This window comes from Mustela erminea, chromosome 16 (assembly GCF_009829155.1).
Source record: "Mustela erminea isolate mMusErm1 chromosome 16, mMusErm1.Pri, whole genome shotgun sequence".
In the NCBI taxonomy this organism is placed as follows: Eukaryota; Metazoa; Chordata; class Mammalia; order Carnivora; family Mustelidae; genus Mustela; species Mustela erminea.
Window position 1 is genome coordinate 67,030,385 of NC_045629.1, and position 144,179 is coordinate 67,174,563.

Here is a 144,179-nt window from a genome sequence, read left to right on the forward strand (position 1 = left end):
GTCATACATAGCCCTCAACTCCGGCTTGTGCTGAAGAAGGAACGAAGCTGCCAGTTCTGCCCCAAAGTGGCTCTTATGACCTTGAGTAATTCCTTTCATCTGTCTGGATCTCCGTGTTTTTTCTCTGTAAAGTGTTGAGCTAGAGAGTTTCTTGAATAATGCAAATTTAAGACAAGTATGTATGAGGGGAAAAAAAAAAAGAAAGAAAAGAGTGGATAATTGGGAGGGGACATTCAGCCACTCGGCAGTGGTGACATATTCTGTTTGTTTAGCAGGGTGGTGGGGAGGTTGAAATGTCATTGGCACAGAACTCCCCAGATTGTGAAAATTTACCAATGTCTCCTTTTCCGTGTATGAGGAAATGGCAAGGCATGAGGGGGTGGGGGTGGGGGGAAGGGCCTGATAAAGATCCAAAGTAGAACATTATTAAGAAATTGCAGCTTCTATTGACGCTGGTAAAGCCTGAGGATCTCTTTGTAAGACTAACAATTCCAGGGTCACGGCTGTGTTTTAAATTATTTCTAAACCATCTGAGCCAAAGTTATGGTAATTGCTTTATGAGGTAAAACTTATCAGCCTCTCCCAGACTTGTTTTTTATTAGCGATTAGAGGTTTCAATGTGAAAACTGTGAACTCTGGTTCTTTGGAGGTGGTGTTTCCCTCTGTATCACCCCCTGGACATGTCAGTCTCAAACAGAAACACACATGCGTACAGTTCCCCCGGGTCCACACATGACAACGCACACTCACACACAATCCTGGATCAGATCGTTAGCCAGATTCAACCCTTAAATGTCATGGCCTTCATCATATCTCTACATTTACTCATTCCCTCATCCTAAGAAGAATGTTCAAGCTTCTCTCTCACCCTCAGTTTTCCTGTTGGACTGTTCAGTCACACAAAAGTGTTCTTTGTCTAAAGGAATTGCACCCAAAATCCTACAAAAAAAAAAAAAAATCATCTACTCATCTTTGGTCATTTGTTCCAAGAACGCCGAGCCTCTGAGTCTCTTCAAATCTGAGAAATAATATTTCTTTAAATAATTTTTTGAAAGCAGCCTCTGAAATCAAACTAAGGAAGAAGATGATGTAAAGCGCGAGGGAAAAGAGAATGAAGTCTAGAAAAGGAAGCAAAGATCTCTGCGCTCAAGGAGCCATGAAGATCACCAGAAAGGCAAGATTAAAAAGAAAGAAAGAAAGAGACACAAAACGTCACGTAACAAACACGAAGTCTCATGAGCACAAAGGACGAACCACAGCCCTTAATGGATATTCAAACACAGAAAGTCTTGTAGATTTGGGTCCGTCTTGGCTCTAGTTGGGTCTCCTGTGATTTCTGCTCCATTTCCAGCCACACTTTCACTCCCACATCTTCTCACGGTCCGCAAGTCCCTTTTAGTCTTTCCACGCCACTCCTCTCTCCCCATGATGTCCTCTCCCTCCTCTGGATGCTGCTGCCTTAAATATTCTTTACCTTCTTAAGTGCCCAGCAAATGTCCACTCAACTATGCAAACATCTCTTCTGTGATGAAGCTTTCACTCACCTATGAAGTTTCAAGTCAATAACTTTTTTTTTCTCATTGTCCCCAGAGCACCTTGTGCCTGACCATGAATGCTGACATTTCAATAGTTGATCATGATCGCCTGTTTCCATGTTGCTACTCCCCAAAACTCTGTGCTTGCCTTTTTCCTGGGAATTTTCATTCACTCCAATCATGACCACTTACGAACTGACGCTGACTCATAGACATGGAACTCTGGCCAAAGCCTCACTCCTGATTCCCTGGTGGCCCTAGGCAGATGCATGCTCACTGAACATTTCCACATGGATAGGATCACCATTGGCCTTTCACTGTAGAACATGATCCTGTTTCTGTATGTATTAGGAGTTTATTTTATGTGTCTCCAGACTCCTACTCTTATGGGACACATATTTGTTGTTTAAGTGAGAGTTTGACACATAGTTAGGCACTCAAGTCATATTTTTATTTTTTTAAGATTTTATTTATTTATATGGAGAGAGAGTGAACAAGAAAGAGAGAGAGAGAGAACATGAGTGAGGGGAGGGGCAGAAGGAGAGGTAGGTGCTGATTCTTCTCCTGAGCAGGGAGACCAGCATGGGGCTCTATCCCAGGACTCCAGGATCATGACCTGAGCTGGAGGCAGATGCTTAACTGACTGAGCCACCCAGGGGCCCACTCAACACATATTTTTAAAGTATTTACCCCAATGTGAACTTAGTATCTTTTTTTAAAGTGTGTATCATCTCCTGAGCTCCCTACTTTGCTCAGTGATATAACCATTTATTCATTCACTCAAAACAGGGGTCATTTTAAATAACTCTCTGTCTTATTCTTAACGCCCGTTGGAGGATAAATGCTTCTTTTTTTATGATTTTATTTATTTATTTGACAGAGATCACAAGTAGGCAGGGGGGAGGAGGGGACAGGCTCCCTGCTGAACAGAGAGCCCGATGCGGGGCTTGATCCCAAGGCCCCAAGGTCATGATCTGAGCCAAAGGCAAAGGCTTAACCCACTGAGCCACCCAGGTGCCCAGAGGGTAAATGCTTCTTAACATTTCCTTACCTCTTTCCCTAATGATGGCTTCAGCTCAGACATTAATCATCCCTGAAACATGGCCATTGTCCCAAAACTGCTCTCTTTGCCTACAGTCTTAACTCTCTCCAGTCTTAAGTCACTATGCTGCAGAGCAATATTTTTTGAACATTAAATGTTCTATTCATTTTTTAATAAATCTCTTGTCTACTACAGTTTGAACCAATAGCAAGGGCTTTAGAAAAATGTAATGAGAAAGCATCAAATATTAAGAATAGGAGGAGGTAAATTGACAGGGCTTTCTGAAGGAGGTAAACACAAAGCTCAAAGGATATGAAAGAAGGAGCATGGAGGTAGGACTTACTATATTACATGTGGAGGATAAAAACCCAGTGGATTTGTTTAGAAGAGACTAGTCTTCTTTAGGAGCAATGGAATCAGGATATGGTCAAATAACCTATCTGGCCATGTCACCATGCTCTTTATAATTTTCCCTGGCTTTTCCAGTGCATAGTGAGGGATCCTAGAATCCCAGCCAAGGCTTGGCCTGCAGGGCTTCTGCTCAGACATTGTATTTCACAATGGCAAATAAATCTTTCAGCCAAAGTAGGTGGCAACTTGTCTTTTGAAGATAGAATGAGACTGCTAAAACTTATCTAGCTGAACACATTTTCCTTATAGCTGTTGATTTTTGTTAGCTGTATAGAATGACTGTTTGCTTTGGCTAATTCTTAATTAACTTCCTCTGGAACACCTTTCATTTTGAGACCTCTTTTTGGAAAAATATTCACTTATAAATACCAGTTGGTGGATTGTATATTAAAAACACTGAAGTGCTAATAGATATAGTACAGGGGTTGATGAATCTACCTGTGCATCAAACATTATATGATTAAACTGGTAGAAGGATCTGACATGTAAAATGTATTTTTTTGTACAGATAGACACAGTTAAATGAATACAAATTCATTTGAAAAGGATTGACTGCATAGCAGCTCCCCATTAGCATATTTTTTGGCAATCAACTGATCCTAAAATAATAAAACTATCGTGTTAATGTCATGGAACAAGATCTGTGATGTATGTTGGTATTATAACGTGATTCTCAGACTAAAAAAAATAAACTATCAAAGAATTCCAAACGAAGGGCTAGAGCCGCATAGTTTCCCAGTTTCTGGTTCATTTATCTGTTATACTTACAAACTGTCTAACAATTTGTCTAACAAAAACCTAAACAAGTAATTGGCTAGCTACTAATTTCTTGTTGCCTCATTTGTCTGGCTGTCTCCCTTCTTATTTGGTTCTCTGCATTTTTTTAAAAGATTTTATTTATTTATTTGACAGGCAGAGACCACAAGTAGGCAGAGAAGGCAGGCAGAGAGAGAGAGAGAGGAAGGGAGGCAGGCACCCTGGTGAGCAGAGAGCCCGATGTGGGGCCCAGGACTCTGCGATCAGGACCTGAGGCAAAGACTGAGGTTTTAACACACTGAGCCCCCAGGTGCCCCTGCTTCTCTGCCTTTGTGTCCCTACTTTCTCTACCCTTTGATATAAAATAGTCCAAGTCCTTGATGACTGAGAACTCAGTATTACATTCAATAGCTCATCCCATGCCTCATTCTGGAATCTCTTTCTTTTCCCCCATCCTCACATTGACTTCTCCTGAATGATGCCCACGTCTGTCCATGGTAAGCTTATCTGCTCAGTCGCTTTTCCTGAAAAACTTGGACTCACCTGACTCATTTTCTTGACTCACCCATTGGTTGTTGTTCCAAATGAAACCCTGAAATCTGCTCACTTCTCACTATTCCCACTGCCAACATGCTGGTTGGCTGGTTGGCTTCTGGATGGTGGCAGTGACCTCACAACCGCTCTCTCAGCCTCAATCCTTGCTCTCCTAAGGTTTGTCCTCTACCCAGAATCCCACTGGGTCAATATTCTTCCATAACCCAGCTGTTCAGTACTTTATTTAATCATGCCCCATCTGACCCACAGTAAAAGCTGAAACTCCTATATAGCCTACAGGACCCGACATCATTTGGCCATGCGACTTTCCTCCTTCATGTCTTCCAGCAATCTCCCTTGTTCACTCTCCTCATTCAGCTGCACCAACTTACTTGCTAGGTTGAACATGTCAAGAGTGCCCCCTTCCAAAGGGCTATCGTGTAGGGCCTATTTCCTCGGGCTTAAACACTCTTCCTTCATATATCTTCATGCGAATTCTTTACGCCCTTCAAATCCTGGCTGATCTGTGTGAGCTCTACTATAACCGCCCTACTTAAAATTTGCTACCTATAAATATTTTACCAGAGACTAATCTACAGGGTTATCAGAGCCCAACTAACCAAAGAGAAAGGACAGGGCAAACGTTAACCCCTCTAGCCATTCTGTGTCACCTAAGAAAGGAAAGATTATTAGGCATTTGTGACATTTACAGCCCAGGGACACGGGCTCACCAAAAACCTGAAACCTAATCACAGAACTCTAGCATGCTTCTCATCCCCCCATTCCTTACTCCCACCTCAGCAGGGAGTCTGCTTCTCTCTCTCTCTCTCTTTCTCCTTCTGCCCCCCTACCCCGCTGTCTCATGTTCTCTCTGTCTCTGAAAAAAATTAATAAAATATTAAATATAAAATATAAATAATGAATACAAAGGAAACCAAAATAAAATACGTGGGTATTACACAACATGCTTCTAGAGAATACTAGAGTCAAAGAAGAACTCTCAAGAGAAATTTAAATTTATCTTGAACCAAAGGCCAATGAAAATACAACTTAACCAAATCTGTGTGATGCAGAGGGAGCAGAGCTTGGAGGGAAATTTTTAACATTGAATACATATATTTAAAAAGAAGATCTAAATTCAATAATTTAAACTTCCAGCTCGTGTAACTAGAAAAAGAAGAGCAGGTTAAATCCAAAATAACAGAGACAAAAGAAAAGACATAATAAAAATTAGGACACAATCAGTGAAAATTGTAAACAGGAAATCAATAAAGAAAACAACTGAAGGAAAAGTCAGTTCTTTGAAAAGATCAATAAAATCAATAGTAATTGTCACATTATTGTGTTGTAAAGCTGAAACTAATACAATGCTGTATGTCAGCTATATTTCAATTAAAAGTTTCTTTCTTTTTTTTTTTTTAATGGGCAAAAGACCTGAACAGGCAAACACTTCACCAAAGAAGATCTAGAGATAGAAAGTAAACAGATGAGGGTGCCTGGGTGGCTCAGTGGGTTAAGTCGCTGTCTTCAGCTCAGGTCATGATCTCAGGGTTCTGGGATCGAGTCCCACGTCAGGCTCTCTGCTCAGCAGGAAGCGTGCTTCTCTTCCTTCCTCTCTGCCTACTTGTGATCTCTCTCTGTCAAATAAATAAATAAAATCTTAAAAAAAAAAAAGAAAGTAAACATATGAAAAGAGCAGCATTCCATTCTGTACTGGGGAACAGTAACAATTTCTACATATGCTGTTTTGTGGAACTCTCAGAATGGATCACTTCTTCTATCATGGTATAATCACTATAAAATAGAAGATGATCAATGTAACGACGTTGCGGGGTAAAAGGAAGATATTGCTAAGACAGCATGAAACCATGAAATGGACATCTAATTGCTGAGATCAGATGTTCCAGCAGCAAACAAGGAAAAAACTTATTTAGAAGTTACAAGAGTTGTTGATTATTAATGATTCAAATTAGATCAGTGATCTTCGCAGAACAAAAACACAATGTGTCAATCAGAGGGGGAGTGTCAGCGTAAGATGTTGGAGAAAGAAGCTTCCAAACAAAATCTTTGGAAGTGTTTGTTCTGTAGTGTGACTCAGAAGGGAGTCTTGGCCTTCAGACTTGACATCGCCAAACTGTAGGACCAGCACAACCTAATTTCGTGTTGAGAAATAATGTGCGTGCTAACTGGTAGTGTCAGCTACAAAGTCAACGTATCCTGGGCGTGATACGGATCCAGGCACTACCTATCTAAGCAGAGTGGTGTTGCATCAGAGCTCCAACCCACTTAACAGGCAGGTTTTATATATGAAGAATATAATTGCTGAAAATACCACATATAACTGCTGTTACAGTTAAGCAACACGGCAAATGCTTAACAAAAAGTAATTTCTTAGTAGATGTTAACTGTGAATTTTATTTTTGATGGTTTAGGCTATGAATTTACTGTACTGGCATATTGTTGCATGATTCCACTTACTACCATCTCACGAGGCAACCTTGAAATGAGGGTCAAGACCACCCTATAATGTTTTCATGCGTTCTAATGTGTCTATGTGTTTATGTGTTTTCATATGTGGCCTCAGACCCATCAAACAGCAAGCTCCATAAAGGTTAAATTTTCATCGGTCTTCCCCAGTAAATCTGCCCTTGAGAAGAGATTGTAAAAAATGAGTATTTTAATTACACATATGTATCTTGTAAAATTGGTTTTAATAACAAAAAAGTGTGATAGCTTAGGGAACTGAGAAGGGTGAGGGAAGATGGTCCCGAACAATTTGAGAAAATAAAAATAGTTAGTGGATATACGTTCTCTACAGTGGAATTAAAATAAAAAATAGTTATGGAGATTCATCAATCAATACCTGTCTAAAGTCAAGAGAGACGTCAAGAGAACATAGACAATTGTATTTAGATTTTGTCTTTGCCTTATTTTAATGAATCTATAAATATCCATAATTATATCACAAGTTTATGTTGACATGAGACTTCATACTATTATTCTCATAAAAGGTGACATTCTGGGGGACCTGGGTGGCTCCCTAGGTTAAGGGTCTGCCTTCGGCTCAGGTAACGATCCCGGGGTCCTGGAATCAAACCCCAAGTCAAGCTCTCTGCTCAACAGGCAGGGAGCCCTTCTTCTTCCTCTCTCCTCTCCTAGTGCTCTCTGTCTCTTTCAAATAAAAAAATAAAATCTTTTTTTAAAAAAAGAGGTAAAATGTCTAAATAATCCTCTTTTGGAGGATTTTACTTCCCCAACTCCTATGTTTGTGGAGAATCTGTCATATTTTGGCACTAAAGTTTAGGAAATAGAAATGAGGGGAGCGAGGATTCTGGAACCAGAAAAGTGTAGTAGAAATGCCTTGGCGCTGGGAGTCAGGAGACCAAGTCCCAGTCTGGACTGGGCAGGAGCGAGCCACATACCTAAGGGTGGGCTTCATTTCATGTCTATAAAATATAACGGTTTGAACTTCCATAAATCGATTTATATTCTCACTTTCTCGGATTCCATTACTTGATTTAGTAAAGACTCTGAGAAAGGTGTAACACTTAAACTCACTGGGGTTTAATAGGCTCACAGAGAAAGAGGAACTTTCTTAGAGTTTTATGGTTGCTGTAACAAATTACCACAAATGTGGTGACTTAAACCAATGCAAATTTTATCTATTTCAGTTCTAGAGGCGAGAATTCCAAAATCCATTTCAACAGACCAATGTTAAGACAATGGCAGGGCAGGCTTTTTTTGAAGGTTCTAGGGGAGAATCAACTTCCTTGCTCAGTCCAGCTTCTAGAAGCTCCCTGAATTCCTCATGAATTCCTGACACATCACTCCAGCTTCTTGCCTCCAGTATCATCTCTTGCACTCCTGTACTCCAATCTCCGTCTGCTTCTCTCACATAAGGACCCTTGTGACTGCATTTAGGGCACCCCAGGATACTCCAGGATAATCTCTCCACCTCAAAAGGCTTCACTCAATCACACCAGTGCAATCTCTTTTTCCATATAAGGTACTATTCCTAGGATCCAGGGATGGGGACTTACATATCTTTGGGGGGCTGCTATTCGGCCTATCACTAGAACCATCCCAAGAATCCAATAAATGAGTCTTATTGGAGCCAGTGCAGAGAGAGAAGGGATAAGGGTTTATTGGCATCAGATTATGAAAGATTTTTAAAGTCAGTGGAATTTTAACCTGCCCAACTGGGAGAAAATGGACCTCTGGGAAAATCTAGTGCTAACAAATATACGGGAATATGGAAAACTTTCTTTTATGTTATTTTGGGGAGTATAAATAGCTACAATCTTTTTGGAGGGCAATTTGTCAATATCTATCTAAAATGTACAGTATTTGAACCAATCATCCCACTGTCTTAAATTTATGCTACCCATCTGCCAGGATGATTGCCTTTCTATTGAAAGACGTTCACTATAAAGTTGCTTATAATAGGAAAATTTGGAGAGTCCAATAAACACATTGCTGGAGGGCTGCTTTAATCAATTTTGGTGTGAACACACAAAAGAATACTCTTTGGCTATTAAAACAAATAACATAATAAAAATATTCATAAGATACATTGTTGCACAGAAAAGTTAAGATGCACAGGGAAGTATATATCATGATCCATTTTGTGTAACAAGTAGAGGTTATTTACAAATTAGAATGGACATGACTATTTCCCCCAGAATCATATATATATATGGAGCTATTAATAGAAATCTCCCTTGAGCAGAGGGATTCTGGGGAAGAAGACTATGTTTCCTTTCTGCCTTATACTTTTTCTATTTACTTAGAAGTTTCTAGCTACATGCCTATGTAGTACAGTTCTGAAAGTGCAGAGTCTGCTACCAGAGTTTGGATTGTGACATGAATAGGCCAGTTCATCACCTGCCTGTGCCACAGTTTCCCCAACTGTAAAATGGGGCTAATAGTACTTCATCCCCAGGCTTGTTAAAAGGATTACGAGCAAATGCGTCTAAAGCACTTAATACGGTGCCTACCACATTGCAGCTTCCTAAGACATTTATCTATGATTACATGTTGCTTTTATTTACATGAAAGCAATAAATGCTAGCTAGGCAGTAAAATTTTGGGATATGTTTGGGTCTTCTGAGTATTTTCTGTATGTTAACAAAAGTCTAATAAGTGCTATTAAAAAAAAAATAGAATAAATCAGTGTAGGTCTGGAAGGTTCAGGAAACCTTTAGAGGTATTTGAGCAAAGGAAGCCCAAAAGCAAGCAAGCACATAGTGCACAAGAATATAGATAGCACTTACTTTGTCTTTTACAGTCAACAAAGCACTTTCAGGAATCACTTGACATTTTACGTTTAGAAGCATGCCGCGCCAAAAGAAGACAGATAAATCGTAAGGGAGATCAACATCAAAGGTGCCAGAAGTAGAGGTACAGCACCTCAGCTACAAGATATCAGGAGTCGTGCCTGGGTAGTGGAAGAAGGGAAGACTAAATGGAGCTGGTGGAAATGCGGGAATTGGGAGCTGGTGATTAGTTGCATAAAGGTGATCCAAGAAAAGGAGGAATCAGGGATTTCCAGCATGGGAATCCGTCAGAATGGTAGTACCAGCAATGCAGAGAGAGTTTGGTAGCACAGAGGAAGGTAGAAGCTAAGTATCCAAGTCTAAGTGATGGGATGGTGATTAGTTTGAACAAACACTGTCATCGAGGGGCGATGTAATTAAAGAGAAATTCATAAAATTCAAAAGCACATGAATCAAATAACAATTTAGAGTAAGAAGTATCTTCATTATAAAACCCAACATCTTTTTTTTTTAAATATACCTTAGTGTTGATTCATTTGATCCCATGTTTTGAACATTTCAGATTAAGATATCAGGGGGACATGCTCTGTTATAGGATCAGTAGACTTAGCATGCAAAGTCCCCATTTTAAATGATCATAGTCATTTACCTGCTTTGAGTCTCAGTTTCCTGGTGCATACGATGGGGGGTAATGATACTATCTATTTATAGGGTGGTTATATTGAGGTAATATTTGCCAAGTGCTTGGAGGTGATAATGCTCAATAAATTTAAACGGCGGTGAGAATGGGTATGGGTTCAAAGTGTTTCTTCATGCTGCCTTCTGACCTATGTAGAGTCCCTTACCAGACCAATCATGTAAATAGTCTGGATGAATTCGCTACCTATTCCATTTCAGCTGTTGCTATGAGTGGGGAAGCAAGATTTTGAATAATCAAGAATCACTGTCTTCAGACAAAGTTCAGTAAAGAGCAGAGAGCCAGAGCTGCTCTCTCTTTTCCATGGTAGATGTGACGACGCAACATGGTCCTATTACCTAATTTGAACCTGACCCATAGGCTTCCTGGAAAGTAAGCGTTCTCATGTTAGATGGAAGTTTTCTCATCATGAGGCTTTCTGAGGAGGCCTTATGGTTAAGTGTGAGCATGTTTTATGCAATTAGCCAGATGTTTGGGCAGCTCAGAGACAGGGACAGTCCTCGGATCCCGGTCACTGGAATTTGGCAGTTTGATCTCCACCCAAAGTTATGGGAAAAGGAACTCAGCAAAACGTGAAGGAGCTTTAAAAAGGGAGAGGAAGAGAGAGAGAATTTTTTCTCCCTTTTTAAAAATCGATTAAATGTGATCTTTCCTACCCTTACTGCTGTCTCCCACACACAAAATTCCGAGGAACATTCAGACACCAAAATCTGAGAAAGAACCAAAGACCATAAATCTCTCTTTGTCGGCGAGGAAATGACTAACTCCATTCCCGCTCATCCCTTCAGCATGAGAAAGCCTCATAAAGCAATCCTGAGTGAACCCTGACACGGACGTTTGTGCACATACGTGTGTGCACATGAGTATGTACATACAAAACTGGGAGACTGTCCTAATGCTTTCTGTATGTTCCATCTCTAATTCCAGTGTCCATAGTGACAGAGTCGGTGACTTTCCTGCACGGTTTCTGCAGTTCACGCAAATAGCTGTGTTCCCTGGCTCCTAGACTAATAGACACCCACATTTGTGATTTGGATGGCACATCTCTCTGCCTTGGGGAGTCAACTGTAAAGATGTGGATGTCTGCATCAGATTGACGGTGAACTTACGCACAAAAGTCACCCATCACCATGATACCAGCAGTGCCTGGGAATGAGACCAATTCTTTTATTAGAAGAGACCTCAGTCTTGTGTGTGACTTTGCCACTGTGTGATGTTGCTCGTCTTCTGATCTTACTGTGGCCTCAGTTTGCTCATCTGTAACATAGGGTTCGCAATGAACTATCTCATCAAGTTCTTCCCAGGTGACTGGCTCCTCTCTCTTCACGTTGTTCCGTTTAATCCCTATCTAGAGTTTAATATTTTCTAATATATATTCAAAACATTCTGTGTCAGTAAACAGAAATGAGGCAAACTTTCTTCTTTCGTGGGTAGAGAGGGTAGATAGAAGATTACGGTCCAAAGAGAATGTGCCAAAACACAGTTTAGGAAATTCTTGGCATCAACCAATCAACACGAATATACTCTGGAAACATGTTTTTAGCAGATGTCAGTAGCTAGAATAATGAAATGCTATCAAAACCAAGAAAAAATTCATGTTCAAGTCAGATAATGGTAAATGTGTATTTACACAAATCCCTATTTTAAAAAGTCGTATTTTCATCAGCTCTTACCCAAAGTCGGAATAGAACTCCACCCCCAGAGCTCCACGCAAGCCTTGAGTCTGCAAGGAGAACAGCTCATTGGCCTCGCAGCCAACCACTGGGGACATACCAGGAGAGAGGAAAGAAGAGGGGAGGACAGCAGATTTCGGATTTCATAGTCTAGTTAAATAGTGCAATTATACCTTGTCCCTCCAGTGCTTCCAAGTTCTGGAAGTGGGAGGCAATTGTAAAAGGAAAGAGTCTTATTTGTTCCTGATGATGAAAGGTCACTCCTTTTCTCTCTCCCTTCTTATTAATGCCACATGCAGATCTATCAGTTCTTTTCTTCCAGGAAGGAGAACTAAGGATGTGGATAATCATGAAAGTATGCCCTGTCTGTAGACCTTCTTTTTAAGTAAATGGAATCTTAAGATATAACTGTTTTGTTAAATGGAGCACTCATTATAGTTACTGAATGTAATGAGTTGTTACGTGCTAGTAGACACTAGATTTTTTTAATTAATATTGAGTTTTTAATAAGTTAAATTTAAATAATCAACTCTCCTGTTCATGGAGAGAAGACCTGATGAGCAAGGCAGGGTGGGGGCGGGGGGGGGGGAGGTTGTTGTGGGGATAGCATTGTGTGCCAAAACTTCTTTAAAAAAAAAGTTTATTGGGGGTTCCTGGGTGGCTCAGCTAGTTAAGGATCCAACTGTTGATTTTGGCTCGGGGTCCTGAAATGGAGGCCCATGCCTCAGGGCTTAAGATTTTCTTGAGATTATCTCTCTCCCTCTGCTCCCCCTACTCAGGCTTGCTTTCAAGCACTCTCTGCCTCAAACAAAAACAAAAACAAAAATAAAACAAAGCAAACAAAAAACAAACAACAACAAAAACAAAAACAAAACCAGTTTATTAATATTTATTAAGTTCTTAAGGGTAATCCAGAGACTCATTTAAGTGTTTTATACGCACCTCATTTAATCTTCACTTGAGATATCTGAGGTAGATTTGAACACCCCTATTTGACCAACAAGCAAAGACACAAGTTACACAGGTGGCAAGGGACAGAGTTGGAGTCTTAGCGTGCAAAGTCCCCATTGATGGGGAATAGGGAAAACCGTGTTGGGGGAGGGGCAACCGAACATAAAAATCTTGCCCTGCTCATGGAGAAAGCATGGACTTTCTCTCTTTGATGACAATAAAACTCTGGTTGAACAGAGTGTTTCTCAGAATCCAGGCTTCTCAACCTCTACACTATAGACATCTTGAGCCAGATAATTCTTTGTTGCGGGGACTGTCCTGTGTATGGTAAAATGTTTACAGCATCCTTGGATGTAGGAATACCTCCACCAGAGCTGTGACAGCCAAAAATGTCACCAGACAGTTCCAAATGTCTCGCCAGAGGCAACAATCACTTCTTTGAGAACCACTGCTTGAATCTACTCAAAATACTCACTTTGCTTTATCTCTGCCTCCAAGCCTCATGTGCCTGGTAAAGAAAATGCTAAACTCTGAGAGTATTTGAAATCATATTTATTTCAGGCACATTTCATAAACAGGTCTAATTTTCAGAGTATTTAAATGAGTACCTTACTCTCAAATACATAGGCAAAGTATTTGAAATCCCATGTTGCAAATAAGGACTTGGAAACCCAAATGGTAGAAGGACTGCATCAGGTTGGTAGAGAGAACCCAAAACACCAAACAGCATTTGAATTTTATATCCGCAAACTCATGAGCAGACCTGGGGCAACTCTCTGATTCTCTATCTCCATTTTCCCCATCTGTTAAATGGAAGTTGTAAATCTTGTTCTGTCCCCTCACAAAGGTCTTGGATGGGTCATGACAAAAGATGCATATACAGGGCGCCTGGGTGGCTCAGTGGATTAAGCCTCTGCCTTCAGCTCAGGTCATGATCTCAGTTCAGGGTCCTGGGGTGGAATCCCACATTGGGCTCTCTGCTTAGCAGGGAGCCTGCTTCCCTCTCTCTCTATGCCTGCCTCTCTGCCTACTTGTGATCTCTCTGTCAAATAAATAAATAGAATCTTTAAAAAAATAAATTAAAAAAAAAAAAAGATGGATCTACAAGTACAAGGTGGGGCAGGTTTTATTACTGTTGATTTGCCCCTGGTCACCCAGAAAAGTAAGGGTACAGCTGAGACTAAAAATATCACAACTAATATTCTCTTTCCTTAAAGTAAGTGTGAGAAATGTGTGGGCCCCACTCCCCTGCCTGGGCAGATACTACTAATTAATCACAGATCCGCTTCCTAATGTGACCCCGGAGCTCAGCAACACACTCCAAGCAACTCTAAACTAAAGGTCAGATTTTGAACTTGTAACTGGATCTATTGGTTATTTCTATATTCAGCAATGCTGCCGCTTCATTCCAAATCCTTCTGGGATCAGCTACTTTATACATTATTATTTTACGCGAAATATTAATTTATGGGTGTTTATTCAGGTACTGTGGCAAGAAAGTCAGGTATAATCTACAAATCCAATGTTCATCTCAGACCTTCCAAGTGTGAGCCTGTGGTGAGTCCAATCTCTAGCCTCCTTTGGGAATCAGGGATCAGAACACTAGTTCTCAGACTCTGGAGGGCATCTAAGTACCTGCACAGCTTGTTAAAATGCAGATTGCTGGACACACCTTCAGAATTTCTGATGCAATGGGCCTGAGACCAGTTGGAGAATTTGCATGTTTAACACACTCCCCAGTAATTCTCCCTACTTCTGGTCCAGGGACCACATTTTGAAAACCACTGCCCTAGAGAGAGAAAAGACAACCGTCTTAGAGCAAGTAGATTTCGGTTTGAGAAATCCTTCTGGTTTTCTCTGATTTCTGTAATCTTGGGGGAAATGGTAGGCCTTTCTGGCTCGAGGCTAGTGCTTTGTAAAGGGGCTAATGAAAACTGATCTGCTCACCTCAAAGAGCTGTTTGAAAGATTAAATTACACAGAGGATGTGGAAGAGTCTTCCACATAGAGAAAGCTCTAGAAGAATAAATGCTTGTTAGTGCTCTTGTTGTGCCTTTTTAGCCTTGTTAGTGCTCTTGTTGTGCCTTTTTAGCCTGGACGTGTAAAGATTTTATTTATTTGACAGGCAGAGATCACAAGAAGGCAGAGAGGCGGCTGAGAGAGAAAAGAGGGAATCAGGCTCTCTGCTGGGCAGAGAGCCTGGCATGGGGTTCGATCCCAGGACCCTGGGATCATGACCTGAGCCGAAGGCAGATACTTTAACCCTCTGAGCCACCCAGGTTCCCCTAGCCTGGACTTTTAACCACCAATCTACGGACCCACCTCTTCTGGACAGCTGACCAGTTTTCTCTCCTCTCCAAGGAGCTGTATGAAGTGTCTCTCTACACAATATTCCCGCCTCTTTCTCAGGCTTAACCAGAGTCTCCATGAAGGAAATGGTTTCAGAATGTTCTGGACGTTTGGCCCACCGCATTGTTCCCCTTTGCTGGTCTCCAGGGACTAAAGGAAATCTGTCAATCAGCGATGAAGGGGTGGAACTGTCTGCCATTGGCAGTCACTCCTCAGAGACTTGCTGGTGACTCATGGCAGCAACTTGCCAGAGGAGGGGGAGGAAATCATCTGGAAAACTCCTTCCCTCCATAAAACTGAAACAAACATTCTGGGAAAGAGAGAGAAAAGTGAAAATAGTGGTGAAAGAAGTCAAGGTCCCCTTAGGATCTCTGTCAGTCTTGGGTAAATTTTTTCTTTGGTAGCAGAAAAGAACCCAGATCTTGACGTTCAGGTTCCTGGTTGAGACCCTGGTTGGATCGTGTGTCACTGGAGACATTACTTCTCGACTCTTACAGTCTAAGAGCTCCAGGGAGGCAAAGACCACCTCTGTCTTTTTCAGAACTCTATCTGCAGTGACACATCAGTGACAAACATGGCTGCTCGATAAATATTCATTCAGTAAAACTCTCCTAGCCTCAGTCCCCTCGATGTCAAAGGGGACTAAGGAGGCACAGGTCTCAGGGTTCCTATAAATAGCCAGTGAGCTGGTGAGCAATGCCAGCACAGCAGGCCCTCAGTAAGAGGAGGCTGCAGTTCATGGAAGTGGATATACCGGTAAACTGTATTTTTTGTTCTTAATGTCCATTCTTTGAACTTATAGGCATTAACTCAGTTGAAATCTTTTGGGGACTCATGTCTTGATAAACTTTTAATAAGCCTAGAAGGAGGGGTGCGTGGGTAGCTCAGTTGGTTAAGTGACTGCCTTCAGCTCAGGTCATGATCCTGGAGTCCCGGGATCGAGTCCCACATCGGGCTCCCTGCTCGGTGGGGAGTCTGCTTCTCCCGCTGACCTTTCTTTACACATGCTCTCTCTCTCTCTCTCTCTCATTCTCTCTCTCTCGCAAATAAATAAATAAAATCCTTAAAAAAAATAATCCTAGAAGGAAAAGAATTAACTCAAGTACAATACTGTTTTGACTCTAAGCTCAAGGCACAACTAACTGCCTAGTGTGATGAAAAGAAACATTTATTCTCAAGTCAACTGTACCTTTCCATTTAATATAATTCTGTTAATTTTATGTTAATTGTGTGGTTTTTAGAATCTTGCTATTTTTGGGGGGGTCTTTTTTTCCCGAGGAGACAGGGTCCAGGGGAAGGAATAGAACAAAGATTAACCCAGAGCTTTGATAACCTTCTTATAAGCCCCTGAGAAACCAAACGTGGTCATTGAGTCCACGGTCCGCTTAGAAAACGTAGAGGAATAATTCTTCACCCACCACCATCTCTGTAGGGTCTGAAGGGTCAGAAATCACTAAAAAATCCTTTAAATGGCTAAAAAAAACCCAAAAAACAAAACCTGTTCTCCTCACAGGACTTACCTGAAAAGCCTGAACTTCTTTGTTCACTTAGAAGGACCACGAAGAGCTGTAATGTTCTCTCTCAAACCAAACCCACCCATTCCTTCATTCACTCACTCACCTCCCCTTGACCAGTTACTAGGATTAGAAGTCCGGTGACTTGATCTTCAGAATCCTTTACCGTGCCGAAGGGCAAGCCCCAGGAAAGTCTATACTCAGGAGTAAATTCAATCAGGTAGGATGCAGAATTTATCCTTTTCCCTTTTACTCTGGTCCCTCTCTAACAGGTCTGTTGCCTTTGCCTTCAGACGCAGGCATCCTCGTCTTCCCCCGTAGTCCCCAAGGTTCCAAAGTGCATGTTGCTCTTGCTTTTAGCAACTGGTTCTTTTCTACGTGGAGACCAAAGCCTAGCCCGGGGCCTTTCAAGTTCTCTGTAAAATAATATTTTGCATCTGTTCCTTCTAAGACTCTTCTCTGGAGAAAAACACCTCTGTATGAACTAAGTGGTACCATCAGAAGGACAGACTTCTTAAAACCTGGCTTACTTGATTCTCTTCTCTTGAGGTGACTTATCTTCTAGGACACTCCACTATGGACAACTCCAAAACTCATGCTTGAAACACCCTTTTCCGTTCCAAATTATATTTGCTATCTCAGCCTTGAGCCCCAGCATTTGTCTTTTCAGTATCTGTGGACTGTCCCCTCCCCCCCAAAACTTGCCAACTTTATCAGTATTTCTATTTCCTGCTAATTCAGCCTTGATTCCTTTTAAGAGCTAATTTCATAGCCTGGATGGTCATTTCATAAGACCATAGTCATATTCCCTCCTAGTGGAATGGATTTGGGTCTGTTCCCAAAACAAAGATAAAGCCGGCCTTAAAATCGGCTGAACATCATTGAGATCTCTGTATCAAAGAACTAATAGTAACAGGAAAGAAACATTGATAGTTTACTGCTGCCACATCCCATGTGCTTTGTATTACTTAACTTGATTTTCCGCATAGCAATCCTATGAGGCTGGCACTATTATTATCCCCATTTTGCAGATGAGAAAACTGAGGTACATACAGCCAGCAAGTGGCACTGTGGTGATCTGCAGTCTCCCTCTAGAGTCCACATTCTTCCTTCCCTCAGTCCCAGGACTGTTCCAGAAAGGATGATGGGCTTTCTAAGGCTTAGCTCAATGAATTATCATAGCAACTCTATGAGTTAATTACTGTTGTCATTCTCATTTTAATTTGGGAAAACAAAGGCGCAGAAAAGTAAAGTCCTGCAATTTATTCAGTATGGAAGTGGAACCGAAATTCACGTAGGACTGATACCTGAGCCCTGCCCTTAATCGCTGCTCTGTTTTATGTTTATCCGCAAACATCTTCCTTGTTAGCCCTGCCAGTGACACTTGACCCAGTGTCACTCAAACTTAAGTGATGGCTGGTTTCACGAGACATAGAAAAAAAAAAGTATTCTGAACCCCAACATTGCCTTAAATTACTCTGTTTTATAAATATATACAAATATAGGGATGCCTGGGTGGCTCAGTGGGTTAAAACCTCTGCCTTCGGCTCAGGTCATGATCTCAGGGTCCTGGGATGGAGCCCCACATTGGGCTCTCTGCTTGGCGGGGGTACTGCTTCCTTTCCTCTCTCTGCCTGCCTCTCTGCCTACTTGTGATCTCTGTCTGTCAAATGAATAAATAAAATCTTTAAAATATATGTATATGTATACAAATATAAAACTAGATACGTAATTTCTATGCTTCAGTTCCTTTATGATTGCAAACCCAAAATTAGTTTACAAATCAAATGAGAATAAAACCAAAAAATCAATATAAGTCCAATTAATACGAATACCACCATCGTTCCAGTGCAAGGTTTTGGTGGGTAAGTGTGACCTGAAACGACACTTGCAATGTGCAACGATTGCTATGAAACACCCACTTGGAGCTTGCAGCTCCCAGCCAGCGTCTATCCTGTGATGATGCTGTCTCCCGCTTGCTGTCTCTCTTCAGGTCCTGAGGAACTTCGGTCCGTTCAGTGTCGTTTGGTTTTCGCACGCACAAAGACATTTGCATAGGAAGTTCAACTCTGTTCGTGCATCATTAGGCCCCAGTAATGAAAATAGCTTAATTTGTTGTTGCTCTGTCTGTGACACAAGGCACAAACTCCCACAGAGGGCAAAGACAAATTTGATCCATTAGTGAACTGCATTTGAAGGTCATCTACAATGGAAATCTCTCCCTGCTGGAAACACTTAAGTACTTTTTAAAAATAAGGGGAAAAAAGGAAAAAAACAAAAAACGTAAAATACTATCTCAAAGTGGACCTGTAGAAAATACCTAATATACACTATTATTGTATGAGTGTACATACACACACACACACACACACACACACGCACTGCTCTTTATGGTGTATTAAATGCTAAGTTAAATTCAAGTTTCAGTGTAATGTTCAAATATCAGCTCTGGACAAAGGGAAATACATTTTAAAATTAGAATCAGGGGGCACCTGGGTGGCTCAGTTGTTAAGCGTCTGCCTTCAGTTCAAGTCATGATCCTAGCTTCCTGGGATCGAGCCCCGAATCGGGCTCCCTGCTCAGCAGGAAGCCTTTTTCTCCCTCTCCCACTCCCCCTATTTGTGTTCCCTCTCTTGCTATGTCTCTGTCAAATAAATAAATAAAATCTTTTTTAAAAGTTTTGAATCGGTTCCATAGGTAAGGAAACGGAATGCCTGTTAGTTCCATTACCAGCATGCTATTAATGTGTAAGATTTTGATTCAAAATGGAGTGGCATGTCCTGGCTTCTAAGTCAAGAGAGAAAGGGACCTGGAAGGGTATCAGGTAGAGGTCAGTCATGGAAGTCATTTTTTTTTTTTCTTTTCGCCATGGTACATGGAAGAGAGCAGACTGACCGGGAAAAATGGAGCTAAAGTTATCCACTGAGCATGACCTTCTGTAACCATAGGAACTGAGGCTCCAGAACGGAACAGGCTGTGGGGTAATTGTACTCCTGGAACCAGGGGGCTGTGTATACCTTCCAAGAGTACTGAGGTTGGAAGGATTAACCTGTAGGAAGTTGAGAGGAAAAGAATTCAAATTGATAAGGCTTCCGTTTTCAAAATAGAAAATGTCATTTCCATAAAGTTTGACCATGTGTGTATATTAAATATACACTTTTATTTTTAAAGATTTATTTGTGAAAGAGAGAGAAAACACAAGCAGGTGTTAGGGACAGAGGGAGAAGCAGACTCCTGGCTGAGCAAGGAGCAGGATTCGGGACTCGATTCCAATACTCTGGGATAATGACCTGAGCCAAAGGCTGCTGCTTAACCAACTGAGCCACCCAGGGGGCCCGGCACTTTTAATAATAGCAATAAAGTAGTATTTACTTGCATTTTCTATATTAATTTCATTACTAATATTTATTTGCATTTTTCTTTAAATAGATTATTTTATTTGGCCCTCTTGATGTCAACAACCACATGAGATGGGCACAATTAAAGTACCCATTTTATAGATAAGGAAATTTGGCCATGCAGAGGTTAAAGAACTTGCTCGAGGTTACACATCTATCAGATGACAGAGCTAGGATTGGAGTCTAGGTGTCCACAATTCCTAAACCAGAGCCCTTAATCCCTAGCACCAAATTTCTTTCCAAAAAGCATTCCCCAGGTAATCAAATCCTAATAATATAATGCACCTTAGCAATTCGCTGTCAAGCCTGCTTATAATAGAGTTGACACACCTGAGACCCAGAGATATTAAATGAATTTCTCTGGGTTATACAATTAGAGGTAAAACCGGTTTCACATTCCCAGCAACTTCTGTGACATATATTATTATCTAATAGAAAAACTGCTCACATTCTATGTTTTAGGTCTAATTTAATTCCCACAATTCTGTGTTTCCAGTAGATAACTTTATATATATATGATTTTATTTATTTATTTGAGTGCATGAGCAGCAGAAGGGGTAGAGAGACAGGGAGAAACAGGCTCCCTGCTGAACAAGGAGCCAGACGCGGGACTCATCTCATGACCTGAAGCAAAGGCCGATGCTTAACCGGCCGAGCCGCCCAGGTGCCCTGATAACTTTTTAAATATTAATTTCATAGATGAGAAAATGGAAGCCTAGAATTTGTTAAGCACATTCTTAGTAATCTCAAAATTAATGGTTTTGACTTCTGTTAAAACAATCATAGTTGACAGTAAAATGGAATTATCTCTGCCTTTTCTGTTAACTTCGGCCAAGCATACATAGGCTACAGTGCTGGCTATCAAGCTAATTCAGCTTCCCGGTGGGTTGTGTTCACATCTGAATGCCTCCTGGCTGGTTTCCAGTTTTCCTGAGCCCGGTTACCTCTTGTTGCCATAATCCAACAGTCCCTGAAAGCATTTAGAGTGTAAGTTTATCCCAGCAGAATACTTAGAAACTAGGGTGACAGGCTATCTTGTTTCCTTGAGAGGAAGGGAGTTCTCAGGACACGGAGTTTTTAGTGCTAAAACCATGAAAGGGTAGGGAAAACCAGGGTAAGTTAGTAACCTTATCACATAGTATAGCGGAGGGACATGGAAGTCTAGCTTGATAAACACATTCCAGGCATCATTCATTTATTCATTCATTCATTCATTTTAAAGAACATTTCTTTTCTTCTCTATGCCACACAACTGCTAAGCACAAGTGATGAGAGCAGGACAGAGAACCTCTGTCTTCAGCAACCACAGCATCCAGGAGATGGCAATAGGCAAACTTATAATCAACTATAACCCCAGGCAGAATGATGAAAAAAGCACTGGAAGTCCAAACTCATGTTTGTTTCTCTGTCTTTGCAACATGGTGATATGGATCCCACTTGGCAGCCACGTGGTATGGTTGAAGCTCCCGGCAATCCGAACCCTCCGCCTGAAAAATATGACAAGGTCAATACAATGAAGGCTACGTTGCTAAGGGTGAGCCGAAGTTCTTAGCTGTTTCTAGGGGGATCTGACTTTTAATAGGAAATCCCAGCCTTTAACAGAAAAGCCATTCTTGTGGGGGAAATCAATATTTATGAGATAGTTTCTTTTTTACATACATGCAAATGCCTCTTAATTGATTTACTCGGACCCTGGCAGCTTCATTGAACATGAGCTGTTTTTTCAGGTGAACCTGGGGGCGTAAATGGGCCTTGGAAAACCTCCCAGGGGTATTAGCTATGGAAGACCAGTAGCATACGGCAACCAAGCTATGAAAAGTAACTTTATTATCATTTTCCATGCTGTCGCAAGCTCTGTATTTCTGCTGGGAAAGACTTAGGAAACAAGTCAGTAGAAGCCTGCTGTATCCATCCGTACCGTGGGTCACATCCACTTAACAATCCAACAGAACTTCGCAAATCATATCTAGTGACAGAGAAGGAACTATTACAATGAAAGAAGAAAGAAGAGTGCCTGGGTGGCTCAGCTGGTTAAGCAACTGCCTTCAGCTCTGGTCATGATCCTGGAGTCCCGGGATCGAGTCCCGCATCGGGCTCCCTGCTCCACGGGGAGTCTGCTTCTCCCTCTGACCTTCTCCTCATTCATGCTCTCTCTCACTGTCTCTCTCTCAAATAAATACATAAAATATATAAAAAAAAAAGAAGAAGAAGAGAAAGAAGAGGAAAACTTGAAGAAGGTCACACTCGACTGGAGAATTGATGGTTCGGTAGTTAGTTGTTCACTCAGAGGGCAAGAGCAGAACTGTCAGCTTGGCAAGTCAAGAGGTGAGCAGACGGCTGCAGATGAGAAAGCTAGGAAAGAAACAGCAATGGCCAAAGAGAAAAAGAGTTGGCCAGACAGAGGGGAAAGGGTGGGGATAAAACACAAAATTAACAGGTACTGGTTATTGAACTTGAACTCCGTGTCAGCCACGGCTGTGAGCCTTTCTTGTATTATCCCACCAAAAGCCCTGACATCAACCCTGTGAAGCCAGGGCTGTCTCTGTTTGCAGATGAAAAGTAGACCGAGGGTGATTTGCCTGAGGCCATGCAGGTGGCTGGCATGGAGAGCTGTGCTTGGACCCCATCCCTTGGACTCGGCCAGTTCACTGTACTGTTCTCTTTCTGTCTCTCTTCATGGCCACACTGGGGACACCAGGGTCCCAGCCTAGTGAAAAGAGAAGTCCCTTCCCCAATGTCATCCTTATTTTCCTACCTACCTGCAGATGGGGCTCTCTTTCTGGCCACTGTGGAAATGCCCTTAAACAGCTGTGTCACACTCAGAAATAAGGGGCCAGCCAGTTGGTATGAGGCCATATGATTGGTCACAACATCCTGAAAGCCAGAATCTGTGCAGATGTTTTGCTCTAACATTGGCCCCCAAACTTCCCACATGATGCCCTCCCAGCCAAAGTCACCATTCATTCTTAATGCTCACAGACCGGCGACTCTAGTTTCCAACCCCAAAAAGGGAAGCAGAGGAAGTGAGCTCAAGAGTCCGTTGGCCTTCAAAGCGCAGTGCCAAGGCATAAAGCAAACGAGCACATTTCAAAATGGAAAGCTTCCCCAACCTCGACTCGGGGAAAGTGCTCCAGTGGCCGGTGAGGCTGGCTGCTCGGCGGCTCGGCACAGCTGGACCTAATTGGGCTTGGGTCTGGGAAGCCTCTGGTTGCTGCTGGCCTCCTGGCACGCTGCTAAGAGGAGAAATCCAGCGAGACAAGAATATGACTCTGCATTCCATCGGAAGCAGCCCGGGATACACTCTCTGCTAGGGGACATGGAAACATTCTAACCTACAAAGAAAGGGGCTTTCCGTGGATTTCCCAATAATGTGCATTTATCTGAACAGGAAAGTAAGAAAAAGCCCCGGCCTGTCAGACAGAAAGCAAGTTCTGTCCCCTACACAGTGCAGGCTCTGTTCTGACTTCATTCTTATGGAAGAGATACCCATGACACATACTGTTTTAAATAACTGACTATTTGCTTCTCATTTGGGATGCGTAATCTACTCAATGAAATGGGCACTTAATAACCCTCTTTTTGAAACAGAACAATTGAGTTAGGGGCTAGTCACACATTTCTGTCTCTCACCCTGAACAAATATCCACGGAGTGAAAGAGGAAACTTTTCAGGGTTCTTCCAACATAGAAGGCTTTCTGCCTTTCTGCCTTTGCATAAGATGGTCCTTTTGCTCTAAAACTGCTTTATCTCTCTTTAACTAATGCTTAAGAATCCTTCCAGATAGCAATGATGGCAGTGGTGTGCTAGTGTTGATGATGATTGGAATACAAGATTTGTGAGAGCATAGTCTGTGGTGCACATTCAAATTTGCACAGGTTGTTTCATTGATTTCTCAAAGATAAAAGGCTCTAAAGCCCACCTTTAATATGCAAGAAAGCTCAGGCAAAGGAAGGTGTGTCCTTCAGGACATATAGCAAAAATACTGCACTCCACATCAGCTAAAAAATTGAAAAATCAGCACACAGCAAATGTGGAGAAGGAAACGCTCATACACTGCTGGCAGGCGTGCAAATTAGTGAAACCACATGAGAAAGTTGTTTGGTTGCATTTGCTCAAGTTGACAATAAACATACAAGTAATTCCACTGAAAGGTATATAGACCACCGCCACCCCTGCACCATCCTCACCAAAAGGCAAATATATATTCGTCTACTAGAATTCATCTATGAAAATACTCCATCCCTGGGTATGTAGACCCAACTGAAATGCAAGTGTATGTTCACTAAGAGATTCATACAATAATGGTAATAATAGCACTATTTATAATAGTCCCAAATTTGAACTATTCAAATGTCTTCACCAGCAGAATAAATAAGATTGGGTATAATTACACAATTGGATAATAGAAGACAGTGTGAAAACAAACAAATTACAACTAAGTGTAACAATATAGAAAAGCTCACAAAATAATGTAGAAAAAGGGCACCTTGCTGGCGCTGTCAGGAAAGCCCGTGACTCTTCATCTTGGGGGTGTGAGTTCGAGCTCCACATTGGGTGTAGAGATTTCTTTAAAATATTTTTAAAAAGCAATATAGAAAGAAAGAGGCCTAACACAGGAACGTATATACACCATGATTTCACTTACATAAAGTTCATATGATCTATAGTGTCGGATCTATAGTGTTGGAGGTTAGGGGAGTGGTTTCCTTTGGAAGAGTAACTCTAATGGAAGCTTCTAGAATGTTGATTATTTCTGTTGAGAGAAATACAAATGAATAAAAAAAATTTTTAAATCTTTAAAAAAAAAGATGTTACACTGTTGTGATAGACAAGAATATCTATTCTCATTACCCTTAATCAACATAGTAATGGAAAAGTAGCCATCACAATAAAGCAATAAAGAGAAATAAGAGCATACAAATTAGAAAGCAAAAAATAAAACTGTGCTTTTTGCAGAGGACATATTTATGTATGTAGAAAATCCTATCCTCCTAAAACCCCCCAAACGTTCCTATAACTGAGTTCAGTAAGGTTATAGGATATAAGATCAATGCAAAAATTAATCATAACAGCAAACCCATGGACATACATATTAAAAACACAATATCATTTGCAATTTCTCTAAGGAAGTTAAGATATTGAGGTATAAATCTAACAAAACATTTGCAATATCTGAAAAATACAAAATGTTAAAGAAAGAAATATTTTTAAAAGATTAAATGCATGAAGAGCCATACCAGGTTCGTTGACTGAAGTTCCATCACAGTAAAGATGTCACTTCTGAACTCAATCTATAGGTTTCATGCCAATTTTTATTAAAACCTGGCAAGGTTATTGGTAGACACAGAAAGATTAATCTAAAATTCATATGGAAAAGCACAAAAACAAAAAAAGCTTAAGCAGTTTTGGAAAAAAAAGAATGAAGTAGGAAGGGGTCACAGCTACTTGATGTTAATCAGTAATCAAGACCATTGTGGTAAAGGCAGACAGATGGACACAGAGATCAATGGTCCATCTCCATTTTATAAAGGAAAAAAACTAAGGTCCTAAGAGGCTAAATATGTTGCCCAAGGTTACATATTTTAAAGAACAGAGTCAGAATTTGAACTCAGACTTGAGTGTGTTGTTCTGTACTTACTATGTAAATCCATCACATAAGACTTCCTTTATTTTATGAATAAAAAAAGAAAGTTGGGGTGCCTGGGTGGCTCAGTCTGTTAAACGTTTGGCTCTTGACTTCAGCTCAGGTCATGACCTCAGGGTCATAAGATGAGTCCCACGTGGGGGTCCATGCTGAGCACGGAGCCTGCTTCAGATTCTCTCTCTCCCCCTCCCCTTACTTGTCCATCCCCACCCCTTCACACCCAACCCGTGCACTCTCTCTCTCTTTCAAAAAAAAAAAAAAAAGTTAAAAAGTCTTTGGCAGATATATGCTTGTGGGCTATGAGTTTCTTACGCATTTATAAATAAGTCCTAAAGCAAATCATACATCTGGTTGTGTTATACATTTGATTGTGTAACACTACAAGAGACTGTGAATGTTAATTAACTACAATGGTCAATTATGAAATTAAGTCAATTAACATACTCATCACCTCACATATTCCCCCCCCCCAGCCCCATTGTTTTTTTTTGTTTGTTTGGTTGGTTGTTGTTTTTTTTTTTTTTTTACAGTGAGAATGCTTAAGATCTACTCTTTTAACAAAGAATATTCAGGTATGCAAGATTGTAACATATAGCACGGATTCTTTCTTTATGTCCCTCCATAGTGTTTTCATAAGCTAACCTTCTGAACCTCAGTTTCTCCATTCAAAACCAGGCAAGTATCTGCTGTACAGAAAATAGTTTGTGTCTTTTAACCAAGCATGTTAACAGTCCAAAGTTATCTCTTTTTTTTTTTTTAAATATTTTATTTATTTATTTGACAGACAGAGATCACAAGTAGGCAGAGAGGCAGGCAGAGAGAGAGAGAGAGAGGGAAGCAGGCTTCCTGCGGAGCAGGGAGCCCTATGCGGGGCTCGATCCCAGGACCCTGAGATCATGACCCGAGCCGAAGGCAGCAGCCCAAACCACTGAGCCACCCAGGCGCCCCCCAAAGTTATCTCTTACTAGCACATTAATTTCATCGCTTTGGCCAAGATGGGAACGCGTTGATCACAGTAGCTTGTCACGTCAGTGTCCTAGAGCATAGACATATCATATCTCGAACATCTGGCTCTTGTATAGCCTGCCCTGATTGAGATCATATATGCATATTCATTGAGTCAGGACATAGCTGAAGACACACTGTTACATGCCATACACTGTGCTAAGAGCTAGAAATACAAAGAAATGTAACAGGGTTTCCACTCAAGGACCTCCTGGTCTAGGGGGACCTCATAATTAGAACAGAACATAAGGGCACCTGGGTGACTCAGTTGTTTAAGTGACTGTCTTCAGCTCAGGTCATGATCCAAGAGTCTCAGGATAGAGTCCCGCATGAGGCTCATTGCTCAGAGGGGAGTCTGCTTGTATATTTTATATATACGCACAGTGTGTATGTTTTGTGTATGTGGGTGTATGTTGAGAAGGAGCGGCAGAGGGAAAGGGAAAAGTAAATTTCCCGCTAGATCCCAGGACCCTGAGATCATGACCTGAGCTCAAGGCAGACCTTTACTGACTGAACCACCCAGTCACACCACAATATTTTCGTATCTTAAAAATCTCCAAAATCAAGCCAACAAGTAAACACTTTGAGCCCTAAATACATTTCATTATCTATTGGGGTCCTCTTCTCTCCATGAACCTCCAGCCTTGTGTGAAGGATTTCCTTATGAAGGACAATAATAAATAAATAATGCAAAGTTAAGTGTCGCTACCATGATAGACTCTAAAATGCGTCAGAGTTCAGAGCTACGAATATTTATGTTGTGCCGAGTACACGTCAGGTAGTGTTCTAGGAGTCTGGAATACAGAATGAACAAGACAGATTCTCTGTCATCGTCAAGTTTACATTCCAGTGAGGGATATAATAAATAAAGAGATATGTAATAATTCATATATTGTGAAGTGCTATAAAGAAAAATAATAGAGCAGACAGGGACCATGTGATGGGACGAGGGCAAGCTATTTTAGATAGTATGGTCAAGAAAGTCCTTTCAATATGGATCCTTTCTGTGCATGCTTTCTGCATCAGAGCAAAGAACCTCAAGGTAGGAGCAGCAGCCCATGCAGGCGTCCTCAAGAAAATGAGCCTTTTGTTGTGTGTGAACCAGCAAGAGGGCCACTGTGGCCAGAAGGGAGTGGGAATGACAGACAGAAGTAAGAAATGAAACTGCAGATGTAAACATGAGTGTGAGATGAAGGACCCCTTAGGCTATGAAAAATACTTTGGATTTTATTTTAAGACTGATGAGAAGCAATTGCTGCTTTCCATTCGGGAAGTGACTTGACGTGACAATGACCACCCTGTGACTTTAGCTGCAAAGAGTTACTATGAAGACCGCATGCTCACAGAATGCTGGCGTTTGTAATACTAATATCAATTCTGTTTTGGGGTGCCTGGGTGGCTCAGTGGGTTAAGCATCTGCCTTCAGCTCAGGTCATGATCCCAGGGTCCTGGGATCGAGTTCAGCCTCGTTCTCCCTGCTCAGCGGGGAGTCTGCTTGTCCCTCTGCCTGCCGCTCCCCCTGCTTGTGCTCTCTCTCTCGGACAAATAAATAAATAAAATCTTTTAAAAATACACTAATTCTACTTCATAGAATCAAATGACTTTCCACATGACCAGTGGAAATGTCACTTTGCTCTCTGGTAGAAATGCCATCATGCAGCCATTAGAGCGGCGTGCTGTTCAAATGAAATCTAGGAGAAAAAGAATTAAAATCCAATCATTATTTTAGTAGCCCTGTGATATCATAGTGTTAGAAACTGAATTATTTGGGGACACCTGAGTGGCTCAGTCTGTTTAGATTCTGCCCTTACCCAGCATCTTGGGATTGAGTCCCCTGTCAGTTTCTCTGCTCAGCAGAGAATTTGCTTCTCCCTCTTCCTGACCTTGCGCTCTTGCTCACTCTCTATCTTCCTCTCTCCCTCTCAAATAAATAAAATCTTAAAAAAAAAAAAAGAAATTGAATTATTTTAATTTTAGAGGACCATGAATATTTACTTATGTGCACCTTTTTTTGTCTTTTTTTTTTTTTAAATATTTTCCTTATTTATTTGACAGAGATCACAAGTAGGCAGAGAGACAGGCAGAGAGAGAGGAGGAAGCAGGCTCCCTGCAGAGCAGACAGCCCGATGTGGGGCTCGATCCCAGGACCCTGGGATCATGACCTGAGCTGAAGGCAGAGGCTTTAACCCACTGAGCCACCCAGGTGCCCCCTTTTTTGTCATTTTAATAATTAAGGTAAAGTCCCCATCCAGGTATTCTGCTAAAGATCTTCGATGGTAAAAGGCCTTATTGCTACGTGAAACATTTTAACCAAGATGGTGCCTCCCCCTCTCTCTCCGCAGCCCATTCATCATTTCCAAAATGTATCCACTTTAATGATTTTTTTATCCTTTGAATTTTTAGTCAGGCATCACAACTTTGATATTTTCTCCATATTACCTCAGAGACAATCAGTCTCTCTTACACACTCCCTACACCCTTTTTTGTAGTTCTGCCATTACAACTAATTAACCAAACTCGCTAACATTTGATTTTCAAACTTGTTTTTAATTCTTTTTAGTTTTTTTTTTAATGAAGTATAATTGACCCACCAGGCTACATTGGTTTCAGGTGTACAGCGTAATGATTAGACAAGTGTCTATGTTATGCGAGGAGCATATATTGTATACTAGAAGAACATGTGGCATATTGTGTTATTTTTCTCCTATTACAAATATGAAACGTCAGACTGGAGAGCTGGTAAGTAGCTTATAGGGAGCCTGGACGTACTGAGTTGCAGAAAAAAAAAAAAAAAACAATGTGAATCTCATCTAGCTTTGTGCTGTTTGAATGGTAACCCTTATTTAGATGTGCAGTTTCTTTCTTTCTTTCTTTCTTTTAAAGATTTTATTCACTCATTTTACAGAGAGGGATCACAAGCAGGCAGAGAGGCAGGCAGAGAGAGAGAGATGGGGAAGCAGGCTCCCCGCTGCGCAGAGAGCCCAACTTGGGGCTCTATCCCAGGACCCTGAGATCATGACCTGAACCGAAGGCAGAGACTTAACCCACTGAGCCATCCAGGCGCCCCAGATGCACGGTTCCTAACGTGCGCAGTGGGGTGTCCTGAGATGCCTCCACAAATGTAGGGGACCATTGCTGGATATTTTAGATTTTTAAGGGAAATACGGAGCTGTAGTCCCTATCAGACACTGCAGGAACGTCTAGCTTCAGGTAATTCACAATTCTGTTAGGTGACACTGCATTTTTTTCAATGCCTCATGAATTTACAATGCTGGCTTTCTTATGGTTGCTGTGATGAACACTGAGGAAAAAAAAAGTCAGCGTGGAACAGGAAATGAGGGAGATGGGGTCCAACCTGATTTCCAGGTTTGAAAAGTTGCGCCTGACAAGTGTCCACATCTCATCAGTGAAGAATTGTGGCTATTTAAGAATGAAATTAAAATATTGGTTTTTCTTTCTGTGTGTGTGTGTGTGTGTGTGTGTGTTTTCCCAAAAGGCTTATAAATTAAGACACAAATACTTATATGTTGCTTGGACCTAGTTCGTTAATTAAAGGAAATTTCAGGTGTTTGTTTTGGTCCAGGGGTGCTGTGAAAAAAAATTGCGGAGATACCAAAGACACCATGAATGGAGAAAGTTGGGGAATTTCTGGCTGATACAGCTGTCTCACCTACAGAGGGTGATTTTCTTAAATGTAGGGTAAAATCAGAATGCGGGAAGTAGACAGCAGAAGCAGTCTTTTCCTTCTGGTCTGTCTCTCCTCTGTGAGAGCTGGAAAGCTTTTTGCTGCAAGAAATAAATGATCCAACTCATCTTGTCTTAATTAATAAGGAGGAGTCAGGGAAGCATGCAATGGGGGCTGGCTTGTGTGGTGTATTTTCTTGTTTATCTCCTTGAAAGGAACACATCTCCGTGGCCCATATTTGTTAGCGAACATCCGTAAATTACATCGCCACCACCTTTGGGATAATCACATAGATGCTTGCTAAAAACGTAACTGAAAAATCCTAATAAAGAATATGGAGAAAGTATATGAAAAGAAACCTTTCATGCTGTTTCTGGCTAAGTTCTCTGGACAACTACATCAAAAGTATCTCCTTTTGGGTACTCAGTCCCTCTTCAGGAGGCATAGAAGGATTTATAATTTCCATTATAAAAATGGATTTATAATTTCATTGCAAGCTCACCTGGGGGCAAAAGAGATCAGGGAAAGGTATCTCTAAATTCTTGTCTTTCAATCAAATATTCACTGACATTTCTAGATGAAAACTAATGTTGCCCGATTTATCCAATAAAAATTCAGGTGGTTCAGTTCAATTTCAATTTCAGATAAACCCAAGGAATAACTTTTTGGTATAAGTATGTACTAAATATTGCATAAGGCATACATATACTTAAAAATTACTCCTTATGGGCTCCTGGGTGGTTCAGTGGGTTAAGCCGCTGACTTCAGCTCGGGTCACTGTCCTGGGGTCCGGGGATCGAGCCCTGCGTTGGGCTTTCTGCTAAGCGGGGAGCCTGCTTCCCCCTCTCTCTCTCTGCCTGCCTCTCTGTCTACTTGTGATCTCTGTCCATCAAATAAATAAATAAAAATCTTTAAAAAAAAAAAAAAAGATTTTATTTATTTGCCAGAGAGAGAGCACAAACAGTTGGAGCTGTAGGCAGAGGGAGAAGCAGCCTCCTCACCCAGCGAGGGGCCTGATGGAGGGCTCAATCCCAGGACCCTGGGATCATGACCTGAGCGGGAGGAAGAAACTTAACCCACTGAACCACCCAAGCATCCCGCAGAATCTGTGTTTTAATGAACTTTCCAGGTGATTCGGATCTGCCAAGTTGTGGTAGGCAGAATAATCTTCCTCCAAAGATGTCCGTCTTAATCTCCAGAACCTTTGAACATCTGAGCTTAAATGGAAAAGGGGAATCAAGATTGCAGAGGAAATTTTGGTTACTAATGATCTAACTCTAGGGAGCGTGTCCGGTATTATCCAGGTGGGACCAATGTAATTAGGAGCAACTTTAAGAGAGTCATTCAGAGGAGGACAGGACGTGGAAAGAGGGTGGTGAGAGATGCAACATCGTGGCTTTGAAGATGGAGGAAGAGGGTTATGAGCCAAGGAATGTGGGTGGCCGCTAGCAGCTGGAAAAGGCAAAGCAACAAATGCTCCCCTAGAGCCTCCAGAAAAGAATGAAGCCCTGGTGACACCTGGGTTTTAATCCAGCGAGATTTGTTGGACTTTTAACCTAACAACTGTCCGATAATTTTTTTTCCTGTTCAAGCCATTGAGTTTGTGGTCATTTGTCAACAGCCGTGGAAGAAAGTTAATAAAGCACTGATCGCGAATGCCTGCTAAAACCATTAGATAAAAGACCGTGCTCCAATACCAGAACCGGACTTGGTTGGTAGTTAACATCAGACCCTTCTGTGGTTATTCATCTGTGTTATTTCTAACTTATTTTACTAATACGTACAGCATTTATGTCTTTTAAAATGAGCATTTATTTCTAGTGTCTACAGCTCTATGGAAACAACAAGCATCGGTATACTCTAGATTGAACGTTTGTGACCTCTGCCCTCCACCCCCACACTCCATTCATATGCTGAAATCCTAACCACTCCCCCCCACCTCGGGGTGCCTGGGTGGCTCAGTGGCTTAAGCCTCTGCCTTCGGCTCAGCTCATGATCTCAGGGTCCTAGGATCGAGCCCCACATCAGGCTCTCTGCTTAGTCCCCCTCTCTCTCTGCCTGCTTCTCTGCCTACTTGTGATCTCTGTCTATCAAATAAATAAATAAATAATCTTAAAGAGAGAGAGAGAGAGAGAGAGAAAAGAAATCCTCACCCTAGACAGGATTGCATTAGGAGGTGGAGCTCATGGGAGATGATGAAATCCTAAAGGTGGAGTCCTCACGAATGGTATTAGGGCTTTATAGGGGAGGTCCCAGAGAGTTCCCCTGACTCACGCCCAATCCCTCCTGCCACGGGAGGATATGGGAAGAACACAGCCGACTGTGAGCCGGTAAGCAGGCTCTCACACCAGATCCTGAGTCGGCTGACGCTTTCCGTGTGGACTCCCTCGCCCTTAGAACTGTGAGAAATACACCCCTGGTGTTCCTAAGCCACTGGGTCCATGGCATTCTGTTCCTGCAGCCCAGACTGACTGAGACAGGGTGTATTTGAGAAATCAGAGATTCGACCTACTGTTGGCCAGTATGGGCGAACTGGGTAAGCCGCTCCAGGGTAGATGAAGTCTGAACTCTTCTACCTGTTGGGTTGAAATGATTTCCCAGACAAGTGTAGTGTCCCTGTTTTTCCCCTTTCCCTTCTGAGCAGAGGGAATCTCCTCGCTGAGTTATTTTGGAAAGTAGCCCAGGGAGAACTTGGGAATAAGGAAAAGAACTAAGGACACATGTCCCAGAGGCCTCCAAGCAGTCACAGAAGGAAATTTTTTATCATGACTTTACCACAGACAAAGAATGCATCAAGTTTTAACAGTTTCCCAAGAAAGAGTTCTCATTTTCTCCACATATTCTGTTTGTACTTAAGCCTGTCTAAATCAGCATGAAGGCAGAACATTCATGTGAATGCTACCAGTTAGCTAAAATTTGGAAAAATAAGCAATTTTGTTTCTTTTTATGTTTATTAAAAACATCATCTGTGGCCACGTAGAACCTCTGCCAACACTTCTGACTGACAATCTTTAAATTTTTGTTCATTATTGTCATAGCATTAATAGTAATCTACAGCTGTTAAACAAAAAATGACTTGCTGTGGAATATAGAACAATCGGTCTGTGTGAGTCACTTGGACCCTGTCCTCGACAACCTCTTAAGAAGAAACCTTTGGAGAGTTTCTTACTGGTGTGTTTAGCTGTCTTGTCCCAAGTCACAAGAGCCAACTGATCAATTTTCAGGACTTCTGCAAAACTGTGCTTAACATGACAGCTACTGAAATTTGAATTCTATAAAGTTACAATTTTAAAATTAAAAATTTAATATGCTCAGGGCGCCTGGGTGGCTCAGTGGGTTAAAGGTTCTGCCTTCAGCTCACGTCATGATCCAGGCGTCCTGGGATCAAGCCCCGCATCGGGCTCTCTGCTCAGCAGGGGTCCTGCTTCCTCCTCTCTCTCTGCCTGCCTCTCTGCCTACTTGTGATCTCTGTCAAATAAATAAATAAAATCTTTAAAAATAATAATAAATAAATAAATAAAAAGTCAATATGCTCAAAATGCCTCACTTTCTAGTCAGTTTAGTACATTTTACTGTCATCTGTGCTCTGAGGTTATTCACATTATCAGGTGTGTATGGTAAATACAGCCCATAATGACATACCGCGGGGCACCTCTTCCCACCTCTGTGTTCAGTGAAGTCACTTTGGTAACTTGGAGGAAGCCACAGTGGGTGTATTTACACAACAGAAATGAGCCAATGTTACAAATGAGTTGTGATGACATCTATAAGCATGCCGCCCATTCCAGTTCAAATGAATCACTTGGAAGCAGCTGTATTACACGGGGCCATGATGTCCTGATTTCACATTCAAAATGGATCAGTCTTGACTGATATTGGGAATTATCCTAATTGGAAGAGGAGGTTAAAAAACAACACACAAATAACACAAGTGAACATGTTCCTAAAATGATACGGGCTTTTTCAAAAATTAGGAAGTTATATTCACTTTGGTCTCAAATCCAATCTTTCTTGTTTTCTTTCTCTTTTTAAAGATCCATTTATATTATTTTAGAGAACAAGCACATTGCAAAGCCAGTTTGGAGGGACAGGGGGCGAGGGGGAGAGGGAGAAAGAGAATCTCAAGCAGACTCCCTGCTTGCTGAACACAGAACCTGATGCGGGACTCAATCTTACAACTCCAAGATCATGACCTGAGCCAAAATCAGGTCAGATGCTTACCTGACTGAGCCACCCAGGTGCCCCCAAATCCGATCTTCCTTTAATGGAAATTTTTTTTTAAGAGTCTCATGCTCTACCGACTGAGCTAGCCGGGCGCCCGGAAATTTTTTTTTAACTTGAAGGATCATAAGCTCTGAGAATTAAAAGAGGAAAACTTAGGTTCTCTAAGGCATTTCCCACCCTCTCCTGAACACTACAATCATTCTCCCTCAGAGAGGAAATGCTTTGGTCCTGAATTTTGATAACACACTATTTGCATCTCGAAGAGCTATGACCCTTTTAATCTTTTTCAAGTGTTCATGTTTTAATGTATTTATCTTCCCTGTAACACTATGGATAAGTTAAAGTAAATTCTACTAAACTATAAAGACACATCCCCACTGCATATTTTTTCAATGTATTTTATGATTTAAATACAAAGTTTACCGTGGATTCTATGTTAATTGCTATGCTTTGAATCCAGTTTTTGTTCTCTGCCATCTCTCTAGTCAGTTATTACAAAATTTTAATAAATTGTTACATACAATTCACCTAAGACAGTTGCTAAATGTATTCAAATATTCAGCTTTCAGGATCTCACGCCTAGAGGCTCTGCTTCAGAAAGTGGAGCCAGTTAACAGAAGCTCCAAACGTAGGCATTCTTGTTAAAGTAGAGATAAAAAAAATAACCTTCATTCTAGGAGTTTATAAAAAATACAACCAAGTCCACCATTGTCATGTGTATCTCTAGTTGGGAAGATAGAGAACCAGAGAGAAAGGAATTTAACATCCTTTATTTATTCACTAGATATGTATTTAACATGTAGTCTCTCGCACTGGCTTCTTAGGTGCTGGGACAACCGTGTTGAACAAAAACCAAAAATCTCTGCATGACCAAGAATATTTAGAGAGAATACTAAAGATGAATTTGGAGATTAAGAACATATGGAAATAAGAATATTATGTGTCCAGGGGCACCTGGGTGGCTTAGTCAGTTAAACCTCTGCCTTTGGCTCAGGTCATGATCCTCGGGTCCTAGAATCAAACACCTCCATGTTGCCAGGCACGGTGGGGGGCTTGGTTCCTGCTCAGCGGGGAGTCTGCTTCTCCCTATGCCCCTTCCTCTGCTCATACTCTAGCTCTCTCTCAAATAAATAAATAAAGTCTTTAAAAAAATAATATATATGTCTTAGGTGGTCACTGGAGAGGTACCAGCTAGGATGTGGGGGACAAGGTTGAAGCTAAAGGGTTAGGAAGGCAGACACATCAAGGGTGGAGGGCAACTGAAGCGAAATGAATCAGTGTACATACATCACAGTTTTGGAGCTGTTCATTGCCCAGCAGAAGCTGGGATTCTCTGATACACTGGCTGACTTCCTTGTCAGAAACTTGAGACAGACCAGGTGTTCCCAAAGGAAAACCTCCACATCTGGTCAGGCAGGCAGGACATGGCCCAACTCCAGGTGGCTCTATGTGCCTCGGTATTTGACAATGGTACCTACGTTGTGCCACATGGCAGCTCTGCTCCGGGACATGTTCCGAGAGCTAACCACGCCCAGCACTGGGAGATTCTACTTTCACAGATTTATTCTCACCTAGATAATTTTTAAAATCTTGTCCAATGACATGGGGGATAATTTACATCTGGACCATAGAGATTCCTTTAGCTCCAACTTTCTTTTTTTTTTTTTTTTAATATTTTATTTATTTATATGTCAGAAAGAGAGAGAGGAGCAAGAGTGAGCACAAGCAGACAGAGTGGCAGGCAGAGGCAGAGGGAGAAGCAGGCTCCCTCCTGGGCAAAGAGCCTGATGCGGGACTTGATCCCAGGACACTGGGATCATGACCTGAGCCGAAGGCAGCCACCTAACCAGCTGAGCTACCCAGGCATCCCTAGGTCCAACTTTCTATAGGGCTAGGTAATTCTATAATTGTTACAGTTTTTAGAAAACTTTAATTAGAATAGAACAAATCCCACTCATTTTTCAGGGCTCAACTCAATTCTCACATCTCCCCAGCACCTTTTCCTCACCATCACTGCTCTCTCTAAGCTCCTCTAACAATTACGCTCTGAACTCTCCGAGGCTTAGGTCAGAGCAAACAAGGTTCTCAGGAAAAAGGCTGTTGAGAATAAACAAGATGCTAGACTAAGTCATAATGGAAAACTACAAAAATCAACAAAAGGTGTGGCCAGCTGTCCAAAGTAAGTTTTCCTGGTGAGGATGGTGATCTTAGCCTTCCTTAAACAGGTTGTCACTATCAAGGGAGGTATGTGGAAAGGGCAGAATACATCCAGAAGAGAGAGGTTTTTCTACACGTGCTAGTCTACTTGGGGTTCCAGTTGTCATCCTACTCATAGCAAGATCATGGGAGAGTGGGGGTAGCCTGGAACAGCATTGAGCTCAATAGGGAATGGCACTAGTGAGAGCCAGGCAGCTGGACTGAGACATGGCTGATTGGACTGGACTCAGGGACAGCTGAAGTCCCCTGTGGAAATAAGAAAAAGGGAAAGAGCATGTGTGTGTGTGCATGTGTCTAGGAGAGGGGCTTGGGGTAGACACTCACCTTCATGGATGCCGGCCGGCAATTCCTTGATGGGCTCTCAGGAACCAGGCAATTTAGAAACTGATGAAACCAGCAAAACTCATTTTGATTTACACTCACTGCTGTACAAAGTGTTACTGATGATTAGTCAACAGAGCAAGGAAGGCAGGAGCTGATGCTCTGTTTCAACCCTTTTATTTTCCATTTGTTTCATGTGGTTTAGCAAGAACATAATGAAGTGTTTACATATGTATATATACAGAATATAGAATATATAACTATATGTAATAAATACATTATATTTAATACTCATATATCACATATGTAAGGTAGATTATGCATATATTAATACAGTGGTAGGTACATAGAAAGTGCTCGATAAATATCTGTTGAACATTGGCCTATGAAGTCCACAAATCATCAACTATTCTTTGATTTTTCCATATTCAAATGGATTAATTTTCTACAAGTAACTGTTCACTGAAACCCCATCTCTACATAATCCTGGGCTGCCTGAGTGCCTCAGTTGGCTAAGCGTCTAACGTCAGATCAGGTTATCTAGTCCTGAGACAAAGGGAAAGAACAACTGTTTTCTAGAATTAGTCTCAGTTCCATGGGGCAAGAAAGCAGTCACAGCAGAGGCTGTGCCCAAGGACAAGGCTTGCCATGGATCCTGGTAATTGGAAAGCATTAGACCAGATGTCAGATTGAAACACACATTTCACAACGTTATGTGTATATCAAATCATCACCTTATACATCACCTTAAATATATATCATTTTATTTGTTAAATACACCTCAATAAGCAAGCAAACAAACAAATAAATTGGAAGAATTGCAAATGTCAGGGACAAAAGAAAAAAGACTTCTTTCAAACAATAGAACAAAAAACAAAACAACAACAACAACAACAACAACAAAAAACAATAGAACAGGGACACCTGGGTGGCTCTGTTGGCCAAGTGCCTGCTTGCTTTCAGCTCAGGCTGTGATCCCAGGGTCCTTGCTCAGTGGGGAACCTGGTTCTCACTCCACCTTCTGCTTCCCATGCTTGCCCTCTCGCGCTCTCTCTGACAAATAAATAAATAAAATCTTTTTAAAAAAAATAAAAATGAAACAGTAGAAGAAATTAGCAAAAATTTTAACATTCCTGGGCCTGGTCATGGTCCTAATAAGTGAAGACTTCTAGCAGCTAGCAGATTCCTTAAAATTCCTTTCAAAAAAATCTTAGAAGTATCCCTCTCCTCTTAGCCAGCTGCCTCTAAGCAAGCCAGCGGTCATCACACACACACACACACACACACAAGCAGGTGCACACTTAAACACACACACATAGTCTCGAGAACACACACACTTAACCTGTCATAGACTAAGTGTGGCTCACAGGTTGGGGTTCGGGGAAGGAGGTGTCGTACTTCTCTGCTTGAAAAATCAGATTTTATTTTGTCATTATAATATTTGTCATAAAATATTTCAGACTCATTAGGTTTAAAGTTATCCCTGGAATTTATACATTTATTTTTTAAAAATTCAAAAAGTCATTTCCAAGCTCAGGTAAGACCCAGGTCCCTAAATCAATTTCACAGCCTCGGAAAAGGAGGGGCCATTTCCATGCCTCCTGTGAATTGGTAGAGTCCAGCAAAGAGGGTTTAAAGGAAGAGAGGCCTCACTGCACTCTAATTATTTGTGTTAGAGGAAAGAATGGAATTGTCAACCAGACAGAGCGGCCAGCAGGCAGAGACCTTTGTATGGAAGCGCGTTGGCCTCATTAGATAAAGACAGGAAGTGGCAGGAAATCAGAGAGTTTATTTTAACGATCCTATCCTGTCTTCCATCACACCGTAAACAGCCATCCCCTGTGGCCGGCCAGGCGACACCACCTTCCACAGCCTCGTGCGGCCACAGATGGGAGCCCCACACCAACCAGCCGCTGCTGGCAGAAGATAAGGAGGAAAGTGTGTCCATATGAGGTTTATTTATTTTATCAGAGGCAGCAACTGTCGGGGGAAGACTGTAAATGCCATGCACTTTATTCTGGACAGCCTGTCAACTTCAAAGAGGAGGTCTGAGGAGAAGAGTCTGGAATGGTCTCCCCCTCCTCCACGAAGCAAAGCCTCCCACCCCCACAGGTTAAGCCCAGCTTCTGTGGTGTGTCTGGGAAATGAAACATACACACCGTAGGCTGTGATTTTGTTGGCAGGTAGGAGTTGTTAAGAAGAACGCTGCTGCTTGAGAGGCTTAAGAGCTGCCAAGGCAGAAAACTCAGGGCACAGCGGACAAAAGCTGGAGTTTGTGTTAACCCTTGGCCCGTGATATTCCTGGCCTTTTTGCATTACTCACTTCAGGATATTTTAAGAAAGAGGACTGTGTTTTCTGACTGTAAATATGAGTGCAGCAGGTTGAACCAGGATACACCAAATATTTTTCTAACTGAGGGAGACCAATGTAGAATTTAGATGCCAACAAGATGACTAAACAGCCATTTGTCTCATATTTACTCATTTAGGGCTGATGGGAGTGGAAAGAAACAGCTGGTGTGAGCTATTTCTATGGGAAGCAACAAGATACACCATGCCATAGGGGATTATTTTAAACCCAAGGTACATTATTGTCCCAGGTCTTTTACAGAGCCCTCGCCCTCTGGAAGCTTCTTTGTCGATGTATATACACATACACAAAGAAGCTTTAACTGCTTTTCATGGGTGAGTTTTTTTTGTTTTTGTTTTTGTTTTTGTTTTTGTTTTTGGTCAGCACTCTCTGCCTTTAAACCATAAAATACATCTGTGTGATAAGAAAGAAAAAAAGACTGTATTAAAAGTTAGAACTCAAGTTGCTTTTAAAAGAGCAATGAAAAAGAAAAAGGAATTTGAAAACAAAACAAAACAAAACCCTAGTCATATTGTGCTACATTCACCCTTAATCGTCACAAGAACTGCCCTGTTTTTTGTTGTTTTTTTGTTTGTTTTGATTTTAAGAAGTGGCCTGATAGGGCATCTGGGTGGCTCAGTCGCTAAGCATCTGCCTTTGGCTCAGGTTATGATCCCGGAGTCCTGGGATCGAATTCCGCATCAGGCTCCCTGCTCCATGGGGAGTCTGCTTCTCCCTCTGACCTTCTCCCCTCTCAGGCTCTCTCTCACTGTCTCTCTCTCTCCAATAAATAAATAAAGTCTTTAAGAAAAAAAAAAAAAAAAAAAGAACTGCCCTGTCAAGAAAGCGCTGTCCTCAGTTTTCATGTGAGATGGAGAATGACTGAGTGGCCTCCACTTTTTTCCACGAGCAGTTGGTAACCACCTCACAAAAGCCTCCCAAGGCCCGAAGGCTTGAGGACACTGACTTTTCCATGACTAACACTTCCAGCACCAGGGCCAGCCTTGGAGCCTCCCTACCGCTAGGGAAATAGCCAGCTTGGATTCTCTGGAGGAAGGGCTTCAGGTAGTGCCACTTTGTATTTCCTTTACTAGTTGAGGAACCTTAATCCAAAAACACAATTCTAAGGAAAGGTCTCTGTTCTCATAGAATTTTAGAGCCAAAAGCCATTTTGAGGGGGGAGCGGGCTTCAAAGCCAGTATCCTTTTTAATGGGGATAGCCTCAAGATGGAGCAAATTGCCTGGCATTTAAACGCTCCATTGATGTTAACTAATTAATACCAATTGCCTTTTTTTCAGATCCCTGTAGCTTTCATTTCCAATACTGGTTCTCATTATTCAAGATTCTTGCCGTGGCCATGGAAGGGTATTGTGCAGGTATTGGGTATCTGCTTTTTACATTTTTTTTCTTTGTCAAATCCCTGCTGGTTGTCTTATGTCACACTTGTTATGGTGGTGGTTCTGTTTGTTTGTGTTTTTGTGTTATCTGTTTCTTTCTCCCAAAGACTAGCCCAGGAAAAACATAGTTGATGTCTTTTCTTAACTGAGGCATCCTGATGTCAAGCTCCTCCACTGCCAGGACTCACACACTCATTCACACACACACACACATTCAGGACTCTTGCGAGGGACTGCCCTCTGGACTTCGGTCATCCTCAGGAATCTATTACCTACCACATCCCCCAAGGAGGAAAATTTACTCTTTTTAAGGCAATTCTTAAAAGCTGCAAAAAATCTCATGTCTCCCCATCTTCACTCCCAACATGTCTTTCCTGATGACATTTCAGTGCTGTGCTTGGCTCTATTTCTTAGAAGACCCTTTGAGATTACTTTCATGGTACAACCTCAGGGAGAAATTAACTGTTTCGGCCAAGGTCTCCAATACAGCAGTACCAGAAATAAGGTGAGCACCCAGGTCTTCTGACTTCCAGGTCCATTCAATTTTTTACTACCTCAAACTGAAGGTCTTTGGTCCAGGAGATCTAACATTCTCAGAGGGAGAGGCAAAAAACAAAACAAAACAAAAAGGCAATACAAACAACAATAATCACATTGTACAATGATTTCTCTAGAGTTATAAATGTCTACCGTGTTACTCAATGAAATAAACTGGTGCCAAATCAAATAGCATGAGCAGCTGTGCCCAGATGCGATCAGAGGGTAACGACAGAAATGATGCAACCTCAGGCAAACTGTAAAGCAATTGTGAGATTGATCAGAGGGCCAGGAAGAATGGTGGTGACCCAAGAATTCCTGATGGGAAAGAGCTTAATGAGAGCTTAGCATCTACGATATCTAAAAAAAAAAGAAAAAAATCCACTACAACCACAAGGTACACCTGCTCTCCCATAAATAGCATCCTTGCTTACATTGTAGCCGTTGTCCAAAGTACCTGTCCCTTTCCATTGTCCAAGCTCTACCTTTCCCTCAAGATTATATTTTGCCCCATGAAAAATTCCCTGAGTCTTGGCCCACAGTTTTCCACCTTACTCCTGAAACCTTAGTCTGTGCTTTGACCCTGCTTAAAAATCCTTTTTTTTTTTTTTCCCCCAAAAATATTCTGTGTATTATTTTCCCCAGTTGGCTGGAAACCCATATGCCTTCTTCTAATCACTTGGGTTTTTCCCCAAACAGCTTAATACAACAACACATTTTTTTTAAGAGTGTATTTGAAAGAGAGAGTAAGTGGGAGGCAGAGGGAGATAGAATCAGAAGCATACTTCGTGCTGAGGACAGAGCCCAACAGGGAGCTGGATCCCACAAATGCAAGATCAAGCCCGGAGTGAAAACCTAGAGGCAGACACTTAACCAACTGAGCCATCCAGGCACTCCAATACATTTCTGATAATGACCTGACTCGGGGGTCAGGGAGGAAAGTTACGTGGCAGTTACAGTAAGAGGTAGGGAACATTCTGGATGTCTCAGAGGTGTGGGACCTGCATTTGTAGTCGGTCTCTCCTTGCATCGCTCACTCCTCCATGTAGAAAGTCATCCATGGCCATGAGAGCTCTGCCTGAAATTCTTGAATAAACCAGGAACTTATTGTACCCTAAGGGCAAAGACTTACTATACATTCAGGTATACAGATGCTCCATTAAAACTATGGAGCAAAAATTATTTACAATTATAATATTTAATGAGTCTGAAATTGGAATATAGGACCAGATAATGTTTTTTACCCCCCTAATTTTTAAATATATGTTTCAGTGAGGGTGTCTGGGTGGCTCAGTTTGTTAAGTGACTGCCTTTGGCTCAGGTCATGGTCGTGGAGTCTCAGGATCGAGTCCCGCATTGAGCTCACTGCTCAGTGGGGAGTCTGCTTCTCCCTCTGACCTCTCCCCTCTCATGCTCTCTCTTCCATTCTCTCTCTCAAATGAATAAACAAAATCTTTTTTTTTTAAATCTATGTTTTTGCAACATGGGGGCTTAAGTGGGTAGGAGAAGAATCAATGAAACAAGATGGGATTGGGAGGGAGACAAACCATAAGTGACTCTTAATCTCACAAAACAAACTGAGGGTTGCGGGGGGAGGGGGGTTGGGAGAAGGGGGGTGGGGTTATGGACATTGGGGAGGGTATGTGCTTTGGTGAGTGCTGTGAAGTGTGTAAACCTGGCAATTCACAGACCTGTACCCCTGGGGATAAAAATATATGTTTTTAAAAAATAAAAAATTAAAAAAAAAAAAAGAAAAAAAAATCAATGTTTTGGCAGGAATGCATGACCTTAAAAAAAAAATCAGCTTTTAGAATGACCAGCATCTGGAGCACTGACAACACCAAAGTAAATTGATAGTAAAAAGATTAGTGGTTGTCAAGGTTGGAAGAGAATAATAAAAAGGCAGAACACAAAGAATTTTTAAGGCAGTGAAAGTACTCCCCCTGATGCTGTAACGACAGATGTATGTTCTTCTACATTTAACCAACCCATAGAATGTACAACATACAAAGCAAATGATATTTTGAACTACAGACTTGGGGTAATAATGAGGTGTCAAATGCTGGCAAAGACATGGAACAACATGAACTCTTATTCATTGTTGATGGAAATATGGAATGGTACAGTCACTTTGAAAGACATTTTGGAGTTTTCTTACAAATCCAAATATACTCTTATCATATAATCCAGCAATCAGACTCCTTGGTATTCACCCAAAGAAGTTCAAAACTTAGGTCTGTAGAAAAGCCTGCACATCGATGTTTATAGCAACTTTATTCAAAACTGCCAAAACCTGGATGTAAGCAATATATCCTTTAGTAGGTGATGGATAAATAAACTGTGGTACATCTGGACAATGGAATATTATGCAGGTCTGAAAATGAGCTACCAGGACAGGGAAAGACTCAAAGGAAACTTAACTGCAAGTTACTAGGTAAAAGAAGCCATTGAAAATCTTTACACATTGGGTGATTTCAATTAGTGCATGTATGTGCACACATACATGGAAAGACAAAACTAAGGAGATGGTAAAAAGATTAGTGGTTGCCAGGGTTAGGAAGGAGAGGAATAAATGGGCAGAGAACAGAGGATTTAGGGGTCAGCGAAACTACTCTGCATGATTCCATAATGATGGATACATGTTCTCACACATGTATTCAACCCCACAGAAAGTGCAACAGGAAGAGGGAATTGTATGATGAACTACAGACTTGGGCTGATAATGATAAGTCAGTGTAGGTTCATGGATGGCAACAATGTATCACTCTGACAAGGGAGGTAGGAGGAAGACTGCCCATGTGTCAGGGGCAGGAGGTATATGGAACATCTTTACCTTTCCTTCAGTTTTGCTGTGAGCCTCAAACTTCTCCAAAAAAAAAAATAAATAAATAATAATAATAATAATAATAATAAAGTCTCATCTTTAAGGAAAGACACACAAAACATAAACGTTAGTTATGTTGATATGCCTGCTGAAGTATGTGGGGGGGCATCCACTGCTATCTGCATGCAACTAATCTTGAAGTACACCAAGATGGATGAATAGACATGGATGGGTCTGTGACAGGTGTGCAAGAAGAGCACAATGCTGATTACCTACCCTGAGAGGTAGGTTAATAGATGTTCCCTGTAAAAACTCACCTTTCAATCTTTTTGAAAATATTTATAACCAATGTTGAGAAAAAAATCTAATTATGATGTAAAAAGGCAATAAACATAGGCATTCTCCTATTTTACTTCTATTTTGGGCATACTCCTATTTTACTTTTAGAAGCAAACACTTTAGAAGCAAAGTGTAATCTTTCAATAAAGCCCATGCATGTGTGTTTGTGCACATACATGCACTAAGAGTCTGAAAAATTCCATGTGTTAGTAAAACCAGCTAATATTGACTAGGTTCAAAAGATATCTTAATAGATCAGACTAAAATGTGTTCATCTCACCTATCCCCTGCCTTCTGTATGCCTGCTGAAGGAAGTCCCTATCTACATGGGGCAGAGGGCACATTTTGAAAATAACTCAGCAGAAGCTTAAATAAAAATATTTGATGTGCCAAAAAAGTTTACTGTTTTTCCTATTATAAATGTAACAAATACTAGCTATAGAAGAAAACAGATGATATGGGAAAACAGAAAAAAAATTTAAATACATTTTTTACACTTTTTTTCTATGCATAATTTTTATTATTTGCTTCACATAGTTAAACTTGCTTATTTTTAGTATTTATTTATTTCTTATTACAAGAACAATATATTGTCATTGTACTTTTTAGAGTACACAAAAAACACCAAGGACACAAAAACACTCTGTCTCCATGACTCCCATGCAACCATTTGTAAATTTTTTATGAAAAGCTGAACAAAGGTATAAAAATTAAATCATGCAAATCACACCTAAAAAATAATTGAGAATCTTCCCAACTTCAGGTGTTTTTTGGATCCAGCCAACCTAGAGTCAGGTACTCCTTCCTGAGAAATACATGTTTTTCCTCCTTGCTTTGTCCATGGTCCCACATCTCAGGGTTTTTCCAACCACAGGGAAGACATCATTTCCTCCCTATTGCCTGGAGCAATCCTCCTTTGGGCTGAATATCACCTCCCTTTAAAATAGCAGTTTAGGGGACGCTTGGGTGGCTCAAGCCTCTGCCTTTGGGTTAAGCCTCTGCCTTCGGCTCGGGTCATGATCTCAGGGTCCTGGGATCGAGCCCCACGTCGGGCTCTCTGCTCAGTGGAGAGCCTGCTTCCTTCTCTCTCTCTGCTTACCTCTCTGCCTGCTTGTGATCCCTCTCTCTCTGTGTCAAATATATAAATAAAGTCTTTTAAAAAATAACTTAGTAGGGGCGCCTGGGTGGCTCAGTGGTTTAAGCCTCTGTCTTCAGCTCGGGTCATGATCTCAGAGTCCTGGGATTAAGCCCCGCATCGTGCTCTCTGCTCAGCGGGGAGCCTACTTCCCCCTCTCTCTGCCTGCCTCTCTGCCTACTTGTGATCTCTCTCTATCAAATAAATAAATAAAAATCTTTAAAAATAAAAAATAAATAATAAATAAATAAAATAGTAGTTTAAGGGTGGCTCAGTGGGTAAAGTGTTTGACTCTTGATTTTGGCTCAGGCCAGGACATCAGAGTGATGAAATGGAACCTGGCATTGGACTCTGCACTAGGCATAGAGTATTTTAAGACTCCCTCTCTCTCTCCCTCCCCCATTGCCCTCCCCCACTGTCTCTCTGTCTCAAATAAATAAATAAATAGTAGTTAAATCCAACCTGGACCTGGATGGATAGATGGATGGATAGATAAATATAAACAGATAGATAGATAGAGAAAATAAAATAAAATAATAATATAATATAATATAATATAATATAATATAATATAATATAAATAGTAGTTAAATGTGATCTGGACCTGGATGGAGGCTCTTAGGGAACATTCTGGAGATTCAGTGGTTTCTCCTCTCACCTCTGCAGGTGTGCCAACCCCAAGCAGAGGGGAGGCACAATCTCAGATCTGATATGTAAAAGCTGGGAAATCTGGGCTTCAGCCTTCTCATCCTTACACTAGGAATAATGAGAGTAGACAGATGAAATTGTTACAAAGGTAAAATGAGTCAGTACAGCAATATTCTCAGGAGGGTGCCTGGCACATCGTAAATCCCGAATAAATGTTAGCTCTCAGACAGGGTTGTCCTTGACCTTCCAAGTGGATTTCTTCTTTTAACCATTGTCCTCATCTCCTTGCTATTTTTTAGTCATAATGTAAAATGAGATGCTATTTTGAGATTTCTTTGTGAAATGTAGGGGCTTGATCTTAGCATTTGTCTCTAGATTTTTCCCTGGAAAGAGGGACACCCTGACCCGGGGTGGTAGGGACCCACACAGGCCTGGGTCCTACTTTATCTTCGTAACTTTATCCATTAGGCCTTGCTGGCCTGCCTGACTAATCAATCCCATTGCTGCCTGCTCAGCCTGACTTTGCTTCCAGTAAACCAAATGTGCCCTCATCACGAACCCATCTTCAGCTTCCCCTGATAGAGCTCTCAAAGTGCTTTCTGGCTGCATCACTGATTTCTGGATGTTTCTTTTTATTTTTAAAATAGCAAATTTTACAGCAAATGTTTCATTTAATGATGAACTACTAGAAGTATGCTATCACTTTTTATGTAACCTTATGCTGCAGGTGTTAGCCAGCTCAACAAAAGAGTAAAAATAAATAAAATTATATGAATTAGAAAGATATAAAGTTCCAATTTTCAAATATAATATCATTACTGAAAACCCAAAGTAAACTATAAAATAATAACTCCTGAGAGTTGAGAGATATTGCTGAGTATGAGTTCAGTTGCATGAATATATACCAGTAGAAAATTTAGAGATACAAAAAAATAAATAAGCAGAGTACTATTTGTGCAATGATTGGTGGACCAAAGAAACAACAGAATTAAAGGCCCAGAATCAGACCGACACGTGCTATTTTTTAATAGATGTTCCCTCTTTTTCTTCTTCTTTTTTTAATATTTTATTTATTTATTTGACACAGAGAGTGATCACAAGTAGGCAGAGAGGCAGGCAGAGGGAGAGGAGGAAGCAGGCTCCCCGCCGAGCAGAGAACCTGATGTGGGGCTCGATCCCAGGACCCTGAGATCATGACCCAAGCCGAAGGCAGAGGCTTAACCCACTGAGCCACCCAAGTGCCCCCCTTTTTTTCTTATATGTCTTTTTTTCCCCCAGGTGGGCCGAAAAGTCATTAGAGATAATATTTATTTCTTCTAAAGCACCTAACACAGAAGGACTGGCTTTTTTGCAAATTTTATTTTTGTTGGGGTTTTTTTCATACCAAATTTATCTTTGACAGAATATATGAGGATGTATATACTGGTAAGTTTGGGACATAAGTGATGGAAGACATTTCCAAAAAAATTATAGTAAAGGGTAAAAAATGGAAGGAAACCCAAAAAACGTAAGTATCATAAATTGACCTACAGAGTAAATCTACCAGAGCTTTATTAAAAAAAAATTCTATTTATTTCTTTGAGAGTGATCAAAAGTGAGAGGGATCACAGAGGGAGAGGGAGAAACAGACTCACTGTTGAGCAAGGAGCCTGATGCGGGGCTCAATCCCAGGATCCTGAGATCAGGACCTGAGCCAAAGGCAGATGCCTAACCAACTGAGCCACCTAAGGGCCCTATTGCTAGGCTTTTTCATGCCTATTTCTCTTGCTGCCATGCTAAGTCTGTGCCACCAGCAGCTGGTATGTTCTCACATCCCTGATGTCACACTGCCTCCCTAGGCCTAAACATCATGTCCTATCTGGGAATGCTGCTCAAGAGATCTAATTGAGGGCATTTTGGAAAATAAAAAACTAGATAAAGAAAATAAGATGTCAATCATCCTATGTGTTTTTATTCTGCTTACGTATATCCTCACTGTCCTTATAAAACAATCATAGAAGCTATCACAATTTTACATTGTCCTGTGGGTTATCATGTGCTTATAAATGGTGTAAGTTATGTCCAATAGATTATTATACTTCCATCATTTCCCTCTTAGTCTATATGAAGATTCTTTCAGTCTTTCCTATTATACAGAATACCGTGATGCATGCACTCATCAAAATTTCAACATTTCCTCAACACACATTCTGAGAAATACAATGACCAGGGTCAAGGTCAAGTGTTTCTCTTCAGACACTTGATGAATATTGTTTTTTTCCAGACTGCCTTCAGAAAAAGCCCAAAGATTCTCCTAGCACGATATGCTGGTCACACTTTTCAGATTATTAAGTATTTTTTAATTTTTTCAAAGCTGATAGTTGAAAATTAGAAAATTATATGTACCCCTATATGCATATTTCTATATGCATAGAAAGCACATGCAATATGCTTATTGCAGCAGCATTTGCAGTAGCCAAGGTATGAAAGCAGCCCAAGTATCCATCAATAGGTGAATGGATAAAGAAGTGGTATTTGTGTATACATACATATATAATGGAATATTATTCAAATATTACTCATATATATAGAATATCACACACACATATATATAATGGAATATTACTCAGCCATAAAAAAGAATGAGATCTTGTCATTTGCAACATGGATGGGAAGATGAGTGAAACAGATGAAAGGATTAAAAAAGAAAATGAGAAAATTATTGTTTTTATTTGCATTGTTTGATAATGGTGGCAAATATATTCAAAAGGGTACTAGCCATATGCACATCTATGAATTACTTCTTCAGGTATTTTAGCTATTTTTTATAATAATGTAGGTATTTTTTCCAATATAGCAAAGATATTCTTTCCCTATGTTAGTCTGAATAAATATTTCCCACCATTACTTTTCATTTGCATCTACATTTCAGTTGTGTTTAGAATATTTTGCAACATAGAAAATATATAATTTACACACATACATACAAAATGCACCCATCAGAAATGTACAGATTGGTGAGCTTTGACCAATGCATAAATTTATGTAATCACCACCCTAATTAAGGCAGAGATTCATTCCATCTTCACAAAAGTTTTCTCAGCACCCTTTTGCAGGCAGTTCTTCTCTACCGCAGCCCTAGAAACCACCGGTTTGCTTTCTGTTGCTCTAGATTGATTTCACCTTTTCCAGAATTTCATATAAATGGAATCCTATAGAATGTGTGACCCTTTCTTTCTGTCTTCTTTGGCTCAGTTTATTGCTTTTAAGTTTCATCCATAATATCAATATTATCGGTAATTCATTCCTTTTTATTTGTATTTGTTACAAAGCACTCTACTTCAAAAGCTAAATTTTATTATTCTCTATTTCATAAAGAATCTGTTACATTCTTTTCCAAGATTTTGTTTTAAATTTTCTTGGCTTCCTACATAATATATATTTAAGACATGAGTCCTTCTTTTGAGTCTTCAGAATAATATGCATCTCCCCTTTCTATATATTTCTCATGTTCAAATTTTTTTTGTTTTTTGTTTTGCTTTGCTTCATTTTAATTAATTTTGAAAGAAGGAAAGATGTACCCAGCCATGCCAGTGAATCTCTGCGTGAATTACCCTTGGCTTCTCTCACTGCTCATTTGCTGTTAGTTCAATCTTACGTCCTGATTAATAGGTGAGGTGAAGAGGGAGGGTAAGGGGGGGGTAGTTTGATAGTTTTTATTTTGACCCCATTCCCAGTCATGAAGTCACCTGCTTTAACTCTGGTAACTTGAAACAGGATTGTGTCTAATGTCTAGTACCTGATTCTTTATCATTCTGCCTAAAATCCCCAGCACGTCATCAAACCAGATTCCCATTTCTGCATTGCCCCATTCCCTACCTAATTAACTTCCAAAATTTCTTTATTATGGAGACATAGCTCCCCAGATTCAATGTTTTATTGTTTTATATAAAAGGAAGATAAGGATGATATAAGTCTATGGGCTCGTGTCTAGTACACAAGTATGCAACAAAGGTTGCGGGAACACAGGAGTATGAAGAAAAACACTCTAACTCCAAAACATAGAACTGGAAATTAGAGGAGTAACTGCATAATTTCTTTTGTTCTTCCTGGTTGAAACAGGATTTGAATCCAGATCAGTTTGACTACAACATTCAAGCTCCCTACAGCAGACACTGCTTCTAGAAGCTGATCCATTTTTGTAAAAAAAGAACCCAAAATTTTCCATCTCATTTATACTACAAGTTAGACAAAAGAGAAAGACGTGTTCCTAGCCCTCAATGGTGCAAACGCCTACCTATAAAATAACACAACTTGCATGGTAAGTTCTAGAGTAGAGATAAGGTAAAGGAATACATTTCTTAACATGATTATTAGACGATCCGTTGTCATGATACAATAAACTCCTCTTGGTACAGTCCACTATAAAGAGTGGGTATTTGGAGGGTGCCTGGGGGCTCAGTGGGTTAAAGTCTCTGCCTTCGGCTCAGGTCATGATCTCAGGGTCCTGGGATCGAGCCCCGCATCGGGCTCTCTGCTCAGCGGAGAGTCTGTTTCCTCCTCTCTCTCTCTCTCTCTCTCTCTGCCTGCCTCTCTGCTTACTTGTGATCTCTGTCTGTCAAATAAATAAATAAAATCATAAAAAAAAAAGAGTGGGTATTTGGGGTAAATAAGAGCTGCAGCACATTAGGTGTGGTCTGCTTCATGCCGAGACAGCAGGAGGATCACTCCCTTTGGTCTGGACACTACAGCCCTGTTAATTCAGCCCCAGATCAAATTATCCTCTTGGCAGCCTCAACACACTGGTGACTCATGTTGGGCTGGCAGTCAGCTGAAATCGCTAATCCCTCTCACACGTGCAGCTGTTTAGCCATATCTCCCCCATCCTGGCCTGGTGGGTTGCTTCTCAGAGCCTTCTCAGAGCCTGAGTGCTACGTTCTCATATTCCCCATCTCATTTGCAAGGATGCACATTTCACACATGGCATAATCGTCATGACATAGGGATGAAACAAGCTTAAACTGCTATTCGTTTGCCCTGTAAGCTTGAAAGTCTGAGTCAGAAAAAGAAGCAAGAAATTAGGAAGAATGTCAGTGTCCCCCAACCTCGCATGTCTAGTAAATCAACATTTTCATCTGTCCTCCCCCGAATATAAAGATGATACAAATTCTCTGTCCCTGTATTTTCCCTGTAAAGGTCCCAGCTAAGAATCCTTGGGGAATTTATTTATTTATTTATTTATTTGACAGAGAGAGAGAGATCACAAGTAGGCAGAGAGAGAGAGGGAAGCAGAGCCGAGAGCCCTATGCAGGGCTTGATCCCAGGACCCTGAGATCGTGACCTGAGCTGAAGGCAGAGGCTTAACCCACTGAGCCACCCAGGCACCTCCCCCTGCCTTTGGGGAATTCTTAAACACAAGGCAGAGAGGTACTCTAGGCCCTCTAAGCTGGTCACCTACTCCAAATCAAATATGATTCTAAATGTCTGCGTGTCCCCCCGGGAAAGATGTCTTCTTTCTAAATAAATAGGCCATGCTAAGGGGGAACTCACCTTATCTGAGCATCTGCTATATTTATTCAGGTTTAAACCCTTTCTTTAAACATGCTATTTATTTCATTGTCATGACAACCTTGTAAGTTACACATGACTCTCCTTGTTTTATGGTGACAGAGCTAGAGGTTCACAGAGAATAAGGATATTATCCTTGTTTTAACTGAAAAAAAAAAAAAAAGGAGCCAGGGTATGACCATCAAAGTGTCTGGAATTAAGGCTTAGTCTATTCAACAAACCATATAGATATCCCTTGCCAGGGCATAGATAGCAGCCAACTCCAAGAGGGAGGGTCTAGGGTGGAAAAAATGAAAAGACACTCACTCAGAAGGGTAGATAAATGAGGTAGTATGCTTACTTTGGTCTTGGTTTCTACAGCAATGCCAAAGTCATAATAGACATTCAAGAAATCCTTGAAAATTAATAAATAGCCAGGAAATGGTCAGGTATTTTCAATTTTCTTATCAAACCAGTAACTTTCAATTAATCAGCAGAAATTTCTTAAGTTCTTACTGTATATTCAATACCTCCTGGGGTGTCATGAGTATATGATGATCTAAGACAATCTGATTTGAGTGAAACCCAATATACATGACCAATATTCTCCAATTTAATCAAGTAGCAAAAATCTGCATAATACTGATTGTTCATGCTACAAGTATTTAGAGATAGAGTGCTTGAAAGGATTTGGGGGAACATATCTACAGCTCACATGACATAGTGCTCACATGATGTGAGCCTAAAAGGATAGATAGAAAAATTAGTGCTTTTTAGGAAAGAAACACATTATTAGGAAGGGAGGCAGAGGTACAGAATGGGGAAAAGGAGAAACAGAGACATTGGAGTGACAGAAAAATGATTGTAAGTTAAGGCAATGTTAGTAGCTGTAACAAACAGAAATGTATCATGCATGGGAAAGTTTACTGGGAGTTTAGACCAGATCCAGAAGTGATACTCAACATATTAACACTCACATTCCATTGACAGGAACTCAAATATTCAATCACACCAAACTGCAAGGCAGAGTGGAGAGTGTTGTCTTTCTGTGTATACAGGAAGATGAGGAAGTGGTTTTGGTGAATAACTAGCCACTCTCTGCAATAGAAATGAACTAATTTGGAAAAAAAAAATCACATAGAGCTCAAGATAGAGACCTGATCTCTGTGCAATGGTACAATGGAGCTAAAACCCTTGATGAAATACTCATAAGGTTGGCTTTTAAGGGGGCAAAATGAATAAGGAATATAAAATTGCACTGAAAACTCAATGGATTTCCTGATTTGGGTTTGACTTCACCTCTTAGATGCCAAGAAATTGTTGTGCTGCTACCGTACATAAAGAAGATGGAGAATACAGCAATACCTTCAAGAATCAATGTAGTCCAAAGCAGTTTGGACTGGGGAAAATAGAAATAATCCTTTTAGGATTACTCCCCATGATTCCAAGAATTTGCCAGCTATATGTTAGGTACTAGTTAAATATTTGTTGGGTTGATGAATAGGGTCTTATTTTCTTAGTACCCAGAAAATGTATATCAAGGTCATATTTGGAAACGAGAATTCTGTGAGTGAAGATGTAAGACAGAACAGAGGATGAGAGAGAGGGAGAGGAAAAAAAAAAAAGAAGACAAAATATAGAAGGATCAGCGATTGTTACTTTACTTTATGACTGTGAGTTTTGTATACACATTATAATGTTTCATAATGATAACTAAATTAGGAGGGATATATTATTATATTCATTTTGTAGAAAAGGGAACAAAAGTCTATAAAAATTATGTCAGTTGGACAAGTTAGCACTGTCGATCATTGACAGAAGTAGACTGAATCTGAATCAGATTCCAAATCCATGCTTTGCCCCCGATCCTCACTACAGCTATTAATTAACAAGGTAAGGAAAAGACTGGAGAATTCATCTTTATTTAAAAAAAAAAAAAAAAGTCGTGGTGCGCCGGGGTGGCTCAGTCATTTAAGTGTCTGCCTTTGTCTTAGGTCGTGATCTCAGGGTCCTGGGATGGAGTCCTGCATCAGGCTCCATGCTCAGTGGGGAGCTGGCTTCTTCATCTCCCTCTACCACTCCCCCAGCTTGTGCTTTCCCTCTCAAAATAAAACCTTTTTTAAAAAATGTCTTATGCTACAGAGGAGAAAGTTAGAAAGGAAGAACTGTGTCTTGCCCAGGGTCAGGGAACTTTAATGGCAGAGCCAGGCCTAGAAAACTCAGATCCCCCAATTTATGGTCCCACTACAAAAGTTTCAACTAGGGAACTGCTTTTTAAAACAGCATGTAATGCTATAAAGTCATACTATCCTTGGCAATATACATCTAGAAATTTCCCTAAATTTATGCTTCCCACTGTGGGTTTTTGTGGCAGAATTATACCCCAAAGTAGAACTGAATCAGTAAGTAGTACCTAAACTATGTTTTACTGAGTGAGGTGAAATGGGCACTGAGTAAAAGGAATGGTCAGTTGTATAAGATCAGGATTCCTAATTGAGTTACAGAAGTGATCACCTGATATAGTGGAAAAGAACCCAAGTGGAGAGTTAAAAGATCTGACTCTTCAAACCTGAGTGACCCTGGCTACCTCTGTGACCCTAGCTCTCACATCCTCTATTTCAGTAGCTGGATATACTTCATCTCTTTCACAATAATCCCATAAGCTGAGTACCTAACATTTTCAAAAACCAAGGTTCAGAGACATTGTGTTGATGAACATCTATAGGTTAGAGATTAGGTTCCAGGGGTCTTGACTATCAGTTTTAAATAAAACATTGTGCCAGGAGTACCAAGTACAGTCGCCATCAGCATCACCTGAGACTATATTAGAAATGCCACTTATCAGCATCTCCCAGACTTCCTGAATCAGAATATTTGGAGCTGGGCCCTGGAATCTGTGTTTTTTTTTGTTGTTGTTTTTTGTTTTTTTTCCCGTTTCCAAAGGCTTTATTGGTAAGTAGGTTTTAGAAAAGAAAGATTGATTCTATTATTTCCAAGTCACTGGAATGAAGAGCTGTGTCCAGGGACACATCAAGTGGGGCCAAAGGGGACCGAGGCTTTGTCCGCCTTTTATTCATAGATCCAGTCAAAAGCACAAGACTTGTAATCCACCAGCTCTTCAGGCTTGAACCAGAGGCTGATTTCTTTCTCCGCACTTTTCACTGAATCACTGCCATGAATGATGTTCCTCCCAACTTGAATGCAGAAGTCCCCACGAATGGTGCCTGGCTTAGAATCCGCTGGGTTGGTCTCCCCAAGCATCATCCGCCCCGTCTTCACCACATTCAGTCCCTCCCAGACCATGGCCACAACCGGCCCGGAGTTCATGTACTTCACCAGCCCTGGGAAGAAGGGACGGTCCTTCAGGTCAATGTAGTGCTGCTTCAGGAGCTCCTGAGAGGCCTGCAGGAACTTCATGGCCACGAGGCGGAACCCCTTCTGCTCGAAGCGCTTGATGATCTCGCCCACCAGGCCGCGCTGCACGCCGTCCGGCTTGATGGCGATGAACGTGCGCTCCTGGTGGGCCATGGCCGGGAAGCAGGCTGCGCGGCAGGGCGGGAGACCTGGAATCTGTGTTTTAGCAAGCCTCCTATGTAGTTCTGATTTGAGAAGCATGGCATCACTGTGATTTGGCATGGACATCATCTCATGTTAAATGATATAGAGAAGGGAACCCAAGATATAAGTCAGATGGAAAGGTAAAGTTCAGGAAAAAGAGGCACTGAATCAAGAGTGAGAAGATGGGGGCACCTGGGTGGCTCAGTGGGTTAAGCCGCTGCCTTCAGCTAAGGTCATGATCTCAGGGTCCTGGGATCGAGTCCGCATCAGGCTCTCTGCTCAGCAAGGAGCCTGCTTCCTTCTCTCTCTCTCTCTGCCTGCCTCTCTGTCTACTTGTGATCTCTGTCTGTCAAATAAACAAAACAAAACAAAACAAAACAAAAGAGTGAGAAGATGGGATGATGATGCATGGAGTCCAGTAATTGCCTGGAATGCAACCCATTAGTTTTGGATTAATTTGAACTTTTTGTTTGGAAATAAGTATAAATTCTCAGGAAGTTGCAAGAATAGTACAGGGAAGTCCCATTAGCCCTTGGCCCAGTTTTCCCAATATTTATATTTTAGATAACTATAGAGAAATATGATTACCAGGAAGTTGATTTTGGTACAATGTGTGTGGTTAGTTCTATCTCATACTTATCACATGTGTAGAAACATGTAAACATCACTTACCACAAAGATCTTCTCAAGTTATACCCTCTTGCCATCCCATACACTTGTCAATCACTACTTTTGTCTCTGTTGCTATAATTTTACCATTTAAAGAATGTTATATAAATGTAATAACATAGCATATGACCTTTCATATGTGCTTTTTTTTTTCTCAGCATAATTCCTTAGATCGTTCCAGGTTGATATGTATATCAATTGGTTATTCTTTCAATGATGAATAATATGACTTAGCATGAATGTATCCGGTTTTTTTCATTTACCCATTGAAGGACATTTGTGTTGTTTCCAGTTTGGGGCTATTATGAATAAAGATGCTATGAACATTCATGTACCAGTTTTCACATAGACATAATTTTTCATTTCTTTGAAATAAATGTCCAAGAGTATGATTGTTTGGTTGAATAACAAGTATATATTTAGTTTTAGTTGTTGATTTTTAGGAAACTTCCAAATGATTTTCCAAAGTAACTCTGCAATTTTATGCTCTCAACAACTGTGTGTGAGATATCCAGTTTCTGTGCAGCCTCATGAACATTCGGTATTGTCACTATTTGATTGTAGTTCTTAAGAGTGTGTAGTGGTATCTCATAATGGTTTTAATGTCCTTAATGGCAAGTGATACTGAACAAATTTTTATGTGCTTGTCATATGAATATCATTTTTGATGAAATATATCTTTTCCTATTCATTTCTTTCACCCATTTCCTACATGGATTGTTTGCTTTCTTACTGTTGAGTATTGCACATTCTTTATATATGCTAAATACTAGTCCTTCGTTAGATATGAAATTCACAAATAATTTCTCCCTCTCTGTAGTTTGTCTTGTCATTCTCTTAATAGGGCATTTCTCAAAGCAAAACTTTTACTTTTGATGAAACCCAATTTACCAATTTAATTTTTAAGAATGGTGATTTTTAGTCAGACCTAAAAAACTCTTTATCAAGCCATAGGTCCCAAAGACTTTTTATCCTATGTCATTTTATAAAAGCCTTAGGGTTTTATATTTTACATTTAAATCTATGATCCATTTGAACTTGATTATTTTTTTAAACTTTTTACTATGTATGAACTTTGAACATACAGATGAACAGAAATATAAACTCTGTAAACCTATCATCTAGATCTGACATCATGTTATATAAAGGAAGGCAGGCAACAGAGCAATTGTCTTAACTGAAATTTACTTAAAAGACCAAACAGTCACATGCAATGAATGGAAACTGAATAGATCATAGTTTGAATAGAGCAACAATGAAATCCATTTTGAGATAATTCGGGAAAGCTGAACATGTATTCATGTTCATGTAGGATGGTATTAGATAATATTGATACAATTATAGTAAGTTGTATTGGGTATAATAATAATCTTGTCATTAAACAAGAAAATGTTCTTACCTTTCAGAAATACATACTAGGGTTTAGAAATACGTACTAGGATATGTAGTGGTAAACTATCAAGATGTCTGATATTTCTTTTTACAATTTCAGCAAGAAAATCATGAAGTAAGTATGGAAAAATATTATCAGCTGTTCATTGGTTCCCTAAAGGAACTGGAACAGCTGTTCTAACATCTTAGTCTTTGAAATATGGGACAAAGGTAAATTATGAAGCAGAACTTGGGACAGACTTGATTGAAAAAGAGAACATTGGGGTAATAGTGAAAATTTAACCAATTTAGGGGCACCTAGGTGGCTCAGTGGGTTAAAGCCTCTGCCTTTGGCTCAGGTCATGATCCCGGGGTCCTGGAATCGAGCCCCGCGTCAGGCTCTCTGCTCAGCGGGGAGCCTGCTTCCACCTCTCTCTCTCTCTGCCTGCCTCTCAGCCTACTTGTGATCTCTGTATGTCAAATAAATAAATAAAATTTAAAAAAAAAAAGAAAATTTAACTAACTAAATTCAATCTAATGAATATTTACTATGGAATTGAGCATTTGTTTTCTACAAAGTACTGTTCAGCATTTTGGATGATTTGAAGGTTGATAACACAGTCTCTCCTATCTAGAAAACAAAAGGTTCTTCAAAAAGTTACAGGAAGTGTTATAGGAAGGATGAGGAAAAGTCTTCCAGGTAGAGGAAGTGGAGAAGTCAAGGAGCGAAGACATCCAGACAAAGACATCACCTTAAGTAAATACATTCATGGGGTGCCTGGGTGGCTCAGTCTGTTGTATATCTGACTCTTAGTTTCTGCTCAAGTCATGATCTCAGAGTCATGAGATTGAGTCCTACATTGGCCTCCCCACTCAGGAGGCAGTCTGCTTGAGATTCTATTCTTCACTCTCTCTCAAAAAAAAATAAATAAATCTTTTAAAAAATGCATGCATTCCTTCATTCATTCACTGAATTCTTATTAAACACTGAGGATGCAAGGTAAATAAATCAGGCAAAATCAATATGAATAATAAAATCCTGCATACTATCTAGCCCAGGGAAGACTGCTCTTCTATCTTAAATCAAGTTCATCTTTATTCTTAGAATGACCTATGTATTCTTTTCCTAAGGCTGCTCTAACAAAGTAGCACAAGCTGGCCCCTTAGAACAAGAGAAATGTATTCTCTCAGTTCTGAAGGTTGGAAGTCTGAAATCAAGGTGATGACAAGACCATGCTCTCTCTAATGGCAGGGGGAAAGAATGCTTCTTGCCTCCTTCTAGCTTCTCATGGTTGCTGATCCTACTTAGTAGCTTTTTGGTTTGTAGCCTGTAATCTCTGCCTCTGTTGTCACATGGCCATCTTCTCCCTATGTCCCTCTTCTCTTCTTATAAGTCTACCAGTTCTACTGAACCAAGGACTCAATCTACTCCAGAATGGCATTATCTTAATTTCATTACATCTACAATGGTCCTATTTCCAAATAACCTCATATTCTGGAATACTGAGGGTTAAGATTTCACTATAGCTTGGGGGGGGGCACAATTAAACCCATAAGAAAACTGATTCTAAAAATCAATTACTTCCATAAAATGTGTGCCTTGGGTTTAGCCAACTTAGAAATATGACAGCTTTGCCTCAGGAACAATTTCCTTTTTCCTTTTTTTTTAAGATTTTATTTATTTCTTAGAGAGAGAGCACAAGTTAGGGGAATTCAAAGGGATAGGGAGGAGCAGGGTGCCCCCTGAGCAGGGAGTCCCATGCAGGGCTCAATCCCAGGATCCTGGGATCATGACCTGAGCCCAAGGCAGACATTTACCTGACTGAGCCACCCAGGTGCCCCAAGAAACAATTTTCTCAACCTACATTGGACTACCCAGTCTCTGAGATAAGGTTGATAGTATTTAGTCCCTATCTTTCTGTGACCAATAAGTTCTTGTCCTAATTCACATTATTTAATCATGAAAACATATTTTTAGGGTGTTAATGATGAATCCATCTTATATTGCACAAACATTAAGTTAAAGCTTTAAAGAGCAATCTTTCAGAATTTCATTTAACAATGGATTTATACATCTGTTTAGTGCGAAGTTACCACCACACATAGGTTTCTTGGCAACTGAGCTATTTTTGCCTACAGAGAACTAAAGAGGAGCTGAAGAGTATTTAAAACAACAGATTCCCAACTGTCGGGAATTATGAGTCTGTGTCCTTGTTTAATATCTTTCTGGACAGCTGCCTCCTGCTCTAATGGCTCTGGAGCTCTGCTTTCCACTGACAAGACACTTTCTTTTTTTTTTTTTTTTTTTTTTTACTTATTTGTCAGAGAAAGCGAGAGTGAGCACAGGCAGAGAGAGAGGCAGGCAAAGTCAGAGGGAGAAGCAGGTTCCCTGCAGAGCAAGGAGCCCGATGTGGGACTTGATCCCAGAACAAAAGGATCATGACCTGAGCCGAAGGCAGCCGGTTAACCAACTGAGCCACCCAGGCGTCCCGACAAGACACTTTCTGAATGGCCCGTGGCAGGGCTGGCGGAAGCCATCAGGCAGCATAAACTTTACATCGACAAGATGCTCAATAAACATTTGTCACGTGACAGAATGCTGTGAAGTCAGGGATGTTGCTTGCCTTGGGAATGCTGTAAGGTTTATTTCAGTTAGTTTCTACCTACAGTGACTGATGTGCACTACAGCAGCATGGCACCATGGTCAAGGATGAACTGTGGCCCAAAGTTCATGGGTGTGGGTGAGGTTTCGCAGCAGGATTCATAACCTCTTTCATGCCCGAATGTCTTAATTGGTGAAATTGTAAAATAAGATCCACCCAACAAATCTGTGGTCACGGTCACCTAGGAGAGAGCCTGATTTGGGGAAGGAGGGCAGAGAAATTCTTGCTTTGATTCTTTTCCTTTCCTTCATCTTTCCCATCCTTTTGAAGTAACCCAGGGAAAGTGGGAGTCCTTTTTTTGGGGGGGGGTGGATTTTATTTTAAGACAGTAGGGCTTTCTTTCTAAAGAGGTGGAAGCTTCATTCCCTTTCCTCCCATTCAAGGGAATAAGGGACTCTACTGTCCTGGATTCTTGTCCTCAAGAAGGTGACACGTGGTTGAGGAGGACCGATATACATTTTCTCAAACTTCGCCATTGTTAGCATTGTCACATTCCCATAACCGTCATGCTGCCATCATCATTATCAATAATCATTAGCATTTATAAAGTGTCTACTATGGTCCAGACACTGCGCTACAACCTGTTTATACAGGGCTCATTTCGTATCACCAGAACCCTTTGACTTAGGTCCTGGTCCTTTCCAGCAAAGTTGGAGAAACAATGCAGCATAGCAAGTAGGCACTGGGTCACCAGAGCTGAACTTGCTAGGTTTAAAGCCCTGTCCCTTGTGTGTAAACCTGCCTCCCAAGGAGCCCTATTTAATCACACAGTGCCCTGTTATTCTCAATAAACCAGGGTGACAATGATGATAAGAGCACCTGCATTGTAGGAATATTATGAAGATGACATAAGTTGGAAGCATATCGTGCTTTGAACATAGTTCACAGGGTAAGAATTCAGCCAATGCTTGCTATTCTCATCTCTCTCTTTTAGAAGGAGGAACAGACTCGACTAGACAGAGCTGATGCCATTTTTAAATAGTGGCACTGAAATCTGACCACGGGCAATGTGATTCGGCCACTCGCATTCAAAACCTCGACGCTCCGCAGCTAAATTGAGTTTAATCACGAAAAGCCGTTGGCCATCAGAGAGCTGGCACGGTGCCATGCAAACCTAAGGGCTGAGGACTGGCACAGCTGATCAAGGCTCACACCACATTCCCACAGGCTGGAGTAAAAGTGAAATATGGCTCTGTTTGGAGATTCCCATGACACCCTCCAAACAGGGTGGAGACACACTGGTTTAAAACCCTTCAAATCCTAGAGATTAAATTGCGGGAAAGGTCAGGAGCAGGGAAATGGGAAACTCTCGTTGGCCTTTTGAAGCCTGAACTCGGCTGCAGTTTCAAGAGGCATGCACACAAAAATTCCTCTTTGCCTTCCCTTTCCTCTTGGGTTCCGTAGACGAAGCCCGAGGACAGCCTGTTCTGAGGGTAGATTGAGAGCAGAAGTTGGGACACCCAGGGTGGCTTAAGTTACTACACTGAATGTGGAACCCGGTCTCTCGATCAGAGCCAAGGCTTGGGCTGCCCGGCCCTGTAATTAGCAGGGCTGTTGAAATCCACAGATTTGTCAGGCAAGGAAATGCCCTAGGCACAAGGATCCCATCGCAGGCACTCACCTTCCAGTTCTTTCTCAGATGCATTTAGCCGCAGCTGTGACAGAGGTCTGACACTGAAGTCTGATGATACTAAAAGCACTGACTCCATATTTTATAAGAACAAACACACAGTCTTTTCCTCTTTGCTATTTTTTGATTATAGGCCGTCTTGAGCCAAACTTTTCTGGACTTGGAGAGTGTTTTTTGTTTTGCTTTTTTTTTTTCCTCCTTCTCAAATCTGGCACCACAAGTACTACATGACAGAGTTGAATCAGAATCAGTCTTGAAATCTTCTACTTGGGGGGCCCAACCAGACCTAAATGAAAACCACCATCGCCAACCCTAGGGGACCCTAAAGTTTGAGCACAAGCTTTGTCATGGGGGCTGGTTGCCAGGGACCTTCCTCTTTGTTACAGGGAGCTCGGGGTACTTATGTGTTCCAGAATGCCATGTTCCCTGCTAAACTTCCAAAAAGCTGTATGCACGGAATATGCATCCTTTATTTATTCATTTATTTTAAATTTTTTTCTTTCCAAAAATGAAGGCAGAGAGCGAGGCATCTTTAAGAAACCTCTTTGTCGAAGCAGTGAGCTCTGAATAAATGAATCCCCCGTCTGCAGAAGGTAAGTCAGAAAGCATTAGTCCTTTCCTCAGACCAGATCCCCATCTCTCTCCTGGACTTCCTTTCCCCAGCTCGTAGTCCAGACCGTTTGGCTTTTTATTCTGGGAACTGGTGTGGTGGTAATGTTTGAACACTGCTTCTGGAGTTCTGACCCCTGACATAGAGCTCATCTTCAAAATGTACAAATCATGACTCAGACCCACAGAACAGCCAGGCACACATTGACTTCTAGAATCTCAGTATGAAAGAGGGATTTTATAGGTTACCTCATTCATTCATTTGGCCTTTTGTTCCCAGTTCTCCATATAACTGATAAAGACCTCTGACTTCAAAACCCACTCCACAAGCCCCTTTTTTCTTGTGAGTTTCAGCTTTTCTCTCTGAGGAAGATGGGCTTGACTATGTCCGATGTTTCTTTTGATCTGTAATTACGTTTCCGATTCATTTTTTAGTATCCCCCTTCTACAAAGCAGCTTCCTTAACCTCACAGAGGAAGTATTATAAATATAGAAACATAGCAGGCAAGGCCAAGTTCTTACAATTCCTGATTCCCCAACTAATGATCAATTACGTAGGACTTTTTAAAATTTTAAGTATTGAAAATTGATTCTAAAATTGTGAAACCCCAATCATTAATACTGGTGTTAATCAAGTAGTCTGTGACTCGAAGACCAAAGGTCTCTGCCTTTCTCTTCCCCTCCTTTGAGTTCTGGTCCTTCCATTGCCATCTTCAGAATAACCCCATGAAGGAGTTACATAGATGTCTGTTGTTTGCCAGACTCATGAGTTTTTTGGGTAAGAGGATTTCTGTTACCTTTTGGAGAATGACCTCCTTTTTACTGTGTATAGAATTAATGGCAATGGCTGTTGAAGAGTTCTGTCCAACCTTAGCCAAAGGGTAGTCATAGGACCTATCAGAATAGACTTGTGGACCAATCAGAATCTCCCTTGTGAGAATTTAAACAAAGACAGAACCTGGGCTGAAGCTCACTCCATGTGGGAGGTGGGCATGGGAAAGAGTAGGAATCAGGAAGAGAATTCTCCCTTAATTATCTAGAACTACTATGTGCCTACCCTCTTCTTTACCTGACTCTCTGGGTCTTTCCTCATTAGAAACTCCAGTACATTCTTTCTCTCCTCTGATTAGCCAGTCATGTTCTATTGCATTCAAGAGAAGGATTAGTTAAAACTGAGAAAACATAGCCTCATTGAATCTGTGTAACCTATCCAGGGTTACCCATCTTATGAATGGCAGAGCAGGATTCTAATTCATGCCTTTAGCCCAATCCAGTGTTTTTAACCATTCCAATCTTAAATTCTTTTAGATTCTCTAAGCTCTGTATTGTTAGATAAACAGATATCCTTTCTTCTTTTGGTAATTGGTGCAACATAAATGGACTCTGTTATTTTAACACCTTCCAAAAATGTGTTTATTGACATATGACTTGATGTAATGCTATTAGAATTTATGGGGGGGAACAATGTAAGGAGGTTATGAGAAATTGGAGAGAGCATCAAACTTGAAGGAAGAAAATCTTTTTAAAATTAATTCTGCCTCAGCAATGTCCACAATAGCCAAACTATGGAAAGAACTTAGATGTCCATCAACAGATGAATGGATAAAGAAGATGTGGTATATATACACAATGGAATACTATGCAGCCATCAAAAGAAATGAAATCTTGCCATTTGCGACAACATGGATGGAACTAGAGCGTATCATGCTTAGCGAAATAAGTCAAGCAGAGAAAGACAACTATCATATGATCTCCCTGATATGAGGAAGTGGTGATGCAACATGGGGGCTTAAGTGGAGAAGAATAAATGAAACAAGATGGGATTGGGAGGGAGACAAACCATAAGTAACTCTTAATCTCACAAAACAAACTGAGGGTTGCTGGGGGGAGGGGGTTTGGGAGAAGGGGGTGGGATTATGGACACTGGGGAGGGTATGTGCTTTGGTGAGTGCTGTGAAGTGTGTAAACCTGGTGATTCACAGACCTGTACCCCTGGGGATAAAAAACATATGTTTATAAAAAATAAAAATTAAAAAAAAATAATTCTGCCTCATTATAGACTTTTTAAAAGTTTTTTACACTGCTGAGTCCGACATTTTTCATCTATACAATAGGGTTTTTATGGAAGATGAAAAAGTTGAACAGCAAATGTCATTATTCTGAGGGATATCTCTGTTGATGCCACTTAGCTTGATTTCTATTAATTAAGTTCAATAAAATACAAGTTTGGCCACGTAGTGAACAAATTCTTTTTAAGTGAGACACTTTTCTTCTTCTTAGATCTTGAAGTCGGCACTCGCTCCCTCAAACCTGTTTCTTGACATCTTCCTTACTAAAGAATGGAAGGGTATTAATATTTAATTTATAGGCTTGTTTAGAGTTAATGAAATCATATATTCAAAACTGTCATTTGGTAAGCACTCAACCAAAATTTACTTGTCATTGGCTTAAGGGTTCTGTATTTTTTGCTAAACTAAAGATAAATTACTTTTATTCACTCACTTGATCAATTATTACTCACTTCATCAGCAAATGCAAAGTCTTCAGTTGATAAGCATTTCATGTTGGCAAGATATGTTTGCAAAGATGAGTAAGACATAGCCCTCCTCCTTGTGCATATCACAGTCTGTTAGACAGAAGAAGAGAGAAACTTTTACATAACTAAATGTAGTATATTAAGGACATTATTACGGAAAATACAAGTGCCATATGGAAACAAAAAATGGTCACTGACTTGTTTTGTCACTACCCAAAGTCTTCGCAGAGGAGGTTGTTACTTCACATAGACCTTACAGGATGAAATAAGTTGAGGGAACTAATCAGGACTGGTGAACTAGTCTTGGATAGGGATCAGTTGAATTAAAGTGATTATCTATGATTAAAGTGATTATCCACTGTTTTTACTGCAAATCTAAGTCTTCATCCAACTGTACCATTCACACCTGTCAACTTAGTTTAAACAGGAAAAAAATGAAAATATTTTATCAGTGTGTTTAGAGTAAAAACAAAACAAAACAACTGGTCCATATGTTCTCATTCATGATAGTAGAAAGAGAATGAGGTTATAGCTGGGGCTCATATCCATCTGACTCCAGAAGTTCAGCTGGACTAGATCAACTCTGAAAAAATATTCCAGTGTTTATATATGAATTCTCACCCAGTAATATTTCTGTAGACTGCCTGTTATCTGGTCTATGAAGGAAATGACTCAGGCATAGAAAGGAAAGACAGATAATACCTATGGCATCATTGGATTTGTCCCTTGCCAGATAGTATCATTCCAACAGAGATGCTGTCTTAACTGGACCTTGTCCAGCCTGGGCGTCTGTCCATGCAGTGAGATATCAGCTCTATATGCCCAGAAGTAATGTTCTGAACGGTTTGGAAAGTGGCCATCTAAGGGGGTCACAGTAACATAAGCAGCCTCAGTCAAGGTCCCAAAAGGTCAATGGAAGCTTTTAGCCCTCTTTACACTCTCTAATCTCTAGCTGTTTCTTCTGCTAAAAATATACTTGTGGAAAATTATTACTGGTTCCAAATTGCCATCCAATGCCTAGATTCTTGGCAATGCTGGGTGGGACTTTCCCTAGGTGGAGCTGAAAATTAGGCAAGAGATAGCTGTGGTCATCAATGCACACAGAATCAGTGTATTTCCCTTTCTAAAATTATCTTCTCCAGATACCCAGACATTAAAAAAAAAAAAAAAAATGTTGCCAGCCATCAAAGACAGTAAAAAAATGTAAAACCCTGATTTGAGTGCTTAAATACACTTTCATGCAATATTGATTAAAACATGGATAAAAACAATTTTGGATCCACAGTCTATATATAACCAAGTCACACAGTTTTAAGTATTTCCTTGGGTCTCACTTGAGTAAGTTCTTGATTTGTGGAAATGAATAGCAGAGAAGAGGAAAATCCTTTTTCAAAATTTGATTTTGGGTAGGCAGGTAAAAAATTTACAAAAGTTGAACCGTTAGCCCCATTATTTTGGACCTGCATGCATTCAGTAATGTTCGTTGGGCACATTCTATCTATCAAGCACTGTTCTAGGCTCTGAAATCTAGACTATTCCCCCTGCTCTCTGGATTTTATTGATACTCCAGGTGCCGAGAGAGACAACAACCAAGCAAACATAAATAAGTATTGTTGTTTACATTAATGATAGTTGTGTTGAGAAAAATCACAGGATACTATGTTGGAAAGTGCCAGGGAATGGGGATGTCTCTTTAGGGAACATGATTATTAGAGATAAGGTCTCTCTGAGGAAGTGAACTACATAGCAAATAAATAGCAACAGGTAGTGATCCTGAAGTAGAAACAAGCTTGTCTTGGCTGAGGAGCAGAAAGAGTGCCAGTGTGTACTGTGTAATAAGGAAGAAAGATAGGAGTTTCACAGAGGTCATGAAAACAGAAGGCAAATCATGTGGAACCTTGTGGAGCATGGTATCCCCAAGAGAAGAAGACACTTGAAGGCTTCTACACAGGTGAATGACATGATCTCACACTGACCATTCCATGGAAAAATGAAGAGGAGCAAGAGTGGAGGGAAAGATGGATGTCTGTGAAACTAGGGACAAGATGGTAGGCAATGTGGCTAGGAGGTTGCAATAAGTACCCATGAAGAGTTGGGGTCCTAATCTGACTTCTGCCACAGTACATATATGAATGTCTCCTAATGCTCAGAACTCATAACAGGAACTCAAATCTGAAGGATTTTTCTGAATTTCCAATGGCCTTTCCCTTCTTTTATTTTTATTGAGCCTGTCAGCAGCCCTATGAGCTTTGTAGCAGGGGAGTTCTTAGACTTTGACAAAAGAAGAAATTGGGGTTTTCGCTAAGAGTCAACCAGAACACGGTAGAGCCAGGACTCAAACCCATCAGATGCCAACTCCATGCTCCCACTGCCCCCCCTCACCATGTTTTAGGCATTACAGAACATTTAATTTATCAGACACAAAACTGTATTAAGTGCTCTTCTCGAAGACAGAACTTACTAGAAAAATTATAACAGTTTATCTGCTTTGTATCTAAAGGAAAAGAAGGTCCCCTGTTCCTAGAAAAAAAAAAATCTTCAGGATGTATTAGAAGGCACCAAAACGGTGATTTAAAATGCATTTTTGAGAGCACCTGGGTGGCTCAGTGGGTTAAAGCCTCTGCCTTCGGCTCTGGTCATGATCTCAGGGTCCTGGGATCGAGTTCCGCATCGGGCTCTCTACTCAGCAGGGAACCTGCTTCCTCCCCTCTCTCTGCCTGCCTCTCTGCCTACTTGTGATCTTTCTCTATCAAATAAATAAATAAAATCTTTAAAAAAATTAAAAAAAAATAAAATGCATTTTTGAGGTACATTGAAGGACACAACTGGTGGAATTGGTACCTTTTGCAAGACTGAAATCATGGCAGGTCCAGAAACTGCTGTCCCCTTCCATTTCACTGGTATCTGAAAAAATTTAACTCTTATACTTCCTTAAGTAGAATGAATTGTGGACTGGACACATATGGGGGTATTGCTGTGATGGTCTTAGACTTCCCGTTAAGTTAAGGTCTCAAAACACATTACCTGTGAAAGCAGCATAAATGGGTTTTATACCTTACTACAGCTGTTGAGTTCCCCAGGCCTGGAGAAGCTAATGGTAGCTCATCATGTGATAGTAATTTGTACAATACATTATGAACCTGGGGCAGGAGGGAGGAGTTAGGATAAAATGCATTTCTAAGAAGTAAAATTCCTCAGTATTTGAGTTAAATGTCTCAGCCCTTGGTCCAGAAATTGCTACGGAAAGAAATTTTAAGAAAGAAGGAACAAATGCAAGAAGACAAAGATGAAGACGAAAACAAAGACGAAGATGAAGATGAAGGAGAAGGAGAAGGAGAAAGGAACATAAATGAGGTTAGTTGCTTAGGAAGGAGGGGGAAAAGAAAATAAAATTTTATTAAACTTCTATTATGTGGCAAATATCTTTCATAGGGACATTGCATAGGCTACCCTGATTGCACAGTAACTTTGAGATGTGGCATCTCCATTATTATTCAGACGAGGAAAAGAAGGATCAAAGAAGTGGGGTAATTTCCAGTTTAAGTCAATCTCCAACCAAAGCCCAGATATAAAATAAATGAGACCTCCAAACTTGTTCTGGCCTTGTGCACTTCCAAAGTGGGTAGTATGACAATGATTTGTTTGGGGCAAGAACTTAGAAGATCCATTTTTGATAGGTTATGAGATTTCTTCATGGTACTGAAAATTTCAGGTATTGTTGTAGACAGCCCGGGGTGGTTTTTTATTTAAAGTCTAAATATCAAAGACCCATAAACCTGAAAAGCTTATAATTTACAACTCTTTTTGAGGGGAATGGATTTAAGCATAGCCTCAATCTGTCAGATTTAAGAGAGTAGCTGCCCAGAAATTGCTAATTTGAGGTTTTCTGCATTATAAAGCAGGCCAAAACATCTGGATAAAAGAGACTCAGATGCTAGCCTCAGGGTTTGTAGCCAGCAGTGCAACCTTGAGCTCGGTGCTAAAATCAACTGGTTTGCAGTTGATTCCTTTGAGATAAGGAGCCTTGCTCTCTTTTTCTTTCTTTAGGTCTTGACTCATTCCAGCAAGGATTTGAGGCAGCTGAGTTGGACTCCTGTGAACTTCAAAGTTCCTTTGTGCACTGATGATACTGATAGTTTCATTTAAACAGCCCTTCAACTTTGATCCCAGAAATCCTTCTTCCCAGATTTTTATTTCCTTTAAACTTTCATCAGTGTTCTTTGGGTTTTACTGGAAGAGACATATCACGTGTTTTCTAGAAAAGTGGGATGTGTCCTTACATGACACGCTCCCGCCTCCCTTCTTTCTGAGTGAATGTGTACAATTGCGATCCTCTCCTGATCTAGTTAAAAAATGATTGTATTCGATTTTTCGACTTGACAACCCAACTCAACCCAAGATAAAGGCAACTTTTTCTTCAATTTGTGAAACAGTTGTGCTTCTTCTCAGTCAGTGCCCTATACGATGCCAAGTTGTTTCAAAGGTTATGTTCACCTAGTCTTTGCACATTTCCCCAACATACCAGGTTTGAACTCCCAATTGCCCTGAACCACAGAGCTGAAACAAGTCACCTAGATTTGCTGAAGCCATAGTGGGGAGAGTTTTGTGACAGCAAATGGGCAAACTGAGCTCCTTGAGAGGAGCCTGTGTCTGTGGCTCAAAGGCCCAGCGGAAGGAACCTGAAGGCTCCCCCCCCCGCCTTCACTCCTATGGTCTCTGCACCTGGAGCTGATTACTCAAGAAATAAGGAGCTTAAGCGTTGCATGTTTTTCCTAGATTTTAGTGAAAACAATTCCAACTTGCGGTGTCAGGAATTATATACTAGTGTTACCTACACAAATTCTGCAGGATAAAAATGTTAATCCAGATGTGACCTCACTTCCTTGTGGAACAGACACCCTAGTCGTCTAAGTGTAGAAATTTCTGTATGTGATGGGCCTTCCTTGCAGACTCATAAAACATCATCAGCATGTTGAGGTTTCTGAGAATTTCTGCAGGAATGAAAGCTGACTAAGGTAAAGGGCAAAATGTGTGCAAGGGGGAGCAAAGCAATCTACTTTAGTAGGACTGCAAAAAAAGAGTAGGATTAAGGCCTGCCAAGAAAGGGTAGAAACAGATCAATCATTAGGCTTGAAGGTTCTCGAAGAGATTGAATCGTTTTCTCTTGTTGACAGTGGGATGAAATTAAACCTTTGTATTCAGAGTAAGGTCTTAGAAGGAGAATTGTAACAGAAATGTAGAGAATCCGTTGGATGGAACAGAAATGAGGAAAAGAGGTAGTTAGGAGGTATCTTCACCATTCAGGTAAGAGATGGAGATTGTCTTAACTTGGGTGAGAGAGGAATTTGAGTGTCATGGCAAGCAGGAAATCAAACAGTTGTTGTGACCAGCTGGTTACAGGGTATATAAAAGAAGCTGAAGATGGAGTTTGGGCAACTGGAGGGAGAGCTGGAGGGAATGGGATGAAAGCAGTCAAGTGCCTGGAAGAGCAAACTTGAACGAAATCATATTCGTTTATGTGGGACACTCAAATCCAAACCTCCATCATGTAGTTTGGTTTGTGGTATTTTTAGCACCCCGTTCAAAATTATCTACATGCCCTGTGCCCTATCAAATTGAAACATCTCATTCTAGTACTTCTCCCAGTTGGATTATGGAAGATACCCTTCAATTGGTTTTTTTTTTTTTTTAAGATTTTATTTTTAAGCAATCTCTATGCCCAATGTGGGGCTCGAACTCACAATGCCGAGATCAAGAGTCATGTGCTCTACCACCTGAGCCATCCATGTGTCCCTCAAATGTACTTTCTATAGCTTAGTCTGCCCTCTTGGTTAAAAACCAACCCCACCTTAATTAAACTTGTTAATTCTGTGAAAAGAACATATACCAAAATCATACCTTTATTACTTCACCCATATTCTTTTCATCTGGAAGGTCCCCATAAAATCTGTACCTCCTTAAAGAAATCACCCCCAAACCACACCACCTTGACGGCCATCTTAACAGAGCTAATCGTCCACTCCATTCCTTTCTTATATATCCCCACGCCATTCTTCCCACCTTTATTATTCCATTTTGCACTGAATGTTTGTATAATTATCATATTCCTCTTACTCAGTTATAAGTTCTTTGAATCTACCTTTTGATTTCTTGCTCAAGACAGGTGTTTAGTATGCTTCCTTAAAACCAGGTGTCTGTCAACATCCATATTTGAATAGCTCAAAAGGAAAATGCTAATATTTGAATGACAGCTGTCACAGAGACGATGCTTTGTCTGAGGAAAACAGAAGATACTAGATTAGAGCAACGCTTCTCAGATTCAGGGTGAGGAAGTCATCCGGGGGATTTCATTAAACAAGTCCTGGGGGCCAGCCTGGGATTTTGATTTGGTGGGTCTGGAGTGGGGTCATGCCTTTGCATTTCTAACAAATGCCCAGGAGATGCTGGTGTTGCTGGACCACGAATGGTACACTGAGTAATGACCTATTCAAAGGGTTAAGTCTGACATCAGAATGCCTTCCCCTAATTCCCATCACGATTTACTAGCTGTTTGAGCTCAAGGTACCAACTTAATCTTTAAGCCTGTGATTCCTCACCCGTAAACAGCAATCATAGTAGAACCCCTTCTTCAGACAGATAGAACTAAAACTGCCAGTCTATACACGGTGCTCCTGGCGGTCCCTGATACCTGGTAGGTGCGCAAAAACTAGGTGTTGGTTTGAGTATTTAATGGTACAAAGAAATCAGCAGATTCCTAAAGAACAAGGGCCATTAAGCCATGGCCAAACCTGGGTCATCGCCTTTCTGAGTAACGCAGATAAACTTGGTATGGTTTTAAAATACTTAAATGACTAAAAAATATGAAAGATTTCATAATGCATGAAAATTACAAATTCAAATTTCGATGTCCGTAAAGGGTTATTGGAACATGGGCACACACATTCGTTTGTATAATGCCTGTGGACACTTTTTGTGCTGCAGGAGCAGAGTGAGTAGACCCATGACTGACCACATGGCCAGGAAAGCCTAGAGCACACACACACTGGCCCTTTCCATGAAGTTAGCCAACCTTTTAAAAAGCACCAAGTGACTTTATCAGTCAATTGGGATTAGAACCATCACTAGATGGCAATAATATTCAGTGACTACTGTATGTGTATTCATAAACTGTTTATACATATAGTTTATATATGTTATATGCTCTTGTATGTATGTATATAATTTATGTCTATAGACAGATCATTTAACTGTACCCAAGTAACAAGGGAGCCTTAGGAACCAAATAATAAAAGAAAATTGGGAAATAAGATGTTTGAGGGATGAGTGGCAAATTGGATTACCATGATATTCCTAAAAATAGAGATAACCAACATTTAAACATCTGTATTTTTACAAATCGGGATGTTACTGTACAAAATGGTTATACATTTTCAGTGTAACATTTGCCCAACTTCTCGTATCTTGAGGATATTTTAATGGGTAATAATGTTCCATTGTTTGGAAATGCCCAAATTCATTTAATTATTGCTCTCTATTGGTTTTGAAGTTACTTTAAGATATTGCTATTATTTATAAATACAATTAAACAAACTTGATTATGACTTTTCTGGAAATGTATCCCCCCCCACTCTGATAAATTACTATAATGAAAGTTGTTGAGCTATTTCCAAGGGAAGTAGAAGGTTAAGATTAAAGGCAAAGTTTTTATGAATTGAATCTTTCTCTGTATCTGTTTTCCAGCTTTCCAAACCACACCAATTTAGGGGATTTCTGCTTCATGATTAGTAATATAAGTGACTTTTATTATCTTTGACCAGGCATGTTTGTTTGTTTTCTGCATACCCCATTCTTGAAAATCTATTCCGCTACAAATCAGGAAACAAAGCTTTTGTTTGAAATGCACCCTTCCCTTAGAAAAAAAGGCAATGCTCTTATCAAAAATATTTTATTTACAAAAAATCAATTATACTATACATCCTATACTGGAAATACATTGAATAATTGCTAAAATAAATACAGGCAATTAATTCAATCTCTTAAAAGAATGAGAGAATTTGACATTTGAAAGTTATCAAAGCTTAACTTAGAACATAAATAGTTAAAAAGGCAAACTCAAGTTTTAGTTTCATTTATTGGCATGCTGTGCTCTGTTTCCCACAAACTCTCCCATCCGTGAGTCTGAGTTGCAGAATGGTTATGTACCTTTTTGAAGTCCAAAGGTAGAATGTGCAGCTTTTTCTTAGGCAGAATAGATGAAACAGGGCGTCTGCATGGAGAGGAAGCACGTGGTTGAACACGTCTCCACATTCACACTCCACTTCATCACAACATGTTTTATGCAACGACTCGTGTGTTTGATTGTTTCTAACACAAGTCTACACAGCACCAGCTACAAGGCAAGATGGGTCACATCAAAAGTCAAACCAGGTAACTGAGGCCCTTAAGAGTAGTGAAATTAGCTGGGTTAAGGGAACCTAGCTCCTTCATTTGTTCATGTGCCAATTCTTGATACACTTCTTAAACCTGGGTATTATTTTGATTATGTAAACCTATCTATGGAGGCCAGTAACCGGACAAATGGAGTGATTATCTGTATGAATTCAGAAAAAAATATCCTCCCTGGGAAGGAGGATGATGAGTTTAATGCGCCAATTTTGTAATCTATAAGCTTTTACACTTATCAATTGTAGCCAACTCACCCGTGTAAAAGTCCTAGTAACATGGAAACTGAACTGGCAAGCTGAAAGAGACAGGTCAATTATGTTCAGTTTGTCGACAGGATCTGGTGAATTCAGGCCACAGAACAAACGATGAACTGCATTGTACTTGTCCAAATGACACAGGTAATTTCTTCCACTTTCCCTTTTACTCAGCCTGAGAAAACACTGCCAGAAGCTCCATATTTGCCCAGTGTTTTCTTTCAAGGACTAGCATTACCCCCCACTTTTTTAAGAATCTTATGAAAAATTGCACTTTTCTACCCCCTTTGGCCTTGATTTTCAATGATTTCCTTTTGTGTGTATGCACCTAAGTATGTATTTCTACTCCCAAAGTGTGAAGGCCTTTTCTAAAAGAAATGAAAAAAAAAAAAAGTTAAAATATTGCAAGTTTAAATATTTTTCACAGAAATAAACTATTCCATGTTAAAAGGTAGAGAGAGAGAGAAACATTTTATTCTTTCTATCATGAACAACATCAGTCAACCACGCTTCACATTTTGGGTCATTTTTTTTTTTTTTAAGTATGAATTTTTTCAGAACCTATTTTAATAATAATAAAAAAGAACAGGTGTATTTTGGCAGAGAAGTAAAATATAGAATATGCAAAATTTGTTTTAAAAATCGGCATACAAAATTTTAAAACACAGTACAATTATATAAAAATACAGCACAGCCAACGGCCTTTGAAATTTCCTTTGGCATCTCATTTGGTAGAGTTAAACAGAAAATCCTTTCTAAGAAAAAAAAAAAATTAGCTATCGACACAGTCCATAAGTTAGGTTGTATACGTTGAAAGAACTTTTCCTTGAGTTTCCAAAATCCTTTTCTTCCATGATAACCCACATAAAGCATGGCTAGTGAGGTATATAGGGCAAACACTGTTAGGCAGATGTACATAAGGAAAAAGTGCATAAACAAAGAATGCTTCCCATTTTCATAGAAATAACAGGTTAAATCTGAGTTTCTTCTCATTGATGTCTTGTTTTCCTTTGGCTGAATCAAAATAAACCCATAGAGACATGTCTTGGTTCAAGTCCCAGCAGCAGTGATGTGTCTCCTTTGGTGGCATTATTGGATGCCACAATACTGTACAGTCCCAAGAGGAACTAAGGTTTTGTGTGTGTCTGCGTATGTGACAGCAAACGTCAAACAACGTAAGATCATACATCGAGCACCATGTCATACTGTTGTCCCTTCTTCCTCCTGCCACATTTATTGATGAGAACCACATAAAGCGTCAAAAGCATGACCCAATAGCACGCATAGAGCAACGTTCCAACAATGAGAACTGTCTGCTTGGATTCTGAGAATGGCTTTTTAGATTCCTTATAAATGGTGAAAATCACACCCCCCAGGAGGATTGTAAACCACACCGATACTGGAATGAGTCCTATGAAATTGACAACAATGGTCTTCCTTCCAGACGTGCCCCACCCAGCTTTGTTTATTGTTGCGATTGCAAACATCTTGGCAGGAAGTAAACTTGACATGTATAACACTGAGTAGAGGGACATGAAGACCATGACAATATTTCCTCTAAGGCAGCTGGCAAAGGACGATTTTATGAGACCTACTAACTGGACAGTTAACAAGAAGAGGAGGATGTTCCAAATTTTACCCCGGTAGAAGAGTTGGATGACTGTCGCAATGAGAAAGAAAGGGAAGAATCCAGTGATCACAGCCTCGTAGGTCATCCACAAGTGATGTTTATGAAACCACATAGCATTGTACAGCCACTCTCGGAAGTATGACTTGCTCCAACGGGTCTGCTGGTTTAACCATCTGAGATATTCTATCGGTGTCTCCGTAAGGCACTTGGATCGAGCTGTGTATTTTGTTGCATAGCCCAGGCTCAGCACTCGGTTCGTTAAATGCCGGTCATCACCAAAACTACACTGGCTGCCCATAAATTCCTGATTGTACCAGTCTTCCACAAATTCATGCAGCAAGGAGTTTCTGTACATCCCCAGAGGTCCACTAATGCACTGGACACATCCAAAATAAGACTGGCAGGCCCTTTCTATATTAAAAGCCATCCAGTATCTCACACTGCTGAGGAAGGAGATCCAGGAATCGTACTTGTTTAAAATCTGCAAGAAGAAAAAAACAAAACAAAACAAACAAAAAAAAACAAATAAATAAAACATAGGCCCCCACTAAAATACCAACAAAATCCACATCATCACGAGATTACTACCTAAAGTGAGGTTTGTTGTTTGATCCTCCTGTATCAGCATCCTTCTTATTTTTGACATGATTGTTTTTCATTTTCTCTGATTCTGTGTTACTGGATTAATCTGATAAATTGTGTGCCTGTGTTGGGACTCCTGGATGAGCAACCGTTTTTCTCCTACATGACGCTGTCCTCTTTATTGCCCAGGGCTTTTGTTGTTGTTGTTCTTGTTATGCTGTGATATTGAGCGTGTTTTTAGGCTCTAGTTCTCAGTTCCTAAATTTTCCCACTCTTTCCTACCATCTAAGATTTGAAGGTTTTTAAGCCCTATTCTCTCCTGTTCTGGTTAATTTCCAACTCATTCAATTCCTTTAATTTTCTTTCTCCTTCTTGTCCTCCTTTATGCAATGCCAGTGATTAAACTGTTTGTTCTGGCCTCTCCCCAAAACTTAAGTCCTGAAATAATGCTCTATGTAAAGGCTATTGAAAGTTATCAGCTTTTTCTTGGCAGTATTTCTAAATTCTTTCCTCCATCTCAATTTTGCACGGTTCTCATCTGGATTTTGCATGCTTCCTCTTTTATCACCAGGCTGTTTGTCTATTCTAGGCATTGTCTTTGCCTTCATTATCTCCATGCACGTATAAAATGGGTTATATAGCAACACAATACCTAATTTTTAAAGTTAAGTTTGCATGGGCTTCTCACCTTTTGCTAAAATTTGATCACGCATTTGCAAAGCACTCATTTTAATCTTCACATGTTATCACATATTCACATATATGTGCATTTCCCATCCCACAGACTCCAAGTTGCCTTCATTAATATCAACTTAATGGTTTCTCCATTTTTAGCAAATAATGGGAAATAAATAATTATAAGTGGGAAATAAGTCATAATCAGAAAACCCACTTAATTATTTGTTCCTTTGCCTTTCTTACCAGTATAAATCTAAGTTGCAATTTCTTTTTTCTTTGTGTTCCAATTTGAATTTTTAATCAACCATATATTATCTTTTAAATACATAGGTATAAATATATAATCCATCCTCAGCACTTCCATTTTTTTTTACCTTCACAACTAAATGAACTCTGACATCAGATTTTTTTTTTTTTTAAGATTTTATTTATTTATTTGACAGGCAGAGATCACAAGTAGGCAGAGAGGCAGGCAGAAAACAAGCTCCCTGCTGAGTAGAGAGCCCGATGTGGGGTTTGATCCCAGGATCCCAGGATCATGATATGAGCCGAAGGCAGAGGCTTTAACCCACTGAGCCACCCAGGTGTCCCCAACATCAGATTTTACCAGAACACTAAGTTATGGTTCAAGAAGATATGGAGATCATTACACATTTAAATTAATTATATATAACTTATATAACTTATCAGCCATACCTAACAAGGGTTACATTCCAGGGTTAAACAACAACACTAAAAAAATCCTCTTTTTTTTTTCAATGTAGAAAAGAGAGACGGGGTGCCTGGGTGGCTCAGTGGGTTAAGACTCTGCCTTCGGCTCAGGTCATGATCTCAGGGTCCTGGGATCGAGCCCTACCTCGAGCTCTCTGCTCAGCAGGGTCCTGTCCACCCCCTCCCCCACCGCCTGCCTCTCTGCCTACCTGTGATCTCTGTCAAATAAATAAAATCTTTTTTAAAAAAAGAAAAGGAAAGAAAAGAGGCAATAAAGTGGGTCCAAGGCACATACTCATGTGTCTCTATCACCAAGGCAACATTTGGCAGAGAGTTTGGTGTGTAGTGAATATACATTCAAAGAATCAGTGTGTAAGAGTTATCTAAAAGGGAGGCGTATGGGAAGTGAAGCCATATGCACCTGGACATCTCCCCCGACACCTCCAACCATGGGGTCTTCTTCTAAAACTTTCACCATCTCCACAGAGGAGGCAGGGTCAAGCATGGTGTCAGAATCACAGACCTGCAAAGAAGAAAGCAGAAATGAGTTAAAGAAGAGGAAGAAGTATCAGTGTGGTCACTACTGTCAAAACTGGGCACACAGATTAGGCCTTCAGCTTGACTGTCACAGGGCCTCAATAAGCAAGTACTGCAGGGATGACAGCTTGTTTTGCCATGACCTTTACAAACAGCATGCTCAGTACTGAAGGAAATGGCATAGCTGGAAGAAACAGCCGCAGTGCTAGGTGTGCCCTGCAGGCTAAGCAGGTTGTCTTGGTTTACCACCACTATTCCTCATCTTGGCAATGAAAGTCTTATGTCCCAGGTAACATCCCAGTTTTCCAGGACTTGGTAAACATCTTAGGTTGGTCACTGAGTTCTTTTTTTTATTGTTGTTGCTATTGTCTTAGACAAGCCCTTTATGCAACTTATCCCTCAGGTCTGAATGATGGTCAGAAGATCCTATGAAGACTATTGAAAGGGAGCATGTTTAAAAATAATTTCCCTCCCTATTTTAATATGATGACTAAAAGACAGGAAAGCAATTCTCTTACGTCTGGTTGTATACTTTTGAAGCAAGATGTCCATTAAGAGCTGGACTTAGCCACTGATACAGCATCAGGAAAGGAACTAGCATGATCTGCAGACCACCTTCTTATTCTAAAACATTAAGTACTCATCTAGCCCTTTGTGTGTAATGTAAATTATCGTAAGTCATTCTACAAATGCTAATAGTTGTTCTTAAAAACAATCTTTCTATGGGTCCAAAAAAAGTAATTCTGAAACGAAACCAAAATATAGCTTCAAGAAAATTATTGGGGTTAGTCTTTACCAATGAGCCTCTGAGAGCCCCTTCTGTTGGAGCTCCAAGGGCTCAGGGTTATAAATACTTTTCTTTCCAGCCTGATTTCTGAGCCTACTGGAAAATGAGACAGAAAAATAAGGGAGATGAGACCAAAATATTACCTATATAATCCTAAAGAGAATACAGAGAACAGATCTAATTACCTGTGGAATAGCAGGTTTCATAATTACACTTTCCTGTATTAGACAGACCTATCAAGTCCAAGTAACATCTAAGTGGGGTCAGCCTCCTCCTTCAGATAACCTGCATTCCCTTCTAAAAGGATGGGAGATGCCAGCTTCTTGGTGGTAGCCCACTCCCAGAAGAAAGGGGAAAGGAGGAGCCAGCAAACCCCTCTGCTATGCTCACTAATCAGATGAAATCATTTGGGGAGGAAGGAATGAGGCCACTGAGAAAGGCTACTACTGCCAGGTAGGTTACACCTGTGAACAGACCTTCTAACACATGATCAAAGAAAATCAGAAGCAGGGAAATGCTCCCAGCTCTCTATCTCTGATTAATACCAATAAGACACAGTATCCTTTTCTGGACACTGCAGCAAAGCCTAGTAGAAAAAAATTGGTCAGAGTTGACCGGTAATGAACCAGTTTCACTCACATCCCCACCCAAATGACAACATAACTGATAGGGACTAGAGAGTTATCAGCAATTCCCATTATTTTGCCATCAACTCTGACTACACTGTATGGACTTAATCAAAATTTAGTTTATGAGGCGCCCAGGTGCTGAGGGTTAAGCCTCTGCGTTCAGCTCAGGTCATGATCTCAGGGTCCTGGGATGGCGACCCACATCAGGCTCTCTGCTTGGCGGGGAGCCTGCTTCCCCCTCTCCCTCCACCTGCCTCTCTGCTTACTTGTGATCTCTCTCTCTGTGTCAAATAAATAAATAAAATCCTAAGAAAAAAAATTTAATCTATTTACTTGCATCAAAAGTAATTATTTTGGGGCGCCTGGGTGGCTCAGTGGGTTAAGCCGCTGCCTTCGGCTCAGGTCATAATCTCAGGGTCCTGGGATCGAGTCCCACAACGGGCTCTCTGCTCAGCAGGGAGCCTGCTTCCTCCTCTCTCTCTCTGCCTGCCTCTCTGCCTACTTGTGATCTCTCTCTGTCGAATAAATAAATAAAATCTTTAAAAAAAAAAGTAATTATTTTTACAGTTCTCCATACTACTTCATTAAAATAATAGGGATTTGATATACTAGTTTAAAAAAAAAACAAAACTAAGAAGCATAAATTGAGTTTAAGGGGCCTCTCTCTCCCCTCCCCCCCATATACAGTATGAGTCTCTCACATAAATAACTATGGAATTTCAACATTTTATTTTATTTTTAAAGATTTTATTTATTCATCTGACAGAGAGACAGTGAAAGAGGGAACACAAGCAGGGGGAGTGAAAAAGGGAGACACAGGCATCCCGCTGAGCAGGGAGCCCAATACGGGGCTGATGGGGGGCTTGATGACGACCCCAGCCCGAAGGCAAGTGCCTAACAACTGAGCCACCCAGGTGCCCTAGCAATTCAACTTTTTTTTTTGGACAGACAGAGATCACAAGTAGGCAGAGAGGCAGATTGGAGGAAGCAGGATCCCAGGACCCTGGGATCATGACCTGAGCAGAAGGCAGAGGATTTAACCCACTGAGCCACCCAGGCGCCCCGAAGTTCAACATTTTTAAAACTGTGTCTGTCTCCATTTTACTAACAGCTACATTTTTCTGCAAAAAGTATTAATATATATTAATGAATATAATGTTGGTGAAAACAGCAATTTAAACGCATTATTGAAACTTGTAAATTAAAAATATACAGGGTATTCAGTTATAGCCTTATAAACTCTCTGGATTTAACTAATCATAGTAATTTTAGGGTTAACATCTGAATTTTTTATTTTATTTTACTGGTTTAGAAGCATTTACTTTCTTAATAAAAACCGTTTATGTTGCTTCATTTTTTAGCATTCTATTTTGGTCCGGCATGATCTCACTTAGGCAACAGCAAGGCATTAGTTTTTCACCATAGAAAATAGGATTTTACTAATGCTTGGGTTGGTATGCTAGCCTCAAGCCTAAACAAATTTCTCCAGAAGTGATTTTTTGCCTCTCGCGTGCCTTGTCTATTCACCGGTTTGTAAATGGATGGCGGCAAGCTTGTCCAGCCCTTCATGAGGGTAGAAGCTGTGAAGGCAAGAGTTCAAACCACCTTCAGCATCCAGCATCCTGAGTCTGGCCACACCCACCTCTATTGACTCAGGCTGGGAAAGGTAAAACCGGAAAGCTAAAATAAGCCTAAAAAACAACAGGAAGGGGGCAATCTAGAATTAATGTTTAAGTAACTCCGCCTTGTGAGCAGAGGCAAGCCAAGGGAACTGCCCCTTTGAAATGACTAACCGTGAACCAAACTTCTGAGGTTCTGAGTATTTAAATGGGTCCTGTCCTTGCCAGTTTCCAACAGCAAAGCGCCAGCAGCTCTCTGAGAGAGACTGTTCTCATGGTGGGTTGAGCGTTGTCAGAAGGGAAAGCTCCACAAGTCTCCTGGGCAGAGATATGCATCAGCCGGATGAAAGTGCTTTAGAGAAACTCAGTTTCTATGACTGGCTTCCAACTTGGAACCACACAGAGAAGACACACGTGGCCCCTGGGTATGGGCGACATCCAAAGCTGTGACGCATTCCATATTTTAAAAAAAAAAAAAAAGACGAAGAAGAAAAAGAGAAATAAGAAGTTCAGAATCTGGGTTTCTGGATGTTCTTTGGTGACAGAATGCTGGCTGGAAAGCCATCATCTGGGACAGTCAGCATGTATCTTCACGGACCTACTAGTATGTATTCATTACTCTCTACAGAGTGCGACTTGAGCCCTTCTGAGTATCTGTAAAGTGGGAACAGGATTTCTAGTTGCCACCCCACCAATTGTAACAAGCATGTAATTTCATAAATGTCGGCCATTTAGCTCTAGGCTAGACTGTGAGGGACATACACCAGCTGACCTAGAGCTTGACCTCACCTGGGGACAAACTATAGGCCGTGATTTGCCCACAGGAAACAATTAGAGAACAAATCGAAACGTCTCTCTGTCCACACTTGAGTGTCTCCCTGTCATTGGTTTAAAACCACATGATCACGAGTCATAAGATTTCTCACTAGGAGACATGGAAATGAAGTGGAGTCAGCAAAATCTCACTAAAATGAGTGGAAAATGTCAGACAAAGACACTTCCAGGAGGAACCAGCCACCTCAGTCTCAGCCACAGAATCATCAACTGAAGTGCCCAACACTGCTCTCTTCTTCCTTCCTCCTGCCCTTTCACAGTCAAGAGGTGGCAGCCTCCCTTCCCCCCACCCCCCACCCCTCTGCTCCCCCCACTTCCACTCCATACTCCCCACCCCTCCCCAACACCCCTCCCGGTCTAAACCAGGGCTTGACAAACTAAGGTCTTCAGGCCAAGTCCAGCCTGACACCTGTTATGGTATGGTCCATGGGGTCATAGTGGTTTCTACCTTTTAAATTAACTGAAAAAAAAATTTTTAAGTACTATTTTGTGGGACATGGAAATTATGTGAAATTCAAATTTCAGTATCCGTAAATACAGTTGTACTGGAACTCAAGCATACCTATTCATTGTCATAGCATCTATGGCTACTTTCACACCAAAACAGCAAAATGGAATAGTTGTAATAGAGACCATATGGCCCGCCAAGTCTAATAGTTCCTATCAGGCCTTTTACAAGCAAAGTTTGCCAACCCTGGGACTAAAATAATTGGTTGCAGGGGGAGGGTTCTCTTTCATAAATTAAAAAAAAAAAAGAAAAAAAGTTTAGATTAAGTATGTTCTAAACCCAATTTTAATTCTAGTGGATTTTTTTTTTTAAACATTGCCTCCATCTTTATGTGTTGTAAGGAACAGGAAAGGCATAAAGGGTGCAAAACATTAGGTAAGGTAGATTTTTTTCCTTTGGCCAAGATTTGCCCATTATAAGGACAAATGCCTTCAGAGTCAAGAAGTCTTGGGGCCTGTATCTCATAACTTCTGAGAACTTTAACAAGTCATTTACCATCTGAATGGTACTGGAGTGAGCTTCTGCATATCAAAGTCCCTTGTAAACTGAAAAGGACCATAGAAAAGTACACCATTAGCACGAGGTAATAATCTTTACATTTTTGTTCTCACTAAGTAAACCCATAACCTATGGAATCATGACAATCCTTACCACAAATGGATGGCTCAGCAGAGAATCTCTAGAATGACCGTAGGAATTGATTACATATGGATGATCTCTTATCTCAATGAACAAATTCAATGTGTCTGCAACTATCTGTAATTCAGTTACAAACTATTAGTTTGTAGTCTATTACATCCATTATTAGACTATAAATTCATTCCAACTTATCTCATTGATCTTAAATTTAACCTAACAAAACCCTCCTTTAGAAATATTACCTATTCTACCAAATGTTCAAATTCTAAGACCCAAGACTAAAATAAAATGTTAAGTCTCTGTGTTTCACTTTTTTAAATGTTTCACTTTAACGGGTTTCCTTTCAGACCGCCTGGTGGATCTCCCCACCCCCACCTCCACCCCCATACCGCTTCAAAGGGCATTGAGAGCTACACAGATTAAGAGAAAATCTTAATTACTCTGGCTGCCTTCATTCAATGAGTTAAGAGGTTGAAAGTAAATCAGGACCCCTTCTGTTGCTACTGCCTTTATCCTTTACCTACTTGCAAGGCTTGACCCTTCATCTTAACCTTGACCCAGGGAAACTATTTTTTTCTGTAGTGTGTGGAATTTACTCTTGGTCATGACCCTGCTACCAGCTTTCCTGACCCAGCTTTACCATGAAGTAAATGGAGTCTCCCTCCTTCCCCCCTCCTTTCCCTCAGGGCACTTCTCTAGAGGAAAAGGGATAGGCCAGAACCACCATCAAAAATCACTACTTTTTAGTGATTTTATTTATTTACTAGTTATTTACTAGCAAACACAAGATGGTGCCCTCCTTGAACTCTTACCAGTTTAGTACCAGAAGAAACACACTACTGTAGAAGAGAAAGTACCATGCAAATACTGGAACCAAACAGATCGGTCTCAATCCACCACTCACGAAGTTTGTATAAACTTGGACTAGTTTCTTGACCATGGTGCCCTCACCTCACCTTTCTAAGCCTTCACCACTCAAATGGAAAATACGGACCATCACATCCACCTGAAGTTTGTTGTGTTGGTAAGTTAATTCGATAATGCATGTAAAGCACTGAATAATGGCCAGGTCATAGTAAATACTCAATAAAAGACATAAAGAGATAAACCTAAACCAGAAGTGACAAACCAAAAACAGAGGACCCTAAGCTAAGGACACTCATCCAAAGAGAAGGGGGTCTTTCATATCCTTACTGTGAGTATGTGAAGGCTCAGGGAAAGAGGAAACTGATGCCTACTCCAATACCCAATAAGCTGAAGTTAAGAAAACTGAATCCTGGGGCGCCTAGGTGGCTCAGTGGGTTAAAGCCTCTGCTTTTGGCTCAGGTCATGATCCCAGGGTCATGCATCTGGCTCTCTGCTCAGCAGGAAGCCTGCTTCCTCCTCTCTCTCTGCCTGCCTCTCTGCCTACTTGTGATCTCTCTCCCTCTGTCAAATAAATAAATAAAATCTTAAAAAAAAAAAAAAAAGATGGGACGCCTGGGTGGCTCAGTTGGTTGGACGACTGCCTTCGGCTCAGGTCATGATCCCGGAGTCCCGGGATCGAGTCCCGCATCAGGCTCCCAGCTCCATGGGGAGTCTGCTTCGCTCTCTGACCTTCTCCTCGCTCATGCTCTCTCTCACTGTTTCTCTCTCAAATAAATAAATAAAATCTTTAAAAAATAATAATAATAAAAAAAAATAATAAATAAAAAAAAAATAAAAAAAAAATAAAAGAAAGAAAGAAAACTGAATCATGGGCAGGCAATGTAAAAGATTGGGTCACTCACTAGAGAAAAGAAATTAAAAAAAAAATAAATAAATAAAGAGCAGTTTGCAGCTGATTGGTATTCATTCATAACCTTGAATGTACCCTTGGGGTGTAACGTGTGAAAGTTCATCCTTTCCCAAAGGATAGACCCTGGGCCCATTAAAACTTATAAAAGTGTTTGTTGCATCTTGACTTCATGCCTCATTGACGTTGAACCTGCTGAATGTGATACAATTTAAAAGAGGAAAATACTCTTTGGTTTTGTAAGTATCTAAATGTATGGGACAGAATTTTATTTTTTAAGGGGCGCCTGGGTGGCTCAGTGGGTTAAGCCTCTGCCTTCGGCTCAGGTCATGATCTCAGGGTACTGGGATCAAGTCCCGCATTGGGCTCTCTGCTCAGCAGGGAGCCTGCTTCTCCCTCTCTCCCTGCCTCTCTGCCTACTTGTGATCTCTCTGTCAAATAAATAAATAAAATCTTAAAAAAAATTTATTTTTTAAACATGGACTTAAGAACTCAATTATCTGCCAAGAAATAGTACATAATTTGGTTGGGAACACAGACATGCAGGAGATGGGGGAACTAAAAAATAAGAATGGAAAATAACCTTCACAAAAAACCAGAATATTGCAAACAATTTAAAATTTCTCATATAACCAAAAAGGTTATTCAAAAGTTCATAGTATATGGTAATTAATTTTATTATAACAAACTTCTAGGACCTTATCAATATTGCATGATACTTTCAACTTTTAAATAATCTTGATTTTCTATTTATTTGGATTCTGGATAAATGGAATTTACAAGTAAGCTATAGCTAAATTTACTAGGCTCAGATTAAAGTGGCAAATACAAAATCATAAAATCTAAAAATTTTAGAGCTTAAAAAGACACTTTGAAATTCATTAGTAAAACCATTCCAGAAAAAAAAAAAAATACCCTCAAAGAAAAAAAAGATAAGGGGTACCTGGGTGGGTCAGTGGGTTAAAAGCCTCTGCCTTCGGCTCAGGTCATGATCTCAGGGTCCTGGGATCGAGCCCTGCACTGGGCTCTCTGCTCAGCAGGGAGCCTGCTTCCCCCTTTCTCTCTGCCTGCCTCTCTGCCTACTTGTGATCTCTCTATCTGTTAAATAAATAAATAAGTAAAATAAAAAATAAAATAAAGATAATCTTTTGTGAGAGGAAGGAAGATAAGGAAGACCACCTTTTCTTACATCAATTGAGATTATGGAAAAGGGTTCAAATCTAGTCAATGAACATCTAAGACAATCATGAACACCTAAGACAATCATAGACATCTAAGCAATTTGGCCCTTCTCTGTTGCTTTAAAAAAAAAAAAAATTGGAAGATATATGCCTTTCTTGGTAGAATGAATTATTCAAACTATTGTAAAATAATTACTGACTTTGGTCAACCTAGAATCTCTTCAAAACATGAAGGTTAAAAAAGGAGTCATTGGTCATTCTCTTTTTAGGAAGGCTTACACATGAGTGAAAAAAGTCACAGAAGGTGCAAAAAAAAAAAAAAAAAAAAGAAAGGTGACAAGCCAGCTGGGAACATGGGAAACCAAATGTTATCACCTTTAAGGCTTAAGCCATTGAAACACCCTTATTCCAAATGGTTGGAATTCTCATTCTAAAGAAGGGAGTCAGGAAATCCCATTATGGTGCCACTTAACACAGGGCTTACATTCAAGAATCCAAATTTGGGGCAAAGGGCAGATTAAAAATGAAAGTGAGGGGAAGCTGACTGACTCAGCCAGTCGAGTGTGCGAATCTTGATCTCAGGGTTGTGAATTTGAGCCCCATATTGGGCACAGGGATTACTCAAAAATAAAATCTTAAAAAAGAGAATACAATAAAAATGACAAAATAAAAATGAAAGTGGAAAAACAGGACAGTAACTGCTAAATGAAAAGCAAATTCTGGTAACCCCCTCCCCCCATTTTTTGGCTTTGTTTTTTTATTATACTCATGCAAAGTCTAGGTGTATTGCCAGAAAGAAATTAGAATGTCAGAGGAATTAAAATTATCATGGAAAAATTTTTAAAAAGAAGAAGAAGAAGGGGGCACCTGGGTGGCTCAGTAGGTTAAAGCCTCTGCCTTCAGTTCAGGTCATGATCTCAGGGTCCTGGACTGAGTCCCCCATCAGGCTCTCTGCACAGCAGGGAGTCAGCTTCCCCTCTCCCCCACCCCTGCCTGCCCACTTGTGATCTTTCTGTCTCTGTCAAATAAAAAAAAAAATCTTTAAAGAAGAAGATGAAGAAGAAGAGAAAGAAGAAGAACCAACTATACTGAGTTAAAGCTCTGAGCTCGGGATGTATCTCAAAGATCATTTGTTCTACCATAGCAAGAAAACAAGAGTCAGGTCTAGAATTCAGATTGCCCCATTCCCATTCCTATTTCAACATATTCTAATCTCACCCCCTAGTATGAACAATACAAGAAGACACAACATTCTCAACATTGGCCCTCGGAGTATTTGAATTCCTTAGGTTTCCCATAGAGAACAAGAACCAAGGCAATATGACATCGGGTGATTCTCACAATCCTTGACAGTTATGTCCTACAAAGTTTCCACGAACACCACTTAGAGAACACTGAAACAATTGCCTCTGGCACAAATATGGGGTTCAGTTCCTCTGAGCCTCTGATTGCAAATTTTTGTCTATGGATCAATACCGAATCCTGTTTTATTTGCATTTCTGTTTAAATACATCTTAAAATGTGAATTTGAGTCATTAACATTGAATTCAGGGCCAACAGCACTTTACTGACCTCTGAACGAAGCCCTCCAACAAATCCAGCTCCTCCGTGAGGCAGTCCCACTAGCCAGCACTCAGCACTACACTTGGGGGGCACTTTAAACAGCCGTATCACCCACAGAAGGCACAACAATGTGAGAAACATGATACGAAGCAGATTATGAAGCTCCTTGTTTACGCTGTGCTGTACCATGTACAGGACAGTTGAGAGCACAGTCTTCTCTGACCTCAGTTGGGAACATGCACGTCAGGTGACTCAAATTGTATGCTGTTCTCCACGTCTGCAAATGATCCCCACGGCACTGCAAGTACTGATTTGGGGCTTACAAGTACATCTTAGTGAGTGGGGTCATTTACAAATACAGACTCCATGAATAATGAAGGTCAGCTCTACAATTTTGAATAATTCAGTCTTACTTTTTTCCTGCTAAAGGAAACATGGATACCTAGGATACTGTCAAGAGTAATTAATCAGGGCGCCTGGGTGGCTCAAGTCATGATCTCAGGGTCCTGGGATCAAGCCCTACATCGGGCTCTGTGCTCAGCAGGGAGCCTGCTTCTCCCCACCCCACCCCCGCCTGCCTCTCTCCCTACTTGTGATCTCTCTGTCAAATAAATAGATAAAATCTTAAAAAAAAATTAATTAATCATAAAATTGTCTCCTCTAATCTTCCCCAGTAGAAAATGTTTATGCTTAGTATGTTATTTTGTGCCTGGACAATCCCTAATACACACATCAGGGGATGATGATAGTTACACCTCGGTCACATGGTTACCAGTGGCCACTTAGGTTGGAAAATCCATGTTCGGTAAAAAGACGTAAGAATAAAGAAATTACATAATCTAGATATCAAAGTACAGCTAAAGTCTTCTGACATTGTTAATAAGTAATAAAAAAAAACAAAAAAAAAACTACAATATAATCTGAAAACTATTTCAAAATAGGGGAAATTAGAAAGGTCTATGCTGGGGGCACCTGGGTGGCTCAGTGGGTTAAGCCACTGCCTTCGGCTCCGGTCATGATCTCGGGGTCCTCGGATCGAGTCCCGCATCGGGCTCTCTGCTCAGCAGGGAGCCTGCTTCCTCCTCTCTCTCTCTCTGCCTGCCTCTCTGCCTACTTGTGCTCTCTCTCTGTCAAATAAATAAATAAAATCTTAAAAAAAAAGGAAGGTCTATGCTGTCAAGTATCAAATTTGAGAATCTATAGGTCAAGTATTTGCTGCGGAGGATTTTAACTTTGCTCATTGTGCTTTTCCATATTTTTAAATACACCGCCATGTGTTACTATACTAAATTAAAAAGCTAATAGAAGTACTATTTTGCAAAAGTAAGACAGACTTTGCCCTACCTTACTTAAGCCATGAGACAGATCTGTCTCTCTTTGGAAGAAAAAAAGTTCTTTCCAGAAAACACTTTGATTCGAAATTCAGAAAATCTTCCCCATTCTCCTATTTCTCATTTCCTTCTTTTCTCACTTCATTATTTCTGTTTTCCTGTATTCTTTATCTCTGAAAGCAGCCACTAGCATCCTAGGTGAATTTGCTACTACACTGGCTTTCTCCCAGCTAAAGCTTCTCTCTCTCTATTCTAGGTCGGTGTTAATTATTTGAAAGGCTTTAGGCGGAGACGACCAGACAGGAGAGCTGAGACAGGTGGAAGAACAGGCAGTAGAGCCTTGCAGTGGTGGAGATCAGAGGGAGCTGCTCCCAGGCGCATATGCAGAAAGGTTCACCTTGAGACAGGAGGTGAAGCTGGGAACCCTTACGACGGCGAACAAGGAAGAGAGAAGATGACCTTGACGGCACTGAGAAGCAGTACCTTTGATTTTCTCTTGTAGGAGGCAAGGCTATGTGTTAATAGCTAAGGAGGAAGTTTGGGTAGGTGCTGGGAGGGCGGTGAAGGCATGAAATAATAGGTCATGAGAGCAATAGGCGGGACAACTACTCAAGGTCAAGTGGAAAGAGAGCTAACCAGTGCCCAAGACCCAGCTGCAACCAGAGGAGACCAATCACCTTGGCTGCGTCTGCACAGCTAAGCAGTGTCTTCAGCCACGTTAGCAAGCCTGTGAGCTGATGGTCCTATGTCTGCCCCAACCCTGTGTTCTCTTGTGTGTGAGCACCTGCTCTTCCCATTCAGTCACTTAAATGCTTAGTAGCCAACCTCCTTTAACCCCCTCTCCTTTGTCTTTCTGCTTCGGCTTTGCAACGCTGGGACCCTGGGTCACTCAGAATGGATGGTGAGAATGTACTGGTTTGAGCCATAGGACATTTCCGTTTTTATAGGACACACACGATTAAATATCCGGGGAAGGGATGAGGAAGGACAGCATGGAATCACCTGGATTCCGAATGCCAAAAGGTTTTCAAATACCCTTGTTGGAGAGCATAGAACGGGCTGAGAATGCCAGCAGATTCAGGGCCCAGGGAACAGCTGCTGCTTGGGTCAGTCTCTCTGGAGGCCTCAGCCTGATGGAAGGAAAGTTCTCGAACCTGATTAGGGCTCTAGCAAGAAGCCTACTCTAACATTTCACAGTTTGTCCTGGTCAGGCACAGTGTCAAGTTGTCAAGGATACAAACAAAATTCAAAACAAGAATGAAGGGAGAAGGGATTTGGGAAGAACAGGCTTAAAGAAAGAAAGAAAGAAAGAAAGAAAGAAAGAACTCACAATGACATCTTGATTAGAAATGACAAACAGCAATGGTTTTAACTAGAATTAAAGACAAAATATCAAAACATGCTTCCTCATTTTAGGCCCAGAGCTTCAGTCTTCAAACCCTCTATAAACTCCCCAGCCATCTCATCACTTCCTTTAAAAGGTTCATTTTAGGGGCCCAGGCTGGCTCAAGGCAGTGAAGCTTCTGCCTTCAGCTCCGGTCATGCTCCCAGGGTCCTGGGATCGAGTCCCATGTCTGGCTCCCCCTCCTTCTCCCTCTCTCTCTGCCTGCTGCTCCCCCTACTTGTGGGTGCTCTCGCTCTCTCTCTCTCTCTCTCTCTCTGCATCAAATAAATAAATAAACCCTTAAAAAATATTTATTAAAATAAGTTAAATAAAAGGATAATTGCCTCCCCTATCTGGGCCTGACGTTGCATTATGAAAATACATAAAAATGTCCCGAGTTAACTAAAAAGTACCTCAACTGTGACCATTCCAGAAATTAGGAGACTAGGAGAAACTAGAGAATGAAACTATATCAACTCCCCAGAAGATGGTAATATGCAGACTGGTAGGAACTGAAGGGAAAAAAAAAAAAAGGTACCTCAAAACTCTTCAGCTATTAACCAAAATTTACCCCCATGGTAATCCCAAACGCCTTATGAGATTGGTTTATTCTATGCAGGAAACTGAGGCTTGGGGAGGTGGTCGGTCCCAGTCGAGGTCGTCCAGCTAGCATCAACAGATTCTGAAGGCAGTGTCCATTCCCAACCCATGACACAGAACCGGTCATCCCACTGCCCATGACTTTGTGGAATCAAGGCCCCTGAAATATATGACAGTTCTTCTGAAAAGTAGAATTTCACCTATTAGAGGATGAGAAGGGCGTCCCAACGGATTTTCTTAAGTCGGAGATAGGTCTCCTTTTTCCATATCATCGTGGCCAAAAACCTAACAAAGTATCTGCAAGACAGTTGGCAACGAGCAAATTCACAGGGACCCTACCCACATTCTAAAGAAAGCTACAGTGAGAACCAAGAGGGGAGAAACCCAAGGGCGAGCAGTCAGGGAATTAATGACAGACACAGCCTGTCTCATTTTCATGAGAGCAAACACCATCACAAATGCTTTCAAAGGTCAAGTGCAGTGAGTGAGGTAATGCTGTTTGGGGAGTGAAATAAACATTACTTTGGTTTTGCTCTGGGAAGGTTTTTTTTTTCTTTGTCTGTTTGTTTTTCTCTTTTTTCTTTTCCTTTTCTTTCCGTCTCTCAGTTTTGAATTCTTTACCCTTTTAAATCAAAATCATTCTCACCACCCCCATTTTGCCCGGTCTCTGTGAAAAACGTTTTTACAGCCATCTCTCAAGCCTGCAGATTTTCTCAAGACCCTTCTGCTCGGCAGACACTATTTTCTTACCAGGCTGGAGATTTTAAGACTGTGGAAAATGACGTTGGATTTGTCTTGGCAGAACTGAGGGGGCAGAGAAGGTGAGAGAGGGAGGGAGTAGGAAGGAAGGGTCTCCTGTTCAAAATAATCTTGATTTCCAACCCATAACACTGCGTAAGTTAAGCATTTTCGTAGACAGTCTTAACAGTTACACAAGATTTTTTTTTTTTTCCCTCTCTTTCAAAATGTGCTTTCAACAGTCAGGCTGTTTTCAAATGAACTGAAAGAAGTACTGTGTTCAGAGAGACAAGGATGGGCTATATAGCACATGCCTGGAGAGATACAAAAGCTGCTTTATTTAAATGTATGTTTGCCCTGGCAGGAATTCGGAAACCCACCTGTACATAATCCACACTGCGTCCCAGCGCTCTGAAGGCCGTGTACATGACTTCTCTTTTTCCACCCCATTTTTGCATGATGCAAATACTTTTGTTGGACAGGACCAACTGGGTGACATGTTGCGAGCTTTCTTTATGCGACTCCTCCGTCTCACCAGGACCTTTCTCGTGGAAGTTGTTCTTCCAGATGTAGGTGGCTGATTTGTCCCTGCCCATGACTTCACTAAAGATGTCCATCATATAGAGGTCGTCTTCCGAGTTCCCGTCTATGACCATGACTACTTTAATCCCCGGGTAGGTCAGCCTCTTCACCGACTGCAAGCATTTTCGTAAGTAGTCTGGATCTTCTTGATACGCAGCGATGCAAAGAGCAACACTTTTGTTCAATTTAATGGGTGTTTCGAGGGATTTTTTCATTTTTCGGTGCTCCAAAAAGGCAAACAGGCTTTGGATGATGAGGTGGGATGCTAAAAAGGCACCGTACAGTCCAAAAGAGAAATAGTAATTATCTGTTTGGATAAATTGGTAGCCGACGATATAAGCAGCAGTGATTCCGAGGAGGAGAGACACTCCGAACAGCGTGGTTCCAATTATTCTCAGGATACACAGAAACCTCTCACAATGCATCTGTAAGAAAATCAAATGATACTGCTGGTTAACTACTCTTGTCCCCTACTTGCTGTAAACATGGCATCATGGGGAGTATTGGGCTAGAAGCACCCGAGAGCTCCAAGCTCTCTTTCCTCACTTAACCAGCTGTGTGACTTTCTACCGCCTCAGTTTTCTCATCTACAAAATAGGGATAAAGATGCCCTTCTGGTAGACCCCAGAGGGCTGTTTCAAGAATCAATGGAGATGATGGTGGCAAGGTGCTACTGGAAACCATAACGTGTCAAAAAAAATATGTGAAAGTATTCTTTTTAGCATGTTAGATCACTTACCTAAGGATACACTCTACATAGGAGGTCACAGCTAGGTGTAGAACCTAATTGTTCTAGAGAGCAAGGCATTCTTTCTTCCTATACCACAGGGCCCCCCTGTCCCTCAACAGTGACCAGTGAAAAATGCATTGGAGATTTTGCTAAAATTTCATCTCCTCTCCAATGCAAATCCCTCAGCTCACACCCTCTTCATGCAGCCATCCAAGTTTGGAGATCTGGATTCTAGTACTAACTCTTCCAACAATTAGCTGTGTGTGACCTTGAGTCGCTTTACCTCTCTGAGCCTCAGGTTTTTTAATCCGTTACATGAGGGAATTTAGACTCCAAATCTCTACTGACATTGAAAGTTCTTTAAGCCTGGGCACCCGGCACATACATCTCTCAAGCCCCTGTAATTCTGATTTGCACTCCGATTTGCACTCCTTTGTTCAGAAGTCTATTTCCTCCAACCACCAGCACAAAAAATCCTGAGGATCAGAAATCTTACTGTAACACAGTCAGCACACAGTAAGTGTTTATAGAAACCATTCATAAATTAAGGAACAAGCAGCAACCCACTGTAATATATTAGACATGAAACACATTTCAGCTTTTAATGGTAGCCGGTTGTGTATTCCTCTCTATAGTTTGTGTTATGTCCTAATAAGACTTTGAACAACCAAAGTATAGGAAGACAATTTTTTTTTTTTAATTTCCTTGAGTATCTACAAAGCTAAACGTACAAGAGTTACCTGGCAGACTTCTGTTATTTTGTTTGTCTTCTGGGGTTCTTGGACCCAACTCTGGTGTGTGATGGGAAGGAGGTTTCCCACGTACCCAACAATTCTCCGGGCAACAGTGGTTGTCCCACTATTTAACTCAATTCTGACACCATCCCCCCCAATAGCATCAGACCCCACAGGACTGCCCGCATCTCCACAACTTCAGAAACCAGTCCCAAACCCAGGGGGTAACCTGTACTTCTGATCTACCAGTTCTAAATCAGAGGTTCCCAAGACCCACCCACCTTGGGTTTGTTTAGTTTGCCAGAGCGGCTCACAGAGAACTCAGGAAACCAGTTTACTCACTAGATTCCTGGTTTATTTTACGAGGAGCTGCAGCCAGCAAAAAAGGTCTGAAGGAAGGGCACGGAGCTTCTTCTATGCCTCTCTAAGAGCACCACTCCCCCCAAATCTCATTGTGTTCACCAGCCCAGAAGCCCTCTTAACTCTCCCCTTCTGTGTGTCTACGGAGGCTTCATTATACAGGCGTATCTGATTAAATCACTGGCCATTGGCAACTGAACTCAATCTCCTGCCCTTCTAGACTCCCCAGAGCCCTGGGGGGTGGGACTAGATGCTTCAATCCTCTGATCAAATGGTTGGCTCCACTGGCAACGAGTCCCCACCCTTACTTAGACTGTCTAAAAGTCACCCCACTAACATAATAAAAGACACCTCTATTGTCTCACTTCAAAATACCAAGGGTTTGGGGCACCTGGGTGACTCAGTGGGTTAAAGCCTCTGCCTTCGGCTCAGGTCATGATCTCAGGGTCCTGGGATCGAGCCCCGCATCTGCTCAGCAGGGAGCCTGCTTCTCCCTGCCTACTTATGATCTCTCTCTCTCTCTCTCTCTGTCAAATAAATAAATAAAATCTTAAAACAAAAAAAAACCAAAAACAAAAACAAAAAAACCACAAGGGTTTTAGAAGCTCTGTGCCAGGAATAAGATGAAAACCAAATATATATTATCTTACTATAAGCCATGGTAACAATCCCTCACCCCGAAGTTCATGTCTTCCTCTTCCAATAATGAACTATAATGATGGATGTCACTGGTGTTTGTAAACATGGCGTCCCCATCTTCAATCATTCACTCTGACTTCGGGGTTTTTGTCATATCTATATATAATTAATACTTGACCTTTTTCTTGAATTCAACCAGCTTTTGAAAGCGAAATATATCTATTTTAAGTGGAAACTTAAGGTAAGCAATGATCTCTGCAAAGTCTCTGTTTTCCCACTCCACGTTGACTTAAAATTGAATGCCCACCCAGCACCTGGTATGATGTTGGTTGCTACCCGTTGTGTGGCCAACACGTCTCCCAGATCCAAGAGGCATCATTTATAGTCCAGTGCCTGTCATTACACACTGAGGTGGTCCTGAGTGGAAACACATTGTGCTTTGAGGAAACTTTGTATGACTTCTCCATCAACCGTGTTTCCCCTCCTAAGCACAAGATGGCTTGGGGTGGCTGGCTCTGGTGTTCCAGCTTTTGGAACCCTGACACGGGCCACTTCCCATAGGGACTTGAGGGCGGATCTCCTGCCATCTCTCTTTTCCTTCCACAGGCTCGATGCGCATACCGACAAGGTCCCTGGGGTTGGCAGAGCCCAAAGATCAAGGAATCTTGGTTTTTGAACAGCCACATGGAAGGGAGCGAGACACCAATCAGGAAGACCTGCCTTGGACGTTCTGTTAGCAAGAATGAATTGCTGAGTTTTGTTTTTTTGCTTACCCACTATGAATTTTGAGTTCACTTCACTCTAACTAATAAAACCCAGGTAATGCAAAGCAGCCTGGAGGGCCAGGATGCTAGCTTGTGGACATTATATTCTTTCGTCAAGAGGAGATAATAGTATTTGTCAAGGCCCCTTCACAGAGCTGCAGTGAGAAGCCAAATCAAAACCAACCCTTATGAGAGGGTTTTAAAAAACCCAAACCATGACAGTTTCAAGTATTGGCTAACAAGGAAGCCAAAACAACATACACAGATGCTTGTTCCCCTTCCGGCACTTAACTCAGGACATCAGAGGCTGATAAAGGTAATCTGAACACAACGGAAAATTCTCTGAGCTGGGGAGCGGTGAAACGGTGAGTTCCCAGTGGAAGGCAAGAGAGCACAGCATCCCTTGTTAATTAAAACAGCTGACAGGATGCTGAAAACTCCCACCGGGCACCTTAACGAATGCTAAAGGTGCACGGAGCCCCAGACTTGGAACTTGTCATCTCCAAGATGTGAGTCATTCTCACAAGAGTGAAAAATTTTAAGGGGACTACAACACTCTGCCAGGGAGAAGCTGAAGTGTGTGTTTCACTTGTGTTTAACATCGCCAGAGCCAGCAAAAGAACTGCCTGCCATTCTTTTCCATTATTCACAGTTTCCTTGCTTTTATCAGCACACGCGGACAAAGAGCGTTTGCAGAGCATCTGCTGGCCACAGCTGAAGTGGGAACACCCTCTTACATCAGAGGAGTCTCCAGAATGTCCCTTTGAAGCCTGGGAAAAGTTGCTAGTAAACTGCAGCAACACAGTTAAAAATCGAACCTTTCTATTTCTGCAACATATTGTACTGCTGCCCGTTATGACACATGCAGCATGTCGGTCCGGGCCAGAGGGCACAAGGCACATTTCAGAGCCAGCTTTACTGAGATGCATTGATCTCCAGGAGGGACACACAGTGTGTGTTGCTTTATAACCCCCCCAACCCGGCCCCCCCCGGGGCAATTTCATAGATATGGGCACCATATGTGTGAGACTTTCTGAGTCTGAGACAATCCTCAATTCAGATACTCTGTTTCATAAGCAAAGTCTCCTTGTCAGACATATGGCTTTATTGTTAAATCTGAAAATATGGTTAGTTCCATCCTGGATCGTAAGAGTTTATTGCTACATGGAAAAAGGACTTAGAAATCACCTTCTGTAAGCATTTAAAGCATAAAACTTAAATTACTATTATTTTTTTTTTTTGCTCAAATCAAACTTTAATTGATTGTTAGGCTGCTATTAGACCTGATACCAGTTAATTCACTGAGTACTAGTCTTCACAGTAAATTCTAAGCTAAGCCAAGTGTTAACGAATTATCTTGATGTACCATAAGGTAAGTTCCGCAAAGTCGACAGATTTTTTTTTTTAATCTATTTTCACTAATGTGCCCCAAAGCCATAAAACACTGTCTGGCTTATGGGTGGTATTTAGTAAATATTTGTTGAGTGAATGGTTGTAACTTGACCCATCAATATTGTCACTGGCATCATTTTTCTACCAGCTCACATTCCCCATTCACTCTGTTCCAGGCACCAGGGCAAGTCTTATCTGTTTTGTTGAGTAGCATAATCCTATTTACTCTTTCTTTTTTTTTTTTTAAGATTTTATTTATTTATTTGCCAGAGAGAGAGCGAGCGAGCACAGGCAGGCAGAGTGGCAGCAGAGGCAGAGGGAGAAGCACGCTCCCCGCCGAGCAAGGAGCCGAATGTGGGACTCGATCCCAGGACGCCGGGACCATGACCTGAGCCGACGAAGGCAGTCACTCAACCAACTGAGCCACCCAGGCGTCCCGATCCTATTTCATCTTAACAGCTTTAAATGGTAAATGTATTCTCAATCTCATGTTACAAATAACATCTACAAAGGACGAGGAAACCCAGGACTCTCCAGTACAGAAGTAACTTGTCCACAGTCCCAAAACCAGGGATAGGATCCGCAGGGTAGCGTAATGCCAGATTCAAGAGTTCTCCATCAATATTTGCTGCATAGATTTGACTCCTCATGATGCAACAGGCACCATCCCTTTGTCTCTGGCTAATACAACATGCTGTGAAAAGAAATTTTAGCGATGAACCTCAAAAACTCTTTTCCTGCTGTTATGGAAAATGGGGAACTGACAGGTGCAGATACACGATCAACCAACACTCCAGGAGGATTTCAGGGCTCCTATACTCTTCTATGTGGATGCAGCCAAAAGTGACATAGAAATTCGTTATCCCAAAGCAAGCAGCCCAAATCCTGCTTTCCCATGAGAAAGGCACTCCTCCATTCACTGTTCCATCTGTAGAGCAGAGAGCAGCTTTGCTGTTAGCTCACATACCCCGAGCTGGACTCCACACGTCACTGGGTATCAGAACCTTTCTCCCCCTTAACCTGTTATTAACCAGAAAGTAACATGGGATGAGCTAGAACGACAGCTGCTCCCACAGCACTAGCGCGGTGGCAAGAACTGTGTTCCCATAGCTTCACAAAGGGGTCCTTATGTGGCGGATGCGGGAGAAGAGGAAGTGAGTTCAATGATTCGTCAGCATCTGGGAAAGGCTAGAGATAAGCGCCAAGGGATTCCTCTTCCCAGAGGTCTTGATCCCAGGACGCCGGGACCAAGCTTACCACTTCCTTCTAAAATGATTCCTCTCTTGGGACGCCTGGGTGGCTCAGTTGGTTAAGCAACTGCCTTCGGCTCAGGTCATGATCCCTGAGTCCTGGGATCGAGTCCCACATCGGGCTCTCAGCTCCATGGGGAGTCTGCTTCTCCCTCTGACCTTCTCCCCTCTCATGCTCTCTCTCTCAAATAAATAAATAAAAAATCTTAAAAAAAAAAAAAAAAAAAAAAATGATTCCTCTCTCTCTTCACTCCCTGTTCCACTCCCCAGATTCCCAGATTCTACCTGATTTTCTAACGAGCCCTGTGTACACTCTGGCCACAGGGCCTTGATGATTTGTCAACTATGTGTTCTTGTACTCAAAACAGGGTCCGCCACGTAGTAGGCATGCTGAGTAAATGAGTAAGTCCTTTTAGAGTCAGACGGTCAATGCAGAATAAGAACAGGTTCCTTTCCTATCTTTGCTGCAGGGGTGATGGGTATATGTTGAACCCTTAAGGGTACCCCTCATCCGGCAGGTTTTTTTTTCTTTACTTTGAATGATTTTTTGCCCAGCTATCTAAATGTAATGGTTTTAAGGAGTACCAGACCAGCTGTAGAAGCCCTTATGATAATAAAGTTAGAAAAGGGCAAATGGCCTTCTGAAAGCATTTCCAGAAATTGAGAGTTACAGTCTGAAGAACTTACGAATTCAGGGGTCAAGTCTGGGGCACGGGGCATACTGGTACTCTTACACTACTTACTATCCGTTGATCCATATACTGTTTTGAGTTTGGTTCTAATGATGTGTGTGTGTGTGTGTGTGTGTGTGTGTGTGTGTGTGTGTGTGTACTTGTGTGTTGCACACATGCCTACACGTCTCTGGAACCAGACTGAACTGGGCCAGATTCAGGGCTCTTCCTTTTAATGGCAGGGTACACACTGAACCAGTTACGTAATACCTGACATCGTAAGTTCCTCCATGTAAGATAAAAAGGAAATAATCATGTTGACTTCACAAACAGATTTTTAAACTAATAACGATAACACATTTAAGCACATAAAAAAAAAATGACCAACAGAGCTCAGCGAGGTTAGCCCTCTGCCACTTGCTGTCCTTCCGCTAACTACCCCATCAGCCTGACTCTCCCTCCCTCTGAGCCACTGATAGTTAATAAAGGGTAAGCATGGCATAGTGAGCACAGCTGGACTGGGAAGAAATGGACTGAAGCCCAAGTTCTGCCTCGTATTAGCTCTCTGATCACCAGAGGGTTCCTGTGAATGAGCCATGTGTCCTTAGACAATCAATATCCCTGAACTTCAAATTCTGGGGACAGGGTTGAAACTTTATTTTCCTATCACAACTGCCCACAGCAGAGTGTCTAGGTGGATGAACGTATGTTGCAAAGGGGACGTGCTCTTCACCTGGGAGGAGTACAGAGAGTAAATTCCTTTTGGTATCGGTCTACTCCCTGTGCCTAATGGAACTTTTTGTGGGCTTGCTGTAAGCAGGCAAGGAATATATATCTATATCTATATATACATGTATATGGATATATATATATGGATATACATGTATATGGAGATATATATATATATATATATATCCATCCATCCCAGCTTCTGTGGGATACTAATAGCTTTAATGTCCTAATGTAAAGAAAGAGTAACTTAATAATAAAGTACACCTGCCCCTCTTTCTCATCATATTCCAAAACCCATGGAAGACTAGATTGCTGCTTTTTTAATTTGTAGCCAGTATCTACACCTATAGAGCCCCAAAGGAGATCCGTAAAGAATATTTCTTTAGCGGGGGCGCCTGGGTGGCTCAGAGGGTTAAAGCCTCTGCCTTCGGCTCAGGTCATGATCCCAGACTCCTGGGATCGAGCCCCGCATCAGGCTCTCTGCTCCGCGAGGAGCCTGCTTCCTCCCGTCTCTCTCTGCCTACCTGTGATCTCTGTCTGTTGAATAAATAAAATCTTAAAAAAAAAAAAAAATTCTTTAGCAAATGCACTGCTCAAAATCACATCTCATAAACAGCTGAACTGGCTCTGGAACACAGGTTTTCTTAACCCTTAACTTGTTGTATTGCAGGGGGTGGGGGCAGCCAGGCCTGCAGTCATAGGTAGAACAATTAGAACTGTGGTGAAAAAATAATGAATACTGCTATGCTGAAAATAAATAAATTTAATTTAAAAAAAAAGAATATTAACTTGGGCGGGAGATCCTAGCGAGGAGCGTGGAAACCTGCTTCTTTGTCATGTAAGACATACTCTGCTTTTAGCCATTTGCCTGCTAAGGGTGGGTTAGGAAGGCATGGTGAGCAGAGAAAAAGCAGGGGTTCCCAAATTTTCCTGTACATCCACATTACTTGGGGGGTCTGTAAAAACTACCCATGCGCGCCTTCCACAACAACCTGTGTTCATTGGTATGGAGTGCTGAAAGGGCATCAGTAATTTTCAAATCTCCTTAAGTGATTCTTATTGCAACAAAGTTTGGCAATCACTGGGTTAAAGTCTAAGAAAACTTCAATGATTTGTTTGCATCCATCCGCATCCCTCCTGTACTGCCTCGGCCACTGTCCTCAACCAGAAATCCGAGGAAAAAGTGCCCAAATAGAGCCTCTCAACAGACTTCATATTACAGCACATTCCCCTCTGGGACATATTAGAGCACATGACCCTCACCTTATCCCCTTCTGACCTCCTCTCCCTCTCTGGCTTTGAAGTTGGCCTTTGTCTCTCCAGTCCCACTGCACTGATCCTAGCAGAGACCCTGGAGCCACGCTTGTAAGGTTAGGCAATGGGCCTCTCCAAGGCCTTGACACTCCAGCTGTGTCTGGATCCAGAGCTCCGGGTTTCAGATTTCTCTCTGTTGGTACCATCAGTACTGATAGATCACTCCCAGGATGCTGGTTCTCCCAACTGCCCTATTGGTTCCTGAATTTCACCATCATAAACTTCATCCTGAAATTCAACATGGCAAAGGGGAAAGTTTGCAGAAAGACTTGGCATGGACTCTTCCTTCTCTGTGTTCCTCCTCCATTGGCTCTTGGGCACGATCTTCACGGGTCAGAGCCCCAAGCAGCCACAGGCACCACAAAAGCCAAGAATCCTAGAGAAATCTTTTCTCATCTCTCTCAGATGTGGCTTCTCCTCAACGCTGGCCCCCATAAAATTCGACTAGTCCAGCTGCAGCATAGACCAGTTCAGGGGGCCTTATATTCAAGAATTATTGGATTTTTTGTTTAAAGATTTTATTTACTTGAGAAGAGTGTGAGAAAGTGCATGAGAGGGGAGAAGGTCAGAGGGAGAAGCAGATTCCCCATGGAGCTGGGAGCCCAATGCAGGACTTGATACCCGAACTCTGGGTTTATGACCTGAGCCGAAGGCAGCCGCTTAGCCAACTGAGCCACCCAGGAACCCAAGAATTAGTGGGTTCAATGACATTCCCACTCCTCTCTAAACACTGTGACTTTGACTGAGTTGCTTCATCATTCTTAGGCAAGGTTCCTTTAATTACAGAATCTTCTTTATGGGGGGTTGGGATTAGACATAATGTATATAAAGTATCTAATTCAGTGCCTGATACATATTAGATGTGATAAATAGCAGTTATTATTTTACTTTTTTATGGGCCCCATTATATTTTGCCTTACACTACGGTTATTTATGAAGACTTCTCTGAGTATATTTTTTGTCTGACAAATTCCATTAAAATGCAAACTGCATCTTATTTGTTTTTTAGAACTTTCCAGTAAAAATTATGCAGTTAAGAGGCATTCTTTTCTATTTTGTTATTTAAGTTAAAAAAATATACTTAAGGGGCACCTGGGTGGCTCAGTGGTTTAAAGCCTCTGCCTTCAGCTCAGGTCATGGTCCCAGGGTCCTGGGATCGAGCTCTGAATCGGGCTCTCTGCTCAGCAGGGAGCCTGCTTCCCTTTCTCTCTCTACCTGCTTCTCTGCCTACTTGTGATCTCTGTCTGTCAAATGAATAAATAGTATCTTTAAAAAATATATATATATATATATATTTATTTATTTATTTATTTATTTATTTATTTAAGATGGGCACCTGGGTGGCTCAGTCAGTTAAGTTGTCTGTCTGCCTTCAGGTCAGGTCATGATCCGGGGGTCTCGGGATTGAGCCGACATCTGGCTCCTTACTGCTTCTCCGCTCCCTCTGCCCCTCCCCTGCTCACTCGTGCTCACTCTCTCCCCTGAATAAATAAATCTTAAAAAAAAAAAAGTAACCGCATTATATTTAATGTTGAGTCCTGTATTAGTAACATCTTCCTAGATTGTGAGGGGCACCTGGCTGGCTCTGCCAACAGAGCGTCCAACTCTTGATCTCCAGGTCATGAATTCAAGTCCCACCTTGGGAGTAACTTGCAAAGACAGATTGTAGACAAGGCTACACACACACACACACACACACACACACACACACACAGAAACTCTATACATCTGTATACACTGATGACTTTCAAAATATACTTGAATAATTTAATGTCTACGCACCGGGTGATACTTATTCTATGCAGATTGCTGCTGGAGAGGGAAGGATTAAAACCAAGTTAGGGAGGAAATGACTTTTCTGCAGGGAGCTGTCTCCCCATTCAGCTGTCACACCTGCCACTGGCTTGGTCCTTGCAGCCTCTTAGTGGGACACAACCTGAGTGAATTTGAATTTAAAAAAAAAAAAAAAAAAACAGAACCCAGAAAGGGGCAGTGGAGTTTATGTTCTGTTCTCCAATTACATTAACTCAGCAATCCCACATTACGCAAAAGCTGAGAAGCTAATAATTCAACAAACCACTTGTTCTTAGATTGAAAAAAATGTTAACTGTGTAAAGAAGTCAAGCGGTAAAAGGCACAGCATAGGGAAAATGGTCCATGGTACTGTAATACTGTCCGATGATGGGGGGTTGGGTAGTTACACCAGTGGAGAGCATAGTGAGAAGAACAAACTTGTTCCATCACTGTGTTACACACCTGAGACTAATGTAACGTTGTGTGCGAACCATACTTCAATTAAAAAAATGTAACACTGTAATATAACTTGGCCAAAGGGGACCTATACATGACCCATATGGGCTTTCCCCACAGCTCTAATAATAGATAATAAATAAATCCATGAGCAGTCTGTGCCTAAAATTTCAAGAAAAAAAAACTGTCTTAGGGGCACCTCGGTAGCTCAGTTGGTTAAATGTCTGCCTTCGGCTCAGGTCATGATCTTAGGGTCCTGTGACTGATTCCCACTTGAGGCTCTCGGCTCAGGGGGAGTCTGCTTCTCTGTCCCTCTACCCCTCCCCCACCCCAGCTCATGCTCGCGAACTCACTCTATGTGAGATCTTTAAAAAAAAAAAATTAAAAAAAAAAGTTTTAAAAGAAAAGCTGGTACAGAAACCATGTATAAAAGTGTTTACGAAATTCAAAACTATGAGGCTCTTCTATAAACCTAACAAGAACAGTTAGTTTCAATCTGACTTACTTTCTAGGAAGTTTCTTATTCATTTGTTGCTCAATTCCTGTGTTCCAGGATGGCAGCTACTTCCTTTGCTTTGGAGAGTGACATTCAAATTTGCGACTAGTCACCAACTTAAGACCTTAATTTATCAAAGATGCAGATCTTTCTCTGGTAAAGTAAAGATTTAGCTCTAGGTACAGTACCAGGTAATACATTGGCCCATGTATCTACAACACATTTTCCCACTCTCCCACCTCAGGAAATACGTAAGAAAAAGTGAGTAGGAGTGTTGATATTCTAATTCCAATGCTATCATTGAAAAATGTTGACCTAGAATTCTGAATACTAGTTCCAAAACTGCAAACTTACACATGACATAATATAAATACTATAATAGGCAACTTTGAAGAGTTAACCTTTTATTGAAAATGTAAAATAGCCAAGGAGTGAAAAAACCTGCAGTCAACATGATGGGTATTACAAATGCAGTACCGATCCATCAATATTAAATAATAAAAATAAAAGTAAACACAAAAAGGCAGTACCTCAGTAGTTTGAGTAATCTTATTTATCATCTAGAAAAAAGCAGCGAAAATATAATGAATGAGTCAATTTGCACACACTGGAATGAAAAGAAAATGTTTAGAACTTAAGTATTCTTTTCAATCCTAGTCTCAAAACTTAAAACCGTATCTACAACAGTTTAACGGGCATAAATATTTGTCCTAACCAAATCTATATAAATACACCTTTTAATTTTTAAGCCTTTCATCACTGAATGTGTCTGAATACGTGCTAACCTTTTTAAAAAATTGCCTTTCTAAAAAATCATAATCCCGTTTAACGCTTTCCCAAAATACATGATCCTACTCCTTCACTGCAATGAAAAAATCTGCGAGGAGAAATGCTTGAAATCTACAAAAGGCAGTGAAATCTACCCCCCTCTTAATCATCACCCTCACTTCCCCAGCAAGTCCAACTACCAATACCCTTCTCTCCACTCCTAACCCTGAGCTGAGAGTCTATATATATTCAGGCTGCCAGGTCGGGGAAGCCCTTTGTAGCCAATCAGAGCTCCCCGATCTATTGCGTCACACCTCCCCCCAGGGTGTGACGTCAAAGGCAATCCCAGGCCAGCCACGTGGGTTGGAGTGCAGCGGTTCTGGGCAGCTGCTCGGGAGACGCCCGGCTGCAACGGTCCCCAGGCGGGGGGAAGCGGCCAGGGAGGAGCCGCCAGGACTCCGACACGCACCTTCGGGGCGCACGGTTGTAGCTGCTCGCGCGCCCGGAGGCGCGCAGGGCCGCTGAGTCCAAGTACACCGCGAGGGCGGGTGGGGGGGTGGGGGGGATGCAGGGAGAGGCGCGGGCACCTAAGCCGGTGTAACAGGACCCGGGTCTCGTAAACCCTCCTCCCCAGGCACCGCCTCTCCGCTCCCAGCCCCTCTTTCCAGCCTTAATTATTCTTTCAGCGCCGCTTCCCCTCCGCTGAGTCTCCCTGGCCGGAGGGAAGAGGCTCTGTCGCCAGCCCATCCCGCCCGCACACAGACCCTCCTTTCAGACCCGCCCTCCCGCTCGCAGGGACCCACTTCGGAGCCCTCGCTCACGCTGGGCGGGAACCGGCGTGACGAATTCCGCCCAAGGTGTTGATTATCCATCCCGACCCAACCTCTGGCTCGCCTCCCACTTCGCCCCGGCTCCCGCGGGCCCCCGGCTCCCACCTCCCGGCCGGGCGCTAGGGACGGCATCCCCAGGCCCCCCACCCTCCCGGCCCCGCGCTGCAGCTGCGGAAAGAAGCGCCAGCGTGCTCGGTGCCACGTCGGAGTTGGCTCCCGGGACGTTGCAGCTGCCTGCGCTGCAGCGCCCGGTCCCCACGCACGCCCTGCCCCCGGGCGGCGGGGAGAGGGACGCGCGCCCTCCTCCCTCTGGGGACCCTGAATGCCACCGCCCGCGTCGGGGACCCCCGGCCCGAGTCAGGCTTCCGGAGCCGAGCAGAGCCGGGGCAGACCCAGCCTGACACTTTTCTGGGCTCGGAGGAGAGCAAAGGAAGGGAAGCCCGGGAAAGTGGGAGTGGCCGAGCGAGGCCGGTAGCCGCGAGGAGGTGGCAAAGGACCCTCCTTCTCGGGGGTCCCGGCTCTCCGGAGCTGGGAGCCCGGATCGCTTTAACCCTTTGCTTTCCAAGTAAGAAGCGGGTTTTCCACTTGAAAGTAAAAGGCTCTGGGCTGTTGCAGGGTTTTCCTCCCAACGTACAGTGCGGGGGGGGGGCGGATAGAAAGGGCAAAGGGTTGGGGGGAGTGGGGGTGCTGTGCGGAATGCATTTCCCTTGCACAGTGGAAATCCCTGTTTCCCAACTTGGGAGCCCCTCTGCGGCTCCGCAAGATGAGGAGTGGAAAAGTACATCCCGGGACACGCAGTCTTTTCCCAGGCAGAGAGGTTACCTGTGTTCCCAGAAAGGCAGCGGATTTCTGGCGAGCGCCGCAGGGATGAGAAAGGGCAGGATCTATTGCCAGGCCTGACACTGATCTGAAGTAGCCCCTGATTTTCAGTCTGTTGGAAATTGGCCGACCTCAAACTTATCTGTCGAAAACCAGCTTTACAATTTTTTAACACTTCGCGGATAATTTCTTCCCTCTCCCTGGCCTAGTCGGGGGGGCCCTCCTGGTTCACCATATCGCGCCAGGGTAACGTACCTTGTTCAGCTCTTGGTCATAAAGTTGTCCTCAGCCTGTCTGTGTGGTCCCGGAGGGTTGGTGGCGGGCAGTTTCCAAAATTGAGGTAATAAGAGATCAGATGAATTTGAGACGACCAGCCAAAAAAAATAAAAAATTTAAAAACAACATTTAAAAAGGATGGGGGAGTCTTAAATGTTTGCTTCTCCCCCACTTTTAAAAAGGAAATATCACTACTATTCTGTTTACTCTCTCCGTTGCACTTCAGTCTAATTCTTAAAAAGAAAAATTTGTGCTTTAAAAATAAATTAACTTTTTTATTTTATTTTATTTTATTTTTTGCTCCAGTTCCCCCTCCCCTGATATCGGAAAGTCTCTTTTCTTATTCGGGTCAAGAAAAGCCCGGTGAAGACTCCGAAGAACCCAGGAAGCGCAGAATCAGGAGAAAGTCTTTGGCTGGGGCTGGTTCAAGTCCCTGGTTCAATGGGCTGCTGGAAGCCAGGACTGGGTAATTCTTTCCAGACGTCTTGACTTCTCCTTCCTCGCTGTTGTTGCCTTTCTGCCTCCTCCAACTTAAGGGGGTCTTAACAAGTGAGCTGGTGGGTGTTTTAATAGGGCGGAGGAGGGAGTGGGGGGTGAGGGGAGTGGAGAAGGGAGGTGCGGACTGGGGAACCCGGAGGGGAGGGAACTGGGAGCGCGGGCGGGCGGGCGGGCGGGAGGCGGGGAGGGGGAGAGGAAGAACGAGAAATGGGCCATTCAAAGCCCTCTCTGAGCTAGAGGCCGGTTCTAAACTCCAATGAATTCAATTAACTTGATTGCTAACGTGTGCAGAGAAATTCACTGCACAGATGCTGGTCACCACCTGATTCCTTCCTTCCCTCCAGCGGCGGAGCGGGGAGGTCGCGCTTTGCAGACATCCCTGAACTCCAGCGTGAGTTACAAGGATTCCCTCTTCGCGAAATAACTCCCCACACTGTTCCGCTAATTCACTTTAAGGCCAAATGGTGCCCTTAGGCTAAGGAACAGCCAAGGGGAGGGATATCTGGGAGGTGTGTGTGTGCGTGTGTGTGTGTATACACACACCTGGAAATTCGAAAGCCGCCTGCGACGCTAAATGAAGTAAAATCAGCTACAGGTCTACTGCATGTTAACCCTTTCTTCCCAGGAGCTCAAAAGTTTCTGAGCAGATGTCAAGTGTCAGAGCTTCCTTACACAGACGTTTCCGTATTGGGTAACGGAAAAAGTGAAAACATGATCATATATTTTTTTTTTCCCTAACTTGAACCCCTCATGTAAAAATACGCAAGCAGCACGCATTATAGACAACGCATAAAATAAAAACCGTGCTCTGGAGAACTCGGAGGCAGCGCCATGAGGAAAAAAAAGCCATTTCCAAGAGAATGGCTTGAATGAATGGCTTTTGCTTCTTGCGAGCCTTCTAAGAAGCTGACGAATGCTTCCATTTGCTCCCAGGCGCTCTTTTCTCAATCTTTTTTTTTTTTTTTTCCAATGCCCTAAAGCTGGGAAGAGTTACTTTTCCCGGTTAATCTCCCCTTTATTTGTTTGGTCCTCGCCAACACGGCTCCTGATAACTTAAAATGGACAGTAGGTGGCACTGTTTAGGAAAAAATGGGAGTGAGTTTACAGATGCACCGCTTTGGCCATTGAAGGCTCCGCTGGAATTATTACAGGGGAACAAGAGATTTCTTTTTTCTTTCTTTCTTTTTTCTTTTCTTTTTTCTTTTTTTTTTTCCCCCTTCCCTTCCAAGGTTTCTCTGAAGTGTGGACTTCTTTGGAACTCGGCTAGGCCTTGAAAAGTGGGTTTTTGCTCCTTATCACATATTTTGGATAGTAATGAACAAGTCAAAACAAAAGTCGAGTGAAATTTGAGACGTTGCTTTTCAAGGAGTCGCGCAGGGTGTGGTGGTAGGGGATGTGCTTGGAGGTCAAGAATTTTATGGCAATACCAGGTAGGCAGCCAACCCAGTCCCCAGGGGCAGACTTGCAAAGTACCACGCATTTCCGCTAACACCTCCCCACCCCCCACGAGGTTACACCTCTGGGAAGCATTACCCTGGCCTGATGACTTCACACCGCTCTGGGGAAACCCACTTACTAATTTTCCCCTACACACCCCTCAAGGCTTCAGCCTTTGTTTGAACACTGCCTTAGGTGTGATTCAGCTCTTGAGGAACTGGCTTAAGTTTCAGAGCTCAATTTCATCCCACTTAGACTCCTTTTTCTTGAATTTTAGTTGGATGATAGCTTTTAAATGCTAAGTTGTAATTTAAAATATATTATCTAACTTATGCACTCTTACATATACTATAGATTAACCTTATTTAGGGGTAGGGTGAAAATCGTGGGTGTCAGGTGTCTAGCTGTGGGACCCCACAGGAACACTTAACCTTGGCTCTGAATTTCCATGGTATTATGTGATGCAGGATGGCCGATTCTTGCTTAGTAGCATTTAGCTGTCCCTGTGCTAATAGTTCCAGCAATGAGAACATTTAGTGAAACGGGGTTTCTTTATTAAACAGAAACACATTTGCTGTTTGTCCCCTTGTGCTTGTAATTCATGGCCCATAAAGAAAAAAGTAAAATGTTAAAAAAAAAAAAAAAAGTAGAATGTTGCCTATGGACGACTATAAAAGCTCATTACGCATCCATGGATTTCTATCAGCTCCCTCACCTCAGGAGAACAGGGAAGAGGCTAGTGTAATTTAAAGCCAGACATGAAAGTTCCTGAAGGTAGATATTATATATACATACATACATATATATGTATGATTATTATATATACAAATATTATATATAAATATATAAACATACAAGCATATGTTTATATATTTTATTTACATATATTTTAAATATATATGGATTTACTTACATTTATATATGATTTTCTTAGAGAGGATCCAGGATAAGAGACACCTGAAATTCAAACCCTGTCTTTGACATGGCATTGTGTGATGATGTGGAATCCGTTTGTGTGATCCTGGAATTGTACTCACCCTCCAGACCTGTATTTCCTAGTTGATAGACAAAGAAGAAAATACCTGCTTTCCACAGTTATGATGATATAGTTTGTTCAATACTTGTAGGAGATTAGCATAGAGTCCAACAGCTTCTCTGAGGTAATGTGAGCCGCTGGTTCCTCATGTAACCCCGTGGTTTCTCATACAACCATTGGGTGTATTCAAAAAACATTAGCACCCGTCTCTTGGCTTTCATTCATTATATTTTTTTGATAAACATTCACTGAGGTTTTGTCCCATGTTCATTTATTTGACCGACTTCAGCTTTCCGCTGTCCCCTCTGTGACTCTCTTAGACTAAATTATTCTGTGTGCCTGTGGATATACCCAAACCTTCACATTTAACCAGAATTCCTTTCTGAGTCCCAGGCCTGAATTAACGGCCACCAGCCATCCAATACTGATTCCCAAGTAAAAGGTTAGGGGACTTGAGATCGAGTTTCACAAATAAGCTACGACACCAACCGATTGAATAACATTTGATAATCTAAATTTTAATTTCTATTTTAAACATGAGCCATTTGGATGGATCAGAAGATGACAGATGTTTCAGGATGTTTGACATCCTAACTCCTACCTCATCCAACGTTTTCAGCTCTACAAGACAATGTGGCAAAGAGCTAGGGAGGTAAGAGTTTTACTTCAGTTAACATAAGGTCGAAGTAAATGTTGCCAATCTCCTCCCTTCCGCATCACAAAGGAAGTGCTCATCATCTGAGAGGCAGTTTCCAGAAAAAGGATTTAGTACCTTCACAATTCTATATATTCTAAGTGGTTCTCAAACTTATTGGTGTCAAGGGCCTCTACATTCCTAAAAATTATTGAAGACTTCACAAAACTTTGTGTGGGTTATAGCCATCAATATTTACATTAGAAATAAAAGCTGACTGAAAAGTTTAAAAACATTTATTAGTTCATTTAAAACAATAACAAACACAATAGCCTGTCAGTAACACTTGTGTGAAATGTAACATTGTTTTCCATTTTTGCAAATCTCTACTAGCTGGCTTAATAGAAGACAGCAGGATTCTCACATTTTCTTTATCATCCAGTTGTTTTGACTGAAGTATAAAAAAAAAAATTCTGGCTTCAAACAGATATGTAATGGGAAAATGGAGAAGTATCTTCCTAGTCTTTTATTTATTTATTTTTCTTCCTAGTCTTTTTAGATAGGACAAGTTTGCTACTATGTCAAACCTGACAAACTAATTTTTTTTAAAGTAAACTCTACCTTCAATATGGGGCTCAAACTCATGATTCTGAGAGTCGCTGAGCCAGCCAGTTGCCCCAAAACAGTAATTTTATAAAGGCGAGTTGCAGTGTTGTATCTAAAACAACAGGAATGAACTGTGTGTAGTCTGTTAAAAATCTCTCGGTTTATCTTAAACCTTAAACGCATCTTTACAACCACTCAGGAGTTTATATCCTGAATTGATTCCTTGGAAAATACCATTTCACTGAGTTATGCAGATTTTCCGAATGTTGATATATTTCATTATTCCATGTACATGTGAGATGTAGCATTTCTCTAAACCCTAAGACTGTACTCCTGTGGGGATTAAAACACAACATTTTTTCAGCTTTACAAGAAATAGAACTCTGTGAGTCTGAGTTGTGCAAAGATGGAAGGAGATTGACCTGAAATTTTGTTTTCTAGATCCCTGTTTGGAATATGTGAAGGAGTTTCAAGTAATCGCGTAGAAATTGGACTTCTTACTTTTAGTGTTAATTCCAGGCTAAACTCTTGAGACTCTAATATTAATTCAGACCACATTTTGAAGAAGGTATGGCTCTCTGCGCTAATGACTAAATTTGGAAAATGTGGATAGAAAGAGATACGGAGTCAAGGTTTTAGAGTGAACACGTTGGAAGAGATCAAAATGTTTATTGATTATTGATATAGAAGAGGATACTTTATTTCTTATTATGATTATAGCTTTTGACTATCTCACCATATCAGAGTAGTAAATTATCAATTGTTGGTGATTTCAGATTAGATACTGAATTATTATTAGAAGTATGCCTTAGGGATTACTCAAATGAAAGAAAAGGGACAAATGTATCTCATCAGACACTGTAATTGTCTTCTAGCATTTCTTTCCACGGGTGAGGAAACTGGCTTTAAAATACTATATGACTGGGGCGCCTGGGTGGTTCAGTGGGTTAAGCCTCTGCCTTTGACTCACGTCATAATCCCAGGGTCCTGGAATGGAGCCCCACATCAGGCTCTCTGCTCAGCAGGGAGCCTGCTCCCCCCCCCACCCCCGCCTGCCTCTCCTACTTGTGATCTCTCTCTGTCAAATAAATAAATAACATCTTTTAAAAAATAAAAAAATAAAATATTATATGACTTACTCTACACTTTGAAAGGTGGGTACTCGAAAGTACTTGAGATTAATGATTGTCAATTTGATTGACAACAAAATCCCCCAAATACAACCATCTGGATGATTTATTAAGGAAGGAAGGAAGGGAGGTAGGAAGAAATGAAAAGAAAAAAGGAGGGAGAGGAAGGAAAAAGAAAAGAAAAGAAAGAGGGGTGCCGGGCAGTCTCTGTCAGTAGAGCACACAACTTCTAACTTAATATATGTTTACATATACATTTTTAATTAAAAAGAAAGCTTTATATTTTGGAACTTCATCTTAAATCTCTGGATATGGGGGAGCTTTACTTTCATATTATTAGACTATTTAAATTTTTAAAATTACAGCCAGACTCCTTTGTATTTCAGATTAGAGGGGGAGCAAATTCTTTTCCACAGCCTAAAGGACACTTTTATCACTTGCATTTTTCTGACTCAGGTTAAAGAAAAAGACAACACTATTTAACCTCCTGGATGTAAATGCCAACGATTTCTGTCAACAGGGGTTTATAATTTACATGACAAATCAATAAAAGCAGAAAGTGCCACACAAGGGGAAACCTGTGGTCTAACTGTCCTTTGATATTTTAGTAGCCTTTTTTTTTTTTTTTTTTAGAGGATGTAGGGTCTTTTTTTTTTTTTAAGATTTTATTTATTTGACACACAGAGAGCGATCACAAGTAGGTAGAGAGAGGCAGACAGGCGGGAGGGGGAAGCAGGCTCCCCTCTGAACAGAGAGCCCGATGCGGGGCTCCATCCCAGGACCCCGAAATCATGACCTGGACCGAAGGCAGAGGCTTAACCCTCTGAGCCACCCAGGTGCCCCGATATTTTAGTAGTCTTAATCAGAATGACTAACGAGATGATGTTACCTTGTCTGTATCCACAAGCAGTTGCTAATAGTCTTAATTGTGGAATTAGAGTAAGTCGTGGCAATATTTAAATTATCTGCCTTGGAGATTTCAACTTATTCCTGAAAAGATTAAAAAACTTCCCAGCCTTTTAAAAAAAAATCTTAAAAAGGATATGCTCAATTTCCAGAAACTAATTTATTTCTTATTCTTTATTTATTATAAACTAATTTATTTCTTACTAGTTGTTCAAGTTTTCTAGGTAGAGGGGACCCCTTTTTTTGTAATAAAAAGGGATTCTGTTCCCAGAAAAGTGAATATTCACTTAAAAATTTTCATACTAGTTCAGGGGATTCCTAGATTACTTTCCCCAAAACCTGTTCACGGAGGAACTGAAAATCCCCTTCTTCCAGCGAAGTATTATTCAGTCTTTGGAAATAAATTTTCCTAGTTCATTGTAAACCACACCCTATACTTAAAGGTTGAAAAAGAAGACAAAGGTGGAAGAAAACTAAGCAAACTTTCTTTTCTCTAATGACTCACACTGGTTTTCTTTTTAAATCATAAATTGCGGGAAGAGGAAGTCTCAAGTTAAAGGAATCTTGGGGCATTCGGGAGAAAGCCCTTCACAGGGAATAGGAACCTGGACATACAAAGGTTTTCAAGAATCCATCACATCTAGACTTCCTCAGGCACTGAGACCTGATTTTGCATTTTTAGGAAAACAACAACATCCCAAAAGTGATTGCAGACTTTCCTGGTAAGAAGCCTGCCTTCCAGTAGAGGTGCTGGAATCTTTGGGAGGAAAACCCCTGAACCCACTTACTTAGTGAAGTGAGACTTCCTACCTTTCTCCAAGAGAGGTATTAGCTCCAAGACCCAATTAGCCGAATTACCATCCCAATGGCACCTGAGGGCTGGTCCTGCCGCTATCAGGCCTAAACACACCATTAAGAGGTGTGACTCCACGCCTGGCCTTAGTCACTTCCTGCCTACAGTAGGTATCCGACAATTGGGGGATAAAACCAAGCCACGGAGCCGCTACTCTGAAAGAATTACGTTTTTCTGAAAGATGCAAATGTTTTCACCCATAGAATTTTCTCTCTGTTACGGCATTCAGCCTAGATCTTAAGGTTTTGAGAACTTAATAGGCCATGGTTCCATCTGCGTATTCCCCTGAGTCCAAGAATCAGGGCACACACTTTGATTCGGGTCCTGACTCACTTCTTGCAGAGAGCACCTGGTGTTTGTTCGCACCGAATTTGTCAAGCTTCTAATTAAGCAATTTGGGAAGTAGCCTTATTGTTTGTTTTGAAAAGGCAGGTGTCTCCAAGAGTCTGAGGTGACAAAGAATTTTTTAAAACTCTCTGCACGTGTGGGTGGAGGGTGGCTTCCATGGCAGTTAGCTGGCTGCTTTTGAAGTATCTGTAGATTCCATGTCCAAATCCCAGGCCTCCTTCATCCGAATCTATAGCAGTGAGTGCTGGGAACGTGCCTTATTTGAAAAACGGCAAAGGTGATCGCAAAAAGTCTTGGCACCATCTGACGCTTGGAAGCTTCTGCTTTAGAGATGAGGTCGGTGTGGAGATCATTTCCTGGGCTTTGTACACGTAGCTCTTTAAGATTCGGATTTTTGTCTCCAACTCTCCTTGGATAACTAAAGAGTGAAAATGCCTCTTGCAGAATACAACTGAATTGTGAACGCCAAAGAATTTCTTTTTGAATGGCAGCATCTTGGCTTTCAAGAGGTTTGTATCATCCGTACATCGTCCACTCGCGTCTGAATCCAGTGAGTTCTACCACAATCAAGGCAGTTATGGAGTATAAAAGGGAGGGTTCTAACCTGTCTGGGGCAAAACTCTCTAGTCTAGAGCCAACTGCTTAATGGCTCTAGGCCTCAGTTTCTCTCTATGTCAAACAGGCATAGTAGTAAAACTTGACTTTAGAAGTTCATGTGGGAAGTAAATAAAATTAACCATAATATGTGTTAAGCCTTTTTTTCTTTTTAAGATTTTATTTATTTATTTGACAGACAGATCACAAGTAGGGAGAGAGGCAGGCAGAGAGAGAGAGAGAGGAAGAAGCAGACTCCCCACTGAGCAGAGAGCCCGATTCGGGGTTCGATCCCAGGACCCTGAGATCATGACCTGAGCCCATGGCAGAGGCTTTAACCCACTGAGCCACCCAGGTGCCCCGGCAGTTTTTTTTTTTAAGATTTTTAATTTCTTTCTTTAACAGAGAGAAAGATCACAAGTAGGCAGAGAGGCAGGCAGAGAGAAAGGAGGAAGTAGGCTCCCTTCTGAGCAGAGAGCCCAATGTGGGGCTCAATCCCAGGACCCTGAGATCATGACCTGAAGCAGAGGCTTAACCCACTGAGCCACCCGGGCGCCCCAGTGTGCAGGCAATTTTAACCATGATTATTGGTTATCACAGAAAACAGTTTTAAGCTGAAAGACAAGTAGCCAAGAATCTGTCTCTTCATTGGTATGGAAATACCCCTCCTGGTAGGCTTCCTGCTCCTGTATTATTTCTAGATTTGCTCAGAATTCAAAACATTTAAAAACTGGTAAAATCTTGAAGATTTCAAAGCTGCAGATTTGGTTTTTAATTGCTGAAGAAGATCCTTTTAAGGGACTGAGAGCCAGAAGGAAGTACGCAGTTCATAAGGCATTTGCTAGGCAAGTATTAACCAAATCCACCTACATTAACTGAAGCCCCACATTTAAGAATTGAAAGCCAAATTTAAAATACTTCTGTGAAAGAATTGAATTTTTTTCTCCCATGACATATTTACCAAAAGAAGCCGGTTTAGAGGGAGCATCTGGTTTTCAGCACACCCTTGCTTTACATCTGTGTTTCCAGCAGAATGTTCTGTGGTGCTGAGAGGTCAAGTGACTTGCCCCAGGTCGCACACACAATAAGTCAGTGATTCAGGCCTCATTGAATCAAGGATTTTTATCCCCCAGTTTCTGGTAAATTTCTTTGGTAGGAGTGTCCACAAATAAATGGTTAACTGAGACAAATATTTACGCTTCTGTTTTTAGAGCAAAGAAAAGGAATACATTTGCTATTTTTTGCATCTTTATTAAATTTAAATTTCTAAATAAAATTTAAAAAATATATTTCTAAATATAATAATTCAAACATGGCTTAGCAGCCGTCTTCCAAATAACTAAATTTATGCTGTTGGACTACACTGAGTTGAAAGTATAGCAGAAGCGTTTGTCTTGGAAATTCTGGCCAGTTTGGTCTAATTTGGTCTAACTCCTCAGTTTGAGTTACTGTGATCATTGTTGCTGAGTATTCATTACCCAAGTGTCTCGATTATCTGCTATGGGCTATTGTAAAGTCTTGCCTCTAATATTTGCAAGACTCAGCGCGAGGGTACTAAGGCAGGTTTACATGCCATACGTCTGACTGCCTAATATTTGTAAGTCAAAGTGACTTCTTTTTTCCCACTCTAGGCTGCATTCTGTAATGTGATGTGGAACCGAACCCATGTGAGTTCATTCTTTAATGAGTCAGAAACTGCCCTGGGTTGAATTGTACAAAGAAAACTTCTATTTGCAGTAAATAAGGAGATCGCAGAATGGCTTCCAAAGCCAAGGGTTCCCAAGAGCGGAGGAATGGGTTCCTTTTGTGTAGGCGGAGGATGAATATTTAGATAGGGAAGCCTTGTCCTTGCAGAAAGAGGTGGCAAAAGTTCCCCGTGCACCTTAGGAAAACGTGCCTATGCCTACGTTCTTTATTATGTAAATGAGACTGAGGATTCTCCTTGGGTGGAGATTTTAGTATTATAATGAAGTAAAGGTAAGGGTGGGTCATTCCAGAGGTCACTCCGTGGTCCTTCTGCTCCGGTGCTAGTGGGGTATAGCTAAGAAGGGGTGGGGGGTCGGATGGAGGTCTTGTCAGGACAGTCAGCATCACCTGAGGGGGGGTGGTTGGGGTTTCATTTGCCTGAGTTCAGAGGTAGGTTGTCAAGGAGATCTGAAGGAAAAAGGTAGGACAAATGTTAGTGGCTACAAGCAGGTGGACAGTAAATGTCAGGTCCTGGAGACTAGGTGGTGACAGTGGCCTTGAACACATGCATTGGACACCAGCTTACACACCCAAATGCATCCACAGTTCCCAGTATCAGGCATCCCTGCATCAATCTTTTGACCCCTGTCCTTCTCCCTAAGGGAATGTGAGCTTGCCAGGAACAATCCTTTCTTTCCCTACAAACTTCTCTCCCCAGCCTCTTTCCTATACTGTACACCTCCCCAGGTCTCCCCTCCCTTTGCTGGTGGGATGCTGCCCCATTTCACGAATCACTTAATAAAACCGATTAGATCTTTAAATGGACTCATTGACTTTTTGATCTTTAACACCAGTGGACTCATGGTAAACAAGTTAGAGCATGTTTCCATGGCGGTAACTTAACTGTCTTTGTCCTTTCTGCCTGCTTTTACCATCTCTGCCTGGCTTGATACGCATACTCATCCTTCCTTATCCCTTAGGGGGCTCCAAGCTATTCTCTCCTTCTGACATCCCTTGCTAAGGCTCTAGTTGTGTGCTTCAGCTAGTTTTGGCTGTGAAGGCTTACAGACTAGTCCAGTACTGTTCACTTTCTTTCAGTTCTTTGAAAAGAGCTTCTTTTGTTTTTGTACAAATTATGTTTATTTGTTGTAAATAAATCACACCACAATAGAGGGCATAAAGAGAATAAAAACCTGGAAATGTTGCCAGTTTTTTTCAAGTCGAATCATGGATTGAGGTATAGAAGTTATACAGAGAGGAACAGGGATCTTTTGTATCTTTTCTTTTCTATTGATAGAGATCTACATAGTCTATTTAAATGACTAATTATTATTCTATGCTAGCATTACTTTAGAATTGATTTAACAATCTCTCTTGCTTCACTGTTTATTTATGCCCTGTTATCTATTATAAAATATATTATAAGACATGTTCCTCATTTTGAACAGGTCCAGTCATGTACAATTATCCCCTTGGGAGAAATTCTTAAAACTAGAGTTTCTATCCTGTCAAAGCAATTGTGCCATTCATTTTTGTATCTCTTGGAGCACCCAATGTGAAGCCTAAAAAATAATGAATATTAAATAAATATTGGCTACATGAATAAACTCATTAGTAAATTGTGATTGGTTGCTTAATATATCTATTTATGTAACTGACCTAATACAGTACTATAATTGGGTGTTCTGGGAAGAACCATCTGGATTTATGCTACTTGTTTACACAGACAGAAATTGAATGAAAGAAAAGAAAGGAAATAGTAAGTCTTAAAACCGAAAGAGCAAGGTAACTTTGCAGTGATACACTTCATTACCTGTAGGCTGGTTTTTGGTTTTTGTTTTTTTTAAGATTTATTTATTTATTTGGGGTGGTGGGGGGGAGAGCATGCAAGCCAGGGGGAAGCAGCGGGGGGGGGGGGGGTAGGGTCAGGGGTAAGGAAAGCGAGAGAAGCCGACTCCCACTCAGGGTTCGATCTCACGAACCTGAGATCACGACCTGAACTGAAACCAAGAGTCGTGACACGCAGCTGCCTGAGCCACCCAGGTGTCCCCATTACTTGTGTTTATTTGCTTTTCCTACCCCTGCTATGAAAAGATTAAGCTGATCTCATTGCCTCTGTTTTGCAGATGAAGAACTTGAATTCAGATAGAAAGGATTTGCCCAAGGTGACCTGACTTGCCCAACACTGTTTTCCCTCCGGTCTAGTGTTTTCTCAGATACACCCCTTCGCCTTTTAACTAAAGGATGGCTTTCCACCATTGCAGCTTAATGAACAGCCACTGGCTTCTTAGAATCACTGTTTCTGTATAGGCCGTCTCTCTTTTTGCCAGTGGGGAAACACAAATTGGAGAACAACCTTCTGTATCTTCGATGGCCTCTGGCATAACCAGCCACAGCTGAGGGCTACTCCTTTTTTCAGTGGGTGAAGATTGCAAGATTGTCGAAAATCTTGTCACTTGTTCAGATGAGGAAGCAAGGTGTGCTGCCTAACTAGGAGTTTTGTGTTTTGGGGTTTTTTTTTTTCTTCTTTAAGATTTTATTTACTTATTTGACAGAGAGAGAGAGAGAGAGACAGCGAGAGAGAGAGGAAACCCAAGAGGAGTGGGGGAGTGGGAGAGGGAGAAGCAGGCTTCCTGCCAAGCAGGGAGCTGGATGAGGGGCTCCATCCCAGGACTCAGGATCATGACCTCAGCCGAAGGCAGACGCTTAACGACTGAGCCACCCAGGTGCACCCCCGCCCCAAACTAGTTATTAAGTAAAAACATGTAATTCATTTTAGACGGGGACAGGTTCTGCCCTATTCTTTGACTAATCCCTAGCATCTAGCATACTGCCTGGTATGTGTTAGATCCTAAAAATATACATATTTATATAAAAGGAGGGAAGGAGCAAAGAAGAAAGGAAGTCTAATGCTGATATCTTCTACAAAATATTATTCTTTACAATAACTGTCATTGGCTTATTTTTATTTTTATAGATGAAATTTTCATCATCCACAAATATCCACAGTAACTGACCCAAGTAAGATTAGATCGGTCTTCAAAGGTTCTTTGTTCTTTTATCTCTCTTCAAATACTCCTATTTATATTTTGAAATATGGGGCTCTAATCTAAAAGGCTAAGAGTTTTTATTTTGGGGGAAATGGTGACATTAGGATCAGTGGGGGAAAATGATTGTGGTTTAAAAATGATTGTTTAAGCAAATTGGCATAAATCGTGCTGCTTCTGACTTTCACAAATATTTCTATTCTTCGTAGAGACTAACACAAAAATGTTTTCTATTGCTATAAAAATAATATCAAGTTGAAATAAATATAATTATATAATAATATATAGCATAAATTTGTATAACAATATAAACATAATATATAAAGAAATATGTACAGATATATAGAGAGAGATTTTTTTCTCCCCAACCACATACATATCCACGTTCTTTAACTAAATTGACCATAGAGGGAGAATTGACTAGGCAGTCCCCATTTCAAATACTCTAAACCTTGATTCACTTACTGTAGTCCATGCAAGTCTTGAGTCTAGGAGAAAAGTGGTGTCAGGACCTACAGCTGATAGAAATGACGGGCTCTGACAGGATTCTAAGGAAACTCATTTGCACATATCAGTCCCCTGAGACTAAGTTATAGTACAGTACAAAACACGACCCCAAATCACAAGAAACTTGTGAAAACCAAGGTTTATTTCTCTCTGTATTTGTGTGATTGACTGAGGCTCTGCTTCTCGGCTTTTTAGTTTGGTGTCTAGGCTGAGAGAAATACTCCTGCCTGGGACATTCAAAGGAAAAAGAGAAGGTGGCAGAGGAGGCTGGATTCTGGAAGCTTCTGCTCATAATTCACTGGTCTAGACAAGTCACATGGACAAAACTGACATCAGATGGATGGAAAGTATAATTCTCCCACAGGGAGGGGGCCTCCCAAAGGACAGGACCTCTAGGGAGAGGAATGGCACGTTTGGTGCAAGTATACTCCAGTGATCCCGTCTGGTACGTCCTCCTAGCTAGAGTTTACAAAGTCATCTTTTTCTCTGCTACTTCCCTAATTCAGTGAACACTCAAGTTATTTTCATTTCATACATTTCCCTTCTAGACATTTCTCAGATCTAATCTCCCCTCTATAACTCACCTACCAGTCCTTTGTTCAGGTTCTCCGATCTTTGTTCAGGTCTTCCGATCATAGATGAATTCCATGTATAGCCACCAGTGTGAAGCGTGCAAAGCGCACAGATCTAAAATGTCATTTTTCTGGGGCACCTGGCTGGCTCACTAGAGCTTGCGGCTCTTGATCGTGGAGTCATGAGTTCAAGCCTCATAGTGGACATAGAGTTTGCTTAAAAAAAATCAACTGGATTCAGTAAAAACTTCTTTAAAAAGTCAGTGTTAGGGGCACCTGGGTGGCTCAGTGGGTTAAAGCCTCTGCCTTTGGCTCAGGTCATGATCCCAGGGTCCTGGGATCGAGCCCCGCATTGGGCTCTCTGCTCCGCAGGGAGCCTGCTTCCTCCTCTCTCTCTCTGCTTGCCTCTCTGCCTACTTGTAATATCTGTCAAATAAATAAATAAAATCTTTAAAAAAAAAGTCAGTGTTATAAAAATGGGTCTTTTATTTTCACAGATAAAATTGTATGACAAATAGAACATATGAAACCAGAGGTAAAAATAAGTCCAATTATATTTTTAAATGTCCAATTATAATGGCAATATAATACACATAAATGTTTTAGGTTTACTTGGATAAAAAGCCAGATTTCCATTTTGCCTATCACATACACACACACAGAACTCTACCACTTTTTTCCTGAAACACATATTTTCAGTGACACCAAAAAAAGCCAACCCAAAAAAGAAAGAAAGAAAACTAATAGAAATTTGGAAATGATGGATAATACACACCAAATTATACACACCACATAATACACACCACAATAGCAATTCAATATCAGTTGCTACTTTATTCTATTTAGTGGTAAAATCGTAGCTACTTCTATATTTCCTATATTTTTCATTTGTTATTTATTGTGGCAATTAACAATATCCTTTTTGTTTCTTAGTCATACAAATTTGTAAATCAGTAGCAATAGTAAAATAAATTAGCAACTGGTGGTATTTTAAGAACATACAAATGAATCTAAGTTAATATGTAAGAATTTTTTTTCAAGATTTTCTCTCATACTTATTTAGATATTTCTTCTTTTCTAAAGCAGGCATGTAGAACTATAAATTTCCCTCTCAACACTGTTTTAACTACTCCCCACATGCTTTGATGTGCTGTATTTTTATTTTCATTCCATTTGGTATATTTTCTTATTTACTTTGAAAGTTCCTCTTTGACCCATGGATTATTTAAAAGTATGTGGTTTAGTTTCCACATGTTTGGTGATTTTCTTCCCTTTCTGTTATCAATTTCTAGTTTGATTCTACTGTGGCAGAAAAGCACAGTCTGTATGATTTCATTTCTTTTAAATGGCCCGTGATATGATCCACCTAGCAATACTTTTTGTAGACGCTCAAATACATTCCACTCTTGCTGAATGGAGTGTGAATGGTGCCGGCTGATGGTGGTGTTGTGTTATACTGTTTCTCTGACTTTCTGTCTGGTTCTCCCAGTTGTTGAGAGAGCGATTTCATCTGGTTTTATTTTTTCCTCTCTCCTTCTATGATCCTATCATTATATAATATACCTCTTACTACATGGTAATTTTTGTTTCTTTGAAATCTACTTTAGTTGATATCTATACAGCTATTTCTGCTTTCTTTCCATTTTTTTTTAAGATTTTTTTTTTTTTTAAGTGATCTCTACCCAGTGTGGGGCTCATAGACAATGCCAGGATCCAGAGTTGCATGCTCCACCAATCTGAGCCAGCCAGGTGCCCCTGCTTTCTTTTACTATTTTTAAGATTTATCTTTTTCGGGCGCCTGGGTGGCTCAGTGGGTTAAACCGCTGCCTTCGGCTCAGGTCATGATCTCGGGGTCCTGGGATCGAGTCCCGCATCGGGCTCTCTGCTCGGCAGGGAGCCTGCTTCCCTCTCTCTCTCTGCCTGCCTCTCCATCTACTTGTGATTTCTCTCTGTCAAATAAATAAATAAAATCTTAAAAAAAAAAAAAGATATCAGTTTAAAAAAAAAAGAAAAAAAAAGATTTATCTTTTTCCATCCATTTAATTTTAGCCTACCCATATCATTATATTAGAAGTAAGTTTCTTATACGGTGCATACACTTGCACCATGCTTTTTAACCTACTCTGCTTGTTTGCATCTTATAATTGATGTATTTAAACCATTTTCATTTAATGTTATTACTGATATGTTGGAGCTAAAAGTCCACCATTTGAAATTTTTTTATCTTCCTGTTCTATTTTTCACTTCTATCTTCCTTTCCTTCCTATGGGGTTGCTTAAACATTTTTTTAAAATTCCATTTTGTTTCATTTATAGTTCTTTCAGTTTATATCTTTTTAAAAGGATTTTATTTATTTATTTGAGAGAGAGAGAGCACAAGCAGGAGGTGTCGCAGTCAGAGGGAGAGGGAGAAGCCGACACCCCACTGAGCAAGGAGCCCCATGTGGGGTTTGGATCCCAGGCCCCGGGGATCACGACCTGAGCTGAAAGCAGATGCTTAATCGACTGAGCCACTGAGGTGCCCTGGTTCATATCTTTATATGGTTGTTGTAGATACTGGAATTTATTTATATTTATATATATATATATATATGTAATTACATATGTGATATGTAATTTTATCACAGAATACTGGTGTTGAAATTTTATCAGCTTGAGTAAAATGTAAAAGCTTTACCTCCATTTTGTGTCCCTTTAACTTCCACATTTTATAATTGTCATAAACATTTCCTCTTCACATGATAGTCCTACAGGTTGCTATCACAAATGTATCCCTTTCAGTTAGCTGGACTGAAAAAGTGAAGTTGTCCCTTAGAAAATTTAAATTTGTCCTGCGAGACCTAGATCATTCTTGACTGAAAGGTAAATGGCTTTGACAGGTAACTGAGAAAAATCCACACAAAGAGCAATTTTATTCTGTTCTTTTTATTTTTTTCTGTCTATATTCCCTCTGTTTTCCAGAAACAGACTTTTCAAGGTCTTCTTTTGCTTGTCTTCCATATAATTTCAGTGGTTTTTAGTTGTACATTGTAGGAGAAATGAAGAAGATAAACTTATCTACTCTATCTTTTTAGAAGTAGAAGCTTACCCTATTTTGGCAGTTATGATTGTGGTTACTTTAATAAATCATACATAAATTACAGACTATTGTGTATGTCAGGGATAATAAATGGATCTATAAAAACTAACATTGTTTGAAATAATGGCTATCAAATTAGGTATGGATGAGAAGCTACTAAAAATTTTGAAGGTTTCTGCATTGAGATCATGTTCCAAGTATTACTAGAGTTCTTGCTCTGCCTATGGAAACCAAAACTTAAATTATAGAAGTTGCATCACTGTTATGGCTTGTAAAAGATAGATGGTAAAGATGAGTTGACTGACTTTTCTCCTCTTCTCCAAAATGCCGTAACTATACATCAAAAGACTGACAAATTAAAGTGCATTTACATGCAAAGTTAAACTAAAATATAATATTTATTTAATTTTTTAATACTTTAACTTTTTAAATCTTGATTGGGAAGGAGACGTGAGGTAAGAATTCTCTATTTACTGCTCAAATTTGATTTCCCACTTCAAATGTATCCCTTTCAGTTAGCCGGACTGAAAAAGTGAAGTTGTCCCTTAGAAAATTTAGATTTGTCCTACAAGACCTAGATCATTCTTGACTGAAAGGTAAATGGCTTTGACAGGTAACTGAGAAAAATCCACCCAAAGAGCAATTTTAACTTAATATGAATGTATCTGTAATTTACTTTTTAAAATAGCCCTTTTATGAGACGTGGTCCTTATGTTGCACAGGGGTGCACATACACATGCACGTATGCACACACACATGCACACACATGGATATGCTTCATAAAACAAAGCTAGCTATATCCTTTTGCACCTGCAACTTCTGGGTGGTAATAACTTGAATTACATTGAAACCCATGTGATGGAGATGTTAACTTCTCTACTCTTTGGACAGTGGAACAGATGCGGTCTTAAACTTCAAAGGGCCTTGACTACTTTCTGAGTTTCATTAATGAACAACAACTTTTCACAGCTTGGCTTAAAAAAAAAAAACAAAACTAACAAAACATACAAAGGAAAAAGACCAATGAGGAATCCATCAGTATTTTCCTTCTGAAATGTTTTTTAGGGATAGAAAGGAAGTCAAACTCAAAACATTTGATCTTTCCCAGGAAACTGGACTGTCCTGTATTTATTGCTTTTCAAATCTGACAGTTCATCCTGTGGCCTCACATCATGGTAAGGGACCCAGTTGTATGAGGCGAAGATGGGCTTGGGGAGATAATTTGTGTAAGAGTTGGATAAAAAAAAGAAAACCCAATTGGTGATAAATGTTTCTAATTTTTTTTTTTCTGTACTATCTTCTTTAATTCTGGCTGTTGAGGTTAGCACAGTTTGAAGACAGTAGACAAAGAAAAGAATACAGACTCAGTAGTTTTGAGTATTCTAATAGAGTCTGTAGGTTCTGAAAAGAAGAAAGTAGGTTGAAAACTGTTCTAACCAAAAAAATTAAGAAAATCTTCAACTCTTAGAAAAATTTTAGATCTCCATAACATTGACTGATTTATTACAGGAGATTTTTTTTTTTTAAATCAAGAGATTACTTATTTGTTAGCTTTGTGCACACAGTTACAAATTTCTTCAAGAGAAGCAGATGAAGGTTTGGGTTCTAAGTTTACTAGAAACAAATTGGAATACCAACTCCACCATGTAGCTGTGTCATCTTGGGCAAGTAACTTAACATTAACAACCTTTTGTTTTGTAAAACTGATGTGGTAATAATGGCTTATAATCTTTTAACCAAAACTCAGGATCAGCTGTGAATTTAGGAGTAAAATATATAGTTTTTATGTATAAACTTCTTTTAAAAATATTTTATTTATTCGACAGAGAGAGAGGGAGAGCACAAGCAAGGGGAGAAGGAGAGGGAGAGAGAGAAGCATTCTCCCTGCTGAGCAGGAAACCCCTACAGGGACTAGATCCCAGGACCCCAAGATCATGACGGCCTGAGCCACTCAGGCACCCCTTTATGTATAAACTTTTATTGAGGAAGTGGTTCAATATAATTCAGATATTCATTAGACTCCTAGTTAAGCATTTTTTATGCACCATGAGTAATACAAAAATGGATGAAACTATCCTCGCTGTCTAGGGGTTTAGGATTCTGTATAGCAAATGCAGATGGACTAGAATGCATGATTAAGTTTCCTTATAAAGTCATAGAAGTCTCCGGAAGCTCAGAGGGAGAAAATGAATTCTGATGGAATGTGGTGATTCAAGAGAATTTATAAAAAGAGGTTGTATTTGGACTTGTTCTTCAATTTCATTAACTTTTCGTTAATTAGTTGTACTACTCAAGTTCATTTTCTGTATGTGCGTGTGGTTTCCTTCTCTTTAGCAAAAACTGCTACACTATTCACTCACATGTCATTACAGATTTAAATCCTGTGTAAATAGCACTCAAGTACTTTTTAGCAGCTAGATCCTTCTTCAGTCTAAAACCCCAAACACCAGCTCAGCTGTTACAGGTGTTCCTTAATTAACTTTCTTATTCCTAGTAACGATACATGTTTTTCTTTTCATAATGGCCTTGTGAACATAGCTTTATGAAGGTATGATTTATATATTATATACATTGGTCTGTTTTATGTGCACAATGCAATGATTTTTTCTCAGATTTTATTTTTAAGTAATCTCTACACCCAACATTGTGCTCAAATTTAAAACCCCGAGACCAGTAGTTGCATGCTTTACTGACTGAGCCAGCCAGGCGTACCCAAGTCAATGATTTTTTAAGGAAATTGACAGAATTGTATAACTGTCCTCACAATCCAGCTATAAAACATTTCCATCATCCTAGAAAGATACAATTTAGAAGTTTTGAATAATAAAATGTAATGCAGTGCAAACACTATATATTATCTAACAACCTAATAATGTATATTAACAGCCTCAGGGGAGTTGAGACAGCACTCCATTATAAAAAATATTAAATTTCTATAGTGAATCATACTCATGCTCACACTAAATAGAATAAAGCCTATTCATAGCTTTATGTCAATTCAAGTCAGATTTTTGCCTCTAAAGCAGTTCACATCGAGTCACCCAGTGATTAATGAAACACTTTCAGTTCATTTTGGAATTGCAGGAAAGGTACTGCTGACTGAAAATGCTCATCTTATAGGATCGCTGTGAGAAATGAAGAGAAAATGTAGTAAGGTGCTTAGCACAGCACAGAATACACAGTGAGCTCAGTCTCTGTGCGTGTGTGGGTAGTTCATTCAAGCACTCTGTTAGAGAGCACGTGGTACTGTGTAAAATGCGCTGTTTGTGTGCCCGGAGACTTGGGTTTCTAGACCCCCTGTTCTGTTAACTGGTGTGAGATGTTGGGTAAGGGTGGGAACTGACCTTTAATACTTCCGATGAGTCGGGCACTGCTCTTAGCACTTTACATATGCCAACTAATAAATCTTTATATCAACCTTGTCTCATAGATATCATCATCTTCCACTTTACAGATAAGAAGCACCGAACGTTTCAACAACTTGCCTAAAACCACAGAGCCAGCAATCGGTGAAAGTGATAGTCAAACCGAGGCATTCCATCCCAAGAACCCATCCTTTGAAACAGCATGCTCTGTTTCCTAAATACCATGAAGAGTGCTAACACTCTGAGCTCTGCTAGAAGTCGGGGTGGCTGGCTAGCTCAGACAGTAGAGCATCTAACTTTTGATCTCAGGGTCATGAGTTCAAGCCCCATATTGGACCTAGAGCTACTTTAAAAATAATTAAATGAAATAATGGGAGAACAAAACTGCATGTTTTAATTTACATGATGTTACAATTACAAACTCAGAATTTGGGAGCCGAAAAAGAACTTTGTAGTTACTGTTGGGTCCCTCAATAATGGGTCCATGGTCAAAGGAGTGAGACTGATACAAAGCAAAGGTCAAGCAAAGTCTTATTTCTCGCCAAGCATCAAGAATCAAACTGACCGTCAAACAGACCGGTCGGGCCGCCCCTTACAGAGAGGGTGACCCCTCCCAGCCTCACAGACTAATTTTTATAGAGCAAAGACCATGTGGTTGAGCCTGGCCACACACAGGTGGCCAAGGAGATTGCAACACACAGAGAAAGCTGCACAGTCATGCTAGGTCACACACGGGTGGCCAACTGAATTACAATTCACCCCATAGTAGCTATTTGAACTAGCCTATCACCTTGGTCAGAATTGGTGCCCAAAAGGTGGGGCCCACACTCCTTGGTAGCTAGGGAGACAGTATGTGCGCTTTACCGATTGGATGTCTCCACCTGACCTGACCCACCCTTGTATTTGGGCTTTGTTACCCCTGGGACTGGTTTCCTGGACTTGCTTTTAAGTAAGTTCTGGGAGGGGGGTGGGGCGCGGCAGTGTCAACTTAAGTTTTACTGTATAAACAACAAAATGGCTGTTCAACTGAGGTGGGAACGCTCTGGCTAAATAGGCCCTTACAGTTACATAGTCAAATTAGCATTCTATAGCTAAAGAAACAAAATTCTAGAGATTAAGCAACATACTCCGGGTCACATAATTAGTGAAAGACCTAAAATCTAGTCCTTGGGTTCCTTAAGAGGCAATCCTTAGTGAATGCCAAACAACATGTGTAATAAGGATACATGTATTAATATAGGTAGACATGATACCCTAAATTGCATATTTACAGAACAAGTAACACATTAATCTTTAATTACTTTAATTTTATTTTATTTTTAAAGATTTTATTTTTTATTTGACAGAGAAAGATACAGCGAGAGAGGGAATACAAGAAGGGGGAGCTGGAGTGGGAGAAGGAGGCTCTCCACTGAGCAGGGAGCCCAATACAGGGTTTGATCCCAGGACTCTGGGATCAAGACCTGAGGTGAAGGCAGAGGTTTTTTTTTGTTTTTGTTTTTTTTTAAAGAGTGTATTTATTTACTTGACAGAGAGTGAGAAAGAGCACAGAGTGGGAAAGAGAGGGGATCCCTGCTGAGCAGAGAGCCCTATGTAGGGCTGGATCCCAGGACCCTAAGATCCTGAACAGAGCTGAAGGCTGACACCTAACCGACTGAGCCATCCACGTGTCCCTTATTATTATTATTTTTTTAAGATTTTATTTATTTATTCATGAGAGAGAGCACAAGCAGAAACAGACTCACTCCTGAGTAAGGAACCTGATGCAGAGCTCGATCCCAGGACCCTGGAATCATGATCTGGGCTGAAGATAGATGCTCAACTGACTGAGCCACCCAGGCATGGCCCACTCTCCTGCTTCTTTTAATTGTAAAAGTAATCTCTACACCCAACATGGAGCTTGAACTCCAAAACCTGACATCAAGAAATGCACATGCCTCCAAATGCACCAGCCAGGCACCCCTTCCTAAGCTTTTAATCATTAAGCATTTTCCTTTTAAGTATTCTTTTACAAAAAAATGATTATGTTCTTAAAATCTCCTTTATAAAATCCTTTAAAAAAAAAACACATTTAAGCTCACATAAACTCAAACACATGTGAACAATACAGCTTTCTCGTCCTCCTTCTTGTTTTCAAAACCAGACCTATGGATTAGGCTGGGCTCTCCCAGAAGACACTTTCATAATTTAAACTCATCCAAAGAGTTAGGGAATTCACACATGTTTCCCGTCCGCTTGTTGTTAGACTGACCCTTGTGCTCAACGCACCAGACTGATTCCTCCCTAAAGAAAAGTCTAGAAACTGCAAAACTCTGAGAATAAAGTGGGGTGGGTTCTTATTTGCATGTCTCCACAGTAGGGCTTTCAAATCCTTTCTAATCACCCTAAAGGCAGCCCCACCCCCTTGGATCCTGTTTGTTGTTTTAATTTCGCATCTCAAGAAACCAAACTGACAATCTCGTTCCCGTAAGAGGTAATTAGAGTAAACCATCCAGAAGGACTTAAGAAGCTTCAGTGGCGAATGATTTCACAAACAGTCGTCAGTTCCAACTAATTCAATCTAATATGATCCCATCAAATGCGACAGAGGCCTGCCAGGTTCCCTACTCTGGGAGATAAAAAATGAAGTCAACGCTGTTGGCAAGAAGTTCACAATCTTATAGAGATAAGCCGTGGAGGCCAATCTGGCAAGTCCTGGCAGCGCCGTGAGGGAGGTGGGTGTGGGTTGCTGGGAGTAACGGAGGATGGGGAGCCCCGTGACCTATTACATTTGGAAAGAATAGGCACCAGGGACGTGGTAGGCAGCTGGTCGGGGAAGACAGCCTGCGGGTCTCTGCACAAGGTTCGTATGTTGAAAGGAGGATACAATGTCTAAAAGCTGGAAAGGAAGAGACATTCAAAATGGAAGGAAGGACACGAACAAAGCTAATGTCATGGCAGCATGAAGGACACCCTGCGGGGACAGAGAAGAATGTCCTTTGGCCGGGGTGCCCTTCGATAAAAGTGTCAAAGGTTCCCAAGACTTTTGATCATCCTAACGCTCGGTCTACAGGTTAAATAATATCAAATTACCTGTGGATTGCCAGTTATTTGATCTTCATGTACTATTTTAATAGTTACTTAATTATAACTGTCAATAAAGAGGTAAAATGTATTGAACACATAAACTAGGCATTTTACTTTTAAAAAAAATATATTTTATTTATTTGACAGAGATCACAAGTAGTCAGAGAGTCAGGCGGAGAGAGAAGGGGAAGCAGGCTCCCTGCTGAGCAGAGAGCCCGAAGCGGGGCTCGATCCCAGGACCCTGAGATCATGACCCCAGCCGAAGGCAGAGGCTTTAACCCACTGAGCCACCCAGGTACCCCAGCATTTTACATTTTATCCTCAACAGAACACAAAGGAGAGTGCTACTGTTATCTCCACTTTCCCGGTGAAGAAACGAGAAGAGACAAAGGTTAAGTGACTTGCCTCAAGTCCAAGGGTAGCAAGGAAAGCTCAGGATTGCAAATTCAGTTTCTAGAGCCACAGGCCGACTCCCGACACAGACGGGAGTGCCCACTGTATGCCGAACCCCGTTGTCTCAGCTTTTGAGTTAAACGTAAATGACTAAGGGACATAGTCCATGCTCTCTGGGACCGCCTCTTGCTCATCAAAGGATTTCAACAGCTTCAATTAGATAGAGCAAAAAAGCCAGGAATAAAAAGCCAGTTATAAAAGGCCCCTTAGGGGTGCCTGGGTGGCTCAGTGGGTTGAATCAGCCTCTGCCTTCCGCTCGGATCGTGGTCCCAGGGTCCTGGCATGGAGCCCCGCATCGGGCTCTCTGCTCGGTGGGGAGCCTGCTTCCCTCTCTCCCTGCCTGCCTCTCTGCCTACTTGTGATCTCTGCCTGTCAAATAAATAAAAAAATTTAAAAAAAAAAAAGGCCCCTTATTCCTTGCTACAGTTACATGTAATTCCGCCGTTCAAAAGAAGGGGAGGCATAACCACTTGAGAGAAGAAAGAGGGAAAGATGTCTGTGTGCCAAGGGCAGCTTTGCCTACCAGACCGGTAGGACTGTCGTCTTTACAATGGGACAGCCTGGGGATAAAGAATACACACACAGATATGTTGCAAGCTACATGTTTCCACATGCATTTGTCCGTGTAATTCCTACAGCCAACTTGTGAAATAGGTACAGTGATTTCATTTTATAAAAAAGGAAAACACGAGGATGGACCGGTAATTTGAGACCACATTGTATGGAATAACGTAAGAAGTGTGACATGACCTCTGCCTGCTGCCTCTTTCCTACCTTAAATGGTAACCTCTTGGTTCAGACATTCTGCTGCAGATTAGAAATGAGTATTAGAAACCATGGCAACCGCAGAAATATTCAGAACACAACAAACGTATGTGGGATGGAAGTATATCCAAGAACACGGCGTAATTTAGGACAAGAAGGTTGGAGGGGTAGCCCCCTCCCGGGATTTAGGGGCTTAAGTGGAGGTTTCCTATGAACTGCCGGGTGAAAAAGCTAAGGCTTTTAATAAACAGAAAAAAGTTTCTTGGCAAAAGCTGGCAACAAGTCGTTGGACTCTTTGTAGAGAGATGATTCAATAAGCTGGCCTCTCACCTTCAACTTGGGAATTTGTCCTCCTATTATTTAATGACAACAATAATAATAATTGCCATTTACTGAGCACAGACAGTGCCAAACACTGTATTGGATCTTTTCCATACATTATCTGAGATCTTTTTGTTATCCCTGCAGGTGAGAGTTATCTGTTTTGTAGAGCATGGCTCAGAGTTTAAGTAACTTGTTCAGGGGCGCCTGGGTGGCTCAGTTGTTAAGTATCTGCCTTCGGCTCAGGTCATGATCTTGGAGCGGGGGAGGGGGGGCCCCTGCTCAGTGGGGAGCCTGCTTCTCCCTCTCCCACTCCCCCTGCTTCTGTTCCCTCTCGCTGTGTCTCTGCCAAATAAATAAATAAAATCTTTTTTTAAAAAGTGAGTAACTTGTTCAATTACTACAGATTAATAGAGACAGGATTAAATTCAGACTCTTTCCATTAGGCCATCTTGAATTCATTAGAATTATTATTTGATTTTAGCATGGGAAACCAGTGGCCCACACTGAGCTGATGTAATTCCAGTCAAAAGCAAATAAAGCAAATAAATTAGCATGCAGTCTGTCTTCTGCTGATGGTGGCCATAAACAACGGAGTTTACTGAGATGCTAAGCTAGGTGTTAGATTCGTGAGCACACCATTATCCTGGGACTAGGTTTGAAATCACCGACCTCACCTCTCCAGATCTTGGCTTCGCCATCTCAAACACAAGAGTATTGAATTTGAAGTCTAAGGTATGAGGCAGCTCTGTTACATTTTCACTCTTTGCTTCCGATCTTCCATTGTCCACAGGACCAAACCTCTCAACCCATCAGGTGTTCTGGATTTTTGAGATTTCTGGAGACTTGGCTAAATCAAGGAGCATTTTCTTGTTTGCAAGGGTGGTTTTTCTCCTTTCTTCCTTGAGACTCTGCTTAAAGGGCTTCTCAGGCTCAAGAGTGAGATGAAAGTTCCTGGGTATCTTTATGCTCCCTAACTTCATGAGCTTATCAATTTGCCCTGTTTGACCGTGCTACTGTCCTAAACAGTAAGTTGGATCTCATGGCTTTCTAGCTTCTTCACAAATCATCACATGTGAAAACCGGAAACATAACAGAAAATTATCTCTTTTTCCTAAGAGATAAGAAAAAGTTCTAAGGAGCTCCTCTGCGGGAGAGCACTTAAGAGCACATCTTAGGGCTCCTCGGAAATCCGCATTCCAACATGACTCTCAGTATCTACTGGGCAGAATCTGACGCTGGGTGGTCTGCTTTCTCTCCTCTACACCTAACCGATAATGCACGGATGTCAAAGTTGAGACAATGGGCAGCGTGTCTGTATCAGGCTGTCTCAGAATTGGAAAGTCGGAAGAGGCAATTCAGGGTCAAGAAATAATCTAGGTTCAAACTGGACCAGGTCTCCTGCCAGAACCAGGCTCACCCAGTGTCTAGACATGGCAGCCAAGTTTCCATCTGCTTTGCCATGATTAACACGTATGGAGACATGCATTTCTTAGTAACAGAATGTGAAACCAAACAGGAAGGTAGGTAGCTGTGAGAGTTGAGGTTTCGTTTCTGGGTAAATCAGCAGTCATCTGACAGAGGCGTTCCTTCTGTGTGTAATCTGAAACCAGCTTAGACACATGAGACAGTAAGAGAAAATGTGTTTGCAGCTGCGTTTAAATTTCCCCCGGTCATCAGGATCTGTCTTCGTTTGGGTTTTAGACTCTTTAAGGTAGCAGTTGTCATGTTCAACTCTAGATAATCCCATAAATCCGGAAATTGCTAATGTGATTCATGTGGGAATCAGTTACGGTAATGATCTATGCCCAAATCTTGGTTTTTCAGTCATACCTATTCCAAGAACCTATTCCAAGAGCTGTGTTCTATGATAGGATGGCAAGTCAAGGTTTCTGCAGCCTTGAGTCACCGCTCCTTACCTATATAAAGCCTATGATCTGGCCTGATTTTGAAGTTGGCCTGTTTGCCTTAGCTCTTGGCTCTTGGCCAAGTTTGGACCTCCAGGGCCAGAGTGACAGTGGGAGCTGGGGAAAGTGGAGAAGGTCTGCTCAATGAGATGAGTATAAAGTGAGAAGATCTTTTAAGGGTTACAGAATATAAATGTTCCAAAGAATTGTTTATATAAGTTGCCTTTGTGATAGGAAGACTGAGATATTTGTGTGTGTGTGTGTGTGTGAATATTAAAGATAGTGAAAGTTCTAGCAAAACTGACACACCTCACCCTCTTCCTCTTCAAAAATTTCTTACCTTCATCTCAATTAACCAAAAATATAATTGAGGATCTGCTGTGTTAAAAGCTCCCCCATGGAGGTTACAAATAGGAAGACAGAAATGTGTAGATGTCATTCTAAATCAGGGCAAGGTGGGAATGGTAGAGAAATCACTTCATCTTGGAATCTTGCTCTGACCTAAATGTGAGTTTCTGACTCTTCATCTGAACACTTGTAACAGACTGTTTTTGTGGTAAAGAATACCTATGACCAATCAATATCCAGTCCCCCCTTCTTAATAATGGAATCCCAGTGTTACTTGGGATAACAATGCACATATTAGAATAATCCACTTCCCATCCTCCTTTTGCAGCTAGATGTGGAATGTGACTAGTGTCATAGATATGGCAAAGTAATTAATTTCTGGCCTATACAATGGGAGTGGAAGTACTGTGTGGGACTTCTAAGCTGCTTAAGGGATGCAGACTCAGCTGGAAGAAATTCTCTCTTTATCCCTTCACCATCTTCCTTGAGCCAGCCTCGAACTTAGATGTGCTGGCCATGTAGCCAAGAGCTAGCTATCTGGGACCAGAAGTGGCCCTGAACGATGGAAACCATGTAAGTTCTCTGAGAACTTTGGAGAGGTGTTCTGTCCAACCTGGACTATTCTCCTGCCTGGAGAAATGGAAGGATGGATTCATTCATTCATTCATTTTACATGAAAGAAATTTATATCTTTTAAAAGGCCTATTTGCTTTGTTCTTCAAAGAACACAAACCTAATTATAGCTAATATACCTGACATAAAACTTAACACACTGCACGGGATCGCTTATTTCATTTTCTGATCTTCCACATATCCAGACTTTAATCTGCTTAATAAGCCACCCCGGTGGCTCAGTTGTTAAAGTCTGACTTTGGCTCAGGTCATGATCCCAGTGGTCTGGGATCGAGCCCAGCATCTTCTCCCCCTCCCACTCCCTCCTGGTGTTCCCTCTCTTGCTGTCTCTCTCTCTGTCAAATAAAATCTTAAAAAAAAAAAAAATCCACTTAATAAAATAGACCTTGTTTACTTAGTCCTCCTTGTAAAGATTTATGGGTTAAATTGAAAGATAGAAAAAGTGGGGCACCTGGGTGGCTTAGTGGGTTAAGCCTCTGCCTTCCACTCAGGTCATGACCTCGGGGTCCTGGGATCGAGCCCCACTTCAGGCTCTCTGCTCAGCAGGGAGCCTGCTTCCCCACTGTGGAGGCAGAGAAAAATTAAGGCCTTTCCACCCCAGGTTTAGCCTTAGCATAAGTACAGCCATCTTAGCTCCGGCAGACCCCTGTGCCCAAGGGCTAAACTTTCCTCTACTTTACTTTAGTTCTAAGAACCCCCACCCTGCTTTAGTAACAAGAATCCCCACCTTGCTTTGTTACTGGAACCCATAAATACCCCTGCCTTAACTAAGCTTGGGGTCCAAGTCCCTACTCTGCTGTGTCGGGTATACTTGGGCCCAAGCTTAAGCTTGTTAAACAAACCCTCATGTGATTGCATCGGTGTTGGCTCCTTGGTGGTCTCTCGGATGTGAAAACTTGGGTACAACACCACTCTCTCTCTGCTTGCCTCTCTGCCTACTTGTGATCTCACTCTCTGTCAAATAAATAAACAAAATCTTAAAAAAAAAAAGAGAGAAAAAGTAGATTTATTAGATTGGGTAAATTTCTTAAGTTGAAAGATGTACAGATCTATTGGAAATTGGAAATGGATCTGAGAGCACAACAGAAGCCAAGTATGACTTACAAGTATTTTGTCTGAGCAGCTTAAAGGATGGTTCAGGGCAGGTTTGGGGAGAAGATCCAATATTTGGTCCTGAACCTACTAAGTTTCAGCTGGACATATAAACTTGGGAGTTGTCAGCAAATAATTGTGATTAAAGCCATAAAATTAGATGAGACCTTCCAGGAATTAATGCAGGGGAACAGAAGCAATCACAGGATTCAGCGTAAGGCAACGAATTCAACTGTTAGCGGTCTGTAAGATAAGGATGGTCAAAACAAGAAAAAGAAACCAAGAATCATCACGGAGTTAAAAATGAAAACAAAAGTGGTTTCCTGGGAAGCTACATTAAGAAAAAATTTCAAGGAGAGGAGAGTAATCAGCAGCCAGAGACCGCTGAGAGATCAAATAAGCTAACGCATGTCACTGACCATGAGATTTAGTGCTGTGGCAATCATTGCATATTGGGATGGTGACATGGTGGCGACTGTATGGTCCCACCAGAATGATTTTGAGGAAAAGCAAGAACAGAGGGAATTAAAGACTACATTTTCAAGGAAGTTAGTGTCTTAAGTCACGGGAAGATGGTACTGGAGGAGATTTCAGTGTCCTAGGACAATTTTTAAAAAGTATTTATGTATTTGACAAAGAGATCAGAAGCAGAGGGAGAGAAGCAGGTTTCCCACTGAGCAAGGAGCCCAAATGCAGGGCTGGACCCCAGGCTCTAGGATCATGACCTGAGCCGAAGGAAGGCAGTCACTTAACCTACTGAGCCACCCAAATGCCCCCCCCAACACCCCAGGACAATTTTTTGTTGTTATTGTTTTGTTTAGGTGGAAGAAATCCTGCATATTTCCCAAGAGAGGCAACTACTGATAACTCATGAGAGAGGGAAGAACTGATAAAACTTGCCTCCCAGTAGTCCTGTTGCTTTCATGGTTTGCCCCTTGTATTTGATTCTCTTATAAAACTATTTATAGGATCATAGGGAGCTTTTTGTGCCTTTTCTTCCATGCAATTACACTGTAAACTCTTTGTAGGCCTGGCCCAGGGTTGAACTTTCAGCTCAGCGGGCGGTAGCTGATAGGTTGATTAGCATCATAAAGTGTTAATGACGATGGGAGGTTTAATGAGTCACTAGGACCCAGAGGCTTCTGAGAAGCTGACGCTCGGAGAGGTGTTGCCTTGGTCTTGGACTCAAAGCCAGGGTTCTCAGTGATGGGATTTGGGAAACCCGTAACAAGTGATGAGGAGGCGGGGACAGGAATTCTTCCCACTGTTTACTGTACATTTTGCCTAAAGGAGCAACTGGAATAAATGCAAAATCTTCCTTGTGAAATCCCAAACTATCCATGAGCACACGATGAGTAGACAGTCCCTCAGCACCACACGGAGAGGTTGACTAAACCTACTTACACATGAAGAAAGCAATGGTTGGGTGGCTCAGTCCGTTAAGCATCTACTCTTGGCTCAGTTCATAATTTTGGGTTCCCAAAATCGAGCCCGATAGGGGGCTCCCGGCTCAGTGGGAGTCTGCTTCTCCCTCACCCAGCTTATGCTCTCTGTCAAATGATAAATTAAAAAAAAAAACTGAAAAAATGAAAAAAGAAAGAAAGAAAGAAAGAAAAAGAAAGAAGGAAGGAAGGGAAGCAAGCAAGCAAGCAATGGTCACACCCCTGTTCCCTACGATAATTTTCTTCCTAAACAAAGGCCCTTCGAGAACAGAGCGTTGTCCCTCCCAGTTGGAGAGGTAAGCACCAGGCAGTCAGGAATGCCTTCCATTCACCATCACTCACAGAAGAGGTGGCCCTCGTAACAAGGCGCTCTCTCACTCTCTGCCAAAGGAAATCGTCTTCCTACAGGGTCTCCATTTTTCGAGGACTGACTCACTCAGTCTAGAGATGACGCAGGTGGGGTCGTGTCGTGGTCCCTTCCCTGTCCTATCTCATCTACATCCACCTGACAGAAAGTAATCCTCTTGAGACAGCCCTCTTGAAAGAGCCAAAGGACTGCTTAAGGCAAAAGAGGCAAACACACGGATGAAGGGAAAAGTTGGGAGACTTTTGTGAAAATCTACATATTTTATTTCTGCTATAAACATGAAAGATTTTTTTCCCTGTGTAATTACTTCATGTAGGCTAATGAACTGCATACTTTGAAGCTGCTTCAGACACCGTTGCCCTTTCCAAGGTTTATTTAACACATTTTTCTTGAAGACATACGTTCAAGAGTTTATGGATTAAGGAATAAATATTTGCCTTCCTTTTCCCACTGCACTTGCCTCCGTGGAAGTGCTCATAATTGCTCCCACGAAGGACTGCAGTAATCAATCGTTCAGCCGAACTTCCTTCTTCTAATCCTGTGGCATTCATGCAATTTGCTGGCACACCTTCCAAAAGCATGCTGGAAAAACGACCCACTCACAAATTTCTAAACTGACACATTTCTAAATTTCCAGACAGTTTCATCTTAAGTTTGCTGCAAAACACGTAACATCTAACATGTCATAACATTGACATTTAAAATATTGCTGCATCACTTTAAAACATATCTAGTAGAATCCAAGTTTGGGAATGGTTTGATGGGTTACATTTAAAATTTAAAACACCCTGGGTGAGGGGGGGGGTGCCTGGGTGGCTCAGTGGGGTAAAGCCTCTGCCTTCGGCTCAGGTCATGATCCCAGGGTCCTGGGATGGAGCCCCACATCGGGCTGTCTGCTCTGCAGGGAGCCTGCTTCCTCTTCTCTCTCTCTCTGCCTGCCTCTCTGCCTACTTGTGATCTCTAACTGTCAAATAAATAAATAAAATCTTAAAAAAAAACAAAAAAACAAAAAAACAAAACAAAAAAAACCACCCAGGGGGACGGGGCACTTGGGGGGCTCAGTGGGTTAAGGCTTCTGCCTTCAGCTCAGGTTATGATCTCAGGGTCATGGGATCAAGCCCCACTCGGGCTCTCTGCTCAGCAGGGAGCCTGCTTCCTCCTCCCTGTCTGTCTCTCTGCCTATTTGCAATCTCTGTCTGTCTAATAAATAAATAAAATCCTTAAAACACTGTGGGCAGGGAACCTGGTTGGCTCAGTGAGTAAAGCGTACGATTCTTTGATCACAGGATCCCAACTTCGAGGCCCACAGTAGGACATAGAGCTTACTAAAGAAAAAAATGAAATAAAATTTGAAGACATCTTTATTGATATATAATCCACATATTATATAAAGAGTTCTTTTAAAGTGTTAGGTTCATTGTTTTTAGCATGTTTACAGGGTTGTGTGGCATTTACCACAATATAAATTTAAAACATTTCATCACCTCTAAAAGAAACTGTACCTGTTAGCGGTCTATCCTTCCTCCCCCCTAATCTTCCTTTCCCTCAATCCTAGGTAGTCACTAATTTACTTTTTAAACATATAGTTTGCCCGCTCTGGACATTTCAAACAAACAGATTCATATGATACGTATATTTTTGTAACCGTATCCTTTTTTTTTTTTAAGATTTTATTTATTTTTTCTAGGTAATATGAGTATTTTCATGGTGCAATGACGTATTTTCAAGTGTAACATTTTCAAAGTTCATTCTTATTATACAGTTTATCAATTATGTATGGTACTGACCTTGATCAGTTATCCATCATGTTACAACATATATCAGTACCAGCATAAAAAAAGACTCATAGACTAGTCAGAACAAAATCAAGAGCACAGACGTAAACTCACACATATGTAATGCAAGTGATTTTTGACAAGGGTGCGAAGACCACACAATGGGGATAGGACAGTCTGTTTGATCAGTGGTGTTGGGAAAACTGGAGATCCACATGCGAAAGAAGAAAACCGAACCCCTATCCTACGCCATTCACAAAAATTAACTTGAAATCATCTAAGGCCTTTAATGTAAGACCTGAAACCATAAAAAACTCTTAGACAAACAGGGGATAAAATCCTTGCCATGAGTCTGGGCAAAGATTTCTTTAAATAAGGCACCAAAAGCACAAGGAACAGAAACTAAAATAAACACTGGGACTACATTAATATAAACAGCTTCTGTACAGCAAAAGAAATAATCAATAAAATGAAAGTGCATCCTACAGAATGGGGAAAACATTCACAAAACATGTATCTGATAAGAAGTTAATGTCAAAAATGTATAAAGAACTCATACCACTTAATAGCAAAAAAGCAAATGATGTAATCAAAAAACAGGCAAAGGACCTGAATAGACATTTTTTCCAAAAAAGATATACAAGTGGCCAGTAGGTACATGAAAGGATGCTCAGTATCACTCATTATCAGGGAAATGCAAATCAAAGCAACAATGAGATACCACCTCCCATCTGTTAGGATGGCTAGTATCAAATATCAAAAAGACAAGCAATAACAGATGTTGGTGAGGAAGTAGAGAAAAGAGAACCCTTCTACACTGTTGATGGGGATGTAAAATGGGTAGCCATTTTGGGAAGCCATAGGAGAGTTCTTCGAAGGGCACAGGGAAGATACATAAGGCTATAGACTTTACAAACTAGTAAATAAATAAATTCTGAAGATCTGATGCACATGTCAACCTAAATAAAGAATGAAACAGAGGCAAGCTTGAATGACCAGAAATTGAGTCAGTTTTGGAATAGCAGAGGAATTGCAATTCATGTAGCAGCAAGCCAAAGGAAGTCCATTTAGAGTTTGGGATGGATTATATCTATGGGCAAGGAGTGTGAGGAGGGGAAGTCCAGCCAAAGTCCAAGCAGGAAGTTTATTGGCTTAAGGAGGGGAGAGGTTCTTGTCAGATACTCATTGGTCAGGAGGTAAGTCTTGGTCTTGGGTAAATCAGGCATATATGGAAAGTCAGTCTCTCAGATTTAAAGCTTTGTCTTTAAAACTTTAAAGACACGAGGGTGCATGCATGAGATTGATTCTTCATTTCATATTCTCCAGTTCTATTTTAGGTTGAAATTCTTTCACATACAGCATAGGGAATATAGTCAATAATTTTATATTATAAACTTCAATATTTCTTTCTTTTTTAGAAGAATGTATTTATATATTTGAGAGAGAGCGACAATGAGAGAGAGAACATGATGGGTGGAGGGTCAGAAGGAGAAGCAGACTCCACACTGAGCAGAGAGCCTGACATGGGACTTGCTCCCAGGACTCCAGGATCATAACCCCAGCCAAAGGCAGCTGCTTAACCAACTGAGCCATCCAGGTGCCTCAAACTTCAACATTTGTAAGGGATAAGACCTTAATTGTTCTCACCACGAAGAAAAATGATAATGATGTGATGTGAGTAAGGTGTTAGCTGATGCTTTGGTGGTAAACATTTTGCACTATTATAAATATATCAAACTGATACTTTGTACATCATAATCTTATTCAATTTTATTAACCAAATATAACCTAATTTTTAAAACTTTTAAAATAATTTTGGAGGGGCAAATAATACCCTCTCAAAAAAGGAGGCAATATCTCTCTTTGGGAAAGAAATGGGAAAAACTAAGCCCCCCCGCCCCCACCACCTGCGACCTCCAGGCTTTTTTCTCCTTGTACTATTTTTCTTATGAAAACAATATAATGGAAGATTTGGACTACCAAAAAATAATTTTCAGGATTCTAGCAAAATAGAATCATCTTTCTGTTTCCTTCCAGCCAGTTTCTACATGTGTGCATATTTTTGTATCAATGAAACCATAGTGTACACACAATTTGAAAGTCTGCTGTTTTTAATAGTATATCATAAGAATTTTTCATGTAGTTACTCTAATATCATTTACAGCTGCAAAATATCCCATTGAGGATGTAACTAATTTGATTAACCATCCCGCTATCCTCAGAAATTTACTCTACCCTTACTTTGGGGGGTTATAAAAAGCAATATGGCAAACATCTGTGTGCATGTAAGTTCTTGCTTTCATTTGGATTATTACTTTAGGCTAGATTGATTTTTCAAATTAGTAGGATTAACTAGGATCAAAGGGCATGATCTGTTGTTGTTTTTTTTTTTTTAATGACCAATTTTTAAAGAATACATTTTTTTTTCCCCTAAACTTTAGGGTCACAGAGAGATAGGGCTAGAGGGAAATTTTACAAACGCCTCATCTATAAGATGGGAAAACAGGGCCAATAAGGCAAATGGACTTGTTTAGTGTTAAACATTAAATAATGCAGTAGATGAAGATTGAAGTTATATAATAAATTAAGTGACAAAACCAATACCAGAACACATCTGAGCATCTTCAACAGCCTTAAAAAAAAAGTTCTTTCTAATCCTTTTTAAATGTAACTCCTGAGTTAAACTGGTATTCAAAATATCTTGACTTTTTTCCTGTCACCTTTACAGTAAGCATATTTTGGGTAAAATGTAAAGTATATTTAATTTTAGTATTTTAGAAAATTGGGGCTGGATGACAGACGAAAAGTGCAGACAAATGTAAGGGAAGACGGAAATTGTAAAATGATCATTTTCTGAGTGGAAAAGTAAAGTGGGAGGTTTGGGTTGTGTAGAAAATGTTGTATATATCCTATTTGGTATTATGTCATTAAAGCTCTTCTTCATCAGAATTTAACAAATCACTTTTTATGTCCTTTTTCTCTCTCTAGTGCTGACATAGCTTTCTTCTTTGCATGTGATATCAGAGTGCCATAGTGATATATATATATATATATATACTGATAAAACCATATATATATGATATATATAAAAATATATATATTTATAAAGCAAAGAGTGCTTTATGCTTTTATCAGTATATATATATAGGTACATATATATATATTTTTAATATGTTTCATGCCTAACATGGGGCTTAAACTCATGACCCAAGATCAAGAGTCACATGCTCTATCAACTGAGCCAGTCAGATACCCCATATGTTTCTTGATATATCAAAAAAAAAAAAAGGTGGTCAAGCTTCGCAACAATGAAATCAGTCAGAGTCAGCAATATTCCATATTTAATCAACTATAGTACATGTGTGCATAACTATTCTTCAATTATTATAATAGAGTTAAAATGTGGACATCTATATATCAACTTTATGATAAAGTTGTGTGTGTGTGTGTGTTTTAAATGATTTTGTTTATTTGCCAGAGAGAGAGAGAGAGTACACTCAAGCAGGCAGAGAGGCAGGCAGAGGCAGCGAGAGAAGCAAGCTCCCTGCCGAACAAGGAGCTCGATGTGGGGCTCGATCCCAGTACCCTGGGATCATGACCCGAGCCTAAAGCAGCTGCTTAACCAACTGAGCCACCCAGGTGCCCCAAGTTGTGTTTTTCAACCAGAATATCTCTGGGATAGATATGTGGGTCGTAAGAATAGATTAGACCAGGAAAGTGGGTGAGAGACTGTCCTGGCAGTTTGGATACCTGTGATTAGGAAAATCAACTTGCAAAACAATAGACCTTATGACACATGGAAAAAAATGAAAGCGAGATACCATTTTTCAGGAGACATTAATTATCCTAAGGATTTATTCACATATTTTTTTTTACTCATGAGAATATGTACACTAATTTACTAAATGTACTCATTTATATCCTTCTAAGCACAATGCCCTGTGCTAACTCTGTGGGAACATGTTACAAGTTATGTAGAATTGATGCCTGGAGACATGTCTGACGTCATCCAGCTTTAAAGCTGTGGAGTAAGAATGTGAACCTAACTACTATCCTAGGCGGGAAAAAAAAATCAGCCAAATCTACTTGGAGTTCTGTGTTTTGGAAAACCATTCTTTATTCATTTTCCAAAACCTATTATTTCTTCAGAACACAAATTCTAATTCTAGTAAGTACGTCCCTGCTTTGGTTTATTTTGTTTTGTTTTCTCATTTCATGTTCAAGAACATATTTGGCAGCTTCATTATTATTATTATTATTATTATTATTATTCATATTCTGACTTCATTATTCCTCATACATCATTAGGAAAATATTCACATACTACTCCTTATTGAGTGTGTCTTACTAGTCTTTACACCCTACTGAAGTACCTATGTCTTGGGAGGGAATAGCAGAAGAGAGCAAATATGGATGATGGTGCGATTTTATTTTATTTTGTTTTATTTTATTTTATTTCGTTAAAGAGTTTATTTATTTGTATGACAGACAGAGATCACAAGTAGGCAGAGAGGCAGGCAGAGAGAAAGGAGGAAGCAGGCTCCCTGTTGAGCAGAGAGCCTGATGTGGGGCTCGATCCCAGGACCCTGGGATCATGACCTGAGCCAAAGGCAGAGGCTTAACCCATTGAGCCACCCAGGCGCCCGATGGTGTGATTTTAAGGCACTGATCACATGTACATGTTTTAATTTCAGCAGAAACTCCCTATACCTCCCTTCCTGCACCATCATCAATGCTTTTTCTGAGCAATGGCTTCTTACGGTAGACCTGGGATAAGCAAGGGGAGGTGGCACAGTTATGGGTTAGTTATGGGCTGTTACTGAGAATAAATTGTGAGAGCGAGCAAAGAGAGCTTTATGTTTTTATCAGTAGGTCTTTGTAGTAGGCAACCCTGTTTGAGTGAAAAGAGACAAAATTGAATTCAAAATTGTTCAAAGAAATGGGAGATTTCTGGTGTATACATTGGCAAATTTTAGCTGGGGTTTTCTTCATTTACGGTTAGATTAAAAGGCTCAAGCACTGTGTTAGAAGATATACTGAAGTATATTAAGAATTTTAAGAGCTTGTTTGAGCAAAAATTCATCCCGATTGGGCAGCACTAAACTGGAAGTGGTTGGGAACACACCTTGGAGCCAGGGGAAAGACAGAGAAAGTGTGGAAGCAAAGATAGACAATTATTCAGTTGTTTATAGCTTAGAGACCGGGATTTGAATGAATGCAGTGTAGCCTCAGAGCAAATTTTAGAGCAAATATTCCTTCTCTGCTCATCCCAAAAAAGGCCACAAGGGAAGAGAAGTGTGAAAAAAGGTAAGAGGCCAGTGGGCTAAATAGGTGTTTCTAAATGGAGGGAAGGACAAGAATGTGCCTTCAGTGAACAGGGTGGTCTCTGGAGAAAGAAGAGAACGGTCGGGAACCTTCTGGACATGAGATCAAAAACCATCTGGAGAACCAGAAGGAAATCAGCACAGAAAAAAGTGCTCCTTCCAGCACTGAGAAAATAGTAAGCCATCAACAAACATGGGAAGACAAACTGGAAAGTCAGGACTGTTAGCTTGAGAGAGGAAAGTCAACAACTCATTGCTATGGTTCTTTAGGGCCTACATGATATATCCAACATCTTACTTGGAGGAGCAGGGAGTTTGTAGCATTTAATGCCTG

The 144,179-nt window shown here is 41.0% G+C and overlaps 2 protein-coding genes and 1 long non-coding RNA gene across 3 annotated transcripts; all 3 read right to left on the reverse strand.

Annotated features, from left to right (window-relative positions):
* Window positions 1–24,816: 24,816 nt before the first annotated feature.
* LOC116575350 lies at window positions 24,817–62,224 on the reverse strand. Its single transcript, XR_004279723.1, has 3 exons — window positions 61,871–62,224; window positions 25,373–25,457; window positions 24,817–24,888 (listed from the first exon to the last, which is right to left on the reverse strand). It is a non-coding gene; the product is annotated as an uncharacterized LOC116575350 (long non-coding RNA).
* LOC116575349 (nucleoside diphosphate kinase B) lies at window positions 54,911–55,550 on the reverse strand. Its single transcript, XM_032316667.1, has one exon. It carries the CDS (start codon window positions 55,514–55,516, stop codon window positions 55,058–55,060), a length of 459 nt encoding a protein of 152 aa, XP_032172558.1. The 5' UTR covers window positions 55,517–55,550; the 3' UTR covers window positions 54,911–55,057.
* Window positions 62,225–74,566: 12,342 nt separating the features above from the next.
* On the reverse strand, window positions 74,567–106,691 carry HAS2 (hyaluronan synthase 2). Its single transcript, XM_032316471.1, has 4 exons — window positions 106,035–106,691; window positions 91,829–92,455; window positions 77,746–77,847; window positions 74,567–75,834 (listed from the first exon to the last, which is right to left on the reverse strand). Exons 2-4 carry the CDS (start codon window positions 92,453–92,455, stop codon window positions 74,905–74,907), a joined length of 1,659 nt encoding a protein of 552 aa, XP_032172362.1. The 5' UTR covers window positions 106,035–106,691; the 3' UTR covers window positions 74,567–74,904.
* Window positions 106,692–144,179: the final 37,488 nt, after the last annotated feature.

Bases quoted from the DNA above. Each gene is read 5' to 3' on its own strand.
- LOC116575349 (XM_032316667.1), bottom strand. From the start codon at position 55,516: ATGGCCCACCAGGAGCGCACGTTCATCGCCATCAAGCCGGACGGCGTG.
- HAS2 (XM_032316471.1), bottom strand. From the start codon at position 92,455: ATGCATTGTGAGAGGTTTCTGTGTATCCTGAGAATAATTGGAACCACG. The intron at 77,848-91,828 runs GTGGGTTTCCGA...TCTTCTTTGCAG, and splicing joins GCAGTGTGGATTATGTACAG to GTCTGTGATTCTGACACCAT. The intron at 75,835-77,745 runs GTGCATATGGCT...TTCTTCTTGCAG, and splicing joins GTGTCGGGGGAGATGTCCAG to ATTTTAAACAAGTACGATTC.